Source organism: Trachypithecus francoisi, unplaced genomic scaffold (genome assembly GCF_009764315.1).
Source record: "Trachypithecus francoisi isolate TF-2019V2 unplaced genomic scaffold, Tfra_2.0 Lachesis_group2, whole genome shotgun sequence".
NCBI classification, from domain to species: Eukaryota; Metazoa; Chordata; class Mammalia; order Primates; family Cercopithecidae; genus Trachypithecus; species Trachypithecus francoisi.
The window spans coordinates 70,929,101-71,073,279 of NW_022681465.1; positions in this window are offsets into that span (position 1 = coordinate 70,929,101).

Here is a 144,179-nt window from a genome sequence, read left to right on the forward strand (position 1 = left end):
TCCTGAGTCAATGATTCAGATGCAGGTGGATTTCTTCTGCGAGCCTTTCTTTAATAAAGCACTTGCACCTGAATCATTGACTCAGGCTCTATTTCAGGATCTCCTTCTTAAGGGAGAGGGGGAAGCAGGATCCAGAAGAAGCAAAGCAATGGAGTAGGCATGGGATCAGGAAGAGGAGAGGGAGGCTGCCATGAGCCCAGCAGACCCCCTTTCAGGCTGTTAAGGAGGAGAATTCGTATGAACATGAAGGTGGCCCAAGTAGCTCTAAGGTCCCTTATCTCATCTCCTGTCCTTACCCGGGGCCGTAGGCTCTAGATAAAACGCTGCCCCGCCACCTGCCTGGGCTCTTGTTTTGGCTCACCTTTCATCCGCCTTCTCAGACTCTGTCTGCCTCAGCTGAACCCAGAGAATTTGCATTTTGCTATTTTCTATCTGCACTGGGTAGCCTGGGTCCAGATGTTTGGGGCAGCAAATGCAGAAATTCCAGGCAAACGGATCCGATAATTCTCTGCTTGGCTCCACTAGCTGCATCCCAGGCACCAGATGCCTCACTGGTGTCTGCTTACCTTCCTGGGAGGCAGATCCACCGTTCAAAGATAGAGCCCAACGACAAGATCCTGTACTTATGGAGGCCTTTTATTTAATAACTCATTTCACTGAAGGAAAAATCTGGAATCTACTAAGACCTCCTGATATTTTTTAATTAACTAGAAATTTTGGATGTTTTCCTCAATATTTTCATCTAAGGTGGTTCAAATGACAATGGAGGGGAGACTGTTTTAAAAGCATGTTACTCCATTACTTTCATCCACCTCCATCAATGATAATATGAGTTATCACTCTTTAATATTAACCATGTGGCAGGCTTCATGCATTCTCACACACATTTCATCCTCAGGCCTGGAGAAGATAATTTCATCAAAGTCACACAAGTAGTACACGGAAAGGTGTAGATTTGAACCTGGATCTGACTGCAAACCCATACTCTTAACTGCTTCATTCAACTTTTGCCAGCAATCATTTCTTATAGACTAAATGCCAAAACCTAAGCCCAGGATTCTGTAGTATACAGAGGAGAAACCGGATGTCTTTTGAAATGATTCAGAATGGTTTCTATAGTACATATTGGAGCAGCATTCCGTGACCAAAGGATGCCAAATCGTTTGCCCCTTGTATTACAGTTCATTCATTCAACAAATGCTTATAGAGCACTCCTGTAAGGTGTTATTCTAGGCACTGAGTGTTTGTTATTGAACAAAAAGGACCAAAAAAAATACCTCACTATTCTCATAGAGTTTACATTCAGGGATGCAAGGAGGGTGAAACAGGAGAGAAGAATAAACATTAAAAATTAAGAAAATTGTGTAGTATGTTAAGAGGTGATCACTAAGTGGAGGGGAAAAGCAAAGTAAGTGAAATCAGAAGTGCAATTTAAATTAGGGTGGTCAAGTTAGGACTCCCTACGAACGTGACTTTTGAGCAAAGTGCAGGAGGTAAGAGAGTGAGGCATGTGGCTATCTTGAGGAAGAGTGGTCCAGGCAGAGAGAAGAGCCAGTGCAAAGGCCTTGAGGCCCATCCAAGGAACAGTGATAAGACTGGTATGGCTAGAAGTGAGGGTAATAAGAGATGATGACACAGAAGTAACAGTAGCCAAAAGGCCAGAAATAAGAGGCACTGTTTTTATGTCTTGGTCTCTTGAAGGATCAGTAATGTGGTGGCTTCCTCAACACCCGCTAAGCCCTCAAGGTCTTTATATATGCACCATTTTCAGGATTCCAAATGAAAAGAACAGTATGGTCCTGATGGTACCGATGGGGCAGCTTCAGCTGCTCAGAGAGCTATTTCTATCCCATTCACCTCACTCCAACACCCATACCCTTCAATTCAGTCTTTCAAGAAGCTGGGTTGACCAGAAACCAGAAGAGGCAAAAGTCTCCATCCCTCAGGCCATCTGCAGCTGCCACCTTTACATGCCTTTCTTCCCCACAGAGCCTGAGCACCTCATCCCTTCCCTGAGAAAGTGCCCTCTACAGTCTACTTACCCACCTAAGAAGAGTGTATCAGTGAGTGAAAAACTTGGTTTCGCAAATTTTTTTTACAAAGTACTTTCTCCAAGTAAGGGAGGCTGAATTTCCACTGGGAGCTAACGTCATTAATCAGAAAAGTAGCAAAATGTACCAAATCTTAGGGACAGGCTAGCACATAATCAGCAAATGAGTAAGAAGTCAGGGGCCAAGGGCAATACCCAGTGAGGTGCAAGTTTGGGTTGGGTCTAGTGGTTTGAGGACAGTCCCCTCCTTGGGAATCCCAACTTGTGCCAGAGGATGGGCTCCTGTTGTTTAAGGGCTCTGTGCCAGGCTGGACAGATGTGGCTGTATGCAAATCTCACTGCCATAAGTACAGGCCACCAGTGCCCATGTTAACTTACTGGTAGGGGGAAAGCAGAGCTTTGTTTCCCATGGCTTTGTAGAGTGACATTGCCACATGTCAGCAAAGAATCCTTTTTCACACAAACACATTAACCCCACTGCGACTCTCACTTGAGGGAATGTAAGACAGCCCATCTCTTCATTTCTGTTTGAGATTCCAGCTGATCGTGAACATGACCGAGCATTTGGAGTCATCCACAGCAAGAAGTCAAGGCCTTTAACTGCAAGGTCAGAGACTCGAGGTTGAATCCCAGTTCTGCCACGGAACAGCTGGATGACAAGTTACCTTAAATTCTCAGAGTCCCCTTCTTGTAGAAAAATGTGGCTAAAATCATACCTCGAAGGATTGTCATGAAGATGAAGCAGGCTGGCCCATAGCACCTACTCAGATGAACCCTTCTGGAAGAACATCATTCAGGATACTCTGTGGGCTGCAGAATTAGATGACACATTTGAGAAACTGAGGTAAAATATGGAAATGTCAATGATAATCTCCTCAGAAACATACTATTTACTTTCAACTCCACTCTTAGATCCCTGAGCATCCAAGGGAAAGTGGGATATTCAGCCCTCAACCAAAGACCTTGCAAGAATGTCTCCAGACAATCCCAGGCAAACCCCAATTTTGATGTCCTTTCTTTTGCTGAGCGTATTTTATGGAGAAAAAGGCACAAATAAATTAAAAGTTTATTCTGATAGATCATTCTCTAAAATGACTCTGTGGAAAAGACAGCAAGGAAAAATCTTTAGGTAATCTTTCTTTCCTTGACATTAATTCACATAACATAAAATATTTGATTTCAAAATATTCCCCACCCAAAAGGATTAAAGGCAACTTTAGCCAATGTTTGTATAAAAGTCACCTATTTCTTACAGTTTTAGACCTTTATAAAGATATTTTATGTGGAAAAAAAGGATTCCAACATTTACTGGTTAATATTTTGGCAAGAAATGTCAGAAAGATCTTGAGTAAATTCAGGGTTTTTTCCTCTTCAGTTCTACTTAACACTCTGAAAGACATGAATGATTTCCAGGATTTACCACCAGAGGGCACTAATGCAAAACTGAGTCACAAAGTCGCCTACGGTGTATTTGGCCTCGCTATCACCGAAATGCTTGTTTTTAAATAAAATGTTCCCCTCTTATTTAAACAAAATTTTGAATACAAATGCCTCACATTAGCACTGACTGACTACATGCAACCATTCATATAAAAGCATATTATTCAGGAATACTATACATAAGTTGTTTTCTTTTTTAAAGTCGCAGTTTATAAAATTAAAAATAGGGTGGAACTGAGAACATGTTCAGAATAACCATGCCCTCATCTCTTGGGCTTGCTTCTCAGAGTTCTCTAGCTCTTGCTGTCTGTACCACTCCTTTGGGTTTTGCATCTAATAAGCTCCAGTGAGGCTGTACTGCAAATAACAGAGTATCTAGACCAGATCTGGATTTGAATCCCAGCTTTTCCACATAATAGTTTTGTGACCTGGAGAAGGTCTCTGTGCCTCCGTTTCCCCACCTGTACAATGGAAGCAGTTAAAGCTTGCAGAGCTGTGGTAAGGTGTAAGAGATTATGGTTACAAAGTCCCTAGAACATTCTGGGTGCCTAATTCAATGCTGACATTTCGTGGGATTATATGTGGGATTCCTGTACATAAAGATGCTAAGAAAGAAGTACTATTATTATTCCTGTATGACAGACATGGGAACTGAGGTTAAGTAATATCCCAAAGGTCATAGAACTAGTAGTGAGCAGGCAGAGTTACAAAGCTTATGTTATTTTGACTTTCCACACGGCTTGCCCTCGAAGGGTAGAGGATGAGTGGGCAGACATTGTATATTAGGCTTCTTTGTACCTGCAAGGCTGACACACATGATAGGTTCTCAATGAATGCACAGTGAAGATGATGAATATGCATACGTGGCAGATTCTGAAAAAAAAGTGGGGGGAGTAAATACAATTGCTCTGAAAGATCAAAAGGGCTTTACCAAAGCATGGTATTGTTATTACCATTATTATTAACCATGATGACTAAATGCATCGCCAGTTTGGCAGATTGCAGGATATGCAGATATGCAGACTGTCATTTAGCCTAACAGGTGATACCTTCCCAGGAAAGGAAAAGAAAGGGGAGCTGAGCTGAGGCCCAGGGAGCTCAGAATTTCTGAGGCAAGAGAGGAGCTGGGCCTGTGCAGGGAGAAGGACCAAAGGGGGCACTGGGCACCTCGCAGGTGAACCAGTCAAGGGTCCAACAGGTGGCCACACCTGGATGAAGAAGGGCAGGCAGTAATAGGGCACCAAAAACATATTCTAACAATGTGGCATATCTGAAGGGGAATACCTGTCCCCAGCCAGTCCCAAAGAACAGTCTGAACTTGATGTAGCTTCAGTCCTGGAACCACTGAGGGAGATGTAATCATTGCTGGCCTCCTGGCCTCTGCATCCATCCCTGGTCCTGCCCCCGTCATAGTTCCTTGTTATCAGGGACTGTGTCTAGCCTGTCTTTGTATCCGGATTGCCAAACCTAATAGCTTGCTCAGTAACTCTCTACAGCCTGAAAAAATGAAGGGCCCCGTGCTCTCCACCACCACCCCAGAAGGAGGCCTTACCAGCACCTGTCCTAAAGCATCAATGTCACGTGTTTTCGGCTCTAGCACCCTCAGAGCTCTGAGACCAGTGTTTTCTGGCTACACAGGCAGTAAGAAGCACAGGCTTACAGCAGGCCAGACGGAAGCTAATTACAGCAACCTGAACTTGCCACGACTAACATGCTTGCTTAATTCAAGTGTTTGTTTGTTGACCTCCAGAAATCAAATATAGAGGCCTCACAGGCCAGGCCACCACTGGGGCCCTGGGAGCAATGTCTGTGTGCAGAGCAATTACACAGGCTTGCAACCAGGCAGGGGTTGGGTTGCATGGTGATACCTGGAACATTATCCACTATGGAAAGATGTCAGTTCTGTGGGGAATGTGGTTCAACCTGGGCAGAAAATGAAAGGCATGAAGCTGGCCATGAAGGCTGTTAGCCAGTGATGGCTCTCCTGCAGGAAGGCTAATTTGTGGAAATAATAACAGCCCCTTTCACCAAAAACCTACTACGTATCAGGTCCTTTATGTACATGATTACATTTATTTCTCCCATCTTTGTGAGACAGATATAATTATTTCAATTTTACAGGTTAAAAAATTGAGTTTTTTAGGCAAGGATCAGTTTAAATAACTTTTCTAAGGTCAGATTGTAATAGTAACAACAGTAACAAATATTTTCAGGGTGTTTACAATAATTCTGAGCTGAGCATTTCATATAATACCATTTAGTACTCACACAAATCCTATGAGGTAAGGATTATTATTAACTCCATTTTCCAGATGAGGAAACTGAGACTTGGGGAGGGTTGAGTAACTTGTCCAAGGTCACAAACAGCTATGATATGGCAGAGCCAAGGTTGCTGTGATGATAATAATAGCTAACATTTAAGGCAGGAACAATGCTCCATGGCTTTTGTCACTTCAGTCTTCTCAAAAACCTTGTGAGGTAGGAATCAGTATCCTCATTTTATAGATGAGGAAACTGAGGCTTAGGAAGATTAAGTAATTTATCTAGGGATTAAAGATTTTGACACAGTCTTACCCCAGCACTGTAGCCTGAAATCACTATGCTATGGGGCTCTGTGGGCTAGAACTTCATTAGAGCATAAGGAGTGAAACTAAGATTCAAACCCAGTCTGTCTGGCTTCAAAGCCTGTAATGCTTTCTGGCTCAAGGTTATACAATTCTCCAAATGAAGCTTTTGTCTGAGGGGCAGCAAATGTTCTTTAAGTCCAGGCATATCAGCACAGGTTGCTCTGATCTACGGGCAGTTAAAACAAGCTTTCAAAAGACTGAAGGCACATGGAGCTAGAAGGAGACTGGAATAAGAAGGCAAGGATGAGGCTAAAAGTTAAAGCATGTCACTCAAATCAGCAACCAAGCATCCTCATCCTCAACAGAGGCAGCGAGATTCCATCCAAGCATGGGCACTTGGAGCAGACTTCAGTTACTGATAATAATGATGTTAATGACTACTAATATTTACTGAGTGTTAAACTAGGTACCAGACACTGTTCTAGGTCTCTACATGCCTTTCTTATCTATTGTATCTCCATTTTACATACAAGCCAAGTGAGGCTCAGGGTCCTTGAAGACCTACCCAAAGTGACTCCAGCAGGAAAGGCACAAAGCCAGCACCCAGATTTGGATCTCACCCTAGAGCGTCCAGGCTGGGTTCTTTCTGCCACTTACGTCACCATGACCCCATGGTCATGAACTAATGTAATGCCTCAGTTAATTAGACTTCTTCATCTACAAAATGAATTCATAAGTTTCTCTTCTTTTCATAGGGAGAGAATATATGAAAGCAGTTCTTTAAAAAAACAAAATCCCAAAGACATGAAAGTTTTCCAAGCTGTCACTAAATAAATGATATTCCTGTTACAGGAAAGAAGCAAGACCTTTAAAGAGGACAGCCACAGCATCAACACAGCATCAAAAAAGATAACATTTCCATTGTTTGTTTGTTTATTTTTAAGATGGAGTCTCACACTGTCACTGGTTGGAATGCAGTGGCTCGATCTCAGCTCACTGCAACCTCCACCTCCTGGATTCAAGTGATTCTCCTGCCTCAGCCTCCCGAGTAGCTGGGATTACAGGTGCACACCACCACGCCCGGAAAATTTTTTTGTATTTTTAGTAGAGACGGGGTTTTGCCATTTTGGCCAGGCTGATCTCGAACTCCTGACCTCAGGTGATCTGCCCACCTCAGCCTCCCAAAGTGCTGGGATTACAGGAATGAGCCACCGTGCCAGGCCTCTCCATTGTTTATTGTGATCAATTAAACCCAAAAAACATGAAATGGAATTGCATCACTTTTCATAAAAATATACTAGTTACACACACACCACACCCACACACACACACACACACACACACACCCCTTCACTACACTGTAATTAATGGAGATTCCTCCCTGCAAGGAAGTGGTCAGATCTGTGTGAACCAGTTAGTGTGAAGTTAAATTCCAAGGTATGTATAACGTGCTGTAATTCCTCTACTCTCCGTAAGCTGTTTTTGCCCCGCAAAGAATCAGGGAGTTCCTGGGGAAATCTCTAAAAGATTCACCAGGACTGGGAACAGGTCTCACTGCTTTGTTGAGTATTTCCAACATAGTCATTAGTCATGAGTCAAGGACCCAGCAGGTAGCCACACCTGGATGAACAAGGCAGGCAGTGACAGGGCACCAGAAACGTACTCTGCTAACAATGTAACTTCTTCTATATAGACCACAATTTAGAAGTTGTTTCAGGCTGGGTGCAGTGGCTCATGCCTGTAATCCCAATGCTTTGGGAAGCCAAGATGGGAGGATGACTTGAGGCCAGGAGTTCAAGACCAGCCTGGGCAACATACTGAGACCTCATCTCTATAAAAACCATTTTAAAATTAGCCTGGTGTGGTGGCACATGCCTGTAGTCCCAGCTACTTGGAAGGCTGGGTTGGGAGGATCACTTGAGCCCAGGAGTTGGAGGCTGTAGTGAGTCGTGTTCATGCCACTTTACTCCAGACTGGGCAAGACAACAAGACCCTGTCTCAAAAAAAAAAAAAAAAAAAAGGGAGCTATTTCTCCTCAGCAGTCTCTCCCCCGATAGAAAGAAAAACCCAAAAAGTTCATGTTAATTTAATACCATCACTTGAACTCAGGAAACACATTTTAATTCATATTTGCCTGCCTCAGAGTCACAATATCAAGAAAAGAAAATGCTAGCAAATATTACTTCCAAATTAATTATTTCTGAATGTTTTCATATATTACTAGAATCTCATTATGATTACAACAAATGTAGGCTAAAGTCCACATATTAATATTTAACTGTTCCGTGCAATGGGTTTATTACTCCAAATACTGCTAAATCCCCAAAGATTGTTATTTAGTTAAATGCAGAGAAGTCTTCATATAAAGACTTCTAATTTATAATTTCTAGGCCAAGAGTCTCTGAGGTCTCATTTCCATTTACAAAATGCTACTGCCATGAAAGAAAGAATTAATGAAATCAAATGGCTATCTTCCCTAAGACTGAGACTTGCTTATACTTGAATCCTGGATTTAGGGCATAGGTCAAAAGATCACCCTATTTACAGGGAAGCCCCCTTCCTCCACCACCTTGAGCACACACCCACCAGCAGCATCCTTTAAGTTTTCAACTCTATATAGAGATATTGCTGGGCTATTGGAACTGCAGTACTTAAAATTCTTACAAACACATTTCTTCATCCCATCCACCACTTTGGCAGAAATTCTTGGAAAACTGATGATATAAGTTGGTGCTAAGACCTTGTGAGCACATTAAGGCTTGTCATGGAAAAATGGGTGTAGCGTTATTAAGTCCAAGAGATAGTTCCAGCTTCCGGTCCTCATGTCAGGTTTCTACATCTAACGAGCTAACAGGAGTGACTAACCTCTGGGGTGCAGTGTTGGACAACTTAAAACAGAACATTAGCCCTGGTCCCCATCTCACCCACACCCATTCTGCTCCTGACATAGTTTACCTTAGTTGAAAGGACTAAAAGACTTTGCCTTTAAAAAGGCATCTTTGATAGAGCAAAAGTGTGTTTATTGAGCATTCTATCAATCAGTTAACTTTATAGTAACTGGCCTGTCTACAAATGTATAATGATTATTATTATTTACAATGGTCATTTTTGAGCTCCTCTGATCCTGATCCTGTGACCAGGTCCTGTGGCTTCTGTTTCCATAGTTCCTCTGGCTGTACAACCTCTGTTTTTCGCAGCCTGTCCTTAGATGAGGACTTCATCCTCTCTTGCCAGGTCTACCATCCTCGTCTCCTAACTGATGTTTTCACCAGCCCATCTCATACATTACACCATGCCTTATCATCTGCCCGAAAGCACAGGCCCAATTTTTGTCATTTCTCTGCTTAGAAGCCTTCAGTAGCCCCCTACGGCCCTTCATACTCCTTGATCTGCCATTGACACCTATCCATCAAATGGTACCCAATATCCGCCTTTGCAAACTCCTCCTCCAGTGTCTCCTTCACATGTCTCCCTGTGACTTTCTATCTTTCCCCCTTGACTCCAGAGATGTCAAATCACCCTCCTGTCTCCATCTCTGCCTGTGAGAATTCTATCCTCATCTTTTCAAATGCTACCTTCTTCATGAAGGTTTTTCTCACCTCACTCCACCCATTCCTCTCACCAAACACACACACAAATATGACCTGGCCTTCCCTGAATCCCCATTACACTCTGCACATTTCTAAAGATGTCATCCTCTGGCCAGTATTAGAGCTGGTAGTGAACTTGCCCTAACCACAAGCACCTTACAGGGTCACATTCAAATTTGTAATCCTCCAATGTTTAGGATAATGCTCTAAGCACATACCAAATACTCAGGAAACATTAGTGTGTACATTCATTCAAACAATATACCTTCATTTTGCTTTCAAAAAAGTTGAAAGATTTTTAATTTTTACATGTGCAAAGAAAAGAATTTTAAGACATAGCACTGTGCTGAAAGGCTTAATAGTATATGGTATCATTCAAAATAAAATATTTAAGCAATGGATCCACCTTGCCCATAAGTGCGCCAATCCTGCAGATTTGACAGTTCAAACGTGTGACCTTGTGAATGCTGCTAGTAAATATAGCTCAGCGGTCTGAAGCCAGCCTTACATGTGGTCTCCATCTCCAATCCTTTGTCCCTTTTCTCCATGGAGCTTCTTTATAAGCTTTTTTTTTTTAAACTCAAGTTGGTGCTGAATTTTTGGCACTTACATATCTATCACTCCAAAAAGGAAGCTCAAAAAGTAATAAGCAGGCCCAGATTTATGTTCAGTGCCCAAAAAATATGCAATTTCTCCACTTTAATCTGATCCAGCCAAATGGCCAGTCCAATGTGCAACATATGTCCAGCCAACTGGTTGGAATCCATGCATTTAGTTCCTTCTGTAGATTAATGAGATTATGGCATTGTTAAAAAGAGACAGAAAATGCTAATTTGACATCTACCATGATATACTTTACAGTTTGGGGGGTTTCTGCATTTTAAGATATTTTTAATTACTTTGTTATGCTGTGCCAATGAGGACCATATGCCCATTCTTGTCCCTCCACGCTGTCTCCATAGTCACCTGCACATTCCCAGGCAGCGCAGACTGTCCAGACCTTGCTTATCACAGCCTCTGTCTAGGAGAATCAAAAAGCAGCCTTCTCCTTCCACTAGTGCATGCACCTTCTGGTTAAAGCTGTTTCAGAAGAGAATAAAAGTCACCTACATGTTCAGAGCTATAGAATGAACGGACCATGAAAAGAAAACTTACTTCAAAACAATAGGCATTCACTTGGTTGCAAAAGAAAGCCAGTCACATAGCAGTAGAAGCACTCACCAAAGGTACACTAACCTGTGACTTAGCAAAAACTGGAATTTTTACTCCTATGGTATACATTATCTGCATTTAAAAAAATAATTTATCGTGGGGCTGTGAGCTATTATGCTGCCCCAGAAGGTTGTTGCAGATGATTGATGTAACACATGCTAACATACAGGATATTATTCTGTCCTTTGCAAATATTTCTGAACACCTCCAAAAACTTGAACAAAGCAGAATTGGATCTTCCTCCATTGATTCTCAGGAGAGCCTTCCCCCGCATACTCATCTCTTTGTATGGAGATGGACTTCACAAGGACAGAGTGCTGAGGCTGAAGGGCAGCACCGCTGCTCGCTGCTGCCTTCAAAACATTTTCTAAAAGTCCACTTGGAGCTGACAGCTAGAATTCAAAAAATAAAAACTAAAAATTACCCATGCTAAATCATGAATACTAGCAGAAGCCTGCCACTTATGAAGCACCTACTAAGAGCCAGTCATCATTCTATAGGCATTACCTCTATTAACTCATTTAATCCTTATACTCATACTATGATTATTAGATAGATATTGTTATCATCTCTTTCTCACAATAAAGGACACAGAGGCACAGAAATGTTAAGTAATAAGTCCAGTGTCGCCCAGCTAGAAAGTGTTTGAGTCAGCATGTGAACTCCAGAAGTCTGGGAGAGACTGCGCCCTTAGCCACTACATTATACGAAGAGAAAAATATGAACAGAGACAACCATACTACTGAAAATAGAAAGATGGAATGAACAAGCTTATTTTTCCAAATTCTCTTGAGCAATTATTGAAAATGTTTTGTTTACTATGAAAGAGTTTTAACATTTTGGGGTTCCAAACTATGAAATAACGGCATATAGATTGAGTTAAACATTGGCACGATGGCAGCCCTGCGCTGAGGAGGTATACGGGAAAACAATGCAAAACAAAATACAAGCATATGCACCTCAAATTCACCCAGCAGAACACAAATGGCAGGGAAGAGAACGCAAGCCTCTTCTCTTCCCTACCCAACACCTGCTCCTCTTACCAGATGGGAACCTGGTTCCTGTTCCCGGAAGGCCGTAGAAGGCTCCCAGATGCAGGTGCAGCCAGCAGCTCCCCCACCACTTGGAGGCAGCCAGGCAGTTTCTTGGCACAGATCTATAGTGAACAGAAATGTCAGCCCCAGGTAAAGGGTGCGGGAGTGGCCAGGAGGCAGGGGTGCTGTCACAAACTGCTCTTTGGCACCAGCATCACCCACCCAGGAAGAAGAGGCTGGGGACACACCCTCTTCCAGTGCTGCTGGAGGCCCAGGGCAATAGAAAACAGAAAGCCCAGGAGGAATTGGCAGAAAAAGTGAGTAGGCCAGTGAGCCTCCACCTCTCCTTCTCCACATCTTAGGATGGTTCCTGGTAGCATGGGCCAGTGGCCATGGGATGAGCTTTAGAGTTAGCCTGAACCTTGGATCAAATCCCAGGTGTGCCACTTTCTGGCTATGAGACCTTGCAGAAGTCATTGAACCTCCTCCTACTTCGTTCATCACTACCTTCATCCTCTTCCTGGTTGCCTTGAGATCAAGTCTACGCTTTTTATTTTATTTTATCTTATTTATTTTTTTGAGACAAGGTCTCACTCTGTCACCCAGGCTGGAGTATGGTGGCGCAAACACAGTTCACTGTAGCCTCAACCCCCTGGGCTCAAGCCATCCTGCCAACCTCAGCCTCCCAAGTAGCTGGGACCACAGGCATGTGCCACCACACCCAGCTAGTTTTTTTTTTTTTTTTTTTTTTTGTGGAGATGGCGTTTCACCATGTTGTCCAGCCTGGTCTCAAACTCCTGGGATCAAGTGATCCTTGTGCCTCAGCCTCCCAAAGTGCTGGGATTACAGGCGTGATTCACTGCATCCAGTGAACTACAGATAAACATCCTCTGAACTAAGCTTTTTATAACCCATAGGTTCAGACCCCTACTTACCTCTTCAGTCTCATTTCTCACCCCACATCTATATTCCAGGGGTCATTCTAGTTCTCACTTCTGGACCTTGCTCATTCTGTTCCTTCCGCCTGGAACACTTTTCCTGCCCTACCTCCCTTTTTTTTTTTTTTAAACTGATCCAACCTACTCACCTTTCAGGTATCAGTGAATGTCACTTCTTCCAAGAAGCCTCCCTGCCTGTCTCCTGTGTGCTCTTATAGCACCAAATATTTACTCTTATGGAACATTTATAATCTTACATTGTAAAGCTACCTTGTAATGTAGCTGTGATGTGCACTTTACAACCAAGGGCATTGTAATAGTCTGTCTGTTGCTTAATGTATCACTATGCTGTGTGTTCCTAATGGGAAGAGGACAACCTTTAACAGCACCATATTAAACTATCCCTCTTACCTCTTTTATGTTTCTCTTTCATGCTAGATTGTAAGTTCCATGTGGCCAAGGACTACATGTATCTTGCCATCTTTGCATCCCCAGAACCTAGCATGTAGGCTGGGCTAGTATATAGCACAAACTTAATGAATATGGTTGATTAAATGAATAAATAAACCTCTCTACATCTCAGTTTCCCCATCTGTAAAATGGGGTAAAATAATATTCATCTCGAGAAGTATGTATGTGAGAATTAAATGAGAGAGCATGTACAAAGCCCCTGACACATAGCAGAAGTCAATAAATGGCAGCTCTACTGTCCATTCATCCATTCAGCCTACATGCATGGTTCCAATCACCTTTAAGTCCCAGGGAAAATTTGCATCTACATTTTGTCCACATCCCATCTCAGAAATATAACTCTTGCCCTAAAAATCTCTAGAGAGGATGCCACACCTCTCCCTCTGGCAACTACCTGTGTTTCCCAGTCCTTTGTTAGTCAATCAACCAATAATTATGTCTAAATCATCGACATATAATAGATGATAGATATTCAACACAGTATTTACGGAGTTCTTCGATATCCAGAATAAGAAAATCTTGCACAGAACCATCAGAGTCATTTCCAAGAGTCGTTTATTCATGATCCTCTCTCTCTCTCTCTCTCTCTCTCTCTCTCTCTCTCTCTCTGATACACACAGTCTCCAGGATACTAGAAAGTTTTCAAGGGACAATGAGTTATCCAATAGATTAATTTCATTCCCCATCCACTGCGGACTCACCTGATGCGAGCTACATACCGAGGCAGAAAGATCGATAGAGACAAGATAGAGACAAAAATAGAGAACTCCCTTTGGGAGTTCGCAGTCTATTGGAAGGAACAGGCACGTAAAAAAAATAATCTGCATAGTAAAAGGACGGACAATGGAACGCTGGGTAGTACCGCAGGCTCCCAGAGGAGGGAGCTAGAGAACAACCTAGTCAGATCCTAAAATGGCCCCTACCAGCAGGCTCTTTCTAACAAGACTTTTTGCCACATCTTCCACCCACTTGCTCTCATTCTGTCTCCTGTGAAGATGGAGAACAGTTCATCAGCATCTTCCTGATAATAACTGCCTCAATCCATCATAAAGGCCAGTCCTAAGGAACACAGAAGTCACCAAGTTCACGGTCCCTGTCTGAATATTTCACTGTCACAGAAGTCTACAAAAGATAAGACTTGGAATCTGACCGCTTGAGCTAATAGGGAATTTCCAAGCACTAACTATTTCACCCTTTCATAGATAAGCTCTTTGTGGGTTATGGTGAGAATACATCATTCTATTTGTTTCTTGTGAGGGCTACTTTGAGCACTGACTTGGTCTTTAAACTTCATGGCACTTTCTTTTATGTCCTGAAAAACAGGACCCAACTGAAATTCAGAATCATTACTAAATGCAAAGAGAGAGAGAGAAGTATGAATTATAAGTGCAATAAAATATCATTTTTTTCTGTGTTGCTAATGAGGAGGAACACATTTCTTTCTGTTCTGAGCATGCTTTCAGAGAGAGAGGCACATGGAGGAATCCACTGCCAGAGACAGTCTAAGAACAGGTGGCAGAACAGTTCTTGAACAGCTGTGAGCCGGGTGCTCAGAAAGGCATCTTTGACCAACTCCCTCTCCCACAAGCCCTGCTCTGGACACCAGAGTCCCCACCACAGGGAGCCTCCTGAGATACAGAGCACTGTTATTGGGGGAGGATAACCTTATGCTTCCGTCCACAGTATCACATTTCTGATGACGACTAACTACCACCCAGAACAGATCCAGATAATGAGGGGTGGGAGGCAGACCTGGTAAAATGTAAGCAATGGAATAAGCTTGCAGCATGGAGTGCCCTCTGCTCAAATGGGGTGGTGATCCAAGGGTACAGGCCCCTGGAGGAGTGTGTTAGCTCGCTAGGACTGCCTAACAAATACCATACACTGGGTGGTGTAAACAACAGAAACTTACACTCTCACAATTCTAGAGGCTAGAAGCCTGAGATGGGGTTGGTTTCTTCCGAGGCCCCTCTCCTTGGCTTGCAGGTGGCCAGATTCTCCCTGTGTCTTCACATGGCCTTTCCTCTGTGTGTGTCTGCGTCCTAATTTCTTCTTCTTATAAGGACACCAGTCATATTGGATTAGGGCTTAATTACTTAACCTTAATTATTAACATCTCTTTAAAGGCCTCATCCCCAAATACAGTCATATTCTGAGATACTGAGAGATAGGATTTCAACTTGGGACACAAGTCAGTCCATAAGAAGGAGTGGACCAGGAAACATGGGATGAAAAAGGAGGGACGCTGCTGGGAATCCAGCAGTGCAGGCACTCACACGAGTTTGATCATATGGAAGGCTGCAGGGCAGAGGTGAAGGGTCACAGCTGCCACCTCTCCACTGATGACTTTCAAACCTAATTATTCAACTATGACCGCTCCCTCACATTCCAGTTCCACGTTTCCAATGGGCTACTGGACACATGCCACCTGGATGTCCTGCCAACATTTTAAACAAACACAGGAAAATGCAAATAGAACTCCTTTCTGATTTCTATTATTGTCATCACTAACCTTCCAGGAATTTTTCATCCTTTCCCTCTCCCCGCAAATCTAAAATATCACCAAGGTCCTTTGCTCTTGCTTTCTTGTGTCTCTTGATCCACCTCCTTTCCCCAGGCTGATGGTTACTACATCTCCTCTGGTCATTATTATCCAGACCACTGAAAATATCCCCTAACAGGCCTCATGCTTCCAGGCTCTTTCATCACCAATTCATTTACATCTACTACTCCTGGAGTAATCTTTCTAAACACTGCTTTTAATATGAACCTACCTCTGTTCTAAAAACCTTCCATGGCTCCCCATTATCAATGGAAAAACTTTTAACTATACGACCTAGTATTCTAGGCCTCTAGCAGTCTGGTCCCTTCTAGTCTGACAGCCTACTCTTCCCCTAAACATTCTGGGGAAAAGTGGAAATATATGAATGAACAAACTCCCTACACAAACCTTCCATTCCACAAAAGAATAAGTAGATCTTCTTATTTATGGCCTCCTTTTAATATGCCACGTAGTTGCTCATGTGCCCAACATTTTCCCCTCTGCCTTTCTAAATTCAACCTGTCTTCTAGTTCCCATCAATAGTGCCTCCTCCATTCCTGACGTTTCTTGATTGTTGAAAATATCTTTTCCTACTTCTTTCAACAGCACTTACCCATTTAGCACTTCAGTGTGATATTTTTCTTATAATTTTTTCCTATCTATTTCTGTGTGTCATCTTACCCCATGACTACGTGTGTGGGTATGCCTTCCTCCCCAGGCTCCTCGGGGCAGACACAACGCAAAACCTGTCACACTTAATAATAACCAAAACACTCATTGAGTATTGATCACATGCCAGGCACTATGTTAAGTGTTTTCCAGCATTATTTCATTTAATGCAAACAACAATTCAATAAGGTAGGTGCTATTATTATCCCCATTATACAGATGAGGATATTGTAGGTTGGAAAGGTTAAATAACTCTTCTAAAATGACGTAACTAGTAAATGACAGAGCTAGGATTCAAACACAGGTCTGCATGACCCAGAAGTCCCTTCTAATAGTTTCTTGCACAGAGTAAGTGTCTTTCAGAGAATAAGTGCTGAGCATATGTTTGTGAATTAAGGCTATGCCTGTTGCCAAAGCAGTTGGGGTGTGTGGCAGGCAGAACAATGGCCCCCAAAGATGTGCACATCCTGTTTCTCAGAGCCTGTGAATCTATTACATTACATTGCAAAGGGGAATTAAGGTTGCAAATGGAATTAAGTTTGCTAATCAGAGGACTTTAAAATAGAGAGGTTATACTGCAATCTCTGGGAGGGCCCAACATAATCATAAGGGTCCTTAAAAGTAGATGAGGGAAGCATAAGAGAGCCTCAGGAGTGATACAATGCCTGCCCCTGCCTTGCTGGCTTCAAAGATGGAGGAAGGGCCCATAAGCCGAAGAATCTGGAAGCCTCTGGAAGCTGGAGAAGAAAGGAATGGATTTGCCCCAGAGCCTGCAGAAAGGGGCACAGTCCTGCAGCCTGACATGTTCATTACCACCCAGCGAGACATATTTGTGTCAGATTTCTACCATACTGAAGTGTAAGATGATAAATGTAGTTGTTTTAAGCCACTAGATTTGTGGTATCTGTTACAGCAGCAATAGGAAGCTAATTCCATGTGCATAAATTCACAGCTAGCCCTGAATTATCCTGATGAATGGGCATTGCCCTGGTGAAAAATAAGTAGGCAGCTCTCTGTAGAACCCAAATACCTGCCTTCCATCTCCATGTCAATTCTTCATAGGCAGAAACCGTACCACTCTCATCTGTTTTTGGGCTGATCCTTTTCTACCCTGTCCCTGTGCTATTCTGAAAATAGCTTTACCAAGAAGGACATGAAACTGTGAACAAAAGTCACACATTGGTGACAAAATTTTCTCAGGAAGATTATTATTCCAATCAAAACATGTATGGTATCCTTTTAAAATATCATTACCCAGCACTTTCATTCTAAAGCACTTCCCATATATTATCTTAGGTGTCTGTGTCAGCCCATAAGTGTGCATAAATGGGAGTTTCGAGTGCACACTGGTTTTTAGATTGCAGTTTCTGAGTTGATTCCAAGAATTTTACTCTTAAGAGGCCCAAACAGCACTGCAGACAAATGTATTTTTTGAAATAGTAGAAAAACTAACAGTTCAGAATTTTTGAACTAAGTAGCTGATAGAGAGCAGGTTGGTGACAGGAGACTGGTATAGACTCACAGACTCATACCCTTCTTGCTGAGTCATCCTCGCCCTGTGGCTTGGCCTAATTGATTTTCTAGGATCTTTAACCACGTCTAGGTTGTGGATACATCTTATATGGTGGCATGACTACATTGGTGGAGTTAGAGCTGAGATCCACATTCCTATTTCTCATTTCCTGTACAGCTGCCTTTGATGGATTTTCCTTAATCACCTGGACCCTCACAGCTCTGCCACTTTCCTTGCTAGCTCAGATTAGTTTGATGTTTATGTGTCTGTAACAATGGAAACAATAAAAACCACCAACCTCCCTGCTATTCTCCAGGTGCTTTACATACACATTATCATTTAACGTGCAGTTTAGTGCTGTGATTACAGCATGGACTTTGGAACTAGACCACTTTGTTTCCAGTCCTGGCCCTACCACTCATCAACTCGTGTGACTGTGGACACATTCATTTGCATCTCTAGAACTCAGCTCTTCCATCTGTGAAATGGCAATTTTAAAAGTACTTCTTTATAAAGCTGTTGCGAGGATCAAATGTTTAGAAGGGTCCCGGCAACACAGTCAATGCCACATAGGTGTATGAGTTCTTCCCTATCTTTTGAGGTAGGTGTGACACTACTGTACTCAGAAAAGTGGAACGACTTTGGGCAACTTGGGAACAACTTGCCTAAAGTCACCTACTTGATGAGAGGCAGAGGCAGGATATAGAACCAGATCAAGTCCAATCATGGACTTTCCGCCCTGCTGCGGCGTCTCAAGTTTGTCCCTGATTGGTTCTGAATCTCTGGCGCCCATTCTCATCCGGCCCATCCGAAGATAAAACAAGCTTACTCCCTGCGCCCCGCTGCTTACCCGGAGCTCCCAGGAACTCTAGAGAAAGCAATTAGGAAACCTGAAAAGTGCGCTCTCCCTGCTCTGCCAGGCATGTCCCTCAGGGGGAGCCAATAAGGCTTTATTTCGTCCAGCCCACTGGCCCCTGGGCACGGCCCCCAGCCCGGCGTCCCGGTTCCAGCCGCGCTGCAGGGGCACAAGGGTGCCCGGCTTGCAGGTGTGCGCGTGCACCGCAGGGCTGCCCGAGTGCGGCTGGCGGAATCCCTCCCCAGCTGGGGAGGAAGGCAGTTGTTTTCTTCCTGGTGGAACGTTCCACTTGAAACGGTTCCACAAGGGCTGTTCTCGCCTCCGACTCCGGGAGGAACTGTAATTAACACAGCAACAAACGCCCACGACGCTAACTGGCAAAGGGAGTGTAACACGAGCCGCTGCTACAACTGAACTGGGCCAATTGCTTTCCCTTCTTGCCTCCCATTTGGTCTGTTTTGGTTCCGCAGTCATCCAACTGTAGCGTTTCTTAAAACATGTCAGTGGCTGGTGTTTGTGTTTTGGGTTGAACAGTTTCACACACGTCGCTGGAGCCCGTGCTCGACCAGCTGCTGTGCTGGGGATTTGCTTTCTGCGGCTTTGGGAGTGTCAGGTAGCAAAACGAAGAGAGTCGTCGACTAGAATGGTGGCAGGGAGGAGGAGGGATTTTCTGCAGTGGAGTCGGGAGCCTCCTCCGGACCAGGACAGGTAAAACCGGTCTGCCAGGTCTCCGGGGGAGCGGGTGGAGACGTCCCACCTCACCTGGCTGCGCTCCGACTCTGGCTCAGCCTGCAGGTTCTGGGGCAATGGGGGAGGGGAGAGGGGCCGGGGCATGGCGGGTAGTCAGGGGCCAGCCAGGTGCCATCCCAGGTGGCCCAGCTTAGGATGGGCAGCCAGGGTCGGTGCAGGGGTGCGTCCTGAGTCCTTTACCTTCGAAAGGTCTGATTTCTGCCCTTATATACACCCTTGCTCCTGCCGAGTTTAGTCCATGGCTTCACGGGGGAACTTGTTACATACAGATTCACCGGCCCTGCCCGAGACCCAGTGAGGCAGAATCTGCCCTTTACCAAGATCCTCAGATGATCTGCAGGCACCTTAAAGTTTAGGAAGCCCTGACTGCCTTATGACATAGTGTACTTTCCTCTAACGTATTTCTATCAACGTCCCGTCGTGCGAACACACTACCTTAGAAAAATGAAGAACAGGCAGCGGCTTTTAGAAATTGTAACCCTGCTCTCAGCTAAATGTCTGCCCGTTTGATGCTTAGTAGTAGTTCTCGGCTAATCACTGCTAAGGAGTAGAGTGGGGAGAGACACAGCCTGCTATACAGTCCAGCCCAGAAAAGCTCAGAGACTAGATGGGGAACCAAAATCCAAACAAGAAGAATGATGTAACTCTACAAGGTAAGAATACACAAGGCAGAAATGACTACCATAAAAGCAGCGTAAACAGTATGTGCTGCGTGTTTAGTAAATTCACTGTATTAAATATCTACCACCAATTTTGTATGTACTCTCTCTATACACAGATTCATGCATATACATATATGCCTATAAGTATATGGAGACAGACAGAATATATATTCTGACGCAGTAGGGATAAATAATTATTGAATCAATAGCTAGAGCCCATTGTAACACATTCTCCTGGAAAGAATTTTGTGTTTTTGACCAAACCAGCATGTATCTGTTCCAAAATTAAAATGTATTACCAATAACCAACAGTCCATTTCACATGTCTTTTAAAACATTACGGGGGGCGGAGCAAGATGGCCGAATAGGAACAGCTCCAGTCTCCAACTCCCAGCGCGAGCGACACAGAAGACCGGTGATTTCTGCATTTTCAACTGAGGTACTGGGGTCATCTCTCTAGGGAGTGCCGGACAATCGGTGCGGGTCAGCTGCTGCAGCCTGACCAGCGTGAGCTGAAGCAGGCGAGGCATCGCCTCACCTGGAAGCGCAAGGGGGAAGGAAATCCCTTTTCCTAGCCAGGGGAACTGAGACACACAACACCTGGAAAATCGGGTAACTCCCACCCCAATACTGCGCTTTAAGGAAACAGGCACACCAGGAGAATATATCCCACACCTGGCCGGGAGGGTCCCACGCCCACGGAGCCTCCCTCACTGCTAACACAGCCGTCTGCGGCGATCTATCCGCAAGGCAGCAGCGAGGCTGGGGGAGGGGCGCCCGCCATTGCTGAGGCTTAAGTAGGTAAACAAAGCCGCTGGGAAGCTCGAACTGGGTGGAGCTCACAGCAGCTCAAGGAAGCCTGCCTGTCTCTGTAGACTCTACCGCTGCGGACAGCGCACAGCTGCAGTCCATTAGGGGAAAGAGCGGGGCGCTGCAGACCCGAACGACTCTGTCTGACAGCTTTGGGGAGAGCCGTGGATCTCCTAACGTGGAGGTTGAGATCTGAGAACGGACAGACTGCCTGCTCAGGTGGGTCCCTGACCCCTGAGTAGCCTAGCTGGGAGACATCCCCCACTAGGGGCAGTCTGATACCCCACACCTCACAGGGTGGCGTCACCCCTGAGAGGAAACTTCCAAAGAAAGAATCAGACAGGTACACTCGCTGTTCAGCAATATTCTATCTTCGGCAACCTCTGCTGCTGATACCCAGGCAAACAGGGTCTGGAGTGGACCTCAAGCAATCTCTAACAGACCAACAGACAGTCCTTCTGACTGTCAGACGGAAAACTATCAAACAGGAAGGACACCTATACCAAAACCCCATCAGTACGTCACCATCATCAAAGTCCAGAGACAGATAAAACCACAAAGATGGGGAAGAAGCAGGGCAGAAAAGCTGGAAATTCAAAAAATAAGAGCGCATCTCCCCCTGCAAAGGAGCGCAGCCCATCGCCAGCAACGGATCAAAGCTGGTCAGAGAATGACTTTGACGAGATGAGAGAAGAAGGCTTCAGTCCATCAAACCTCTCAGAGCTAAAGGAGGAATTACGTACCCAGCGCAAAGAAACTAAAAATCTTGAAAAAAAAGTGGAAGAATTGACAGCTAGACTAATTAATGCAGAGAAGATCATAAACGAAATGACAGAGATGAAAACCATGACACGAGAAATACGTGACAAATGCACAAGCTTCGGTAACCGACTCGATCAACTGGAGGAAAGAGTATCAGCGATTGAGGATCAAATGAATGAAATGAAGCGAGAAGAGAAACCAAAAGAAAAAAGAAGAAAAAGAAATGAACAAAGCCTGCAAGAAGTATGGGATTATGTAAAAAGACCAAATCTACGTCTGATTGGGGTGCCTGAAAGTGAGGGGGAAAATGGAACCAAGTTGGAAAACACTCTTCAGGATATCATCCAGGAGAACTTCCCCAACCTAGTAGGGCAGGCCAACATTCAAATTCAGGAAATACAGAGAACGCCACAAAGATACTCCTCCAGAAGAGCAACTCCAAGACACATAATTGCCAGATTCACCAAAGTTGAAATGAAGGAAAAAATCTTAAGGGCAGCCAGAGAGAAAGGTCGGGTTACCCACAAAGGGAAGCCCATCAGAATAACAGCAGACCTCTCGGCAGAAACTCTACAAGCCAGAAGAGAGTGGGGGCCAATATTCAACGTTCTTAAAGAAAAGAATTTTAAACCCAGAATTTCATATCCAGCCAAACTAAGCTTCATCAGTGAAGGAGAAATAAAATCCTTTACAGATAAGCAAATGCTTAGAGATTTTGTCACCACCAGGCCTGCCTTACAAGAGACCCTGAAGGAAGCCCTAAACATGGAAAGGAACAAGCGGTACCAGCCATTGCAAAAACATGCCAAAATGTAAAGACCATCGAGGCTAGGAAGAAACTGCATCAACTAACGAGCAAAATAACCAGTTAATATCATAATGACAGGATCAAGTTCACACATAACAATATTAACCTTAAATGTCAATGGACTAAATGCTCCAATTAAAAGACACAGACTGGCAAACTGGATAAAGAGTCAAGACCCATCAGTCTGCTGTATTCAGGAGACCCATCTCACATGCAGAGACATACATAGGCTCAAAATAAAGGGATGGAGGAAGATCTACCAAGCAAATGGAGAACAAAAAAAAGCAGGGGTTGCAATCCTAGTCTCTGATAAAACAGACTTTAAACCATCAAAGATCAAAAGAGACAAAGAAGGCCATTACATAATGGTAAAGGGATCAATTCAACAGGAAGAGCTAACTCTCCTAATATATATGCACCCAATACAGGAGCACCCAGATTCATAAAGCAAGTCCTTAGAGACCTACAAAGAGACTTAGACTCCCATACAATAATAATGGGAGACTTCAACACTCCACTGTCAACATTAGACAGATCAACAGACAGAAAGTTAACAAGGATATCCAGGAATTGAACTCATCTCTGCACCAAGCGGACCTAATAGACATCTATAGAACTCTCCACCCCAAATCAACAGAATATACATTCTTCTCAGCACCACATCACACTTATTCCAAAATTGACCACATAATTGGAAGTAAAGCACTCCTCAGCAAATGTACAAGAACTGAAATTATAACAAACTGTCTCTCAGACCACAGTGCAATCAAACTAGAACTCAGGACTAAGAAACTCAATCAAAACCGCTCAACTACATGGAACTGAACAACCTGCTCCTGAATGACTACTGGGTGCATAACGAAATGAAAGCAGAAATAAAGATGTTCTTTGAAACCAATGAGAACAAAGATACAACATACCAGAATCTCTGGGACACATTTAAAGCAGTGTGTAGAGGGAAATTTATAGCACTAAATGCCCACAAGAGAAAGCAGGAGAGATCTAAAATTGACACTCTAACATCACAATTAAAAGAACTAGAGAGGCAAGAGCAAACACATTCAAAAGCTAGCAGAAGGCAAGAAATAACTAAGATCAGAGCAGAACTGAAGGAGATAGAGACACAAAAAACCCTCCAAAAAATCAATGAATCCAGGAGTTGGTTTTTTGAAAAGATCAACAAAATTGACAGACCGCTAGCTAGACTAATAAAGAAGAAAAGAGAGAAGAATCAAATAGACGCAATAAAAAATGATAAAGGGGATATCACCACCGACCCCACAGAAATACAAACAACCATCAGAGAATACTATAAATGCCTCTACGCAAATCAACTAGAAAATCTAGAAGAAATGGATAATTTCCTGGACACTTACACTCTCCCAAGACTAAACCAGGAAGAAGTTGAATCCCTGAATAGACCAATAGCAGGCTCTGAAATTGAGGCAACAATTAATAGCCTACCCACCAAAAAAAGTCCAGGACCAGATGGATTCACAGCTGAATTCTACCAGAGGTACAAGGAGGAGCTGGTACCATTCCTTCTGAAACTATTTCAATCAATAGAAAAAGAGGGAATCCTCCCTAACTCTTTTTATGAGGCCAACATCATCCTGATACCAAAGCCTGGCAGAGACACAACAAAAAAGAGAATTTTAGACCAATATCCCTGATGAACATCGATGCAAAAATCCTCAATAAAATACTGGCAAACCGGATTCAGCAGCACATCAAAAAGCTTATCCACCATGATCAAGTGGCTTCATCCCTGGGATGCAAGGCTGGTTCAACATTCGCAAATCAATAAACGTAATCCAGCATATAAACAGAACCAAAGACAAGAACCACATGATTATCTCAATAGATGCAGAAAAGGCTTTTGACAAAATTCAACAGCCCTTTATGCTAAAAACGCTCAATAAATTTGGTATTGATGGAACGTACCTCAAAATAATAAGAGCTATTTATGACAAACCCACAGCTAATATCATACTGAATGGGCAAAAACTGGAAAAATTCCCTTTGAAAACTGGCACAAGACAGGGATGCCCTCTCTCACCACTCCTATTCAACATAGTGTTGGAAGTTCTGGCTAGGGCAATCAGGCAAGAGAAAGAAATCAAGGGTATCCAGTTAGGAAAAGAAGAAGTCAAATTGTCCCTGTTTGCAGATGACATGATTGTATATTTAGAAAACCCCATTGTCTCAGCCCAAAATCTCCTTAAGCTGATAAGCAACTTCAGCAAAGTCTCAGGATACAAAATTAATGTGCAAAAATCACAAGCATTCTTATACACCAGTAACAGACAAGCAGAGAGCCAAATCAGGAATGAACTTCCATTCACAATTGCTTCAAAGAGAATAAAATACCTAGGAATCCAGCTTACAAGGGATGTAAAGGACCTCTTCAAGGAGAACTACAAACCACTGCTCAGTGAAATCAAAGAGGACACAAACAAATGGAAGAACATACCATGCTCATGGATAGGAAGAATCAATATCGTGAAAATGGCCATACTGCCCAGGTTATTTATAGATTTAATGCCATCCCCATCAAGCTACCAATGACTTTCTTCACAGAATTGGAAAAAACTGCTTTAAAGTTCATATGGAACCAAAAAAGAGCCCGCATTGCCAAGACAATCCTAAGTCAAAAGGACAAAGCTGGAGGCGTCACGCTACCTGACTTCAAACTATACTACAAGGCTACAGTAACCAAAACAGCATGGTACTGGTACCACAACAGAGATATAGACCAATGGAACAGAACAGAGTCCTCAGAAATAATACCACACATCTACAGCCATCTGATCTTTGACAAACCTGAGATAAACAAGAAATGGGGAAAGGATTCCCTATTAATAAATGGTGCTGGGAAAATTGGCTAGCCATAAGTAGAAAGCTGAAACTGGATCCTTTCCTTACCCCTTATACGAAAATTAATTCAAGATGGATCAGAGACTTAAATGTTAGACCTAATACCATAAAAACCCTAGAAGAAAATCTAGGTAGTACCATTCAGGACATAGGCATGGGCAAGGACTTCATGTCTAAAACACCAAAAGCAACGGCAGCAAAAGCAAAAATTGACACATGGGATCTAATTAAACTAAAGAGCTTTTGCACAGCTAAAGAAACTACCATCAGAGTGAACAGGCAACCTACAGAATGGGAGAAAATTTTTGCAACCTACTCATCTGACAAAGGGCTAATATCCAGAATCTACAAAGAACTCAAACAAATATACAAGAAAAAAACAAACAACCCCATCAAAAAGTGGGGAAAGGATATGAACAGACATTTCTCAAAAGAAGACATCCATACAGCCAACAGACACATGAAAAAATGCTCGTCATCACTCGCCATCAGAGAAATGCAAATCAAAACTACAATGAGATACCATCTCACACCAGTTAGAATGGCAATCATTAAGAAGTCAGGAAACAACAGGTGTTGGAGAGGATGTGGAGAAATAGGAACACTTTTACACTGTTGGTGGGATTGTAAACTAGTTCAACCATTATGGAAAACAGTATGGCGATTCCTCAAGGATCTAGAACTAGATGTACCATATGACCCAGCCATCCCACTACTGGGTATATACCCAAAGGATTATAAATTACTCTACTACAAAGACACATGCACACGTATGTTTATTGCGGCACTATTCACAATAGCAAAGACTTGGAATCAACCCAAATGTCCATCTGTGACAGACTGGATTAAGAAAATGTGGCACATATACACCATGGAATACTATGCAGCCATAAAAAAGGATGAGTTTGCATCCTTTGTAGGGACATGGATGCAGCTGGAAACCATCATTCTTAGCAAACTATCACAAGAAGAGAAACCAAACACCGCATGTTCTCACTCATAGGTGGGAACTGAACAATGAGATCACTTGGACTCGGGAAGGGGAACATCACACACTGGGGCCTATCATGGGGAGGGGGGAGGAGGGAGGGATTGCATGGGGGAGTTATACATGATATAAACGTCATGCACATGTACCCTAGAACTTAAAGTATAATAAAAAAATAAATAAATAAACACTTATAGAGCTCAAAAAAAAAAAAAAAAAAAAAAAACATTACGTATGTATTCATCATAGGTACATGGCTCCCATTTGAACATGATGGTTCTAGAAGCCAGAGAGGCCCAGCAGAGCTACTTCAAGAATCCTGCGAAGTCTTCCCAGTCAGAATAACCCAACGTACCTCCTACATGTCCATTAAGTCCTCCCATGCCACAATGCTCTCATAGATCACAGACTGTAACTTTTTCAGAGCTGTTTCTTTCTTATGAGTTATTGATATGCAAGCTAAACATTTTCAAACTGAGCTTTCACTCAATGGCCTGGAATTGATTCAATTTATTCTGTTAAGTACTCAAGTTTCCTTACCTAGGCACTGAATCATGTGAGTTGTGCATAGTGAGTATCAGTGAAAAGCAAGGTGGAGCATCCCTCATCTCACCACATCAAAAGGATGATTACAATTTTTTTTTTTTTTTTTTGAGACAAGAGTCTTCCTCAGTCGCCCAGGCTGGAGTGCATTGGTGCAATCTCTACTCACTGCAAGCTCCACCTCCCAGGTTCACGCCATTCTCCTGCCTCAGCCTCCCAAGTAACTGGGACTACAGGCGCCTGCCACCACACCCGGCTAATTTTTTGTATTTTTAGTAGAGATGGGGTTTCACTGTGTTGGCCAGGATGGTCTTGATCTCCTGACCTCATGATCCGCCCGCCTCGGCTCCCAAAGTGCTGGAATTACAGGCGTGAGCCACCACGCCCGGCCCCGATGATTACAATTTTTAAAATTCATTTGTTCCATCTAAAGGGGCTAAGGTTAACAAAACATTGCTGGTATTTTTTTCTCTTCTTTTGTCTCTGTTATGTCCCCAAGTGCCTAAGACAGATCAGGGAGAACAGCAAGTTCTCAATAAATGTTTTGAGTTGAGCCAAACTGAATTGGTGCTTGAGTACATAACCAAGAAGAGATTATCACTCTGTCACACTGTGACATTACTACCTGTACTTGACATTTCCAACAATATTTAACACACAATCTGAAGTGTTCCCTCATGCTTTATCCTTGCTGGAGACAATCAGGGCTGGTAAGACAATGGAAGGCAAACAAAGATTCTAAAGGGAAAGGGTTGCAGGAGGGAGTGGGGAAGCACATGCATTTAACAATGTTTAGTGAATGAGAACCATCACTTTTGAATGTGAATAGTAAAAAGGCAGAATAAAAGGTTGAGAACCCAATCTAGAATATAATTGCTATTTTTAAAATAAAAGTTTCTAAAAGGCAAGAACTTCTAGTTCAATAATGCTTCCCCGTTCACTATAATAACCACAGCTAATATTTATTGAGTACTTACTACATGCCAGGCACAATCCTAGCTTTTTACACTGACTAGTCTTTACACTAACCCTTATAGGGAGGTGCTATTACTATCCCCATGATACAGATGAGGAAAAAATGACAGAAGTTCAGTCATTTTCCCATGATCACACAGAGCTAATGGACTCAAGTACAGGGCCAGGATTCAGAGAGAAAGTTTGACTCCAGAGCCCATGCTTATAACCAGTGGGCTGAGGGTAAGAAACACCAAGCGAACTTGAAAGAGAAAACAACATAACAGAGGACCCTGTCATCCTGTCTTTTGTCCTTCTGTAACACATGCTGTCAGTCCACTGGGACAGGCTCTCAGCTTACCCTGGAAATCACTGGCAGCTTCAGTGGTTCCTTCTACACTCACTGATGGCCCCCCTATGTGAAGACCCTCTGCTTGTCTCCACAGGAGAGGCAGGCCAGAAATGCCAGGGAGCGAATGCCCCAGACCCAAAGCCAATGAAGAATGGGAGTCAGTAAATCGTCAACTTTTCTCTCCCCTTGTGACATTGTAATAGGATAATTATGACATGCACTATACAGTCTTTCAGCGGGCTCCCAGAGGGACTGGGTCCCAATTGTCCTCTGTGCTAATGCTCTCCCCAATACACCGTTTACTGGCTCTCCTCCCCTCCTTGCCTCATTTACCCACTATGTTTCCTGGAATCACTTTTCAAACTCCTTGTCTCAGGATCTACTTTTGAGGAATCCAACTCAAGACACTTAAATAACATTATATTGAGTAGGACTTTTCCCATCGCAATGGATTTAGCAGTTAGGACCCCAAACTAAGGATGTTAAATACCCTACATACTAAAGACAGATGAATACAACTAGAGGCAAGACATCTCCTTGGTGTCTTGAGAGAAGGCTGAAAGACTTCTGCAAACACATTATCTCCATCCCATTTCTCTCCTTTCCGCCAATCCACATAAGCAGACAACTCGGAAAGGATAATTTAAAGAAATGGTTGAGATCCTCCAATGAGGAGTTCTGTGGCTTTTCCTTCCTCTCCCCATGAGAGCTTCTGGTACCCAAGACAAGTGAAATTGCACCAAAAGTGGACATTTGAGTCACAGAATATACAGAGGCTTCTAAAGAGCCCACCAAGAAACACACATACACCCTTCCTCCTGGACCAAGAGAACCAGCCTCTGGGCACTGGCCACATAGAGGCCTTCAACTTTCAACAGAGCATCAGTCATGTGCCCAGCTGAACAAAGTGATGTCTGCCCCTATTTCCCTCTCACTAGCACCAGAAGAGCTTGAAGTGAAGGGGGAGAAGATAATGGGAACAGAGAATGTGAGAGTAGACCTGCCACTCCCGCAACTTCAAGTCCTTTGGGTCAAAATGAGTAGAAGAGGTGAGTGTTAAATTGGATGAGACATCAAAACTTTGTAGAGGACTAGATTGTTTTATTTTGTTTTGCTTTTTTAACTTAGAGTGATCGAAAACCTATGAAATCTCCTTGAGATATAGTTAAGAGAAAGAAAAGGAATATTCTATCCAGCACAACTAGGGCAGCAATTGGAGAAAAACTATTTTTAATATTTACACCCCAACCAAATTAGGCTTTTCAGTTTTGCAGGTTACACTTGTTTTGTGAGGAGAGTTCAGCAGAGCTTGTCTGGATATACTATCTAACAAATACTATGGAGTAAAGATGAACTGTCAAATGCGAACGAAAAAATGTTAGGAAGAATTTGAAAGCTTCCTTTATCCCCACCATTAGATTAAAACAAATCTTCTAGGAGAGGTGAACAGCAAATAAGCAAACTGGGGCTGGGTGTGGTAGCTCATGCCTATAATCCTAGCACTTTGGGAGGCCAAGGCAAGAGGATTGCTTAAGGCCAGGAATTCAAGACCAGCCTGGGCAACATAGTGAGACATCATGTCTACAAAAAATTAAAAAATAAGCTGGGTATGGTGGCGAATACCTATAGTTCCAGCTACTTGGGAGGCTGAGGCAGAGGATCACTTGAGCCCAAGAAGTGGACGCTGCAGTAAGCTAGTATCTCACCACTGCACTCCAGCCTGGGCAACAGAACGAGATCCCAACGATTAAAAAAATAAAAAACAAAGCAGCCAGGCACGGTGGCTCACACCTGTAATCTCAGCACTTTGGGAAGCCAAAGCGGGCGGATCACAAGGTCAGGTATTCGAGACCAGCCTGACCGACATGCTGAAACCCCATCTCTAGTGAAAATACAAAAAAAAAAAAAAATAGCCAGATATAGTGGCGTGCGCCTGTAATCCCAGCTACTCAGGGGGCTGAGGCAGGAGAATTGCTTGAACTTGGGAGGTGGAGGTTGCAGTGAGCAGAGATTGAGCCACTGCACTCCAGCCTAGGCAACAGAGGGAGACTCCATCTCCAAAGAGAGGAGAGGGGAGGGGAAGCGAGGGGAGGGGAGGGGAGGGGAGGAAAGGAAGCAGGTAGGCAAAGGAAGGAACCTAGAAGAGAGTAACCCATTTTTGATGGCAGTTCATATGGTTACTTTGTCTAGTACCTTTATTTTAAAATATTGGGAATCTTGACATTGAAGAAATTCAAAATCTGTTTTAAATGAGAACTCTGGAAACTGAAATTTGAAGAAATTGCCTCAGAGACTGGTGTTGATAAACTTTACAAATAACATTATTGGTCTGCAAAAGTCACCAACATATTGTCATGGTTTTGATAGAGCCAGGCACTGTACCCGGAAAAAAAGAAAAGGAAAAAAAAAAGCTTTCATCATCAGCAATGTCAAAAACCATAAAATCAGCAATTAGATTTAGAGAAAAAGCCAGTGGGAATGAAAACCAGTGATGCAATCAGTTAATCTGAAGCTGGTTAAAATTCTGGTGTAGCCTGGGCACCAATTGCTATCTTTTGCTGATATGAACTGAAGGAATAAAAATCAAGCACAAATGACTGTAGAGAATAATAAAGGTATCCATTGTTCTTTCCTACTGTCTTTTCCCATAATGATTTTCCAAATATGCAATGAAGGGGATTTTTAATGCTATATTAAAAGGAGATATTTTATAGAAAATGTGTAGAAAAAAATATGTTAAGACACTCATTAAAGAGCATTGAGATTAATAATAGAATTTTTTATTCCAAGCAGAAATTAATTTTTCTTTTTTCTTTTTCTTTTTTTTTTTTTTTGACGGATTCTCGCTCTGTCACCCAGGCTAGAGTGCAATGGCATGATCTCGGCTCACTGCAACCTCTGTCTCCTGGGTTCAAGCGATTCTCCTGCCTCAGCCTCCCAAGTAGCTGGGATTACAGGTCCATGCCACCACACCTGGCCAATTTTTATATTTTTAGTAGTGATGGGGTTTCACCATGTTGGCCAGGGTGGTCTCGAACTCCTGACCTCAGGTGATCCACCCACCTCAGCCTCCCAACGTGCTGGGATTACAGGAGTGAGCCACCGCACCCAGCAGAATTTAATTTTTCTTTTTCTTTTTTTTTTTTTTTTTTTTTTTTGAGGCAGAGTCTCGCTCTGTCGCCCGGACTGGAGTGCAGTGGCCAGATCTCAGCTCACTGCAAGCTCCGCCTCCCGGGTTCCCGCCATTCTCCTGCCTCAGCCTCCCGAGTAGCTGGGACTACAGGCGCCCGCCACCTCGCCCGGCTAGTTTTTGTATTTTTAGTAGAGACGGGGTTTCACCGTGTTAGCCAGGATGGTCTCGATCTCCTGACCTCGTGATCCACCCGTCTCGGCCTCCCAAAGTGCTGGGATTACAGGCTTGAGCCACCGCGCCCGGCCAGAATTTAATTTTTCTAAGCAGAAAAAGTCAAGAAGACACTTGACTTTAACATTAAAAACATCTAAATATTTATTCCAGGAGGAAATATAGGGTATCATTTGCACATATTTATAGACTCTGGTTCGGTCATTGTCATGGATGGACATTTGCTGTTCTTTCTGGCCATTCAGCATCTTAAACTTGGTGGTGCTTGAGGGATGTTTGAAGAACACCCCTCTTGAGTCTCATCCACACTCCTGGGGCAGAGGCCATTTCCCACTATAAAGCTGAACATGCTAGGCTCTGGATCTCTCAGCCTTCCGATGGCTGGACATAGGCACTTCAGCAGGCTTCATTCGTCAGATGCATCCCCTCAGACTTTAAAAGAGGAGGGACTACCCACGTTTATTGTGGAGATACGTGTTAGTGGTGGCAGCAGGAACATCTGATTTTCAGAGGCAGCAGTGACAGCATTTATGGTGGCCACGTGTGACCATTAATACTGAGTGCCAACTGGATTAAAGGATACAAAGTATTGATCCTGGGTGTGTCTGTGAGGGCATTGCCAAAGGAGATTAACATTTGAGTCAGTGGGCTGGGGAAGGCAGATCCATCCATAACCTGGTGGGCACAACCTAATCAGCTGCCTGTCAATATAAAGCAGGCAAAAAAATGCGAAAAGAAGAGACTAACCTAGCCTCCCAGCCTACATCTTTCTCCCATCCTGGATACTTCCTGTCCTTGAACACTGGACTCCAAGTTCTTCAGTTTGGGGACTTACACTGGCTCTCCTTTCTCCTCAGCTTACAGACAGCCTATTGTGGGACTTTGTGATCATGTAATTTAATATTTAATAAACTCCCCTTTATATATATATCCTACTAGTTCTGTCCCTCTAGAGAATCCTAATACACCCTGGCACACCAATGTCAGGAATATCAGCAGCACAAGCTCTAGCATCGGTGTCCAGAGAAGATACTTCTGCAGCATGATCTGGGTATTGTTCTCAACCTGCAGCTTCCCCCACAGGTACTCTGAGCTGCCTTTAGATGAATTCTTCAGCTTCTGAAATCACCTAGGTTTCTTTGACTGACACAGTTATTACTCAACGTGTATTGGAAACTGCAAAATGATTTGGGGCAATTATATCCATTAAAAGAAATGAAAATGAAACTTCATCAAATCCCCTTTGGGACAAGAATTTTCCAAAGACAGTCCCTTTTTCTGCCAAGAGACATAAGGGAATAAGTTTGTGTATCTACAAACTTAAATATGGAAAATGGAAGTGACAACTTTCATTTATAAGCAAGTCCTAATTTTTTCCAAAGCTTTTTAATAAAAAATTTTTTTGTAATTGTAATGAAAAATGGTCAGGGAACTAGAAGAGAAGTTAGGGATTCTAAATCCATCACTAAGGATAGTATTTCAGGCAGACCATAAAAGAGAAGCTTGATTGAGAACATCTAGGAAGCTGTGAGTAACAGCATGAAATAAGCAAAGGTCGATTTAGTTGGATGACATTGAATGAAATACTTTACAATGTAAGATTCGTATGATCTCTCAAAGAAAAATTATCAAACTTTCATCTGGAAGCAGTAAAAAAAAAAAAAAAGTCAAATATGACACTTATTAACCAATAAATTATAGCATAAAATAATAGTTAAAAATAGCAACAGGAGAAACACCTTTTATTTGAAGATCAAGGTTCCAAGCAAACATTCCCTAATTAATCCTTTCAACAGCATCAGGAAGCTATTATTTAGCATTTTCTTTTTTTTTTTTTTTTTTTTTTTTGAGACGGAGTCTTGCTCTGCCGCCCAGGCTGGAGTGCAGTGGCGCTATCTTGGCTCACTACAAGCTCCGTCTCCCGGGTTTACGCCATTCTCCTGCCTCAGCCTCTGGAGTAGCTGGGACTACAGGCGCCCGCCACCTCGCCCGGCTAGTTTTTTGTATTTTTAGTAGAGACGGGGTTTCACCGTGTTAGCCAGGATGGGATGGTCTCGATCTCCTGACCTCGTGATCTGCCCGTCTCGGCCTCCCAAAGTGCTGGGATTACAGGCTTGAGCCACCGCGCCCGGCTATTTAGCATTTTCATAGAAAGCAGTCACTGTTTTCAAAGTGCTTTACCAACAGTAATTAGATGTTTTTCTCATCAACCTTGTGAAGTAGGTCAATATCATTATCCCCATTTTAAAGAAAAACAAGGCAGTGAATAAATACATGCAGATAGTGAAGACCACTAACATAATCCTCATGATCACTATCCATCTTTCTACCATTCTCATCTTTAAAATATATAAAAGCATCTTTTTAAAATTGCCTCATTTTAACTCCCCTCAAAAACCGAACATAGTAGGTGCAATTGCCTCCATTTGGCCAGTGAAAAACTGAGGTTCATACAACAAACACACAGACACACACACACGCTTCATATTAGAGAGGCAGTTGCCTATTTTGTCTTCTTGTAAGGCCTAACTCAACCATGGTCCCAGGGCCCAACAAGACTGAAGCTGCCTAGGCAGACAACACTCACTTCCAAAACAACTTCCTTTCAAAGGGAAGGCAATTCCCAAGCATCTGTGCCACATAGTAGAGTGGATTTTTGTAAAGTGTGTTCATACCATGAAGCAGCTCTGAGCTTATTTTATTATAGCAGATCCATGGAACAGCAATCCCCTAAGACAACTATGAGGAACATTTTGAACAGCAGGATGGTACTTGCTACATATAAAACCAAACACACAAATAAAACTACCAGATTCCCTGATGGCTTTAGGAAAATCAGTCTGGTTGAGAATAATAGGAGCTGATTGGTTTTTGAGAAGAGTAATTCAAAACTGGGCCATGAGATTTAAGAAGATAGTTTAGACCGAGGCAGAAACAACTTAAATTTATTTACAAAAGTTTTCGTCATATATGGTATTTCTTCACAGAAAACACAAAAATTAACCATACAAGTATGCTTTTCTTCTTCTCTGTAATTATAGTGGACTTGATATTTTCTTTTTATGAAGAAAAAATGTCATCTGTGTATATTTTCTTTGTAATTTAGTTGGACTGTTTGCTAAATGTTAGCAAAATATGAATAATAAAAAGAAAAAATTGTCAGATGATAGCCTGACCTTCTTTTTTACCCACTGCATGAATTTTGACTATATCAAAGCAAAACAGTTTGGAATTAGTAATATGCTATTTTCCATTCATCTAACTGACAATTAAGCTAAGTGAAGAAAATTTGGCCTTGAACTTTATAGAATTATTGAGCATGAAACAAAAAAAGAACTCAAGTATGTCCGTGTATCTTCAGTCACTACTTTGCAAGTGATGTTTCATTATCTTGGAAAAGCTGTTTTAGGAAACTTAAGTTTTAATACACACTATTTTAAAAACTTGTCCTTTTCTTTACAAGCATACTATAGTAATTCTAGTCAACTGTTTATTTTCTTTAGTTATATCTCCCTGAATGTTTCATCTGAGGAAAGCTTCAGTTTGAGAGGCCAAACGTGAGCTGTGACAGAATTCCACAAATAGAAAATCACTTAAAGGTTTACATTGGGTTAATTCCAGAAGCAGGGAAATTCCAAAGCCCAACAAATCAACACCACAGGGAATTCCCTTTAATGCCTTCCATCAGTCCTTGTTATTTAGCTTCACTTAAGAATGAAAGTCGAAAGCATTCCACGATCCTTTTTAAAAGTGATTTCTTTTCCTAATTCAAATACTCCAAGTTTGTGCAGAGAGGTGTAACTAGAAATTCTTCCCTCTGGAGGAACCCTAACAGCAATGCCACTGTGTCCTCATCAGTTACCCTCCATGGGCAGCCCAGTATATTGGGCATCATTTGGGGACACCATGAAAGAGCTTGGAAAGGGGAACAAATGCCCAGGAGTGGTGAGCATAGAAATCAACAAGAGCAAGGGGCCAGGAACAAGTCAAAGGCAGCTGGATCCATCCCCTCTCCACAGTAACACCCAAAGGAGCTGCTGCATGCGCAGCCAGTTACCAGACACTTAACGCTGCCTTTCTTCTCACTAAGCTGTCCACACTCTGCAAACCGAGGTTTCTAGAAGCAGGTACTAAATCAAGCTTCAAGGTCCATCTCTCTAGTTCGTAGGGTTAGTAAAGACTGAATGTGATAACATGAGGCCCTCAGAAAAGGAAAAAGTGCTGCTTAAATTAAGCTACCACCATTACTATCTTAATGGTCAGGGCTGTTTGCTCTGCTTCAGCTTGACATGGACACAAATAATAACAACTAACATTTGAAAGTGTAGTATGTGTGGCACTATATAAATCTCAATACAGACCCATATGTGTCTGTAAGTCTGTAATACAGGTTTATGGACCATAAAACTGAAGCATGAAGAGATTAAGTAACTAACTTGCTAAAATCAAAGCCTCATTTATCTGACCTTAGAGCCCACTCATTTAACCATATCTTGATTGAAAAGATTTATTGTCTTAGTTTGGATTCCTCAGAAAACAGAGCCTAAGACAGAGGTTCTGTGATGCTATTTTGCTAGGAAGTGAGCCCCGGGGGGCAGGAGTGAAGGAAAGGAGAGCAGGATAGGGAGGTAAGGGGAGGCAATGCCAGGAAGCGTGATGGAACTCACCACTGCTGACTGATATTGATTGCCCCATCAGCAGAATTTTGTCCCCAAGAAGTCATATCAGCTGCATCTCATTATGAGGAAAAAAGGGCAGAATTTATTCGCTGGCTCCTAGCCTCTGTTAGTCTCCTAGGGTAGAGACGCTTCCACACCTCCCAGTTGCCCTTAAGTGGGCATGAACCCAGAGTTGAGTGCTCTGGAGGAATCAACAAGGAATCCCAGGGCTGGAGATGAGAGATGTGCGCATAGGCAGCAGGTGATTGGCTGTCAGTTTGCACCTGAAATCAGGCAGAATCCATGCAGTGAGAGAAAGTCTGAAGTGGTTCATAAGAGAGGTCTCATGCACGTATACTCTACCATGACATTGGATTTCCAGATGGAGCAAAAAGTCAGATATCATTAGCATGAAAGCCATAGAGCCATCTACAACTTGGAGATCATTGATTGCTTCTGAAAGAATTATGCCACCTCCACCACAGCATTTAGAGTGTATAGGAGTATATATACTCACACTAACCTGAATTTGTCTCATATAGTGATAATATACATGATCCAACCCAATACGATTCACCTGTAAAAAGCAGCTCATATATCACATCCCTCTGGGAAGTCTTCTCTAATTCTCTCCCTCACTCCTGCTGTTGGGTTAGGGACCTCCCTCTATGTTCTGATAATGTCCTATGCATAGATCTCTGCCATTGCCCTTTTCATCTTATGTTATAATTATTTGCTAATATGTCAGTCTTCCCCCAAAAGAAAGTGAGATTCTTAAGGGAGGGAACTGCTGTCACAAGTCTTTGAATCCTTAGCACAGTGTTGTATACCTCAGCATGCATTAGGTACTCAAGGCATACAGTGTAAGGAAGGGGAAGTTGGAAGTGTGGGAGGAGTGGAGGCCTGAAACAGTCATTGTGGGAAGTGGAAAAGCGAGCAATCCAGAGAATCGGGAAGACTGTGCAGGCAGTGCTGAGGGCCCATCTGCAGCTGGTGGCTGTGAGGTCATGATGGAAATTATCTATTCATCTGTGTGACTTTCTCTACTGACACCTAACTGGAGAGGAGAGGGCAACTTTGAACCACATGTTGTAGATTTTGATAAGTGCTGTGACCAGGAGGTCAGGAAATAATAATTTAACAGAATGTCAAATGGTATTTCCTGCTGTCTCATAGTTTCAGCTGAGACCCCAATCTATGGATAATGGGTATAAATGTTTGCAAATTCAAAAAAGAGGTAGTGTCAGTTATATCCAGGACTTACCAAGAGGTGGGCAAAAATCAGTCCTGCACCCTTTAGTCTATTGCCCACCTCTAGGCTATAAAAGAAAAGATGAAATGTTTTTTCAGAGAAAAATGCTTTAAAGAAAATTGTCATTCTGGAAAAAAAGCATAATGGCACTTCCCCTCACTTTTCCAGAGGAGGTTGATGTTCACTACCCTTAACCCAAATGAGAGGGCTCTCTTGGCCCAGTAGTCTCCTGAGGCCTGTGATTGGCAGAATTCTAAGATGATGCCCCACTCCAAGGATCCCATGCCCTTGTATAATCTCCTTCCCTTGAGTGCAGGTGAGACCTATAACTATGAGGTCCATCACTCCCATGATTATATTACATTAAATGATGAAAGAGATATTTGCAGATATAATTAAAGTCCTAGTCAAGTTCATCAAAGGGAAGCTTATCATGAGTTGGGCCTGACCTAGTGAGGTAAGCTCTTAAAAGGGCATCTAATGGTCTCAGATGCTCTCTCGCTGCTCTACAAGAAAGCAGACAGTCATGCTGTAAGCTGTCTATGGGATCCATGGGACAAGAAATAATGAGTGACCTCTAGAAGCTGACAGCAGTCCCCAATTGACAGCTAGCAAGAAAACAAGGACCTTAGTCCTATAGCTGCAAAGAAATGAATTCTACCAACAAGCAATAAGCTTGAAAAAGGACCCAAAGTCTTAGGTGCAAATCACAGTTCCCGCTAACAGCTTGATTTCAATATGGTGAGACCCTTAGCAGAGGACTCAGCTAACTCCTACCAGGACTCCTGACCCATAAAAACTGTGAGATAATACATTTGTGTTGTTTTAAGCTGCTAAGCTTATGGTAATTTGTTACTCAGCAATGGAAAATGAAAATGGTGCCTAAGCAAAATGTGGTGAAAATTCTTAGGGAATATTCATGCCTGTCCCTTAGGGTTGGAGAATGACAAAGGCTAATGCCTCATACTTATCTGGAGAAGTGTGAGGGTGACTGGTGGCCTGAAACTGTTATCTGCAATGGCCTGGGAAGAAGAGAAGGCTGCAGGGTATGTATTTATTCTGAAGCCAGCAGGTTATGTATTTATTCTGAGCCAAGTTGTCCCTGCCCAAGTAGCAAGGAATGAGATTTCTCAACAAGACTCCTGGGAGAACTGCCTGCTGGGGAAAGGCACTCCCAGCAAAACAGGGTTGAAGGTGTCCCTCAGAGGAGTGGTGTAAGAGATCAGCTGGAGAAGGCCTTCCCTGATGAACAATGTGAGGTAGAATGTCTGCTGAGCGGTGGGAGCATCTCTGAAGAACACACAGAAGCTCTCCACAAAAGAAACAACCAGCAATAAGACATATGACTTGCACAGGAAGACAAGTACTGCATGATCTCACTCATATGTGGGATCTATAAAAAGTGGTTCTCAAAGAAGTGCAGAATAGAATAGCAAATACCGGAAGATAGGAAGGGTATGGGGAGGAGAGAATGGTGAGTGATTGGTCAGTGAGTTCAAAGCTACAGTTAGATAGGAAGAATAAGTTCTGGATTCTATTAGGAGAGTGACTGGAGTTCACAATAATGTACTGTATATTACAAAATAGCTAAAAGAGACATTTTTAAATATTTTCACCACAAAGAAATGATAAATGGTTAAGGTGATATGTTAATGACCCTGATTTGTCATTGTACAATTTATACATGTATTAAAATGGTTAAGGTGACATGTTAATGACCCTGATTTGGTCATTGTACAATTTATACATGTATTGAAATGGTTAAGGTGATATGTTAATGACCCTGATTTGGTCATTGCACAATTTATACATGTATTGAAACATCATGTTCTCCATAAATATGTACAATTATTATGTATAAATCATTTTTTAAAAGACATCTGCCTTCATAGAGGACACTGACAGCCATGTAATATCAGCACCAGTCAAGTAAGAAAGTGCTCACCCCCAGGGACATTTGCAACAACACTTTTTGTTGTTACAGTGGGAAATAAGGCGAAAGTGGGGCCTGCTACTAGCATCTAGGAGTAAAACCCAGGCTGCTAAACATCCGATAATGCATAGGACAACCCCCCACAATAAAGTCCAAAATGCAAAAAGTGCTGAGGTTGGTAAAATCTCAAATCCCTTCCTCCCCTGCCTTGAATGAGCCCAAGGCAGCAAAAAGAGTGATGGAAGAAATAGGTAGAGGACAAGAAAAGACTTTACCTCACTTCTGTAGTGCCATCCTGCAGAATTTCAGTGCCATCCCATGAAGGGAGAGGGAGGCAGCTCTGAACTGAATGAGAGACGCAAATGCAAGCATACCTCAGTGATACTGTAGATTCAGTTCCAGACCACCACAATAAAGCAAGTCACATGAATTTTTTGGTTTTCCAGTGCATATAAAAGTTATGTTTATACTATACTTTAGCCTACTATATGTGCAATAGCATTATGTTTAAAAGGGTACATATCTTAACTTTAAAATTCTCTATTGCTAAAAAAATGCTACAATAATCTGAGCCTGCAGCAAGTGATAATCTTTTTGCTGGTGGAGGGTCTTGTCTTGATGTTGATGATGGCTGAATGATCAGAGTCATGGTTGCTGAAGGTGGGAGTGGCTGTGGCAATTTCTTAAAACACAACAACAATGAAATCTGCCACATTGATCAACGCTTTCTTTCACAGAAGATTTCTCTATAGCATGTAATGCTGTTTGATAGTATTTTCCCCAGAGTATAACCTCTTTCAAAATTGGAATTAGTCTTCCTAAATCCTGCCACTGCTTTATCAACTCGGTTTACATAATATCCCAAATATTTCACTGTCATTTCAACAGTGTTCACAGCACCTTCGCCAGGAGTAGATTCCATCTCAAGAAACAACTGTCTTTGCTCATCCACAGGAAGCAACTCCTCATCTGTTGAAGTTTTATCATGAGATTGCAACAAGTCAGTCACATAGGCACCACTTCTAATTCTAGTTCTCCTGCTATTTCCACCACGACTGTAGTTACTTCGTCCACTAAAGTCTTGACCCCTCAAAGTCATCCATGAGAATTGGAATCAACTTCTTCCAAATTCCTGTTAATGTTGATATTTTGATCTCATCCCATGAACCAAAATTTTAATGGCATCTAGAATGGTGAATTCTTTCCATAAGATTTTCAATTTACTTTGCTCAGACCCATCAGAGGAACCATTATTACTGGCAGCTATAGCCTTACAAGATGTATTTCTTAAAAATAAAACTTGAAAGTTGAAATTACTGCTTGATCCATGGGCTACAGAATGGATATGTTAGCAGTCATGAAAACAGCATAAATCTCCTTGTACATTTCCATCACAGCTTTTGGGTGACTAGGTGCATTGTTAATGAGCAGTAATATTTTAAAAGGAATCTTTTTTTCTGAGCAGTAAGTGTCAACAGTGGGCTTAAAATATTTAGTAAATCATGCTGTAAACAGACATGCTGTCATCCAGCCTTTGTTGTTCCATTTATAGAGCACAGGCAGTGTAGATTAAGCACAATTCTTAGGGGTCCTAGGATTTTCAGAATGGTAAATGAGTATTAGCTGCAACTTAAAGTCAACAGCTGAATTAACCTCTAACAGAAGAGTCAGCCTGTCCTTTGAAGATCTGAAGCCAGGCACTGACTTCTCCTCTCTAGCTATGTAGATCCTAGATGGCATTTTCTTCCAATAGAAGCTGTCAAAAATCTGTTATTAAGTGTAGCCACCTTCATCAACAATCTTAGCTAGATCTTCTGGATAACTTGCTATAGTTTTTAGATCAGCATTTGCTGCTTCACCCTGCACTTTTAGGTTATGAAGATGGCTTCTTTCCTTGAACCTCATGAGTCAAATTCTGCTAGCTTCAAAGTTTTCTTCTGCAGCTTTCTCACCTTTCTCAGCCATCATAGAATTGAAGAGAGTTAGGGCCTTGCTCTGGGTTAGGCTTTAGTTGAAGGGAAGGTTGTAGCTGGTTTCCCTTCCTCCCCTGCCTTGAATGAGCCCAAGGCAGCAAAGAGGGTGATGGAAGAGATCTTCTTTCCAGAACACTCAAACTTTCTCCATATCAACAAAAAAGCTGTTTCATTTTCTCATCATTCCTGTGTCCACTGGAGCAGCACTTTTTATTTTCCTCAAGAATTTTCCCTTTGCATTCACAACTTAGTTACTTTGGCATAAGAGGCCTAGCTTTTTGCCGAACTCAGCTTTCAATATGCCTTCATCACTAAGTTTAATCATTTCCAGCTTTTGATTTAAAGTGAGAGATGTGTGACACTTCCTTCCACTTGAACACTTAGAGGCCATTATAGGGTTATTAATTGGCCTAATTTCAATACTGTTGTGTCCAGGGAAAAGGGAAGCTGGAGGAGAGGGAGAAAGATGGGGAAACGATTGGTTAGTGGAGTAGTCAAAACACACACATTTACCGATTAAGTTCACCATACCATCTTATACAGGTATGGCTCATGGTACCGTTCATGGCACCTCAAAACGATTACAGTGGTAACATCAAAGATCACTGATCACAGACCACCATAACAGATATAATAATAATGAAAAAATATGAAATAGGGCGAGAATTACCAAAATGTAACACAAAGACACAAAGTGAACACAAGCTGTTGGAAAGATAGTACTTGTGGATGTGCTTGCTTGATGCAGGTTTGCCTCAAACCTTCAATTTGTAAAAAACACAAGCCCTGAGAGGCACAAAAAAATGAAGCACAATAAAACAAGATGTGCCTATATTGATGGGACTTTTCAGTACCCCAAAATGAGACTTTGCTGTTAACCACATGTGACTAGCAAAGTTGTGGAAGTCCAAGATGGCATCAGGACAGAGTCAGGGAAATATAACTGGGTGTGTTTAAAAGCAGTTGGTAGAAATTTCCCCAGTGCTGCCCACTGGGTTCAGCTATTATAGTTTAATAAAACTGTTACAATAGTCACAGATCCAGAGAGACTACAGTGTAACTGAATAGCTCCACACTCAAACAAACAGCATGGTACAGGAGAGTAGAAGTCTCAGAGTGAGGAACGAGAAAAACGTCCATTGTCTTAGGTCAGATTCCCTAGAAGTAGAGCCTGAATCAGGGATTCCTGGACGAAAGGGTCCGCGAGGGAGTGAGACCAGTGAAATCCCTTCTATTCATTTACCAGAGCTGCCATAACAAAGTACTATAAACTGGGTGGCTTGAAACAAGAGAACTTCATTGTCCCACAGTTCTGGAAGATAGAAGTCTAAAACGAAGATGTCTACAGGACAAGTTCCTTCCGTGGGCTCTGAGGGAGAATCTGTTCCGTGTCCCTTTCCTAGCTTCCAGTAATGGCCAACAATCCTTGGTGTTCCACGACTTGTAGCTACCTCACTCCAATCTCTGCCTCCATGTTCACGTGGCACTCTCTCTGTGCCCCTGTGTCTTTACCTTATATGGACACCAGTCATATTGCATTAGGAACCCACCCTGCTCCAATATGACCTCATTTTAATTAATTCTATTGGCAAGGACCCTATTTTCAAATGAGGTCACATTCTGGGGCACCGGGGATTAGGACTTCAACCCATAACACCCCTAAAGGGAATGGGGGTGCAGCATAGGGCAGGGGAGGAGTCTGGACAAGATATGAGTTTAGCTCCATTCTAACCCCAGCCTGATCCCACCAGGAGCTCCAAAGCCTTAATGGTATCACAAAGTCATCCCCTTTCAAGGGATGGAGACAGCAGCCTTTTGTAACCCCTGAATTGGCCAACCACTGGCTGCAGGTAGTTCCCTGACAGGAAAATCTATCAGCCCAGGTTTTTCTGGTTTAGGTTTCCATTCACCCGAGGGCAATTGTTGTCTAACATTACTGTGCATCAGGAACACAGATGGCTGGACCCCAGTCCCAAGTTTCTGAGTCAGTAGGCAGGGCCTGAGAATCTGCATTTATAACAAATTCCCAGGTGATGCTCTGCTGCTGGTCCCAGGACCACACTTTGAGAACAACTGATGCAGGGCAAAAATTCTTAAAGGGGTAGTTGTGAGTAGCCAGTGGCCAACACTTAGAGCAGCGAGGGGCTGGGATGGGTGCACTGGAGGGTAAAGGGAACCCAGGCAGAGCAGCAACAGTGTAATAACTACACCACTCTTCTTCACAAAGTTGACGTCCATGGGGAGTGGGAAAATAAACCCAGAATGGCTGCAAGGGCATTGGCGTCTTTAGGACAGAGCCAGATTTTTATTACAGCAAAGAAGAGACCAGCTCCTACAAAAAGAGGTTGTGGAAAAAGGGATGATACCAGTGTAGACTGCCAGGTTGTCTGGACAAAAAAGCCAGAAAAAGGAGTTTCTATTTTTCAAACAAGCGGTGAGACAAGTGGGATGTACAGTAATAATGCAGGTGATTTTAAAACTACAGAATCTTTCTTGGATCTCCCCTGTCTGCCTTGTGACCAAACTGGCTACCAATGCCAATTCATTCCTTTTTTTCCATCTCTATGAGTCATTGAGTGGCTGCCAACTATGCAGCCACACCATTCAGTCATCTAGAGGGCCTGAAGAATCCCATCAAGTGTGCTACAGTCTGGTTATTTAACTGGTAGAGACAAAGCTTTATGGCAGCTTTAAGCTGTGGCTGAAGCTTAACTATGTGGCTTTTCTAGTAAGAGAGTTATCGAAGATTGTATAAAATTGCAGTGATTTTACTGAAGCCGAGAAAATGTTCTGTGGTTAGAAAGGGAAAAGAAATTATTTCAAATGCATTATATAAAAGACAAATTAAAATAGGCAATTTAAAGAAATGGGTAGCACTAAGTAAAGGGAGCACAGAATGGATTATCCTTGATATCCACAGAGGTTGCTTGAAAAATAATCTGGGAATAAAGTATGAATTAATTTAATAGCATCAGACTAAATTATGAAACTAAATGTTTAGAAAATAGCAGAATGTCTTCAAGTTGAAAGCAAAGAAGAGAAAGGTTTTCAAAGAACTTCATTTCAAGCTGAATGGAAAGCAGATGGAAATGCCCATATGAAACAAGGAGACTTCCTCTTGGGGAAGCATATCCTTAAGAGATTCACAGATTTTGAAATTGGGAGCCACATCTTAATTAGGCAGCCACCCAAGGAAGCCTTATGGGAAAAAAAGGCTTTAAAAGTTGGGATTTTCTAATATTTATAATCTTGCATTGGAAGGCTATTTTACCTTTTATTCTTTATATAAAGAAAAATAGGCTGGATGTGGTGGCTCATGTCTGTAACCCCAACACTTTGGGAGGTCAAGGCAGGAGGATCACCTGAGGCTAGGAGTTCAAGGCCACCCTGGCAACATCACAAGACCGTGTCTCTACAAAAATATTTAAAAGAAAAATGCATTCTCACTGTAGAAATTTTAGAAAATACAGAGTATTTATATTTTTAGAAGTTTGTACTAGTAGCAGTACTCCTAAAAGCATGAAGAAGAAAATAACTTGTATTCATCACCCCTTCATGGAAACAAAACCATGGAATATACAATTTTTTCTTCATTATAATAGAGATTGTGTTGTTTTTAACCACCTGCATCCCAATTTTTTCACTTAACACCATATCAAACTTTTTCAATATATAAAGGGATTGGTCTTTTTTATTTACATAAGTAACTTTTGTTTATACATCTGATAACTTACGATGCTAAATGACAAAGAGTGTTATCAAGAAATTCCAGAGTTCCCACACTGGTATCAAAAGCTAGAGCCAAAAATGGCTGCTATATTTTGATACCAACGGCAGATGGGACAAGTGTAGAAAACAACAATTACATCTCTGTATTGATTTGTGTCTTGCAATAATCTGTCCGTGTTCTAGAAACTCCTCCTACTCTGCAATATTACCAAATGGAATAATACAATAAGTGAATCTCTTTTAGATAGTCTCTTTTAGTTTTAGCTATCATACCTATATGTAGATAGATAGATAGATAGATAGATAGATAGATAGACAGATAGATGTACCTAACAAAGGTACATTTTTTTTTACATAGAGTCTTGCTCTGTGTCCCAGCCTGGAGTGCAGTGGCACTATGTTGGCTCACTCCACCTCACAAGTTCAAGTGATTCTCCTGCCTCAGCCTCCCGAGTAGCTGGGACTACAGGTGTGCGCCACCATGCCCGGCTATGATTTTGTTTTTGGTATTTTTTTTTGTTTTTGTTTTTGTTTTTTGATATTTTCAGTAGAGATGGGGTTTTGCCATGTTGACCAGGCTGGTCTCAAACTCCTGAGCTCAGATGATCAGCCCTCCTCGGCCTCCCAAAGTCCTGGGATTACAGGTATGAGCCACTGAGACTGGCTTCAATTTTAAATCCTATTTTTTTCCAAAATGAAAGTATATTCACTTTGTTGGGTTTTGTTTTTGGATTATAAAAGCAAACTATGCTCTGTGTTGAAGAAATAGTAATGGAATAGACTGGATCAACTGAATAAAGTAAAATAATAGAAAATACAAACATGTTTTAAAACAAAAAATAATCACTAGTAATCTGAACATCCGAAGATGAACACTGCTAACATCTTTGTACATGGCAAAATAATATCATCTCTTTAGCTAACTTACTAAGAGAGTAGAGTGTAGTGGTTAAGAGCAAAGATTCTGGTGTCAGCAAGCCTGGATTCAAATCCCAGCTCTACCATTCTGTGATCTTAGCCAAGCTACTTCACCACTCTGCACCTCAGCCTACAGGCATTAAATGAGTTAACATAAGCAATTAGAAAAGGATCTAGCACATGGTGAGTCTATATATCAGTTAGGAACTATTATTTACCTTAAGCAAATATATCCTTACTAACTTGGGAGATAGCATAAAAGGACAATCCGAATCATGTGAGCAATGCTGCCCATCCTTCCAACTCAATGAGCATATGCCTTGAGTGAATGTGAAATAGGAGATACAAATCTGCAGTTCCCCCAGTAGGACTGTTCTCAGCTACTTCTGTGGGGGAATCTCATGTTTAAAGATAAGAATTTTTTTCTACAACATGGCCTCTAAACACAAGCCAACTACTTCATCTGGCATCTCAGCTGAAGAAGCAACGCTCTATTCCAGTGCTGGGGAAGACAGTGCCATATTGTTCTCCAATGTGGGACATTCTTAAGTGATTTTCAGGAGTCAAGGTATCTATATGTAATTTTGCTTTAAATTCTGATATCTAAGATATCATTCTACCATATATCTGTATTCATTTCCTATTGTCACAGTATATCTGTATTCATTTCCTATTCTTGCAGTAATAAATTAGCACAAACTTGGGGGCTTAACACAACAGAAATGTATTCTCTCACAGTTCGGGAGGCCAGAAGTCCAACATTAGTTTCACTGGGCCAAAATCAAGGTATCAGTGTGGCAGCACATTCTCTGGTGACTCCTGGGAAGAATCCATTCCTTGATTCTTCTAGTTTTTGGTGGCTACCAGCATTCCTTGGCTTGTAGCTGCATCCCCCCAGTCTCTGCCTCTGTGGCAACATTGCTTTCTCTCCTTTTGTCTGTATCAAATCTCCCTCTGACTCTCTCTTATAAGGACACTTCCAGTTATATTTGGGACCCACCCAGATAATCCAGGATAATCCCCTCATGTCAAGATCTTTAACTTATTTACATCTGCAAAGTACCTTTTGCCATGTAAGGTAACAGTAAATGTTTTGGGAATTAGAATAGGAACATATTTGGGGCCATTCTTTAACATACCAAAATATCCACTAAAATTTTTCATGTGCATTAGGGGTGGGGAGATGATAGGAAAGGAAGGAGGGAGAGAGAATGAGTGAGAGAGAAATTTCATGGGTGACACTAAAATTGTGGTTTAATTTGGGTGCCATTGAGCGAACACAGCCATGTTCCTAGGTACAGGCCAATCTCCAGAGAAGAGAAATCAGTTGCTACTCAGCAGGCTTTTATAATCTGCTTTGAACACACCAGGTGGATCTTCAATTACAATATTTCCCAAGCTTTAGCTTAACAAAGCAAGTTCTAGCTCCCCATCCTCTCCATGTGTTGTTTTCAGTAAATACACATTTGGTCTTGTGTGAAGAAAGAGGATTTCTCAAGCCCTGTTTCAGGATCCATATACTCTAACCCATTTGTTTGATTCCACCACCCCCACCCCACCCTAACTAGTTTTTCAAATGCTTTCAGGAATAATCAGTTTTGCTAACACATGAAATCCAAATTTCCAATTTTTGTAATAAGATTAAAATCAGCCAGTAGAAGCCAGAAACTACCTTTCATCAAAACACAAGAATTGTATCTCTATGCATGTTGTCAAATTTTCTCAAAAAGGAAATGAAAAGGTAGAAAACTGACTCTCGTTCATATGATAATCAACCCATTTTTTGTTTCTCTCTCTATTAAAAGGAATAGATGCATAAGAATTGGTGTGAACAAGTAAAACAATAGTAATACTACATTTGGAAGATTCTATTCAGAATACGTGCATGGAGAAAATCAAAAGGTGCTAAAATCTCCAGATTAATAGAAGCAGTATTCCAGTTAGAAAAAGTTCGGGTTATAGCCCTCATTTTCTTTTACTGGTGTGAATAATAATGTGATTGAATACAGATCTTGCAAAATGTATGAATTAGATTTATTTGACTTCAGAATGCGTTATTTTGGAAGCAGCTAGATGAAGGTCAGGACTGCATATAGATACTGGACAGAGGAAAAGAGATGGTTGGATACATGTAGCCAGAGTTACTCCTGAGAAGCCTACTGCAACAACCACAATAAAAACCATCATCAGAAAACAGAATTCTCTTTGAGAAGCAAAGTTGTGTGGTGAAATGAGGCTGAAAATTCAAAGTCTTAGGCTCCAGGTTCTGGCCTAGAAACTATGCTTTTCCACTAAAATGTTTAGTTGTCTCACAGTTACATAGAGGGGCTTCAGGACTATTCCAGCCAGCTTCATGTGATGGGTCAAGGGAAAAAGTTTGGGAACCACAAAACCCAAGACAATTATGGAGAACTATATTTAGATCAAATGTGTACACACACACACCCACATTTCTCATCTCGGAAATAGAAAACTCTGACGTACAATGCTTACATATTTTTCAATTCCTGTCCCATCTACCTTTATGAAGGTATAATTCAGCAAAATTAATTAGATCAGAATTATTCTTTGACTGCTATAAATTACCACTTACATTGGAAGAATAGGCAATTGTCTATTCCCAAGTGTTTTTTGTTATCTATTGCTGCATAACAAACCACATAATGGCTTAAAACAATAATAATTTATTATTTCTCATGATTCTGTGGGCAGACTGGGTGGTTTTTCTTCTCTGTGAGGTGTCAACCACAGTGTTGGGATAGCTGGGAGATACAAAATAACATCACTCAGATGGCTGGCAGTTGATAGAGGCTGTTGGCTGGGAGCTCAGATGTTGGTTGGGGGCTTCAGTTCTGTATGTGGTCCTACATGTATAGTGGCTCGGGTTTCCTCACAGCATGGCGGTCAGGCTCAGGAGAAAGCATTCCAAGTGTGTAATATCAGAAGCTGCAGATCTCTTAGGGCCCAGCCTCTGCAGTTACAGTGTCACCGCCAGCACACTCTGTTTGTCAAAACAAGTTACGAAGCAGCCCAGATTGAAGAGGAGAGGGGAAAAACCATGTTTCTCAACGGGAAGAGTGCCAAAGAATTTGTGGCCACCCACCAGACCAAAGCCAATGAATTAACAATATTGGATATCCTTAGGCTATAAAGAGCCTGGGCTAAAGAAAATTGCTGAGCCAGTTTCAAACTTACAACTGCTTTCTCCAGACATTCTGTTACATAAGAGAATTAAGAGTATTCATTGCTAAAGATACTGTTGGGTGGGTGTTCTGTTACTTGCAGCCAAATGGATCCTAAATAATAAAGTACTTCACTTTCATCACCAAACTTCAGCAGGAAGGCTGTGCTAGGATGACTTAGCTAACAGATCAGAGTGAGAGAATTTGAGTGAATTTCTCCTGAACAAATATGAGACAATTTTCTAGGGACTGTCAGAAGTATGGCCAAGTTCTTGTGCAGATAGTTGAGACTCAAAGTCTTCACAGTCTGGATCTAATATAAATATGATTTTAATTGGACTCACAGGCTGGTGAGTTGCAGAGGGCAGACATTGGCAGTCAGATCTCCCACAATGACTAGCTGATTATACCTAATCAAGTTGTCTATTTCATTGCCATTCAAAGTGCCAATCTGCAATGAAATAAGATTGCACCAGAATGTAAACCAACACACTGCTTCCTTCATTGAGAAGTCTTGCCAAAAAAAAAAAAGTAAGCTGAACTAAACAGCATGCTTAGTGATATAGTTGAAATACACTGAGGCACAAGTTCCTTATCTCCTATCTTTTTGCTAATTGGTTTGCAGACCTCTAGTTGTCCCACAAACCACACAGGCTAATTAATAGGTTATAAAGGTCAGGTAACAGGCTAGACTACACATGATAATTTACAAGGAAAGAAATCCCAAGATTCTGCTCTGAAACCCACTCCCATGATTCACAGCAAAGGACTTCTTTTCATTTAAATGTGTTGGCTACCAAATTATGAAATTTTGTTGAATAATATTGAATCAGTGTATTCGTAGATATGGAGATATCATTGCCCACATTTTTTAAAGTCTATGTCTAATTTAACTATTTAATTTGAAATTTGTTCACAAATGAGAAAGTGGTAACTGTCTAGCCAAGCAGATGGTTGTAAGTAAAGAAATTTTCTGTTCCATGTGGCTTCCGATTAGATTTTTCATCTATACCCAATATAGCACAGTTCTCTTTCAGGAGGTTAAAAAACACTGCTAAATATCTATCTAGGGTTTCTTTAGGAATTGCATTCTATTCAGTAATAGAAACCTGAAGAGGAAAAAAAGATAAAAAAAAAAAAAACAGTGGCTGAACAAATGAAGCATTTTGTTTTTTTCACGTGAAAGATTTCTGGAGTTAGATGGTTCCAGGTTAGCACAGTGGCTCTATGAGGTCATCAGGTCCCAGGCCTTTTGTTTTTCTACTTGGCTATCCTTGGCTGCTGTTGCTCTGTGGTCTCAAGTGGGCTGCCTTACTGCCAGCATCATAGTCATCTTCCAGGCCAGAAGAAAGGAAAGGGCAAAGGGCAAAAAACACACCTGGTAGCTAAATCTGATGTCATTTAGAGCATGTTATTAAATGGTCCACAGAGGAGCTTCCACTTTCATATCTCCTTGACCAGAATATTGAGACACAGCCACCCCCATAACAAGAAACTGGAAAATAAAAAAGTTTTTTGTTTATCCCTTGCATTAGTTTGCTAGGGCTGCCATAACAAAGTACCACAGGCTGGGCGGCTTAAGCAACAGACATTTGTTTTCTCACAATTCTGCAGGCTAGAAGTCTGAGATCAAAGTGCAGGTGGGATTGGTTTCTTCTCAGGCCTCTCTCCTTGACTTGTAGATGGCCAATTTTCTTTCTGTGTCTTCACATGGCCTTTCCTCTGTGTGTATCAGTGTCCTAATCACCTTTTCTTAAAAGGACACCAGTGATATTGGATGAGAGCCCACACGAGTGACCTCATTTACCCAAAATTACCACTTTAAAGACCCTGTGTATTAGTCTGTTTGCATGCTGCTGATAAAGACATACCTGAGACTGGACAATATAGAAAAGAAGGAGGTTTAATGGACTCACAGTTCCATGTGGCTGGGGAGGCCTCAGAATCATGGAGGCAGGTGAAAGGCACATCTCACTTGGCGACAGACAACAGAAGAGAGCTTGTGCAGGGAAACTCTTTTTATGAAACCATCAGATCTCAGGAGACTTATTCACTATCACAAGAATAGCATAGGAAAGACCTTCCCCCATGATTCAGTTTCCTCCCACTGGGTCCTCCCACAACACATGGGAATTGTGGGAGTTACAATTCAAGATGAGATTTGGGTAGGGACACTGCCAAACCAAATCACCCTGCCTCCAAATGCAGTCACAATCTGAGGTACTGGGGGTGAGGACTTCAACATAAGAATAGTACAGGGACACAACTCAGCCCATAGCACCCTTCCAAGCATAATCAAGGATCTGCTGGTGAGAAAGAAAGAGGACATTGATACAGGGTAGACACTGTAATGTCTGCCAAATTTACTATATTGCTTGATTTCTTTTAAACAGACAGCTTGAAAATTGTACCCAATCTAGTTTAGATTTTTTTTTTTTTTTTTTTTTTTGTGAGACGGAGTCTTGCTCTGCCGCCCAGGCTGGAGTGCAGTGGCCGGATCTCGGCTCACTGCAAGCTCCGCCTCCCGGGTTTACGCCATTCTCCTGCCTCAGCCTCCCGAGTAGCTGGGACTACAGGCGCCCGCTACCTCGCCCGGCTAGTTTTTTGTATTCTTTTTAGTAGAGACGAGGTTTCACCGTGTTAGCCAGGATGGTCTCGATCTCCTGACCTCGTGATCCGCCCGTCTCGGCCTCCCAAAGTGCTGGGATTACAGGCTTGAGCCACCGCGCCCGGCTAGTTTAGATATTTATAAACATGGTGCATGATAAGGACTACCTAGCTATAACAAAAGGCCTGCTTATTTACTTAGGGTGTTAAATTTTTCATACTTATAATAAAATACTTCCCCCCACTGCCATGAGCAACATTAGGAATGTTCTGGAAAATCCTGAAGTTGTCCACTATGTTGAATAGCAGTGATCACAAATAAAGGAAAATTTGCTTCCTTGAGGACCACTATTCCTAACATTTGCCATTTTAATTCCATTTGTAATTGAGCAGAGCCAATTGTGTCCCCCTAACTTCTGGTGTCAGAAAATTTTTATTTCTCTTGATCATTATGTGAATTAAGGACGAATCCTTGATTTTGTTAGTGACATTTTTCATTTTATTTCTGTTAGATTATCTATAATATTAATGAAATGAACATGATTACTATCAAGGATTTTGTTTTAATTCTCTGATTAATTCTCTGATTCCCTGGAGAGGCAAAGAAAACTATCTTGGAATTCTAGTCTCAGCTCTCCAGAGTCCTTATGAACTTCAATTGTATTATCTATAAAATGAAATATTTTCCCTTGTATTCTTTAAGTTCCCTGCTTCTAAGGGATTCCATTGAGCCTTAAGATTTGTGCAGACATATACATCAATTTTATCTAAACTGGATATTTTTCCTACAAAAGGTAGAAATTTTATTGAATGTTCTTTTATTTTTCCATTGTTTTCAAAGAACTAAGCTTTCAGAGGGATCAAAATTCATCTATGTGGATGGGTTTGTAAATAACAAGGCTTGGAGGCAAATAATAAAACAAGAATAGCTGAGAAAATATATAGTTCTCCTAGAAATTATACTTTGAAGAGTTAATACTCACATCACCTAGTCATGTCTCTAAAATGAAGAAAGAGGATACTGCTTTGAGGATTTCAATCCTTGGATTTTAATGAGGGAGGAATTTATTCATGCAAACATGCACATAGCAAATGTGTGCCACTTGTATTTGTGAACACATCTGGCTCCAAAATAGAGGAATCTAATAGTCAGACCCACCTGCAATGTCCCCATCAACACAAAAAAGGCAAGCCACATCCATCACATTTAATAACAAATTCTTTTTGCATCTGGTTTAACTGAGCTTGAAAAGGGATGCCTGTTATCAGCATATTGTGTATTCTCATTCCAGAATATTTCTCTTTCATTAAATTCTCAGGGGATTCTGTGGGTGGGGGTTGAGAATGTGTATGTCAGAATTGATTAACCCATCACTGTATATATTACAATGAAAAAAAAATGAAGAGCAGCTGGGTGAGAAGTAAGTAAATGCAGAATATCTGTGTATATGTAAATGAAAATAAACAAGCTTGAAGGAATATATAACAAATGGTTAATAGGACTGGAATGCCTTTATAAGGTGCACATGAGCAGATAAATTCAGAGACCTGCTATTTCAGTGAGGTTTCTGAGAGTCTGGTAGACTGGAACATGTCAGAATATCTCCTTGAACAGCTGCTGCACTTTGCATCCCTTTCCACCAAGAAAGAGGCGCAGTGCTTAATGCACCTCTTGGGATTTAGAGACAACGTATACCACATTTAAGTGTGCAGTTCCTGTCCATTTACTAAGTGATCCTTAAGGCAACCTGCTTTGAATGGAGCCAAGAGGAAAAGAAGTTCTCCAGCTGAACTCAGCTTACAAGTGTCCCTTATGACTTAGCATGTCCAATAAAGTTTGAAATGTCTGTGGCCAATCTGAAAAACTACATTCAAAGATTCACTGCTCAGGCTCCTAGAATTTCACAGGAAAGCCCTGCTCTCCTTAAAAAGAAAAAAAAAAAAAAGTATTTTTCTTTTCTGAGCCATAGTTTTGGGCTTGCTACTGTGCCCTAGTAGAGACTTAATACCTACCTGAATTAATTGCTGCTGTAACAAATTACCACACATTTAGTGGCTGTAGTAGACTAAATAATGGCCGCCCAAAGATATTAAGTCCTAATCCTGGAAGCTGTAAATGTTACCCTATAAGGAAAAAGGTCTGTACAGATGTGATTAAGTTCAAGATCTTGAGATGGGAAGATTATCTTGGATTATCTTGGTGGGCCCTAAATTCAATCACACATGTCCTCATAAGGGGGAGGCCGGGGGAGATTTGATAGACAGAAGAGGAGAAGTACACGCAGGGAAGATAATGTAAGGAGGAGGGCAGAGGTTGCAGTTATGTGGCCACAATCTTAAGGAATGGTAGCAGTCCCCAGAGGCTGGAAGAGGTGAGGAGTGGGTTCTCCGCTTGCGATCCCCTCAGAGGGAGGGCAGCCCTGCGTACACCTTGATTTTAGTCCAGTGACACTGATTTCAGCCTTCCAGGCTCCAGAACTATAAGGGATAAATTTCTGTTATCTTAAGTCACCACATTTGTGATTTGTTATAGCAGCCACTGGAACTAATGCAGAGGCTTAAAACAATGCAAAGTTACTCCCTTACTATCCTGGAAATCAGAAGTCTGAAATCAGTTTCACTGAGCTAAAGTCAGGTGACAGCAGGTGGACTGGTTCCTTCTGGAAGCTCTGAGGAGAGAATCCATTCCCTTGCCTTTTTCAGCTTCTAGTGGCTGTGGCCCTTAACTTCTATCCCCTTCCCCTTTCTTCAAATGCATCCATCTAATTGCTGCTGCCATCATCACATCACCTCTTCCTCTGACTCCAACTCTTCTTGTAACCTTCCTATAAGGAATACTATAGTTACATTGGGTCCACCCAAATAATACAGGGTAACAGCCACATCTCAAGATCCTTAAATTTGTCATATATGCAATGTCATTTTTGCCATATAAAGTGACATCCACAGATCCTAGAAATTCAGATATGGATATACTTGGGAGCCATTATCCAGCCTACCATGCTATCTAACCATCGGATTTCTTTGTTTTTTTTTTGTTTGTTTGTTTGGTTGGTTTGGTTTGTTTGTTTCTTGTTTTCTGTTTTGTTTTGAGATGAAGTCTCATTCACTCTGTTGCCCAGGCTGGAGTGTGGTGACACAATCTCAGCTTGCTGCAACCTCCATCTCTTGGGTTCAAGCAATTCTCGTGCCCCAGTCTCCCGAGTAGCTGGGATTACAGGTGTGCACCACCACATCCAGCTAATTTTTTTGTATTTAATAGAGATGGGATTTTGCCATGTTGGCCAGGCTGGTCTCAAATTCCTGACCTCAGGTGATCTGCCTGCCTCGGCCTCCCAAAGTGCTGGGATTACAGGCGTGCGCCTTGCCTGACCAAACCATGGAATTTCAAATGACTATGCAACCTGCTCTTCCCATCATGAGCTGAGTTGTTATATAATACAGAAAACCCTAGCATTGGGTGCAGCTGCATTCCACCCTCAAGGAAAAAGAAACGTAGGCTCAAGCAGGTTCTAAGGATACCAGCATTTTTCATAAACATGTGGCTTATGCTCTGAGGGTTCCTACTCCTGATGCACTGCCATATCCTCCTCACCTTACATGTAATCACCTGACAATTGCCTGGGAAGTTTAAAAGAATTAATGAAAGGTTTTCAGATTGTTCTGCATAATATGTTGACACCTTCTGTAAGTGGGCTGCCTCACATTACAGTGCCATTTACATGGGCTATGAAGGACAATGAGGCAGATTAATGCTCTCAGTGAGCAGAACTTCTAGCAGTACATGTGCTTATCCTCTTTGCTTGGAAATAGAAATGTCCAAACAGTATAGATTAGCATCCATTCACGGGCAGGGGCTACCAATTGGGTTAGATGGTCAAGGTCTTAGAAGACACAAGAGTGGAAAATTCATAATGAGGGCACTTGGGGAAGAGCTATGTAATGGTGGGGCAGATTGCATTTTTCAAAGATTGTCACACCAGCATATCCCATCCAACATGTGCTCCTTACAGTGTGACATTGACACTCCTCTCGTGAGAGATGAGGTCTATGTTCCTCTCTTTGATTGTGGGCAGGTATATGGCTGGGCAGGTTATATGACATGCCTGAAGTCATGTCATGTTGAGGCAGAATAGGGTTGGGAGGCAGGGAACATAAGGCAACTCATGCTGAGGCTACTCCCTTTTCAACCCCTCCTTTTACTGTGTGGCAGTTGCTGCAGGGCAGTTGGAAAATGAAAATACCTTTGACTGGTCCTCTCCCACAATCAATCAGACTGGTCGCAGGCCTACTCTTCAACTCTTCAGACTGGTCATGCGTCACTAGAGTGAACCAATGGGAAACCTCTAGAGGGTATATAAACCCCACAAAATTGTGTAACCAGTGCCAAGCTGTTTTCTGGAGCCTGTCCCCACCCTGTAGACTTTAGTTTAAAATAAATCTCTGCTTTGGCTGCCTTGCTTGTGTATTTTGTCCAATTCTTTGTTCAAAACTCAAAGAACCTGGACAACTACCCTCAAGCTGTAACAATGTGACTTTAAAGAGTAAGTCATGAAAAGCTCTACAGTTTTGTTCTGATCCTCTTGGGATGCTCACTTTGGAACCTAGTAACCATGCTGCAAGAAAGCCAAGCAGCCACATAGAAAAGCTACACGTAGATGTTCCAGCCACAGCACCAACTGAAGACCAAGCCTATATCAGCATCAACCTCCAGATATGTGAGTGAGCAAATCTTCAGAATAATCCAGTCTCTGGCCTTCAAGTCATCCCAAGTGACACTAAGCAAAACAGAGATGTGCTGTCTCTGTGAGACAAGCCTAAATAGCAGATTCATGAGCAAAATAAATGTTATCTTAAACCATTAATTTTGGGATGATTTGTTATACAGCAATATGTAACAGACAACCTCTCAGAATCGGCTCAAAGTGCAAAATTAGTTGTGTCTGTTGTGAATGCTAACCAAAAGTCAACCACTGCAGATGAAACTCTCCAAAACCTGGTAAACAAGTAAAAGTGGGCCGGGCACGGTGGCTCAAGCCTGTAATCCCAGCACTTTGGGAGGCCGAGACGGGTGGATCACGAGGTCAGGAGATCGAGACCATCCTGGCTAACACGGTGAAACCCCGTCTCTACTAAAAAATACAAAAAAACTAGCCGGGCGAGGTGGCGGGCGCCTGTAGTCCCAGCTACTCCGGAGGCTGAGGCAGGAGAATGGCGTAAACCCGGGAGGCGGAGCTTGCAGTGAGCTGAGATCCGGCCACTGCACTCCAGCCTGGGCGACAGAGCAAGACTCCATCTCAAAAAAAAAAAAAAAAAAAAACAAGTAAAAGTGTTCTGGAGATGTCAGTCAGACTCTTTCCCCAGCTACCCCAGTATTTACTCAATGGGCACATGAACAGGTTGCCATGGTGGAAGGGATGAACTTTCCCTCGCCAAGGCTGATCTGACTACTTCTGTTGCTGAGTGCTCAATCGGCCAACAGCACAAGCCAGCAATGAGTCCATGACATAGTACCATAAACTAGTACCTGGTGGGCAGCTGACTGTATAGAAAATCCTCCCTTGTGGCAAGGCAGAGATTGCCCCAATGGAGTAGAGATGTATTCTGAGTTTGAGTTATCCTTCCTATCTGTCATATTTCTGCCAGTACTGCCATCCGCAGACTTACTAAATGTCTTGTTCATTCAACCACTGACTGAGGAACAAAATGTAGAGAAAAATTAAGCATATTATAAATATGGTAACCATTATGTATACCATCACCCAGAATTATTCAGCCTTCTAAAGCAGTAAATATTGCTTACTAGACCAGGCATGGTGGCTTACACCTATAATCCCAGCACTTTGGGAGGCTGAGGCAGGTGGATCAACTGAGATCAGGAGTTTGAAACCAGCCTGGACAACATGGTGAAACCCCGTCTCTACTTAAAATACAAAAATTAGCAGGGCGTAGTGGTGGGCACCTGTAATCCCAGCTACTCGGGAGGCTGAGGCAGGAGAATCGCTTGAACCCAGGAGGCAGAGGTTGCAGTGAGCCCAGATCATGCCACTGCACTCCAGCCTGGGTGACAGAGCAAGACTCCATCAAAAACAAACAAACAAAAAAAAAAACACATGGCTTACTAAAGACTCAGTTATGGTGTCACCAGGGAAATAATACCATGTTAGGTTGAAATGCTTTCCTACAAGATGTGATACAGGCTCTGATTTAAAAACAAAAACAAAAACAGGGCATGCCCAAGATGGCCAAATAGGAACAGCTCCAGCCTCCAGCTCCCAGCGTGAGTGACACAGAAGACAGGTGATTTCTGCATTTTCAAGTGAGGTACCAGGTTCATCTCACTGGGGAGGGCCAGACAATCAGTGCTGGTTAGCTGGTGCAGCCCGACTAGCGAGAGCTGAAGCAGGGCGAGGCATCGCCTCACCTGGGAAGCACAAGGGGGAAGGGAATCCCTTTTCCTAGCCAAGGGAAACTGAGACAACACCTGGATAACTGGGTAACTCCCACCTTAATACTGCGCTTAACAAGGGTCTTAGCAAACGGCGCACCAGGAGATTATATCCCACACCTGGCCCGGAGGGTCCCATGCCCATAGAGCCTCCCTCATTGCCAGCACAACAGTCTGGGATCTAACTGCAAGGTGGCAGTGAGGCTGGGGGAGGGGCGCCCACCTTTGCTGAGGATTAAGTGGGTAAACAAAGCCACCGGGAAGCTTGAATTGGGTGGAGCCAACCGCAGCTCAAGGAGCCTGGCTTGTCTCTGTAGACTCCTCCTCTGGGGACAGGGCATAGCTAAACAAAAAGCAGCAGAAACCTCAGCAGAGGTAAATGCCCCTGTCTGATAGCTTTGAAGAGAGCAGTGGATCTCCCAGCATGGAGGCTGAGATCTGAGAACAGACAGACTGCCTGCTCAAGTGGGTCCCTGACCCCTGAGTAGCCTAACTGGGAGACATCCCCCACTAAGTGCAGACCAACACCTCACACCTCACATTGCAGGGTACACCCCTGAGACGAAGCTTTCAGAGCAAGAATCAGACAGCAACACTTGCTGTGCAGCAATATTCTATCTTCTGCAGCCTCCGCTGCTGATACCCAGGCAAACAGGGTCTGGAGTGGACCTCAAGCAAACTTCAACAGACCTACAGCAGAAGGTCCTGACTGTTAGAAGGAAAGCTAACAAACAGAAAGGACACCTACGCCAAAACTCCATCAGTACGTCACCAGCATCAAAGACAAAAGGCAGATAAAACCACAAAGATGGAGAAAAAGCAGTGCAGAAAAGCTGGAAATTCAAAAAATCAGAGCACATCTCCCCCTCCAAAGGAACGCAGCTCATCGCCAGCAACCGAACAAAGCTGGACAGAGAATGACTTTGACGAGATGAGAGAAGAAGGCTTCAGTCGATCAAACTTCTCAGAGCTAAAGGAGTAACTATGTAACCAGCACAAAGAAACTAAAAACCTTGAAAAAAGAATGGATGAATGGATAACTAGAATAATCAATGCAGAGAAGACCTTAGAAGAACGGATAGAGATGAAAACCATGACACGAGAAATACGTGACAAATGCACAAGCTTCAGTAACCGACTCGATCAACTGGAAGAAAGAGTATCAGCGATTGAAGATCAAATGAATGAAATGAAGCGAGAAGAGAAGTGTGGAGAAAAAAGAGTAAAAAGAAATGAACAAAGCCTCCAAGAAGTATGGGATTATGTGAAAAGACCAAATCTACGTCTGATTGGTGTGCCTGAAAGTGACAGGGAAAATGGAACCAAGTTGGAAAACACTCTGCAGGATATCATCCAGGAGAACTTCCCCAACCTAGTAAGGCAGGCCAACATTCAAATTCAGGAAATACAGAGAACGCCACAAAGATATTCCTTGAGAAGAGCAGCTCCAAAACACTTAATTGTCAGATTCACCAAAGCTGAAATGAAGGAAAAAATGTTAAGTGCAGCCAGAGAGAAAGGTCGGGTTACACACAAAGGGAAGCCCATCAGACTAACAGCACATCTCTCGGCAGAAACTCTACAAGCCAGAAGAGAGTGGGGGCCAATATTCAACATTCTTAAAGAAAAGAATTTTCAACCCAGAATTTCATATCCAGCCAAATTAAGTTTCATAAGTGAAGGAGAAATAAAATCCTTTACAGACAAGCAAATGCTTAGAGATTTTGTCACCACCAGACCTGCCCTACAAGAGATCCTGAAGAAAGGACTAAACATAGAAAGGAACAACAGGTACCAGCCATTGCAAAAACATGTCAAAATGTAAAGTCCATCAATGTTAGGAAGGAACTGCATCAATTAGCAAGCAAAATAACCAGCTAATATCATAATGACAGGATCAAGTTCACACATAACAATATTAACCTTAAACGTAAATGCACTAAATGGTCCAATTAAAAGACACAGACTGGCAAATTGGATAAAGAGTCAAGACCCATCAGTTTGCTGTATTCAGGAGACCCATCTCACATGCAGAGACACACATAGGCTCAAAATAAAGGGATGGAGGAAGATCTACCAAGCAAATGGAGAACAAAAAAAAGCAGGGGTTGCAATCCTAGTCTCTGATAAAACAGACTTTGAACCATCAAAGATCAAAAGAGACAAAGAAGGCCATTACATAATGGTAAAGAGATCAATTCAACAGGAAGAGCTAACTATCCTAAATATATATGCACCCAATACAGGAGCACCCAGATTCATAACACAAGTCCTTAGAGACTTACAAAGAGACTTAGACACCCATACAATAATAATGGGAGACTTTAACACCCCACTGTCAACGTTAGACAGATCAATGAGGCAGAAAATTAACAAGGATATCTAGGAATTGAACTCATCTCTGTACCAAGCGGACCTAATAGACATCTACAGAACTCTCCACCCCAAATCAACAGAATATACATTCTTCTCAGCACCATATCGCACTTATTCCAAAATTGACCACATAGTTGGAAGCAAAGCACTCCTCAGCAAATGTAAAAGAACAGAAATTATAACAAACTGTCTCTCAGACCACAGTGCAATTAAACTAGAACTCAGGACTAAGAAACTCAATCAAAACTGCTCAACTACATGGAAACTGAACAACCTGCTCCTGAATGACTACTGAGTACATAAGGAAATGAAGGCAGAAATAAAGATGTTCTTTGAAACCAATAGGAACAAAAATACAACATACCAGAATCTCTGGGACACATTTAAAAGCAGTGTGTAGAGAGAAATTTATAGCACTAAATGCCCACCAAGAGAAAGCAGGAAAGATCTAAAATTGACACCTTAACATCACAATTAAAAGAACTAGAGAAGCAAGAGCAAACACATTCAAAAGCTAGCAGAAGGCAAGAAATAACTAAGATCAGAGCAGAACTGAAGAAGATAGAGACACAAAAAACCCTCCAAAAAAATCAATGAATCCAGGAGCTGGTTTTTTGAAAAGATCAACAAAATTGATAGACTGCTAGCAAGACTAATAAAGAAGAAAACAGAGAAAAATCAAATAGATACAATAAAAAATGATAACGGGGATATCACCACCGACCCCACAGAAATACAAACTACCATCAGAGAATACTAGAAACACTTCTATGCAAATAAACTGGAAAACCTAGAAGAAATTGATAATTTCCTGGACACTTACACTCTCCCAAGACTAAATCAGGAAGAAGCTGAATCCCTGAATAGATCAATAGCAGGCTCTGAAATTGAGGCAAGAATTAATAGCCACTAACCAAAAAAAGTCCAGGACCAGACAGATTCATAGCCGAATTCTACAAGAGGTACAAGGAGGAGTTGGTACAATTCCTTCTGAAACTATTCCAGTCAATAGAAAAAGAGGGAATCCTCCCTAACTCATTTTACGAGGCCAACATCATCCTGATACCAAAGCCTGACAGAGATACAACAACAACAAAAAGAGAATTTTAGACCAATATCCCTGATGAACATCGATGCAAAAATCCTCAATAAAATACTGGCAAATCGAATCCAGCAGCACATCAAAAAGCTTATCCACCATGATCAAGTGGGCTTCATCCCCGGGATGCAAGGCTGGTTCAACATACGCAAATCAATAAATATAATCCAGCATATAAACAGAACCAAAAACTAAAACCACATGATTATTTCAATAGATGCAGAAAAGGCCTTTGACAAAATTCAACAGCCCTTCATGCTAAAAACTCTCAATTAATTCGGTACTGATGGAACATATCTCAAAATAATAAGAGCTATTTATGACAAACCCACAGCTAATATTATACTGAATGGGCAAAAACTGGAAGCATTCCCTTTGAAAACTGGCACAAGACAGGGATGCCCTCTCTCACCACTCCTATTCAACATAATGTTGGAAGTTCTGGCTAGGGCAATCAGGCAAGAGAAAGAAATAAAGGGTATTCAGTTAGGAAAAGATGAAATCAAATTGTCCCTGTTTGCAGATGACATGATTGTATATTTAGAAAACCCCATTGTCTCAGCCCAAAATATCCTTAAGCTGATAAGCAACTTCAGCAAAGTCTCAGGATACAAAATCAATGTGCAAAAAATCACAAGCATTCTTATACACCAGTAACAGACAGAGAGCCAAATCATGAATGAAATCCCACACAATAGCTTCAAAGAGAATAAAATATGTAGGAATCCAACTTACAAGGGATGTAAAGGTCCTCTTCAAGGAGAACTACAAACCACTGCTCAGTGAAATAAAAGAGGACACAAACAAATGGAAGAACATACCATGCTCATGGATAGGAAGAATCAATATTGTGAAAATGGCCATACTGCCCAAGGTAATTTATAGATTCAATGCCATCCCCATTAAACTACCAATGACTTTCTTCACAGAATTGGAAAAAACTGCTTTAAAGTTCATATGGAACCAAAAAAGACCCTGCATTGCCAAGACAATCCTAAGCCAAAAGAACAAGCTGGAGGCGTCACGCTACCTGACTTCAAACTGTACTACAAGGCTACAGTAACCAAAACAGCATAGTACTGGTACCAAAAACAGAGATATAGACCAATGGAACAGAACAGAGCCCTCAGAAATAATACCACACATCTACAGCCATCTGATCTTTGACAAACCTGAGATAAACAAGAAATGGGGAAAGGATTCCCTATTTAATAAATGGTGCTGGGAAAATTGGCTAGCCATAAGTAGAAAGCTGAAACTGGATCCTTTCCTTGCTCCTTATACAAAAATTAATTCAAGGTGGATTAGAGACTTAAATGTTAGACCTAAAACCATAAAAACTCTAGAAGAAAACCTAGGTAATACCATTCAGGACATAGGCATGGGCAAGGACTTCATGTCTAAAACACCAAAAGCAATGGCAACAAAAGCCAAAATTGACATATGGGGTCTAATTAAACTAAAGAGCTTCTACACAGCAAAAGAAACTACCAACAGAGTAAACAGGCAACCTACAGAATGGGAGAAAATTTTTGCAATCTACTCATCTGACAAAGTGCTAATATCCAGAACCTATAAAGAATTCAAACAAATTTACAAAAAAAAAACAACCCCATCAAAAAGTGGGCAAAGGATATGAACAGACACTTCTCAAAAGAAGACATTCATACAGCCAACAGACACATGAAAAAATGCTCATCATCACTCGCCATCAGAGAAATGCAAATCAAAACCACAATGAGATACCATCTCACACCAGTTAGAATGGCAATCATTAAAAAGTCAGGAAACAACAGGTGCTGGAGAGGATGTGGAGAAATAGGAACACTTCTACACTGTTGGTGGGACTGTAAACTAGTTCAACCATTGTGGAAAACAGTGTGGCGATTCCTCAAGGATCTAGAACTAGAAATACCATTTGACCCAGCCGTCCCATTAATGGGGATATACCCAAAGGATTATTAAGTCATGCTGCTATAAAGACACATGCACACTTATGTTTATTGTGGCACTATTCACAATAGCAAAGACTTGGAATCAACCCAAATATCCATCAGTGACAGACCAGATTAAGAAAATGTGGCACATATACACCATGGAATACTATGCAGCCATAAAAAAGGATGCGTTCATGTCCTTTGTAGGGACATGGATGCAGCTAGAAACCATCATTCTCAGCAAACTATCACAAGAACAGAAAACCAAATATTGCATGTTCTCACTCATAGAGGAGAATTGAACAATGAGATCACTTGGACAGAGGAAGGGGAGCATCATACACTGGGTCCTATTGTGGGGGGGGGAGGGGAGAGGGATAGCATTAGGAGATATACCTAATGTAAATGACGAGTTGATGGGTACAGCACACCAACATGGCACATGTATACATATGTAACAAACTTGCACGTTGCGCACATGTACCCTAGAACTTAAAGTATAATAAAAATAAAAAAAAAGAAAAAGAAAACCAAAAACAATAAGGGGCTGAAATGGAGTAATAAGGGCCAGATTTATCCTCTCATTGGTAACAACCGAAAAAAAAGACACAATGTATTTGAACAAACAGTTTGGAAGACAGTAGACATCAAGCAATGAAGGACGGTGATCCCTGAGAAACAGGAAAGAAATGAGGTAAGCCCTATGATTGCCCCCGCTTACTGGCTTGAGAGTTTCCAGGCTGCAGTACAGGGAAGGAAAACTTAGGTGGAGCCAGATGGATTTCCTGAATTAAGGAGACAGAACTAAGAGTTCATCTCAGGGAGACTAAGGTGTCAGAAATCACATTAAACTATACCAGAGAGGAGAGAGCTGCACACAGAAAGAAGCCCAGACATCTGCAGAGGCTCCCAACTACATATTCAGCAGAGTAATGATCATCCCATGTGTGTGAGGAAAATACCTTAGGCCAAAGAAAGAACCATGTGAAAGGATTACAGGGAACAGTGCCTGGCACCCACACAGGGGTTGAAATAGTGCCCACCAACCGGACTAGAAAACCTCATAGGCTACAGGGCATTGGGTAAGAATACTTGGAATGTTCTTGCCTCAGGAGTGGAAAATAATGAATCCTAGACTAAACTTAGCAAATCCTAAAAGCAAGACGCAAAAGAATCAAACTGTGTCCAAGAAACTTACTTGTGTTGTAGAATAAAGCTCAAGAATATTCACAGAAATGCAAAACTGTACAAGATCTAACAGGGTATGCCTTCCTGTACTGCAGAGGTTAGAAAGCTACAAACGACATTTCCCAGGTTTCCTCACAGCTAGAGTCCTCGAAGATTTTTTTTTTTTTTTTTTTGTGGATGGGGCCGGTATTTTGCCAACCAGATATATTTTCATGTGACTTGGAAGATAGAAGTAAGGCAGAGGAATTTTTCCTGATGCTTTGTTCTGCAGCCACATTCCTGTATCCAGGTAGGAACTTTGTGGGTATTATTTCAGCAGCAATAGTGGCAGAGGCTTCCTGATTCATTTGGCAGAGTTCATTGAAGTCAGAAATTCCAGCACAACTTTCCAATTTTTCATCCTCCTAATAATGGCAGAAGTAGCAGCTCCCCTTGCAGGACAGTATAGTGGTATTATTCTGCAAATGTAGCCTAAATAACATTTTTCTAGTCCTTCCAACTCCATATATTATACCTCTTTTAGATTAAAACAGCTGAAATTATTTGTGTCTTAAAAACAAATCCTATTATAGAGTTTGTATTATTTAGCTCTTCTATGTAACAAATTACTCCCCAACCCCAAAAAACTTAGTGGCTTAAAACAAACATTTATTATCTTATGATTTATTTGGGCCAGGATTTTGAAATCAGATTAGCTTGATGATTCTGGTTCAGAGTGTCTTGTGTGGTTGCAATCAAGATATTAGCGAGTGCTACAGTCATCTGAAGGCTTAAGTGGGGCTGGAGGATCCACTTCCAAGATGGCTCACCAATAATAATGTTGTCAGAATGAGTCAATTCCTCACTTGTATTTGGCAGAAGGCCTCAGTTCCTCACTGCGTGTATTTCTCCACAGGGTTGCCTGCACGTCCTAACAACATGGCAGCTGGTTTCCCCCACCCACACCACCCCACTCCCCCATCAAAACAAGCAATCCAAGGAAGAAAATGAAGATAATGCTGCAGGACCTTTTATGACCTTGTCTTCTAAGTCACATGCCATTACTTCTACTTTATTCTGTTCATTAGAAGCAAATTACTAAGTTCAGCCCACAGTCAAGGAGTGGGAATTTGGTTTCCATTCCTTAAAGGGAGCGGTGCCAGAGAACTTGTGGATGTATTTTAAACCACCACATAATTCTATACAGATGTGAAAGTATATTATTTTGCATATTTTCTATGCAGTCTGCATACATCTAAATACCTCTCCATAATTAGTAATAATTCCAACAACCCCAAATAGGTCATCTCTTCTGTCCTGGAAACGGGTCAAATTTCATCAGTCTTTCTTCTATTATCCTAATTTTTCTTCTTCAAAGGCAATATTTCATGAAGGTTAATTTGCCTCTTCGTACTCCTGCTAATGTAAAGATGAGATTTGTCTCTGTATTTACTATGAATGTCATGGTTTTTCATACTGAATAATTATTAATAACCACAGACCTATCTTTCTTATGAGCAAAAAATTAAATTCTACCATTGCTTCATAGCAGGAGACCCCAAGAGTAATTAAAATATAAGTGAGTTATTTTTAAAGTGTCAGGATAAGGGAGTGGAAGGGCTTGAATTATCTTACTAAATTTAAGTGAATCAGACATTTAAGAATAATTTCAATTCATTACATATTTTTAAAAGCAGTTAAATTATTTTCAAAGGGTTCCCACAAAAAAGATGACTACCCTTATATAGTAATAATAGCAAGATATTTCAGATAATTAAAAATATTTCAGAACCATTTTGACAATTCAAAAAAAGTTTGTTTTTTTTTTTTTTTTTTTTTTTTTTTGAGACAGAGTCTCGCTCTGCCGCCCAGGCTGGAGTGCAGTGGCCGGATCTCAGCTCACTGCAAGCTCCGCCTCCTGGATTCATGCCATTCTCCTGCCTCAGCCTCCCAAGTAGCTGGGACTTATATTATAAAACTGGAGAGATTGCATTAGTCGCTCATATTTGTTTTAATATCCCAAGCCACAATTTAAAAATTTTTATATACTATGTCTTTCCCATTAACCCTTTTCACAGATTCCCAATATCAGGATAATGTTAGGACCATGTCCAATAACTAGCATAGTTATTGTAGCAAATTAAGTGCTCAACAAAATTTCTTGTATTAATTAATGGATTAATGTAGCTAATGAGAGTGAAGTCTGCTCGCTTGAAGAAGAGTGGCATCCACCTGGCTGGCAACCATTGCCAAGTTAATTTAAAATCTTTCATTTTGTTTGCCCTGTCTAGTTTTCTTTTGTGCTATAGATGTGTGAGCCCATAACAATTTTCAGGACTAATCTGCAAGATGCCATAAAATACAGCCCATATCCCCATCCCCAACCTGCCTAATAAATGCAGAATACTAAAACATGAAAGATAATCACAAATGAGGCATTTGCTGAATTCTAAAGATATATTCCCATACCATATTATCAGAATTCTTATGATTGATTTGTTTTTTTCAAAGTACTACGTGCTGGTTTACCTTTACATGGTTGGCTTCCTACCCACTTGTCTTGACCCTTCTTTATTCTAAATATGTTTGCATATTTTTCATTGTAAACCCTGTGTAAGATAAATGGTACTATAATGAAAAGTAATGTATGAGAAATGAGTGTATTTGACATTGGCTGTAGAAGTGGCCTCCATAGATACATGGGAACAACCGACGGCATGCACTGTAGAAGGATCGTAAGCAAGGGTACGGAGAATGGAAAGTGTAAAGCATGTTCGGCACCTAGATCTCTTTTAATCCTAAGTAAATAACGCCCCTAATTGTGAAAGGATGTATATTAAAACACAATATGTAAGAACACACCTGTTAATTTTGGAGAATGCAATTGCCTTGACTGACGTGAGCCACCCATCAACCAAAAAGGTGAACACCCAAAAGGATATGAGTCATGACTTTTTCTTGACTGTTTAGCTGTAATGTTATTGGTCATCTGTGTTGTTTAACATACATACCCCAGTAAAAAAGAGACATTTGCTTTTTGATAGAAGGCGATTATCAGGAGAAAGATAAAAAATCTGAGGAATCTCTACTAAGCATACTATGAATACTATCAATACCTGGGGGGGAAATGTGGCCTACATCCACAATATTCTCTCCAAATGGCTTCCAGAATCTAGTCTACTCAGTAGTATATGGCAAAAGAATACACTGGAGCCTAACTATAAGGAAGCTTGGAAGAGTTGTGATAGTAATTCCTCTGGTAGCATTAGATAACACCTAGTAAAAAGTCCTCTGATTGCATGCATAGTTCCTCAGAAAAATGAAAAATATGATTTTAAATCTGACAAGCTCAATACATGATGGCTATAAATCAGAGCTGTTTATTCAGCCCACACATTAAATGCACATATTTGTTTAAAAACTTACACACCTACTATGTTCCAGTCACTGTGCTAGGGATGGGAGTGGAAAGGAGAGTAGAAAGATAGATCAAATGAATTCCTTCCTCCTAATAAATGTACAATTATACAAGGGAAGCAAACAAGGGAGAAAGAAAGTATGGGAGGAAAAGTTCACAATGTCTCTCTTTAAATATATTTTTTTATTTTTATCAAATGTATACAAACACATATATTTGATTCTTTGAACAAGTAGTTTTACAAATTTTTCCCAATCTCCTTTCATTCTCCATTTAATAAAGGCAAATGTGTCATTCTTCCAGAAGGCTCGTGGAAGAGGCAGCACAAATTTCTACTTACAGATCAGTATGGAATAAATGGTCTGTTTACAGAATCTTCTAAATTGGAGGGTTCTCTTGGGAATCAGCATCTAGTCTGGATTTCACTAATAAAAAAACAAGTGATCTGGACAATACCAAGTAGCAGACTCTTTTCCTGCTTTCTGGACATCAACTGGAAGGTGCTAATAATCAAGTATTGAGAAAATCCCCATGATCCCCATGAGAGTAGTCAAGAAGTAACTGCAAATGTATTGACATGTTTCTCACAGATTACTGTTATTTCCCCTGATTCTCCCAACCTACCTAAAAAGATCATATATTAGGAGTCAATTTTAAATTAATGGTATAAGTATAATACTTGCTCTAGATGTTTGATCATGTGCCCTTCATTTGCAATAAAAGTTTTAATATTTCTAAGTGTTAGAAATATGAATATATCTTGAGGGAGAGGGTTGGAAATGATGCATGTTTTTCATATTTTATAGCATATATAAAGCTACTACTCTATTCATTTTCTTTAAATTAAATGAATTTCATCAACCTTCTTTGCATCAAATATTGTGCTAGATACCTCACAAATATAAATCCATTTTATCATAACAACAACTCTTCAGTTAGGTATACTTAGGTCCATTTTATCTTACCTTATCATTATTATTATTATTATTTGAGGCAGGGTCTAACTGTCGCCCAGGCAGGAGAGCAGTGGCACAATCTCAGCTCACTGTAGCCTCCACCTCCCAGATTGAAGCGATTCTCTATTTTCATGCTTCAGCCTCCCAAGTAGCCAGGATTATAGGCATGTGCCACCACATCCGGTTACTTCATTTTAAAACTTTAAAAACTGATAGTCTTGTGGGAAGAGGTAAGATTGAAACTCCTTCGAAAAACTTCTCTTCTACTTCACCTAACAGAATGATCCACATATTTTGCTGACAATTTATCAAACAAGAAAATATGTTTAAACTAATGTTCAAAAACAGGTGTCCAAAAAAAGAAATAGGACATTCTGAAGACCAACAGAGGAACTAGTTCAGCTTATAATACCGCCTCCACCATCCAGACATTATTAATGAATCCTGAAAATTCTCACGAACCTCAAGTCTGGAGAAAAGCAAACTGAGCAACCACCCTTGTCTTTCTTGTTTTCTTTTATCTTTTTTTCCTCTTTTTGTGTGTTAATCATTCTTTTCACTAAGTTGTAATGGAAACTGGAAAAGAAGAGGATAAAATAAGTGAATAGCAAGTTTTTCTTTAACAGAAGTGAAGCCTTCAATGCTATACAGAGTATACCCCACTGGAATAGTGTATACTCTATAAATAAGCAGACTGAAAATTGGTATTTAACAAAATCAAGAACAAAGACAACATCTCCACTACATACCCATTCACAGTATAGCCTATATTTCCTCAGGCTGTAGAACAGAAGATAGAGAACAGAATCCCTTGCCTCACTTTACAATTCAGTGGGAAAAGTGGTCTCAGATAAAGCAGAAAGGGAGCCAAGAAATCACTTGTAGTATATTGAAGTTAATCGAATATATGCCTAGATAGAGCAAAACATGAAAAAGAACAGAATGAACAATCAGGAAAACTTAATTTGGCACATTTAAAAAAAAGAAGAATGAAAACTAAAGAGAGGGAGGGAGGGAGGAAGGAAGAAAACATTGAAGAATCAGACACAAAAAGCTCAAACCAGAAGAAAACCTAATCCAAGAAACAGAAAGAAGTTATCCCAAGTTTCACTGTCATATTTTTAAAAAAGAATAAGAATGCCGGGCATGGTGGCTCACGCCTGTAATCCCAACACTTTGGGAGGCCGAGGCGTGCAGATCACGAGGTCAGCAGATCGAGATCATCCTGACTAACAGTGCGAAATCCCGTCTGTCTACTAAAAATACAAAAAGTTAGCCAGGCATGGTGGCGGGCACCTGTAGTCCCAGCTACTCGGGAGGCTGAGGTGAGAGAATGGCGTGAACCCGGGAGGCGGAGCTCGCAGTGAGCCGAGATCATGCCACTGCACTCCAGCCTGGGGGACAGAGCGAGACGCTGCCTGAAAATAAATAAATTAAATAAATAAATAAATAAAATAAAGAATAACAACATAAATTAAAGAAAGTAGGAGACCAAATAAAAACTCTAATTAACCACTAGTATTTGCTTTACCCATGACTTTTCACCAATAGAAACTAGATATTTTCCTATGATGTTATAATTAATGTAAACATGCCAGATATCATTAATGTTCATTTCTACTTCAAAATTATGGTAGTTATTAAGTTCATAATTGAAAGATTCTCCCCAGGGCCTGAAAGCTTAAGGGAATGAATAACTTCTCTCTCCTCAGGCCCAGTCCCAAAGCGCAAGGCCACTTGCGCCAGTAGCCTGTTGTCAGCAAGAGAGCAGAAGCAGGAAGAGAGCTGGCCGGAAGACACATACCCACTGAAGATCGAGAGGGAGGCCGTCCGGGTGCTACGTAGCAGTCACGTCAGACTGGGACACTTACTGTTTACAGAGGACTGTAAAACCCCTGCTCAGTCCTCATTTGGGGCTGACGCCATTTTAGGCCTCAGCCCGTCTGCACCCAGGTGCTTATTAAAACAGCGTATTGCTCCACACCACCTCGTGTCGTCTCTTGGCGTGGTCTCCGGGTTCAAACCAATACAAGAGCCTTGCAATCATTAGATTTTGTTATTTAATGCATTAATAAAGGAGTGCATATATTTCTATATCACAAATTTTCAAAAAATTTTGATACTTGGTTTTTAATATAATTGCTTTTTTTTCTGTAATTGCATGCATTTTACTTTAAATGTGTAAGAACATTATTCCGAGAAGGAGTCTGTAGACTTCACCAGAGTGCCAAAACCATCCATAGAACAAAAAAGTGGTTAAGAACCCCTGCAGTTAAATCCCAGAAAAGTCTGCAGCTCCTCCAGCGTACACATCACATGAAAAAACCCCATGCAAGTGAAGGATCCTGAAGCTGAAGCTTAATTTGTTTTAAAATAAATTGATCACTGATTGTAGCTGAAGCAGCCATTATCAACCAAGAGATAGAACCCAAGTGCTGGTAATAATACAGTAACAGGAAAGGACTCTTAATGTCATGGAGAAGCAATGCTGTTACTAGACCTTACCAACGACAATAGCTCAGAATCTAACACAACCCACAGACTCCTAATAAATGGTAGAGCTGGAGAAAGTTGCATATTCATTAGTATTTTCCTTCACAGTATCCAATCTCCTGAGTACAAATGTCCAAGTGAAAAGTGTTTCATATCAACAATAAGTGGAATGAAAAGTATCCCTAAATGTATTACTCCATTTTCACACTGCTGATAAAGACATATCCAAGATTGGGAAGAAAAAGAGGTTTTAATGGACTTAAAATTCCATGTGACTGGGGAGGCTTCACAATCAAGGCAGAAGGTGAAAGGCACGTCTCACATGACAGCAGACAAGAGAAGAGACCTTGTGCAGGGAAACTCCCCTTTTTAAAACCGTCAGCTCTGGAGAGATTTATTCACTATCATAAGAACAGCACAGGAAAGACCTGCCCCATAATTCAATTATCTCCTACTGGGTCCCTCTAACAATACATGGATGCAGCTGGAATCCATCATTCTTAGCAAACTATCACAAGAAGAGAAAACCAAACACCGCATGTTCTCACTCATAGGTGGGAACTGAACAATGAGATCACTTGGACTCGGGAAGGGGAACATCACACACTGGGGCCTATCATGGGGAGGGGGGAGGAGGGAGGGATTGCATTGGGGAGTTATACATGATATAAACGTCATGCACATGTACCCTAGAACTTAAAGTATAATAAAAAAAAAAAAAATTCAAGATGAGATTTGGGTGGGGACACAGCCAAACCATATCACTAAATTTTAAAAACTCTTCCATCAGTAAAGAAAAGGATCTCCAATCTATGTTTAGCAAAAGTAAACTCGTTACTCCCTAGTCAAAATTCTCCAAAATCTTCGTACTATAGCAATGCTTTCAGAGAGTCAAAGACTTCATAGGAAATCTTTTGGTTTTTGTTTTTTAGATGAAAAGTCAGGACCTGAATTCATACCTTGCCCAAACGTATTTCATAATTGCTTTGAAATCTGAACTCTAGGCATTCTTTCCCTTTAATCAAAAAGCAGTATACACATCAAGTGACTTTGTATGTGTGCTTGACCTTCATTTATGTTTCCTGTGGGTAGTACTTTCAAATTATGTAGCTTATCCATTAAAGTTCTTAATTCATAAGAAACAAATGTCAAAATTTCAGAAGCTACACATCAGAGATGGTTCTGAAAAAAAAAAATGATGTTGCCAAAATACTAACTTCCCATATGGATTCTCTTTCCCCAAGAGCTCTCAAGGAACTCATTTGAAGTTTTTTCAAGTTCACAACCAGCCTCACAAGATTTATTTACCTAAAAATAAGATCTCAAGAATCATAAACAGAGTAGATATGGTAGCCCTTCTGCCTGAAATGTCCTTGCTGCACCTCTCAACTTGAAAATCTCCTCTTCATTTTTCAGCGCCTTTTCATTCATCCATCGTCCTTGCCCACAGTAGAATTAGCTGCTTTGTCTTGTGTTTCAATAGCACTTAAGTTATGGCCTTATTTAGCACTTACTATCTACCCTTTGAATCTGTTTATATAGCTGCCTACCCTAACTAGATTACGAGTTCTTCAAGGCTAGGGTGAGTTTTCAGTTCTCTCAGGGATGCAGGGATAATGTAGGTACAGAAACAAAGACAGAAAACGAAGAGAACAAAGGTTGATGGGAATAGCAAAAGGTAGAGCCTGAAGTGACTCCTCAAGCCAACCTTCACTGCATCATCTTTTTCCTTTTAATGTATTCAGTTTTAATATGAGAAGAGGAAAGAAGTAGGTTTCGGGACCAAAAAGAATGTTACCAACTTTAGTGACATAATTTTTCTGTACGAAAATCAAGACAATTTAAGATTTATCTCCAACTGTGCCTTTAACCCAGGCTGACCCACCACACATTGTGTAACCAGCACAAGCACTGGATAAAAGTAAACATAAAGTCTTATGTTTCCCATCTAGCAATTATCTCCCATTCATTTGCTTTGCATTTCCCCACATTTGCTCTTTGCTCGCACTATCTACCCCACACCTATTTCAGTTTATCACACTAAGACAACTTGACTTTTCCTGCTGGGAATAACTAGATGGAAATCCAGGTCCATTTTCAGGCTTCATAGTGCAGCTCTGAAACTCAAATCCCAGATTCCAGCGACTTGGAGGAAAACAGAAGAGGTGGTATTGCTTTTCTCCTGCGCAAGAGGAGAGACAAAGATACATGGCCTCACATGCAGCATGGAGCCCTGCCGGGAAGGTTCTATGAACTTCCTGGTCTTGTTATGTGTTGTGTGTAATACCCTCACCTGAGCAGATACAGCCTTTCAGCCATTCAGTTGGAAAGGCAGATACTATGGCTGCAGTTCCAGGAACTCAAAAGAAGACCTAAGACACAAAGCACATATTTGTGGCTTCGTTGGAGTTTTCCCAAAAGCAGACTCAAGACAAGGATATTAGTGCAAGTAGTTTTATTAGGGAAACAAAAATAACAAAGGCAAATAAGTGAGAATGTGATATATAAAGACAGAAAGAGAAAGCAACCAGTAGGAGTGCTATTAGGTGATCTGCCACAGTGGGAGCTGGTGCTCTATTTCCCATGTAGGAATCCTTACAAATAGTGCAAACGTATGTTTCAGAATTACCCGAGCTGTGAGGTGAGGGAGTTGGGATATTTATACATAAAATGTATACATTTTGTACATTCTACAAGAGTCAACAATTGGCCAGGTGTGGTGGCTCATGCCTGTAATCCCAGCACTTTGGATAGCCAAGGCAGGTGGATCACTTGAGCCCAGGAGTTCAAGACCAGCCTGGCCAACATGGTGAAACTCCATCTTTACGAAAAATACAAAAATTAGTCTGGTTTTGTGGCACGCACTTGTATTCCCAGCTACTCGGGAGGCTGAGGTGAGAGAATCGCTTGAGCTCAGGAGGCCGAGGTTACAGTGAGCTGAGATTGCACCACTGCAGTCCAGCTTGGGTGACAGAGGAAGACTCTATCTAAAAAAAAAAAAAAAGAAAAAAAAAAAGGCAACAACTGAGGGCTTACTGGAGTGAGAGGGCAGAAAGTTAACTCTTAATTGGGCAACATGGTTTTCCACAGTTGTAGGTGGGGGGTGGAGGAAAGATCCCTCCAGCAGATATGTAGATATTGGCAAGTGGAAGTCTAGAGACTGAAAACTCTGAGGACTAGGGTAGCCACTACCCGCCTGTACTACATGTTGTCTGTCTGGTAATCTGACCTAAGTATTTACATTGGATACTTCTGAGGCAAGCCTGGGTAAGGAGTATGCATGGACACGAAGTGGGAGTTGGCACCAGAGAGTGCATTTCTGTAAATGCAGCCTACACTAACACCCTTTTTTGCATAGGGAGAGGATGCACTATTTTGCACTGGTGCCTTACTCAGGCTATTACATTGTCATAATGGAGAAACAGCAGGCTTGGCCCTACACCCTAGTATCCTGATCCCCAAATGAGCCAGAGGGTGGAGGGTAGCCAGAATCTGCCTACAGATTCACATAAATGACAAGTTCCAGGGGCTCAGGGAACTTCCTGAACCAACATGCAGTTCAAATCTACATCACTCTGAGTAGAAGCAATAGGATAAACGGAACTATTTTCATCCACATTTCAACTCAGGGGGTAATCTGGGCATCAGAAAGAAACTAAATGGAATCTGTGCCATCCTTTCCAAAAGTCTTAGAACCACCCTTTAGGGCAAGCTTTGTAATGTAAACAGGGTCAAGAGGAGTCTATGAACAGGAGAAATGTGCTGTGGTCCTACGAGACCTGGCCATGTTGCATGTGCTTTCTAGGTGAGATCTGTTTGCTTCTTAGGTAACTAGTGAAGACATCACCTACTGTTCTCACAGGTGAGGAGCCTCAAATGGAATCAGAGAACTTCTATCTTCTCTATTGAGATAAGCAGATACTGTTTCATCCTCTTCACAGTTCAAGCCTGGGTAGATGGTAGAGCATCTGTCAGTATCCCTCTGAAACCTGAGGCATGGAATTTGTACAACAGAGTAAGCGATGGAAATGTCTGAACTGCTCCCTCCTGTGGTGGGGTGCAGGGAATAATGAACACCAGCTTAGGGTCTTCAAAGAGGGGGTTGTGAAACAGGACCAAGGATTGGAGTAAGAAGAGAGAGTGAGAATGAAGAAGGACTTGGCACACAGGGAGCATTTGTGTGCAGTATCCTCCATCTGAAGGCCAAGCCTGTGATATCTCCAGCCCCTTGTGTAAAAAGGAAAAGGAAAGTTTTAAAGTCGCAGTCCCTGGTTCTCCCTCACCATTATATTCTTGGAGGGCTGCCTTTATCTTCAACATCATACAGCCTGCGTGCATCTGGCGAAGACGAGCAAGGCAGAAGCTACTCAGAAAGGGATGCTGTTTCCTGATCATCTTGCAGGATGTATCAGTCCGAGTTCAACCAGTAAAGCAGACTAGTAGAAGATAAATACATCCCTTCATGTGTGTGTGTGTGTGTGTGCGTGTGCACGCGCACAATTGTGCAGCTGGCCAAGTAAGTCCAAAGTCTGTGGGGCAAGCAGTTATGAAAAGAAGATCACAAACAAGCAGAAACTCCGAGGGCACAGCCAGGAGCTTATTCACAGGTGGTCAGGAAGGGAAGATTATAAGCAGGCCAGAACGCTTGGGCACAGACATGTACCCTCTCCCCCATCTTCTCTCCTTCCTCCTTTTTTTCTCTCTGTCCCCAAAGAAGCCCTATGCCCTCTTTTAAGGCCTTCCAACTGGTCAGGTCAGACCCACCCAGGATAACTTAAAGTCAACTGATGAAGGACTTTAATTACATTTGCAAAAGCCCTTCACAGCAGCACCGAGATTAGTGTTTGATTGAATAACTGGGAGGATTGTATATGCTACCAAATGGCTACCAGTTCTCTTCATTTTCCAGCTCTCACAAGAGTGTATCTCTTATAACCCACTCTATCTGGTACTGCACTACAAACAGAATTCTGGAAAATGCAATTTAACTTAGTTCAGCTGAGAGACCACACAGCCATCACACAGGGAGATTTGGCAGAGGTGGGGAGGGGTACCAGTCATCCCTGAGAATTACTAGATGGAGTTCCCAGTAAGTATCACTCACCCAAGAAGGACCTACCAAGGAAAACAACTCTGTGGATAGAAGAGACTGTTAAGACTGACTTCTCTGATTTCTATTCCTCACTCAGATTAGCGGGAAAAGTCCCTTCATATTTAAAAAGAAGGACCCCCCTGCAACCTTAATTAGGCATCCTGTACTGGGTGAGAAGTGGAATGTCACTCAGGAGATCAAATGCAGAGGCCCAGTGAGAGGACTCATTCTGAATGATTGGTATCGTCCTTCTCATGGTCCTTGATGGTAATTCGGGTTTTAATGCAGAAAACAAAAACTCTCTACATTCTTTTAAAAAATTATTTTTAATTGTGGTAAAATACACATAACAAAATTTATCATCATAACAATTTTTAAGTGTATAGTTCAGTGACATGAAGCACATTCACATGATCATATAGACATTGCCACCATCCATCTCCAGAACTGTTTTCATTTTGCAAAATGAAAACTCTGTTTCTGTTATACAATATTTCCCCATCCTCCCTTCCCCCAGCCCCTGACAACCATCATTCTACTTTCTGTCTATGAATTTGATAACTCTAGGTACCTCATATAAGTGGAACACTACAATACTTGCTCTTTTGTGACTGGTTTATTTCACTTAACATAATGCCTTCAATGTTCATTCATGTTGTAGCATGTGAAGGAATTGCCTTCCTTTTTAAGGCTGAATAATACTCCATTGTATGTATATACCACACTTTGTTTAGCCATCCATCTATTGATGGACTTCTCTGCTTTCAATGCTATTGGCTATAAACCCGGAAGTAAAATTGATGGATCATATGGTAATTCTATTTTTAATTTTTGAGGAATTGCCACACATACTGTTTTTCACAACAGCTGCACCATTTTATATTTCCATGACAGTGAACAAGGTTTCCAATTTCTCCACATCCTCACCAACACTTATTTTCTGTTTTGTTTTGTTTTTGTTTTTTAATAGCAGCCGCCTTAACGGGTCTGAGGTGAATCTAGTTATTTTAAGTAGAAATGAAAGTAGACACTTAAAAACTATCTGATGCACTGGAGCAACAAGCTCTAGATTGGACTTCCAGAATGATTGCCAGAACACTATAAAGCCATCTGCCAGGGGAGCAATTACATTTGTCACAATCACAAATAAGGGGAAACAAAAAGTTGTTATTAGAATGACTGAGTTCAATAATAAACCACTATTACTGTGGTATCAACTATGACTGCAGCAATGATGCTTAACAAACAACGACAAAATTTCACTGGCCTACAACAATAAGTACATATTTAGCTTTGTGCCTGCAGTTGGCTAATCTAGGCTGGGCTTGCTAGGAGCAGCTGGACTGAGGCAGGAAGCTCTGCTTCATGTGTTTCTCATCTACCTGCTGGGACCAGCATGTTCACTGGAATACTGTGTAGTCATCTCATGGTGACGTCAGAAGGGTGAGTGGAAACAAGTCCTCTTAAGGTTTAGGCTCAGAACTGATATGCCAACACTTCCGCCTTCTACTTTTGGTTATATTTCTCTCATTTAGTGACATGGAAAATAATAGGAATACAGGGAAGTAAGAAGATTGAAATCAAGAAACTCCTGCCACTGCCACTCGATGCCCTCAAGCAGGTGTGAACACATTGGACCATGTGGCTGTCACTGTTTGCTCTACAAGTGTCTCTCAACATCCATGAAACTAGAGAGTGGATCCTGGAACACGGCTGCAGAAAAACTCTATAACTATTCTTGCCAGCACAAAATAGCCAAAAATAATAGAAAGTAAATTCCACCTCGCATTTCATTTCCAAAACTCACACAAATGCATCTTTTTAGAAGTCCTTAACAAATATTGAGAGCACTACCTGCAAATGAGTCTGAAAAATGGTTTTTTAAGAAATCTTTTGAGCCTCTGGAACACAAGACATCACACTAGGAAGCAGAAATTTAGGCCAAGTGCTAATTGGTCACATCCAACATACCGGGCTAGACACTCATAACATATGGTCTCCTGAATCACTTGGATATTAAGCTTCACTGCATCTTAGTGACTCTAATAGTATCTGCAAGCTACCACAGCCTCCCAAGCTCCTTACTCCTAGGGGTTCTAGTATATGGCTACCAGGACCTCTTGGAGCAAGATCCGAACAGTCACCCTGCAGCAATATCACCATTACGTCATACACATAATACAGGGGGATCATTTACAGATGCAATCTATTAAACATGAACTTGAGAAATTCACCCTCTAAAATCTTAGTTTTCATTTGACTTTGAAATGTTACAATATAAAAGTAATCCTAGAAAAAGATTTTTCCCAGAAGCAGATAATTTTTGCATTTTATACTTACGTAAGGTTTAAGATAAAATAAAACACATCATTTATTAATTTAGACTTTTTGTTGCAGGTTTCCTGAAACACTCTTGAGTGTTAAAAAATAATTTAGGAATTAATGTGCAGGTGTCACTCTTTATATTTATCCCTGAAGATTTTGATGAGTGTTGATGGCACTATTTCCTACTTTTGCTGGCTTGTTGTAGCCTGCCATGCTAGAAGTTTAGGCTTTGATGGATTATAGAACCTGAAGATCTGGAGAAAGAAGTGATTCAAATGTAGTCAAAAGCTGTCAAACTCCTATTGTTATTTTTGGTACTTGAGGGATTCAAAGAGTCACTGGAGAAGACCAAGGGCCAGGAGGCAATGTTGGTTGGCAAAGAAGGAAAGCAGGAAGCCAGCAGGCACAGCCGGACATTGAGGAATCTTGGATATGCCACATACCTGATTCAAGAGCAGCAGAGAGTAAATTAAGAAGGAAGAATACAATGAAGCAGGAAAGGCTTTGCCCTGGAGAAAAACCCAATTCCATGGTCAGCAAGAGAAACTAGAATCAGCTCACTGGTCTGTTATTCATGCACAAAACAAAGTCAGGGCTTGTATCAAAACCTCATGTCCGAGGTGGTAAGTTAAGACTGACATTCAGAAGACTGAAATTGAGTATGAGCCAAACTGACTTTAGCAAAAGCAGGGAATCAAAAAGCTGGGGGTTAGAAGATAGTAATGGGTCCCAACAATACAAAGAACTAGAGTATGAGCAAAACAGAATGCACAGGGAAATAGGGCAGCCTAGGGATGGGGGTGGAGGAGAACACCAAGGCATGGGCAGACTGCCTCGCTGCTTTTGCCTCAACCAATTTCAAGAGATTGGCCTTGGGATGCAGTATAGAGTTTGGCAGGAACTAGTGGAGACATGGGTGCTGCAGGTCAAGGCAGGCCAGAGATGCCAGGCAGCCAAATAGAGAAATAAAACACAGTTGACCAGCAGGTCTTCTCAGTCCAGCAGCTGCTACAAAGACTCACATACTTCTATTTGAAAGAAGAGCCAGATCCCAAAATACAGAATGCTCAGGGGATCCAGTGCAATGAAAATAACCTTGCTAGAGTGACAGAACTTAAAAGACAGATCTTGACAACAATAAATAGCAAAGCAATAAATGTTAGTACAGTTCTTCTCATGGTTATAGGGTTTGAGAGGACCAATTTTTAAAAATTATTTATCTATAAAATACGTAAAACATCTGCATTTTAAGAAAACTCTTCTGGTATTAATTTTACATTTTATTACTTAAACATTCAATAGAAAGCTAAAATATTAATAAATTAGTCAAAATCAGGTTTCATAAAAGTTGCTTCTATAAATGACCTTTTATAGAAGTATGATTCTGTAAAAAGACAAAGAAACAGGTCTAGAAATCTGGAATGAGTCTTGTCTCTAACAGTAACCGCTGATCATTTCTGATAACACATAAAAGATAACGTTCTCTGCCCCAACATGAATATTCAGGCCAGGTGCAGTACCTCACTTCTGTAATCCCAGCACCATGGGAGGCCAAGGAAAGAGGCTTGAGCCTAGGAATCTGAGACGAACCTGGGCAACATAGCAAGACTACTGCTTCTACAAATAAAGTTTAAAAAATTAGTCAGGTATAGTGGCACACACTTGTAGTCCCACCTACTCGGGAGGCTGAGGCAGGAGGATTGCTCAAGCCCAGGAGTTTGAGATATGTAGTGAACCATGATCACACCAGTGCACTCCAGCATGGGTGACAGAGCAAGTCCTTATCTCTAAAAACATTTTCTAAATAAAAATTTTTTAAAAGAATACTCGACCATTTCACAATAGCGGTTAAATATGCATAACCTATAAACAATTATTAAGTATCATTAATATAATCTAATATTTGGAATGGGAAGGAACTCTTGTGATTTTTCACATGGATTGTATGATCTCTAAAGTCAATGACAGCTCAAATTACATACTTAAAGATATTAAAAAATACCTGACTATGTGATCAAAAAGTTCATGAAGATATTTGTTGCCTTTTGACAAAAAATAGATTTGTATAATCAGCTAAAACCCACTAGAGTATACAAATATGGTGTCCGGAAATTTTTCTTTTTAATAAAGCAACAGTAATTTCCAGACAAATTTCAGATACTGGTAAAGCTGACCAGTATCTGTTAAAACTTTGCAAGCTGGACTTTCCTCTGACAGCACATTTCTCATTTCCATCCAAGTCCTTTCTCTGTGATATTTTACATTACAATAACAAAATGATACACAACCTGCTTTAGAACGTAGCCAGTGAATCAACACAGGAATGGTGTTATCTCAGTAACAGGACTCTTTGTTGGGCAGAGAATGAATACCTAATAGCAAGACAAACTGGAACACAAAAGAACTGTTGTGTATGGTAATTATGATCTATTAGGTGCTCTAAGTGAGTTTCAAAAGTTTGTTTTCAGTAAATTACAAATAGAAGAGTTTCCAGAGAGAGCCCTTACCTACTGTATTTTCTTCCTGACCTGATTTTTGCTGAAACCTGGTAGCATTACCTTGAGGCCATGGAGAAAGGTACCACTTATAAATCCAGTTTTTAATACATTTTTTTCTTTTCTCCAATCTACCATTACCTTGACCTTGATGGTTTTTAATACATTTTAATGTAATGATCACTGCTGCTCTGTTTTTGATGTTGTAATTATTTTAAAGCCGGTTTCAGTGAACACCAACATTATTAGTTAACTGTATAGGGTAAAGGCTATAAAATGCCAACTATATTTAACTTACAAATATTTTTGCCTAAACCTTTTAGGCATCTTGATAAACTTTAGTTAAAATAAGCAGAGCAGTCAGAGATATTCTAGAGTTTCATCTCTGATTCACAGACTTTTGTTCCTGTTGTTTATCCCAAACACAATTCCATATAACTTCCTTTGCCCAGTCACAAGCTGAATATTTTTAAGAACAGCTCAAACTCAGAAAAGGGGTGTGTGTGTGTGTGTGTGTGTGTGTGTGTACACGGACACACATAGAGTTCTAGTCAGGGCTCAAAATTACAGATACCCAAGCTAGCTTCAACAAAGAGACAGATATGGAAGGCATATAAAGAATCTCATGAAATATGAGGATAGGAATAGCAAGCCTTGTGCAAAAGTGGTACTGAGGAATAGAAAGCTATTTGTTTTTGTTTCTTTTTAAAAATTTTCCATAAGTTATTGGGGTATGGGTAGTATTTGGTTATATAAGTTCTTTAGTGCTGATTTGTGAGATTTTGGTGCACCCATCACCTGAGCAGTATACACTGCACCATATTTGTAGTATTTTATCCTCACCTCCCTCCCACTCTTCCCCACAAGTCCCCAAAGTCCATTGTACCATTCTTATGCCTTTGCATCCTCATAGCTTAGCTCCCACGTATCAGTGAGAACATGCAATGTGTGGTTTTCCATTCCTGAGTTACTTGAAACTAAGGCTACATTCTCTACTTCTCAGGAGCCATGTGACTTGGTCCTTGGTCCTCTCTCTTGTGACTGGATTCTTCTACTTATCAGAACATGGTCATCTTGTATGACTTCATAGCTTGGCTTCTCAGCTCCAGTGAGCACCACCAACTAAAATGGTCCTTTGTGGCCAGGCAAAATGGCTCATGCCTATAATCCCAACACTTTGAGAGGCCAAGGCAGAAGGATTACTTGAGGCCTGGAGTTCAAGACCAGCCTGGACTACAAAGCGAAACCCTGTCTCTACTAAAAATGTTATAAAAATTAGTCATGTATGGTGGTGCACACATGTAGTCCTAGCTACTCCAGAGGCTGAGGCAAAAGAATCACTTGTACCCAGGCTTCAATGAACTATGATCGTGCCACTGCACTCCAGCCAGGGCAACAAAGTGAGACCTCTCTCTAGAAAAAAATTTTAATGTCCCTTTGTGTTTCCTAATTCAAGTTTCTGAGAGAGGGACTAGGATAGAGTCAGCAATGTGACCTGTGATGGGCCCTTTGTGGGTCTTCTGGAATAAACAATTAGATCAGAGAAGACAGATCACAAAAATGACTAAGCAGGCCTTGTGGGCAGGATGAGCAAAGATAGAAATGTCCAGTATGACCACTGAGTGTATGGATAGTTATTATTTGTATGGCACATTATAGCTTCACAATATTACATTTTAAAATTTACTCTGTCTTAGTCAAAATTCAACTAGAAAACAGAAAATATATTTACTTATTTACAATAGAGGAAATTTAATACTGGAAATTGGTAACACAAGAGATGGAAAGGCTGAAAGTGAAACTGAAAACAACATAGAGATTAGCAACAGCAGGAGGTTTCTGGCTCCCCTAAGCTGGAAGGACAAAAATAGGGGGTGGTGTTACTGGAATTCAGGGTCAGAACCACAGTCAGCCTAAAGACGAGGCAACTGAAGTCATAAAAGAGGCATAACTGCTCCTAAAGATGCTGCAGGGAAAGAGAAGAAAATAAATACCTGGCTTTTCTCTTCTTCTCCCTTTCCAGTCTTCTCTGTACTTGCCATTGGCATGACACAGGAACGTGGTATCTTAGCCAGTTCATGCTGCAATAACAAAATACCAAGGACTAGGTGGCTTAAACAATAGACATTTATTTCTCACAGTTCTGGAGGCTGGGAAGTTCAAAATCAAGAGGTCAGTATGGTAGGTTTCTGGCAAAGGTAGGTTTCTTCCTGGCTTATAGATGGCCACCTTCTTGCTGTGTCCTCATGTGTTTTAGAGAGAGAGAGACATCTCTTTCTCTTCCTTATCTTATAAGGCTATATCCCTACACTTATTACCTGATTTAACCTTAATTATCTCCTGAAGACCCCATCTCTAGATACAGTCACACTGGAGAGTAGGGTTTCAACATGTGAATTTGGAGGGGACACAATTCAGTCCATAACTCCTGGGAAATGCAGCTGCTCACCCCCCCATACCACTGGGACATAGAAAATGCAAGAAATGCATCTGGCATCACAAATAGGACAAGGACTGGCATGCTCTTCACAACACTGCAAGGAAGCTATTATCATTCTTACTTTACAAATTAGGAAATGAAGCAATTTAAATAAACTTATTCAAGGTCACAAAGGCTGTAGATGGTAGCACCAGATTTTATTCCAGGTCTTCTAATTCAAAACCCAGCTGACAGTGACTTCCATTGAGCCTCTACCATATATTTCAACTTTCCTGGGCTCACCTTTCTCTGAATTTCTATACTACTTTTATTCTTTACCTTACAATTTATCACTTATCATCTTATTTTCATCATTCTTTTGGAGAATATTTTATCATTTCACACCTGGCCAAATGAACCAAAAGTACCTTAAGATCAAATATCATGTAGCTCCTCGGCCGGGCCCAGTAGCTCATGCCTGTAATCCCAGCGCTTTGGGAGGCCGAGGCGGGCCGATCACTTGAAGTCAAGAGTTTGAGACCAGCCTGGCCAATATGGTGAAACCCAATCTGTACTAAAAATACAAAAATTAGCTGGGCATGGTGGCACACATCTGTAGTCCCAGCCACTAGGGAGGCTGAGGCAGGAGAATCACTTGAACCTGGGAGGTGGAGATTACAGTGAGCCAAGATTGCACCACTTGACTCCAGCCTGGGCGACAGAGCAAGACTCCATCTCAAAACAAAATAAAACATGATATTTGGTTTTACAAATATCACGTAGCTCCCAAAACAGCATCCATTCCATTGTCAAGGCATATAGTAGGTGCCAAATGACTGCTTTGATTGATTAATCAAACATTTCCTAGTGTTATTGAGAATGGTTGTATTACTTCTTGTTAATAAAACCCTTCATCTATTTTCCAAAATGCCATAGTTCCCCAGTCATCAAGAAAATTGTCTGTGGCTCAAGGAAATCATCCATATAAATGTTTTTTATTATTTTAGATACAATCCCATAGAATGGCCTATTGGTATGAATCAGAATCTTTAAATACTTTGGAATTTCCCTCTTAACTGAGTTATCTGTCAAGGTTATCTTTTGTCTTCCACATTATTCATCCTTATTGTGAAACTGCCATCCTCTTTTGTCATAGCTGCCTTGCAAATATCTGGCTAGGTCACTATTGATTGGCAATATGTCATACCATCCTTTGCAGATGAAATTTGTAGAAAAATCAGAAATTCCTTTGCAAAAGCTCTTTCAGGTGAAATGATAAAGATTTATTTTGTCATGACTGTCTATATTAGGAAATATGGCACATATATTGCAGTCACTCAATGTTATTGCAATATACTCAATGTTATTGCAATCACTCAATGTTATTAGCACAATGAGATATAAAACAAAATCAAATTTCATAGTACTTGTATTAAAATATCAGAATGAGACTGTCTTTTACTTTTACCCTAACTCAGCTGCCCACTTCTGGACCCTGTCGTAACTGGTAGTTCTTTTTTTCAAGTATCCCATTCCCTGATCACCAGCAGTTATTTTTCCAGATTACTTCCACGGGCACCACTGCAAAAACTCTTCAACTGCTTTGAGACCTCCAGTGCAACACTCCTGTCACTTTCTCCCCATCCACTATTACATATCACACCCCACCCCTCACCAGCTTAACTTTCTTCCTTTCCTAAAATGTTGTTTTTCTGCATCTCTATTTAAGTTAGTGAACATTCTTGGAGGAAATAACAGGACCAGGCTGAATGATTTCTGAGGTTTAGTCTTTTTCAGGTGGGGAAAGGATGTTTTAGCTTTTGTTTTTGTTTTTAAGGAGATGAGGGTTGCAGCTTTTCTTTTTTTTTTTTTTTTTTTTAGACGGAGTCTCACTCTGTCGCCCGGGCTGGAGTGCAGTGGCCGGATCTCAGCTCACTGCAAGCTCCGCCTCCCGGGTTCACGCCATTCTCCTGCCTCAGCCTCCCGAGTAGCTGGGACTACAGGCGCCCGCCACCTCGCCCGGCTAGTTTTTTGTATTTTTTTAGTAGAGACGGGGTTTCACAGTGTTAGCCAGGATGGTCTCGATCTCCTGACCTCGTGATCCGCCCGTCTCGGCCTCCCAAAGTGCTGGGATTACAGGCTTGAGCCACCGCGCTCGGCCGGGTTGCAGCTTTTCTTATGTTTTAAGGAAAACTGATGGTTCCTGTCAGACCCAAATTGTATTTAATTTTTTAAAAAAGTTGTAGTTTAAAAATTCAAGTAACATGAAAGGATGTAGAGGTCAGCCTCAGTCTCCCTCCAACCCCTGATAGTCTCTGGTTCTCCTCTCTGCAGCAACTGGTATTTTAATTTTTCTGTATCATCTTCCCGGAAGAATATTATATTAGTCAAGATAGGCTAGGTTATACTTAGCAGCAAATTTAACCCAAAATCTCAGTGGCTGAATACAATGAAGGTTTGTTTCTGCATCAAATTACATGCTTAAGCTGCATCACTTTGTGAGGCTGTCATCTCAACATATGGCTTTGGGTGAAGAAAGAGCTGGAAAGTTGCACAGGGCTTAATCACATGGTCCACTTAACTGTAGAGTCATCTTCTGTGTGCCAGGTGGGAGGGGAGAGCTGGATATCAGTAAGCACCAATAATCTCTATCACAAATAAACTCATATGTGCATTTTGCATAAATGGGAGCATACTATACATAGTTTCTCCACTTGCTTTGCTTAATTCACTTTGCAAGATATGATGCATATGATAATTTCCTCCATGTGGTCACACTATAATTTATTTACATTCTATTTGATTGATGGATATGTAGGCTATTTCTAGTCTTTTGTTATTATAAACAGTAGCTGTAATAAATATTCTTGTAAAAGTAACACTGAAATATATTGAGACCATAATGTGTGCAAGGCACTATTCAGATCATGTGGTATATTTTAAGTCTAATACTGTTGGCAACTCTATGTGACAGGTGACATAATTTACAGGTATCTTACTTATAGCAGCAGAGCCTGGCCTTAAACCTAGGCAATTGGTCCCATAGCCTATTTAATTCACATAGATATTTGCACCTATATGCACAAATTTCCACCAAATAAATTCCTGTAAGTGAATATGTGGATCATAAAGAGTTTACATTTTAAATCCTGTCAGATATTTTCAGGAGCACTAGATACCTTTGGTGGACACTTTCAAATCCACTCTGCTCTTAGGCAACCTATTCCATGCGGGTGTCTACAAGCTTCATGCAGATGTAATTTGACAGCACCTTTTCTTGGCATTCTCAACACTCACAAATCAGAGACCTGGAAGCACAGGGATGTCTAATGCCCATGTAGCCCCCTTGACCAATGGAAGCCAATCAATAAATGCTTCTCTCCCCAGCTGGAAACTTCTATGATATATATTCCTAAGACTCTTCAGAAGATCTCACAGAATTGAGCATTAGTTTCCCAAAGCAGCAACACACTGAAACTTTGCACTAAGTTTCTTTCATCCTTTTTCACTTCCCTGTCTTGTTCCCTGCAATGACTGCTTAAATAAAGTATCTGCAGAAAGCATTTGTCTCAACTCTATTTTCAGAGGAATCTAAATGTAGTAAATGCATGGTGCACCAACCAGATCCCTGCTTCAAGCCCACGGTACTCATTCCCTTGGCCACTGGGAATGTTGCCTGCTAAGTTCCTTTCAGAGCACTACCCTAGCCAAAGGGAGCTGCTTCACTCTCCCCATGGTCTAACCCAGTGACTGGTAGGTTTAGGGGTAAAGGATCCCAACTACCGTGTCTCTGTTTAAGATCTCTCTGAAGAACAAGCTCAACTCCAGATAGTTCCATGGTGATATGGTTTGGATATTTTGTCCTCTCCAAATCTTATGTTGAAATGTGATCCCCAATGTTGGAGGTCGAGTCTGGTAGCAGGTGTTTCGGTTATGTAGGTGGATTCCTCATGAATGGCTTGGTGCTGTCCTCGTAGTAAAGAGTGAGTTCTCACTCAGTGAGTTCATGCAAGAGCTGGTTATTTAAAAGAGCCTGGCATCTCTCTTGCTCCCTCTCTCATCATGTGACACGCTGGCTCCCCTTTGCCTTCTGGAATGACTGCGAGCTTCCTGAGGCCCTTACCAGAAGCAGGTGTTAGCACCATGGTTCATGTACAGCCTGCAGAACCATGAGCCAAATAAACCTCATCATTATAAATTACCCAGTCCTAGATGTTTCTTAATAGCAACGCAAATGGACTAACACACATGGGATGCACCAAGCCCAATAAATGGCAACTACATCACAGTTCAACTTCTCCCTCTGCTCAGTCTTGCTTTCCTCACTCCCATACAGGTGTTTTACTTGAGAAGACTCCCCCATAAACCTCCTGCATGTAAATAGCCACCTCAGAGCCTGTTTCCTAGGAAACATGATCTGAGATGCTAAACTAAGACAATTGGTATCAGTAGTGGCCCTAGAAAACAGGCCCTTGGGATGAGATTTGGGGACTGGATCACTCACAAAATGCAGTAAAACTCCTCTGCAATTCCTGAGCTCTCAATTGTGGGAGATTGATATGAGGTGCTTGTGAAAAGTGAAGTACTGGGTTATGCAGTAGCTAAGGCTACTGCATTATGATTGTATTGGTTCATTATGATTGTAGTGGTGGCCTGAAATGCTTTTGATCTAAAAGGTTTTTGCAGTGACTAAACAGGTGTATTGAGCACAGATATGATGGGGATCTCGACCACTGAATTCTTTAAGTATTGATGGGGCTACCATTTTCTCTGGGCTGTGGTATTCTTTGTGATTCACTATCTTGGTCAAGGGGTTGGGGAACAGTTTCAGAGGCTTATAGAATGTCTATCAGCATAGCAACTGACATAACATTACCTCTAATGAGGGTCTCATTTTATGGCAAAAGTAGTAAGTCAGTGGGCACAGGACCACAAGACATAGTGATTTCATCACATACCTCTTTACCCAAAAGCATCCAGCTTACCAGATGGTTAAGTGACCTTTTACAGGTTCAGGCAACCCCCCAACTCATATGAAGAACCTAAAATAAGCAAATTTATAAAGACAGTATAATAAAGGTTACTAGAGACTGGAGACAGGAGGGAATGGGAAGTTACTGTTTTAATGAATACAGAGTTTCTGTTTGGGATGATGAAAAAGCTTTGGAAATGGACAGTGATGATTGCACAACATTGTAAAGGCACTGAATGCCACTGAATTTTACACTTAAAAATGGTTACAGTGGTGACTTCTGTTATATATACTCTACCACAATAAAAAAGGTATAAAGTATTTTTTAAAAGTAATGCATCTAGAGTATAAAAATTCCACTGTACTAATGCTTTATCTACTTGGTATTAAGGACACAGATAGGTAGAAAATTAAAAAATATATAAAGACAATTTGCTGAAGTTTTCCTTCCTTTTTTTTTTTTCTTTTCTTTTCTTCTTTTTTTTTTTTTTTTTTTTTTGAGACAGTCTCACTCTGTCACCCAGGCTGGAGTGCAATGGCGTGGTCTCTGCTTACTGCAACCTCTGCCTTGCGGGTTCAAGAAATTCTCCTGCCTCAGCCTCCCGAGTAGCTGGGACTACAGGTGCATGTCACCACACCCGGCTAATTTTTGTAATTTTTTTTTTAAATAGAGACAGGGTTTCACTATGTTGGCCAGACTGGTCTCAGACTCCTGACATCATGATCCACCCGTCTGGGCCTCCCAAAGTGCTGGGATTACAGGCGTGAGCCACCACACCCAGCCTTCCCTTCTATTTTTGAGTAGCATTTATGGGGCAGCTCCTAGAATACCAGTTAGTATATGTGTAAAAGGATTTCACTTACCTTGCTTTATTTCTTTATGTGAACACACTCCATACTATTAGAATTAGTAACTGTGCAACAAAGTCTCAGAGTGATAACCATATTCACAGAGTCAGTGTGGATTTTATTGCTCAATAATCTAGCTATGGAAATTGTAATGCCAGATAAATACACATTTTACCAGTTTTGCACATTTATGGGGATAAGCAGTCTACCAAGAAATGTCCGTGAGTGGTTAATTCCCGTCTGCATTCATATGCAATACTGTAAGCTGTTAGTCTAACTGCATCATTATATTTCCTGGGAATATCCTCAGTGATCGATAAAAATTATAAATTAACTGTTGTTGCAAGATATTATTTTTCTTTTCTATAATTTCACAGACATTTCAAAGATAAAACAGCCATATAATCTATAATAGTAGAAAATATCCAAATGCACTCATAATTTGGTGCAGAGGATCTACAGTTGGATAAACTGGAAGAATTGATAAATAATATAAAAAGCATATCTTTGTGATTACTTAACTGAAATACAGTGAAGCTATGATTGTTTTTGCAATGCATGAAAATTATTGTTTCTGTATTAATTTAGAACTAGTACTATAAGGTCTGCAATATTGATGATTATTTCCCTTGGGATTGTATACATTATTTTAATATGTTCATGTACTTAATATTTCACCAAAGTAATACTTATTTCTTACACAATTTTAAGTCAAATAAATCACTTTTTTGCATGCTGCTTTGTCTTATTATTCTGTGCAATTTTACTTCAGAATTACTGCCATCCTTTGTTTTTTGTGATTATACTACCTTTTTTACTTTACTTTTTATATAAAATACATAGAGTATAAAATTAATGTGTTTCAAATGAGTTCTATAAACAATAGTTTAATCACAAGACTCTGAATGCTCCGGGATAGACCTGGGAGCTTCCTCTCCTGTATTTGAGTTTTAAACTAACCAAGAGTCAATTGTTTATGCCCAGGTCTGTTGATGCCAGTTATAGTAGTTCTTACAACTGCAGAATTTACTTAAATATTACATAAAATAAGAAATATGAATGCAGAAATGTTAAGCTTTAATTTGATGGAAACTAAGTCAAATGCTTCAAAATGCTCAAAAAGTGAGTTGCTTAAAAATATTCGCAAATTACATGGAGGTGAAGCAATTGTAAAACAAAACAAAAAAAAAATTAACAGCAAAAATCCAGAAAGAGTCTGCATTCAGACTGCTCTGCAATGTTTTATATTCTATCTCCACGTTCATAAAATGGAAACCATGAAATTGAAGATAATGCAAATGAGATTGTGCCTTATTAAAACAAAGTGTAAAACTCTGATCAGGGGCTAAAACTCAAAGGAAAGAAATAGACTCCACTGAACATTTGGGGAATGAATGCATAAAATACAAGCTTTAATTTTAAAACATGTAATTTGTATTTTTTCCCCCCTTTAACCACTTTTTTGACTAACGAACCACTAGCAGCTAACGTGTCTGCAAAGAGTGTTCCTGGTACTAGATTATAGTCTAGAAGGGCCTGTCTAAATATTCTAATACGTCATAAAAAGCTAAAAATTTTAATAGTACAAGATTTAAGTGATTTCATAGCATGGTTAAGTACAAAATAACAATGCCTAATAACTTAATTTGTTGCATCTAAAATAATATTGGCCTAAGCAGACATGATTTATAAAATAAATTTTTGAAATAGAATAAATTGGGTTTTTGTCTTCTTATCTGTTTTATTCAAATTTGGGGGTTGTTGTTGTTACTGTTGTTTTAGTAAAAGATGGAGGAGGGGAATGCAAAGGTAACACTTTTGTTTTTCAAGCTTTTTAGGAGTTAGAGACTATAGATACCAGCAAAATAATCTTTCAAAAATACATTTTACAGCTTTATTGAGGTATCGTTGACATATAACAAAGAGAACCTATTGAAGTGTGTCATTTGATATGTTTCGACGTATGAATACACCGAGAAACTAGCAAGTTTCCAAAGTGGTTATACATGTTACATTCCCACCATCAGTACATCAGAGTTTGTGTTGTTCCACCTCCTTGCTAACAGTTGGTATGACCAGTTCTATGGTTTAAATGTTTGTCCCCTCTGAAGCTCATGTTGAAACTTAATCCTCATTGTAAAAGTATTAAGAGGGTGGAAAGTCTGACTATGCTATTTGAGAGGTGGGACTGTTAGGGAGTAATTAGGATTAGATGAGGTCATGAGAATGGGACATTAGTGGCTTCATAAGAGGAGAAAGAGAGACCTAAGCTAAGATGCTCAGTCCCCTTGCCATGCAATGCCCTATACCGCCTCACCCTGGGACTCCCCAGAGTCCCTACCAGCAAGAAGGACCTCACCAAACATGCCTCCTTAACCTTGAACTTCTCAGCCTCCAGAAGTGTAAGAAATAAATTCATTTTCTGTGTAAATTGCCCAGTCTCAAGTATTCAGTTATAGCAACAGAATACAGACTAAGTCAGTCTTTTGAATTAAAGTGGGTATATTCTAGTGGGTGTATTTCATTGTCATGTTAATTTGCATTTCCCAGTTACCAATGATGTTGAGCATCTTTCCCTGTGCTTATTTGTTATCAATATATTTTCTTTGGTGAAATCTCTTCAAGTTTTTTTGCCCATTTTTTATTGGATTGTTAGTCTTATTAAGATGTAAGAGTTCATATATACTAAATAAAAGTTCTTTGTCAGATATACGTTTTGCAAATATTTTCTTCCAGTTTGTGGCTTGAATTTTCATTTTCATTACAGTGTCTTTTAAATAGGGAAACTTACTAATTTTGATAAAGTCCAACATGTTAGATTTTTTCTTTTACATTTGTTATTTTGTGTCCTTTTAAAGAAATATTTGCCAAATCTAATGTTTCTAAGATTTCATATAATATTTCTTCTAGAAGTTTTATAGTTTTAGCTCTTGGATTTAAGACTGTAATCCATCTAAAGTAAATTTTTGTATGTGTGAGGTAAGAGGTAAGATTCTTTTTTTTTTTTTTTTGCTTTATAATGCTGTCCGTTTGTTTTATCGTTATTAATGAAAAGATTGTCCTTTCCCCATTGCATTGCCTTAGCAACTTTGTCAAAATCAATTGATCATGTATATCTGAGTCAATTTCCAAATTCTCTATTTCATTCAACTGATGTATGTGTCTACCGTTATATCAATCGCATACTGACTTGATAATTTGCACTTTGTAATCATTCTTGACATCCAGTTTTGTAAGGTCACCAATTTTGTTCTTTTTCAAAGTTGTTTTGGCTATTCTAGAGCCTGCATATTTCCATGTAAATTGTAGAATCAGCCCAGCAATTTCTACCAAAAAAAGTCTATTGATATTTTGATTGGAATTGCATGAGTTTGGTGTGTCCACGACTCACTGCAGCCTTGATGTTCTGAGCTCAAGCTATCTTCCCACCTCAGCCTCCGGAGTAGCTGGGACTACAGGCATGTGCCACCACACCTGGCTGATTTTTAATTTTTTGTAGAGATGGCTCTCAAGTGACCCAGGCTGGTCTTGAGTTCCTGGGCTCAAATAATCCTCCCACCTCAGCCCTGCAAAGTGCTAGGATTATAGGTATGTGGCACTGCACTTGGCTTCTCAGCAATATTTTGTAGTTTTCAGTCTATAAGACTTGCACATCTTTTTACTATTAAATATAAAAATTGAATATATATATATTTTTGTTGTTGTTGTTGTTGTTGTTGTTGTTTTTGAGACGGAGTCTCGCTCTGTCGCCCAGGCTGGAGTGCAGTGGCCGGATCTCAGCTCACTGCAAGCTCCGCCTCCCGGGTTTAAGCCATTCTCCTGCCTCAGCCTCACGAGTAGCTGGGACTACAGGCGCCCGCCACCTCGCCCGGCTAGTTTTTTGTATTTTTTAGTAGAGATGGGGTTTCACAGTGTTAGCCAGGATGGTCTCGATCTCCTGACCTCGTGATCCGCCCGTCTCGGCCTCCCAAAGTGCTGGGATTACAGGCTTGAGCCACCGCGCCCAGCCTAATTTTTATATTTTTATATTTTAAATTTTCATAGTTTTTGATGCTATTGTAAATGGCATTTTTATTTGAATTTCTAATAGTTTGTTAAGGTATAAAGAAATATAATAGGTTTTTTTTAACATTGGCTTTGTATTCCCAACCCTGCCAAATTCATTTATTAGTTCTAGTTGCTTTCTTGAGATTACTTAGGATTTTCTTCATAGAAAATCATGTCATCTGCGAATAAGGAGTTTTGAGTTTTCCTCTTCAAATTGTATGCCTTTTATTTCTTTTCTTGCCTTATTGCACTGACAAAATCATTCAGAACAATGTTAAATACAAGTAATGAGCATAGACGTTCTAGCTTTGTTTCTAGTTTAGAGGGAATGCATTCACTTTTTCATAAAGTATGATGTTAGCCGTAGGGTTTTTTGTAGATGCCCTTTATCAAGGTGAGAAAGTTTTCTTCTATTCTTAGTTTTATGAGACTTTTACTTTGTTTTGTTTTACCATAATTGGATGTTGAATTTTATCAAATGGTTTTTTGCCTCTATTGAGATAATCATATGATTTTCTTTTTTGATTTGTTACTATGGTAAGTTACATTGATTGATTTTTTTCAAATGCTAACCTGACCTTTTATTCCTGGGATAAATTTCACTTGGTTATAATATACAAATCTTTTTATTTATAATTTACTAACATTTTGTCAAGAATTTTTATGCCTGTGTTCCTGAGGGATACTGGTCTGCAGTTTTTTTTTTCTTGCAACATTTTTTTTAGCTGCGATATCAGTATAATACTGGCCTTATAAAATAAATTTTAAATTGTTTTTCCTCTTCCTTTCTGGAAGAATATATGTGAATTGATATTTTTTAAAAATGTTTGATAAAATTAACTAATGAAGCCATCTGTACCTGGAATCTTCTCTGTAGACAGATCTTTATCTATAAATTTAATCATCAATATATGATTGTTCAGGTGATCTATTTCTTCTTGAGTGACATTTGATATTCATATATTTTTTAAAATGTGTCCACTTTATCTTGATTATCAAATTTATTTGTGTAAAGCTCTTCATAATAGTCCATTATTATTCTATTAATGTCTGTAGTAACGTCTCCTCTTTTATTCCTAATAATTCATTTTTTTCTTTTTTTCCTTATGAGTCTAAATATTTATGGTTTTATTGATCTTCTCATAGATTTAATTTTTGGTTTTACTGATTTTTTCCCTATTGTTTTCTGTTTTCTATATTATATATGTCAGTTAGGTCAGGATGGGTCAAATCTTCTATGTCCTTACTTGTTTTATAACTACCTGTTCTGTCGATTATTGAAAGAGTGTGGAAATCACTGACTATAATTATGAATTCATCTATTTCTCTTTTCAGTTCTGTTACTTTTTGCTTCATGTATTTTCAAGCTCTGTTATATGCATGTGCAATTAGGATTGTTATAGCCTCTTGATGAACAGATCCCTTTGAAAGACTCCTTAAGGCCAAATTATTTATATAATACAAAGTTTGTGTAGTTGGAGTGGGTATAGGAGTCTGGGTATTTAGGTCCTGGTTTCAGCTTTGGTGCAACTTGGCTGTGAGTCTAGTTTGCCTCATCTGTAAAATCAAGATTAGATTGTCTTTAAACTTCTCTAATCTGTGAATGACATAGATTTTTGTAGTTAAATTTTACATACGTTGAGAAATTGCAGAGGTAATTTCTTCCAATGCACTTTCTCCTGGGAAAACCATCCTTAGATAACAGTTTTTACCTGAAAGTAAATATAAAGAAATATAATTTCATAATATCGTTTTAATAAGCTATTAGAAATTCAAATAAAAATGCAATCTACAATAGCATCAAAAATATGAACTTTTAAAATATAAATATGTAAAACAAGTTTTTTTGTTTAAATTTATTATACATACAAAGATTTATATACATTTAAAGCACGACTTTACAATGTCCCACACATATAAATGCTACTTCCTTTATCTGATACTCCAAATGGCCAAAGCCTCCATCAGCCCTAACATTAAGCTATGGACTATTTAGAAGTTTGTTATTTCATTTGCAAATGTTGGAGATTTTCCAGATATCATTGTATTATTCATATATGAAGAAGTCAAGTAACTTGCACAAAGACAAACTTATAAGTGTCAGAGCTGGGATTTAAACCCCGACAGTCTGGGCCCAGGAGTCAAGTTCTTATCCACACACATTATACTGCCTTTCTCCATAGATGTTTAGCTGCCTTATAGGTCAAAAAGATTTTTGTTTGCTACCTTCAGTATGTAACCATTTTATAGATCATTAATTATCAACTAATCTTTTATACAAATTTTTTAACTATATCCTGTACATAAGTTGATAAATACCCACACATTAGTACACTTTCACCAGTAAATAAGAAATTTCTGAGCACATATGCACAGGGACTACCAATAATAAAATAATAACTTTATTAGAAATATGTTTTAATAATAAAATATTTAATAGCTACACATGAGTTAATGCTCATCAATGATGCTTAGTCCCAGTCACTTACAGACAATACGAATGCTTTTCTTCTCATTTGATTACTTTGAGAAAGGAAGAAGGGATAAGTAGAGCTATTCCTCATTATCCATTGGGGATTGGTTTCAGAACCCATTGTGGACACCAAAATTCACAGACATTCAAGGATCTTATATAATTCGCACAGAACCTGTGCACATCCTCCTGTATATTTTAAATCACCTCTAGATTACTTATACATAAGACAACGTAAATGCTATGTAAATAGTATTATATTGCATTATTTAGGAAATAAAGACGAGAAAAAAAAATTTGTACACATGCAGAACAGACACAACCATCCATTTTTTTCTTCAAGTAATTTCAATCCCTGGTTGGTTGAATTCACGGATGCAGAACTCAAGAAAACAGTGGGCCAACTGTACATGAAAGCACACTTAGAGAGTAACAAAATACAAACCTTTCTAATCAGAAAAGATTTTAAAGCAAGGTTTTTGGGGCTTTTTTGTTTTGTTTTGTTTTTTTAGATTGAGTCTCACTCTTGTTGCCCAGTCTGGAGTGCAATGGCGTGATCCTCGGCTCACCACAACCTCCGCCTCCCAGGTTTAAGTGATTCTCCTGCCTCTGCCTCCCGAGTAGCTGGGATTACAGGCATGCACCATCTTGCTCGGCTAATTTTGTATTTTTAGTAGAGAGGAGGTTTCTCCATGTTGGTCAGGCTGGTCTTAAACTCCCAACCTCAGGTGATCCACCCACCTCGGCCTCCCAGAGTGCTGGGATTACAGGCATGAGCCACCATGCCTGGCCAAAAGCAAGGTTCTTAAGCAATCAGTGAAAGAGAAAATGAAGAGAGACAATGTATTAGTTCATCTTAGGAAGACTTAGAACCCTCTTTTTATTTGTGCACTCACTTGAAGCATGTAACAAATTATCTCACTTCTGTAACTGCCTATTTCCTATTATCTTTCTTCAAAATCTGAACGATCATTTCGTTACAAATAACAGGAGCCTGACCTAACCCCAAAAGGAAATCTATCAGCTCATGTAAGTTGGAAGTTCAAAGGGTGAATTGTAGGCATGAATGTAAGAACTCAAAATGAAGTTATTATAATTCTGCCTCTCTCCATCCCTCAGTTGTACTTGACCCCATGTTGACCTAGGCTCTCTTCAAGAGGCGGTAGAGTTAACCACCAGCAAGTCCAGGAGACACAGCATACAACTCTCTCAAGAGCTCCAACAAAAGTCCCATATAATGTTTCCAGATGTTAACACTGGCTCATCTAAGGTCATGTAGTAATCTCTGCTCTAATAACTCAGCATAGGAGCCTGGAATATTCTGTTTCAGACCCTACTTAAACCACATGGAGCACAAGCTTTGTAGTTTTATGCTATAAGGAAGAAAAGGTATGATGAAGGAAATACAGCCACAGCACATCATTCAATATGACAAAATCAAGGTGATTTACAACAGCTCTAGCAAACTAACACATCTGAGCACAATCAAGGTGATATTACCAAAAAAGGAGAAAAACATTCTGGGCAGGCAAAAAATATAGATGTTCACCATTTAACTTCTTTTTTCCAATTACTCCTTTCCCCACCTTCCCTAACTTTCCTTTCTGGGAAAGGATTTGAGCCAAGTACTCTTTGAACATTTCCAAGTGGCTCACTGTTAACCTTGATACTAGTAAGCAAAAAAGGAAATTCTCTATTGTTGTGCATTGAATTGTGTCTCCCTAGAATTTGTATATTGAAGTCCTAGTACATCAGAATGACCTTATTTGGAGATAGGTCTTTGCAGAGGTGATGAAGCCATTAGGGCGGGCCCTAATCCAATGTGACTGATGTCTTCGTTAAAAAAGGAAATTTGGAAATGCACACATACATATGGGGAGAATGCCACATATACAGTCACGTGTCACTTAACAACAGGGACACTTTCTAAAAAATGTGTCGTTAGGCAATTTCATCATCGTGCAAACATAATAGAGTATATTTGCACAAATCTGAGAGTATAGCCTACTACACATCTAGGCTATATGGTACAGTCTGTTGCTACTAGGCTACAAACCTGAACAGCATATTACTATACTGAATATTGTAGGCAATACTATGTATTTGTATACCTAAACATAGAAAAAGTACAGTAAAAAATATGGTATGATAATGTTATGGAGCCACTGTCATATATGTGGTTGGTCCATCACTGACCCAAATGTTGTTATGTAACACAGGACTGTACATGAAGAGGGCCATCTACAAGCCAAGAAAAAAGGCCTGCAAGAGATCTTTCCTTCACAGTCCTCAGAAGGAACCTAACCCTAAACCTTGCTAGCGCCTTGATTTTGAACTTCTAACCTCTGGAACTGTGAGACAATAAATTTATGTTGTTTAAGCCACCAGTTTGTAGTACTCTGTTACAATAGCCCTAGCAAACTAATATATCTAACGAAAACTTTGGAAGTATAGCTCAATATGATAAAGTTGTAGTAATAGACTAAAATTAATAACTAGCTTTCTGACTGAACCTAATGTTCTTAATATTTGCCCGCAAAACCTTTTTAGATGAAAAATAATGATTAATTATAAATACTAGTATACTCTTAAGATATTTTTTATCTATACTTTTACTTATGTGATTCCCCCTTCCTGAAATGCTCCCACTGTTCTTCTACTTATTGAAATCCTATTATCCTTTCATTAGAGCAGGTTTGTAGTATTTCCAATCTATAAGGCATGCTAAAACACCATAGAGGCACTAAAATTATCTCTCGTAGAATACTATATTGGGAAGAAGTATTTTTATAAACAGCTTAGAATAAGCATTATACTCTTAGAAGAAGAGAAACTTGCCAAACTCCAGAGGAAGATGGATCCAAGTGCTGAGCTTTTGCATTACCGAGTGGGGTCTGAGCTGGAGAAGAGTTCATTGGATTATGAGTTACTTGAGGGCAGGGACAAATTCTTAGTCTTCATTATAACTCTGTTTTATGGTGCTTTGTAGTTTTATAATGATAAGGAAGAAAAAGTGTGATGAAGTAAATACAGCCACAGCACATTATTCAATATGACATTTAGGGTAGGATTTAGACATGGTACTTGATCTTCAGTACCAGAGCATGTGGATATACTCTGGGGTATGCAGCAAATGGAAAGCATACAAGTGGACTTTCATTTCCAGAAGGACAAGGAACATGTCTGTTTTATTGTATCATTCTCAGCATCTTGAACCGGACTATGTACAATTTATGGGCAGTATTAAAGTGCTTTCATAAATGAATGATAGCCGCACAACATACCTTTGCTCCAAAGAAACTGTGATTGCTCCATCAGTGGTTTCCAAATTTTGGATATTACAGACTGGTAAAATTTCAGAACTACTTTTGGGTCAATCACAATATTGTCAACTTCTTAATTGGCAAGAGAAAAATGTTAAGAAATATGACTACCATTATCTTTGAAAGATGTTTTAACACAAAAGTAATATAAAGGATATGTATCCCAGAATAAATGACAATCCTTTAAACTTAAATGCATATAATTTCATTTAACAAAAAACTCACTACAGAAGCTGATGAGATATCTTCAAGTGGTAATAATACCCTATCTCTAGTTTAAGCAAAGGTTAAAGAAATGAAACATTATGTAAAATCTTCAAACTGGAATGGAAATAAGCAGGTTCTGAAGCTTTGGGGCTACTGGGTTCTAGCATTAGAAACAAGCAGTAACTTCAGGGAATTCAAATGGTATAAGCAAATGAGAATTAAAAGTGCCCTACTTATTTCTGAGGATGTTAGCCAGACATACTTTATGAAACATAACACTTCAGAACTACAGTCAGAAGTTATAACAGCTGGAGCCAAAAATTTAGGGACCAGGCCAAGGCCTGCTCAGAGGTAGATTTTTGTTATTTCTGAGGAAAGACAGCCCTGGTTTACCAACACAAAACCATGCTCTAAACTAGAAAACCTAGGATAGGTGAGAGGTGGTGTCAATGCCAAAACTGTTAGAGAAAGATTAACTCAGCAAGAGAGGGAAAATAAGATTCCCAATGAAGATAAACCTGTAATGATGAAAAAAAAATCAAAACTGCAAGGAAAACTGTTACTGTGAAAGAACAACCAAAACTCAACGAATTGAATAATTCACTTCCAAAGAAACTGAAATAATAGCACAGTGTTTGATATCTTCAAAGTGATAATGGAAGGAATAGCACCAATAAAAGAAAAAATGAAACAAAAATAGAAAGAAGTCAAATTAAATAGATGGATAATTTAAAAAGAACCAATCAGATATTCCAGAAGTTAAAAAAAACATACCCACTGTATTTTCTTTTAAATGGAAAAATATTGGAGAATCGACTCAGAACACAGCACAGGTAAATAAAGGGATGAAAATATAAGAGAAATTAAGATACATGAGTGGATGGATTGAGAATTTCCTTTACACATTAATAGAAGCTCTAGAAATACAGACTAGAGAGAGTAACTGAGAATTTCCCAGAATTAAAATAAATAAATAAAAAGCATGAATCCTTATATTGCATTTTTAATAGCTGCAATAAAGTTTCTTGCCCTATAACTGTTTTCAACCCCATTAATAGGGGGAATCTATGGTCCCTCCCCTTAAAACTGGGTGGGCCTTTGTGACTCTTCCTTGGTTAGAAGAGTGCAGTAGAAGTAGTGCTATGTGACTTCTGAGAACACGTCATAAAAGGCAATCATTTGCCACCTAATTCTCTCTTGAGATGTTTGCCCTTGAAATACAGACATCATGCTGTGAGTTGGCCATGGAGAGACCAATATGAAGTAGAATCCAGGCCCCCAGACTTAAGCCCCATCTGAGCTCCCAGCTGACTGCTAGTATCGACTGGCCAGCCACATAAGTAAACCATTCTGGACTCAGTTCCCTCATCACTCAGTTAAGCTGCCCTAGCTAACACTATATGGAGCAGAGATAAACCCTCCCCACCAAGCCCAAGCTACAGATTTGTGAGCAAAACGTTGTTGTTTCAAGCCACTAAGTGTTGAGCGGGTTGTTATGCAGCAACAGATAACTGCAACACATGCAACACAGATAATTTACTACCTGCAAACCTCCACTGAGAAAACTATTAAAGGACACATTGAGAAAGAAGAAACATCAATCAAGAAGAAAGGAGGGGATGCAAGGAGAAATGATAAGCAAAGAAGTTGGTATTATTTTCTGGTAAAGCTAATTAACTATTGACCAAAAAATTTAATGCCATCTGTTTATGTTGAGAAACAAAAATAGAAAACTACAGTGAAGGCAATGTAAAAGATACATTGTGGATGGTTAGAGTGCTAAAGTTCTTATTTTATTAAATAGTTCTAGAAAATACAAAGTTAAGTGTATAGGAGAATATGTGAGTCAGCGAGATCTCTTATTCAATGCTGGTGGGAATGTAACTCAATACGATCACTTGAAAAACAATCTGGCAGTATTTTATGAAACTGTAGAACCACTCTAGACAACAATTTGGTATAATCTTGTAGAATTAAACATGCTTATCTTACAATGCAGCACTTCTACTCCTGAGTATATTTCAGGTAAATTCTATCTATGCTGCAAGAAATATGTGTTAGAATGTTCATAGCAGCAATGTCTGTAATAGCAAAACACTAGAAACAACTCAGATGTCCATGGGTAAATACGTTATAGTTTATTCTTATAGCAATGAAAATGAATGAACCTCAGCTCCCTGTACAACATGTATTAATATTAGTAACATAATGTTGAACAGAAAAAAGTAAGTTCCTTTTAATGCCCTCTTTATAAAATATGTTGCCCCTTTTATATGATTTCCTTTCTATAAAGGTCTCTTTCTGTATAAAGTCCAAGAAAATGCAAAACTAAAACATGTAACATTTAATTATGCATACGTTTGTGATAAAATTATTTTCAATGTTTTTAAATATAATTGTAAAATATATTTGTATACCTTTTAAAAGTAAAGAATGATAAATATAGACTTCAAGATAATGGTTACCTAGGGGGTTTGGTGGAGGAGAGGCAGGCAGGGAGATTCTATTAGTTCGTTTTCATGCTGCTGATAAAGACGTACCCAAGACTGGGTAATTTATAAGAAACAGAGGTTTAATGGATTCACAGTTCTACGTGGCTGAGAAGACCTCACAATCATGGGAGAAGGTGAAAGCCACGTCTCATGTGGCGGCAGGCAAGCGAGAATAAAAGCCAAGCGAAAAGGGAAAACTCTTATAAAATTACCGGATCTCATGAGACTTATTCACTATCACAAAACAGTATGGGGGAAACCGCATCAATGATTCAATTATCTCCCACTGGATCCCTCCCACAACACATGGGAATTATAGGAGTACAATTCAAGATGAGATTTGAGGGGGGGACACAGCCAAACCATATCAGAGATGAAATAAAGGAAGAATTTATAGGTAGATATAAATTATTGGTACTTTTTAATTCTTGGCTTGAGTGGGTATTCATCATAACTTTTGTCGGGGAGTAAGTGAATATAAATTTTCAATATAAGATAAAAGCAAAAGTATATAATACAGATTATCCATGAACAAATGTTAACAATGTGTTATGATTAATTCAATTTTGTTTATCTGTGATGTAAATATAATCTAATATGTAGATAAAAATCAATAAAGAAATAGCTTCCAAACTACCAGGAAAAAAGTAAAAGTTAAGTGGGAAAAGGCACCGCAAAAATCTATTCCTTTGTTTTTTTCTGGTAGATTTCCCTTTTCACTGCAGATTAGAGACATTTTCTTCATGCACTAGTTACTGGACACCAGTGACCTACACTGAGCCTTACCAAGTAGTCAAAGGGTTCAAATCTTATCATGGACTTTACATATTGTCTTTAGAATTAGGGCAAAGGATTTTTATTTGTCTTGTCTGAGTCTGTATTCTTGAAAATGAAAATCTAGTGACCATAAGTATTAACACTATTGCACTTAACAAACACATGGCTTAAGATGTGTGTTAGCAGAAACCAGTCTTAAGATGTCACTCCACAAAAACATTTCCAGAAGCTTAGCACTTAATTGGCCTTATTAGCACCATCTGCTCTTCATCTTGCTTGTAGAAAAGTGTTTTCATCAGATAGCAACAATTTGAAAACAAGGCAGATCACCACATTAGCAACAAGTTGAAAACACGGCAGATCACCACACTTTGCTTTGAATTTAACACTACATTTTGCCTGCCTCTTATCACAGTTTTAAATCATCACATTAAATAAGTGAGTCAAATCATAGCACTTATATGTTCGACTCTGGTTTCCTCTGTGATCCCTTGAGCATGTGTGTATGTCCAGAAGTCCTTTTCTCTTCAGACCTACATCTGTCAGACTGCTTAGCCAGACATTTAGGGAAATCCTGTCTAGTGACGATATTCAAGAAAACCTTATTCACACAATCCACCTTTTTTTTTTTTTTTTTTTTTTTTTTCTCATTCTACAAGGCTGGATGCTCTAACACATCGGGCACAGAAAAGTTAGACCTGGGAACATGCAGAAATTAAAATCAGATACTGGGTAATGATTTGAACTAAAAATTATTCCTATTATAAAGGCATCCTTCTGAGAGCCTTTTTACAACTAAGCACTAATGATAAGAGAGTTTACTGTTTGGATTTCCTACTCTAAATGTCTACTTTAACATTATTAATTTAACCATTGGTTATTTTGAAGATATTTATATGCTAAACTAAAGAAATATAGTTGATCATTACAATGTTCATTTCAGAAGTGGACTTAAAATTTAGGGGAAGTTAAAATTAAGTTTTCACTTCTTTAAATTTACATATACATCACTTTTTACACGGAAAAATGTAACATTAAAAAAATGATAATCTGCCAAAGTAGCTATTTAGCCAAAGCAAACATAACAGTAATTAAGGAAGAAAATATAAAAAGCAGTTTCCTTACATAGGCATCTTGGCTGTTGGTATAATTTTTTATATTACACCAAATTAATACTTTTTATTTAAAAAATAAAATAATAAATAGGAAAAATAAGACTATGCGGCCAGGCGCGGTGGCTCAAGCCTGTAATCCCAGCACTTTGGGAGGCCGAGACGGGCGGATCACGAGGTCAGGAGATCGAGACCATCCTGGCTAACACGGTGAAACCCCGTCTCTACTAAAAAATACAAAAAACTAGCTGGACGAGGTGGCGGGCGCCTGTAGTCCCAGCTACTCGGGAGGCTGAGGCAGGAGAATGGCATGAACCCGGGAGGCGGAGCTTGCAGTAAGCTGAGATCCGGCCACTGCACTCCAGCCTGGGCGACAGAGTGAGACTCCGTCTCAAAAAAGAAAAAAAAAAAAAAAAAAAAGACTATCCTCAGAGTTCTATCCAGAACATAAAAGACTCTGCCAGGTGAAAACAGCACAAACTAGTTTTACAAAGATGTAAATTTAAGTGTATTCTCTTTTTTCGTAAGAAAAGCGCCCGCGCACACACACACACTCACCTGGAGTTTACAATATACTACAGAATCATTTTTTTTCTTTTTTTTTTTTTTTTTGAGACAGACTTGCTCTGTCGCCCAGGCTGGAGTGCAGTGGCCGGATCTCAGCTCACTGCAAGCTCCGCCTCCCGGGTTTAGGCCATTCTCCTGGCTCAGCCTCCGGAGTAGCTGGGACTACAGGCGCCCGCCACCTCGTCTGGCTAGTTTTTTGTATTTTTTAGTAGAGACGGGGTTTCACCATATTAGCCAGGATGGTCTCGATCTCCTGACCTCGTGATCCGCCTGTCTTGGCCTCCCAAAGTGCTGGGATTACAGGCTTGAGCTACCGCGCCCGGCCCTACACTACAGAATCAAACATGGCAATAAAATATAGCATTTTTGTAGACTTATAAAGCCAGAAGGTTTTAATAAATGGTTAAAAGCTCCTTTGTTTGTGATTTATAAATGTTAATAATTATTCCTGCCTCCTAAAGTTGTTGTGTTAACTACAGGAGATACTTGTGAAAGATCTGGCACATAATAAACAGCAGCCATTATTATTTTAAAGCATGCATTTAAAAATCATAAATAAAGATTGTAAACAAATGGCCTATTTCAGGAGATTTTCTCTAATTCCTGTTTTAACAACTAACAATATTGGCAATTATCACAAAACACCTTGTTAGTTTTATTACACTTTCTGGCAAAACCTTATTAAGACTTACTGAAAAGGGTTCGTATTACTAGAACTTCATTATCACCTAGACAAAAATAATATAATACATTTATTAGCCCTGTAAACAGTAAATACACAACTATTTTAAACCAATTACATTCACACATTTTAGGTTACATCATTCTTAATTTTAAAATTTGTCTATAAAAATATGTAATCTACTAATCAAAAAATGTCTTACTCATGACAATTAGTACAGTATAACATTTCATCTCATATTTAACAGTTTGTATAAAATTACATTATAAGCAAAGAAAATAAATATTTGAAATGTACATGTGGTTTACTGAAATGAAAAAATTTATATTAATACATTATCAAGATAAACTAATATCTGTTAAAACTAATCTCAACATCATCTATATAGTACTCCTGCCAAAAATGTTTAATGTGAATCTAACCATAAGAAAAAAAAACATGTTAATTGAAATTGAAGGACAGCCTAGAAAACAATTGGCCTAGACTCTTCTATGAAATCAATGTCATGACAGACAAAAATGATGAGCAAGTGTTCCAGATTAGAGAAGACTAAAGAGACTTGATAGCTAAATGCAAGAGAAGATCTGTGATTGGATCCCGAATCATAGGCGAAAATGAACCATATATATGGGATATTACCGGGACAATTGGTAGAATTTGAAAATTGACTGTATATTAGACAATAATAATGGATTTGTGTTAAATTTAAGTGTCATAATTGGATTGTTATTATGTAGAATGTCCTTGTTCTTGATAGATACATGCAGAAGCATTAATATGTCTGGAACTAATTTTAAAAATGGACCAGCCGGCTAGGATGGTGGCTCACACTTGTAATCCCAGCACTTTGAGAGGCCAAAGTGGGCAGATCACCTGAGGTCAGGAGCTCGAGACCAGCCTGGCCAACATGGTGACACCCCATCTCTACTAAAAATACAAAAAATTAGCCTGGTATGGTGGCACACACCTGTAATCCCAGCTATGCAAGAGGCTGAGGCAGGAGAGTCACTTGAACCAAGGAGGCAGAGGTTGCGGTGAGCTGAGATTGCCCCACTGCACTTCAGCCTGGGCCACGTAGTGAGACTCCGTCTCAAAAAAAAAAAAAAAAAGGGGGGGGCGGAGCAAGATGGCCAAATAGGAACAGCTCCAGTCTCCAACTCCCAGCGCGAGCGACACAGAAGACCGGTGATTTCTGCATTTTCAACTGAGGTACTGGGGTCATCTCACTAGGGAGTGCCGGACAATCGGTGCTGGACAGCTGCTGCAGCCTGACCAGCGAGAGCTGAAGCGGGGCGAGGCATCGCCTCCCCTGGAAGCGCAAGGGGGAAGGAAATCCGTTTTCCTAGCCAGGGGAACTGAGACACACAACACCTGGAAAATCGGGTAACTCCCACCCCAATACTGCACTTTAAGGAAACAGGCACACCAGGAGAATATATCCCACACCTGGCCGGGAGGGTCCCATGCCCACGGAGCCTCCCTCACTGCTAACACAGCAGTCTGCTGCGATCTATCCGCAAGGCAGCAGCGAGGCTGGGGGAGGGGCGCCCGCCATTGCTGAGGCTTAAGTAGGTAAATAAAGCCGCTGGGAAGCTCGAACTAGGTGGAGCTCACAGCAGCTCAAGGAAGCCTGCCTGTCTCTGTAGACTCCACCTCTGAGGACAGCGCACAGCTGAAGTCCAATAGGGGAAGCAGCGGGGGCCGGTGCAGACGCGAACGACTCTGTCTGACAGCTTTGGGGAGAGCCGTGGATCTCCCAACGCGGAGATTGAGATCTGACAACGGACAGACTGCCTGCTCAGGTGGGTCCCTGACCCCTGAGTAGCCTAGCTGGGAGACATCCCCCACTAGGGGCAGTCTGACACCCCACACCTCACAGGGTGGAGTCACCCCTGAGAGGAAACTTCCAAAGGAAGAATCAGACAGGTACACTCGCTGTTCAGCAATATTCTATCTTCGGCAACCTCTGCTGCTGATACCCAGGCAAACAGGGTCTGGAGTGGACCTCAAGCAATCTCCAACAGACCAACAGACAGTCCTTCTGACTGTCAGATGGAAAACTATCAAACAGGAAGGACACCTATACCAAAACCCCATCAGTACGTCACCATCATCAAAGACCAGAGACAGATAAAACCACAAAGATGGGGAAGAAACAGGGCAGAAAAGCTGGAAATTCAAAAAATAAGAGCGCATCTCCCCCTGCAAAGGAGCGCAGCCCATCGCCAGCAACGGATCAAAGCTGGTCAGAGAATGACTTTGACGAGATGAGAGGAGAAGGCTTCAGTCCATCAAACTTCTCAGAGCTAAAGGAGGAATTACGTACCCAGCGCAAAGAAACTAAAAATCTTGAAAAAAGAGTGGAAGAATTGACAGCTAGACTAATTAATGCAGAGAAGATCATAAACGAAATGACAGAGATGAAAACCATGACACGAGAAATACGTGACAAATGCACAAACTTCAGTAACCGACTCGATCAACTGGAATAAAGAGTATCAGCGATTGAGGATCCAATGAATGAAATGAAGCGAGAAGAGAAACCAAAAGAAAAAGGAAGAAAAAGAAATGAACAAAGCCTGCAAGAAGTATGGGATTATGTAAAAAGACCAAATCTACGTCTGATTGGGGTGCCTGAAAGTGAGGGGGAAAATGGAACCAAGTTGGAAAACACTCTTCAGGATATCATCCAGGAGAACTTCCCCAACCTAGTAGGGCAGGCCAACATTTAAATTCAGGAAATACAGAGAACGCCACAAAGATACTCCTCCAGAAGAACAACTCCAAGACACATAATTGCCAGATTCACCAAAGTTGAAATGAAGGACAAAATCTTAAGGGCAGCCAGAGAGAAAGCTCGGGTTACCCACAAAGGGAAGCCCATCAGACTAACAGCAGATCCCTCGGCAGAAACTCTACAAACCAGAAGAGAGTGGGGGCCAATATTCAACGTTCTTAAAGAAAAGAATTTTCAACCCAGAATTTCATATCCAGCCAAACTAAGTTTCATCAGTGAAGGAGAAATAAAATCCTTTACAGACAAGCAAATGCTTAGAGATTTTGTCACCACCAGGCCTGCCTTACAAGACACCCTGAAGGAAGCCCTAAACATGGAAAGGAACGACCGGTACCAGCCATTGCAAAAACATGCCAAAATGTAAAGACCATCGAGGCTAGGAAGAAACTGCATCAACTAACGAGCAAAATAACCAGTTAATATCATAATGACAGGATCAAGTTCACACATAACAATATTAACCTTAAATGTAAATGGACTAAATGCTCCAATTAAAAGACACAGACTGGCAAACTGGATAAAGAGTCAAGACCCATCAGTCTGCTGTATTCAGGAGACCCATCTCACATGCAGAGACATACATAGGTTCAAAATAAAGGGATGGAGGAAGATTTACCAAGCAAATGGAGAACAAAAAAAAGCAGGGGTTGCAATCCTAGTCTCTGATAAAACAGACTTTAAACCATCAAAGATCAAAAGAGACAAAGAAGGCCATTACATAATGGTAAAGGGATCAATTCAACAGGAAGAGCTAACTCTCCTAAATATATATGCACCCAATACAGGAGCACCCAGATTCATAAAGCAAGTCCTTAGAGACCTACAAAGAGACTTAGACTCCCATACAATAATAATGGGAGACTTCAACACTCCACTGTCAACATTAGACAGATCAACGAGACAGAAAGTTAACAAGGATATCCAGGAATTGAACTCATCTCTGCACCAAGCGGACTTAATAGACATCTATAGAACTCTCCACCCCAAATCAACAGAATATACATTCTTCTCAGCACCACATCGCACTTATTCCAAAATTCACCACATAATGGAAGTAAAGCACTCCTCAGCAAATGTAAAAGAACAGAAATTATAACAAACTGTCTCTCAGACCACAGTGCAATCAAACTAGAACTCAGGACTAAGAAACTCAATCAAAACCGCTCAACTACATGGAAACTGAACAACCTGCTCCTGAATGACTACTGGGTACATAACGAAATGAAAGCAGAAATAAAGATGTTCTTGAAACCAATGAGAACAAAGATACAACATACCAGAATCTCTGGGACACATTTAAAGCAGTGTGTAGAGGGAAATTTATAGCACTAAATGCCCACAAGAGAAAGCAGGAAAGATCTAAAATTGACACTCTAACATCACAATTAAAAGAACTAGAGAGGCAAGAGCAAACACATTCAAAAGCTAGCAGAAGGCAAGAAATAACTAAGATCAGAGCAGAACTGAAGGAGATAGAGACACAAAAAACCCTCCAAAAAATCAATGAATCCAGGAGTTGGTTTTTTGAAAAGATCGACAAAATTGACAGACCGCTAGCAAGACTAATAAAGAAGAAAAGAGAGAGGAATCAAATAGACGCAATAAAAAATGATAAAGGGGATATCACCACTGACCCCACAGAAATACAAACAACCATCAGAGAATACTATAAATGCCTCTATGCAAATCAACTAGAAAATCTAGAAGAAATGGATAATTTCCTGGACACTTACACTCTCCCAAGACTAAACCAGGAAGAAGTTGAATCCCTGAATAGACCAATAGCAGGCTCTGAAATCGAGGCAACAATTAATAGCCTACCAACCAAAAAAAGTCCAGGACCAGATGGATTCACAGCTGAATTCTACCAGAGGTACAAGGAGGAGCTGGTGCCATTCCTTCTGAAACTATTCCAATCAATAGAAAAAGAGGGAATCCTCCCTAACTCATTTGATGAGGCCAACATCATCCTGATACCAAAGCCTGGCAGAGACACAACAAAAAAAGAGAATTTTAGATCAATATCCCTGATGAACATCAATGCAAAAATTCTCAATAAAATACTGGCAAACCGGATTCAGCAGCACATCAAAAAGCTTATCCACCATGATCAAGTGGGCTTCATCCCTGGGATGCAAGGCTGGTTCAACATTTTCAAATCAATAAATGTAATCAAGCATATAAACAGAACCAAAGACAAGAACCACATGATTATCTCAATAGATGCAGAAAAGGCTTTTGACAAAATTGAACAGCCCTTTATGCTAAAAACGCTCAATAAATTCGGTATTGATGGAACCTACCTCAAAATAATAAGAGCTATTTATGACAAACCCACAGCTAATATCATACTGAATGGGCAAAAACTGGAAAAATTCCCTTTGAAAACTGGCACAAGACAGGGATGCCCTCTCTCACCACTCCTATTCAACATAGTGTTGGAAGTTTTGGCTAGGGCAATCAGGCAAGAGAAAGAAATCAAGGGTATCCAGTTAGGAAAAGAAGAAGTCAAATTGTCCCTGTTTGCAGATGACATGATGGTATTTAGAAAAACCCATCGTCTCAGCCCAAAATCTCCTTAAGCTGACAAGCAACTTCAGCAAAGTCTCAGGATACAAAATTAATGTGCAAAAATCACAAGCATTCTTATACACCAGTAACAGACAAGCAGAGAGCCAAATCAGGAATGAACTTCCATTCACAATTGCTTCAAAGAGAATAAAATACCTAGGAATCCAGCTTACAAGGGATGTAAAGGACCTCTTCAAGGAGAACTACAAACCACTGCTCAGTGAAATCAAAGAGGACACAAACAAATGGAAGAACATACCATGCTCATGGATAGGAAGAATCAATATCGTGAAAATGGCCATACTGCCCAAGGTTATTTATAGATTCAATGCCATCCCCATCAAGCTACCAATGACTTTCTTCACAGAATTGGAAAAAACTGCTTTAAAGTTCATATGGACCAAAAAAGAGTCCGCATTGCCAAGACAATCCTAAGTCAAAAGGACAAAGCTGGAGGCGTCACACTACTGACTTCAAACTATACTACAAGGCTACAGTAACCAAAACAGCATGGTACTGGTACCACAACAGAGATATAGACCAATGGAACAGAACAGAGTCCTCAGAAATAATACCACACATCTACAGCCATCTGATCTTTGACAAACCTGAGAGAAACAAGAAATGGGGAAAGGATTCCCTATTTAATAAATGGTGCTGGGAAAATTGGCTAGCCATAAGTAGAAAGCTGAAACTGGATCCTTTCCTTACCCCTTATACGAAGATTAATTCAAGATGGATTAGAGACTTAAATGTTAGACCTAATACCATAAAAACCCTAGAAGAAAATCTAGGTAGTACCATTCAGGACATAGGCATGGGCAAGGACTTCATGTCTAAAACACCAAAAGCAACGGCTGCAAAAGCCAAAATTGACAAATGGGATCTAATTAAACTAAAGAGCTTTTGCACAGCTAAAGAAACTACCATCAGAGTGAACAGGCAACCTACAGAATGGGAGAACATTTTTGCAACCTACTCATCTGACAAAGGGCTAATATCCAGAATCTACAAAGAACTCAAACAAATATACAAGAAAAAAACAAATAACCCCATCAAAAAGTGGGCAAAGGATATGAACAGACATTTCTCAAAAGAAGACATCCATACAGCCAACAGACACATGAAAAAATGCTCATCATCACTCGCCATCAGAGAAATGCAAATCAAAACCACAATGAGATACCATCTCACACCAGTTAGGATGGCAATCATTAAGAAGTCAGGAAACAACAGGTGTTGGAGAGGATGTGGAGAAATAGAAACACTTTTACACTGTTGGTGGGATTGTAAACTAGTTCAACCACTATGGAAAACAGTATGGCGATTCCTCAAGGATCTAGAACTAGATGTACCATATGACCCAGCCATCCCACTACTGGGTATATACCCAAAGGATTATAAATTATTCTACTACAAAGACACATGCACACGTATGTTTATTGCGGCACTATTCACAATAGCAAAGACTTGGAATCAACCCAAATGTCCATCTGTGACAGACTGGATTAAGAAAATGTGGCACATATATACCATGGAATACTATGCAGCCATAAAAAAGGATGAGTTTGCATCCTTTGTAGGGACATGGATGCAGCTGGAAACCATCATTCTTAGCAAACTATCACAAGAAGAGAAACCAAACACTGCATGTTCTCACTCATAGGTGGGAACTGAACAATGAGATCACTTGGACTGGGAAGGGGAACATCACACACTGGGGCCTATCATGGGGAGGGGGGAGGAGGGAGGGATTGCATTGGGGAGTTATACATGATATAAGTGATGAATTGATGGGTGCTGACGAGTTGATGGGTGCAGCACACCAACATGGCATAAGTATACATATGTAACAAACCTGCACGTTATGCACATGTACCCTAGAACTTAAAGTATAATAAATAAATAAATAAATAAATAAATAAAGACCAAAGGAAAAACTATAAATCTATAAATATACAGAGAGAAACAATTATGTAAAAATGGTAACAATTTTTGAATCTGTGTGATTTGAATCTGTGTGAGTAATACATGGTTGTTCATTGCATTATCCTTTCAACCGTTCTGTAAGTTTAAAAATATAAAATTGATAGTAAGAAATCTAAACTACATAAATTTTAAAGCATACTGTATCTAACAATAAGTGAGCAGTCCTTCCTGCTTTCTCATCCATGCCCTCTATCCATATGCACTCTAGAGGTACCAGTTGTCTGTTGGTGAAATTGGCCTGTCATTGCTCTAGGTCTCTAGTGTCATGCAGAAACCACTCACACAGTAAATCCACTGTAACCATTGACACATTCACTGTCATAAGATGGCGTGCATACTGAAGTGCACATGATTTATTTAGTTCAGACCATCTGCATGCATGCTTTTTTTGTCTTTGAGTATTCAAACCAGAATTTGTATGTTATTCTAATTAAAATAAAAGTTATATAAAGCTCATGGAGAGGATTTTATTTAAAATAAAAAATTCTCTGTTTCTCACTTTTCTACCTGTAAATTAAGAGAAAACTACCTGCCTCACAGGATTGCTGTCAGGATTAAGTGAACAAATGTATGAAAACATTAAGCCCAGAATCCGGCATTCAATAAATTTATTGATATTCAATAAACTGTAGCAATTATTATTACCCTAACCTTATTTTAAGAAGAAGATTCTTATCTGTTTTTTTGTGAGGAAAATAGCCAGGTACTATATGTAAGAATATATAATTAAGCTCAAATTTGTCATTTCTTGTGATAAAAAGTGTGAAAAGCCTTATAAAATGTCCTACTCTGAGCAAAATAGCCTCTATTATAGATGTAACCTGGTCAATCGAAGGCTAGTATTATGGAAATTCACAGATAATATTAAAGTATTATAATTCATTATACCTGAAGTCTTTAGTCCTTAGAGAATCTATGTTAGAGAAGTTTTCCTGTATCCTATAGGAGTAGTATGCAATGATTCTTTTTCCTTTTTATGCCTCTAGCACTAGTAGATGCAAATCAATAAATGTTTCCATATTGAAGTAAAGATGGAAGAACAAACAAGTTTGTAAGTTTATGAAAATGATCATGGAGAGAGGAAAAATTGATAATGTAGGTGCCTTAGTTCATTTTTTGTGCTGCTATAACATAATACCTGAGACTGAGTAATTTATAATAAGCAGAATTCATTGGCTCACAGTTCTGGAGGTTTGGAAGTCCAATACAAAGGTACCAGCATCTGGCAAAGGCCTTCTTGCAGCATCATTCCATGGTGGAAGATGGAAAGAGGGTAAGAAAGAACAAGAGGGGTCCAAACACACTGTTTAAATTTTTTATTTTACTTCAAAAGTTTTGGGGGCACAGGTGGTTTTTGCTTACGTGCGTAAGTTCTTTAGTGGTGATTTCTGAGATTTTGGTTCACCCATCACCTAAGCAGTATACACTGTGCCTGATATGTAGCCTCTTTTTCTTACCCCCTTTCACCCTCCCCGACAAGTCCCCAAAGTCCATTCAATCATTCTTATACCTCTGTATCCTCATGGCTTAGGTTATAAGCTAAGCTTATAAGTGAGAGCAAACGATAATTGGTTTTCCATTCCTGAGTTACTTCACCTAGAATAATGGCCTCCATTTCCATCCAAGTTGCTGCAAATGCCATCGTTTTATTCCATTTTGTGGCTGATTAGTATTTATTCCATGGTGTATACATACCACATTTAGGTTGGTTCCATATTTTTGCAATTGCAAATTGTGCTGCTATCAACATGGGTGTGCATGTGTCTTTTTCATATAATGACTTCTTTTCCTCTGGGTAGATGCTCAGCAGTGGGATTCCTGGATCAAATGGTAGTTCTACAAGGAATCTCCATACTGTTTTCCATAGTGGTTGTACTAGTTTACATTCCCACCAGCAGTGTTAAAGTGTTCCTATTCACCATATCCATGTCCACATCTTTTATTTTTTGATCTTTTAAATCATGGCCATTCTTGCAGGAGTAAGGTGGTATCTCATTGTAGTTTTGATTTCTATTTCCCTGATGACTAGTGATGTTGAGCATTTTTTCATGTTTGTTGGCTGTATATCTTCTTTTGAGAATTGTCTGTTCATGTCCTTTGTGCACTTTTTGATGAGACTATTTGTTTTATCTTGCTAATTTCTTTGAGTTTCTTGTAGATTTTCGATATTAGTTCTTTGTCAGATGCATAGTTTGAGAATATTTTCTCCCATTCTGTGGGTTGCCTATTTATTCTGCTGACAATTTATTTTGTTGTGCAGAAGTTTTTAATTTCATTGCATCTCATTTATTTATTTTTGTTATTGTTGCATTTGCTTTGGAGTTCTTAGTCATGAATTCTTTGCCTAAGCCAATGTCTGGAAGAATTTTTCTGATGTTATCTTACAGAATTTTTGTGGTTTCAGATCTTAGATTTAAGTCTTGGATACTTCTTGCGTTAATTTTTGTATAAGGTGGGAGATGAGGATCCAGCTTCATTCTTCTGCATGTGGCTTTCCAGTTATCCCAGTACCATTGGTTAAAACAGGGTATCCTTCCCCGACTTTATGTTTTTGTATGCTCTGTGAAAGATCAATTGGATGTAAGTATTTGGTCTTATTTCTGGGTTCTCTATTCTGTTTCATTGGTCTATGTGACTATTTCTATACCAGTACCATGTTGTTTTGGTAATGACATGCTCCCAGATTTGTTCTTTTTGCTTAGTGTTGCTTTGGCTATGTGGGCTCTTTTTTCGTTCCACATGAATTGTAGGAGTGTTTCTTCTTTTTCTGTGACAAATGGTGGTAGTATTTTGATGGGAATTGTATTGAATTTGTAGATTGCTTTTGGCAGTATGGTCATATTTACAATATTGATTCTACCCATCCATGAACACGGGATGTGTTTCTATTTGTTTGGGTCATCTATGATTTCTTTCAACAGTTTTGTAGTTTTCCTTGTAGAGATCTTTCACCTCACCAGTTAAGTATATTCCTAAGTTGTTGTTGTTGTTGTTGTTTGCAGCTATTATAAAAGGGATTGAGTTCTTGATTTGGTTCTCAGTTTGGTCATTCTTGGTGTACAGCAGAGCTACTGATTTATGTACATTGATTTTCTATCCTGAAACTTTACTGAATTCATTTACCAGATCTGGGAGCTTTTTGGATGAGTCTTTAGGGTTTTCTAAGTTTATGATCATATCATTGGGGAACAGCAACAGTTTGACTTATTTTCCAATTTGGATACCCTTGATTTCTTTCTCTTGTCTGATTACTCTGGCTAGGATTCCCAATACTGTGTTGAATAGAAGTGGTGAAAGTGGTCATCTTTGTCTTGTTCCAGTTCTCAGGGGAATGCTTTCAACTTTTCCCCCCCTTCAGTATGATGCTGGCTGTGGGTTTGTCATAGATGGCTTTCATCACTTTGAGATATGAACCTTTTATGCCAATTTTGTTGAAGGTTTTTATCACAAAGCGATGCTGGATTTTGTCAAATGCTTTTTCTGCATCTATTGAGATGATTATATGATTTTCGTTTTTGTTTTTTTTTTTTTTTTTTTTTTTTTTGAGACGGAGTCTTGCTCTGTCACCCAGGCTGGAGTGCAGTGGCCGGATCTCAGTTCACTGCAAGCTCCGCCTCCCGGGTTCACGCCATTCTCCTGCCTCAGCCTCCCGAGTAGCTGGGACTACAGGCGCCCGCCACCTCGCCCGGCTAGTTTTTTGTATTTTAGTAGAGACGGGGTTTCACAGTGTTAGCCAGGATGGTCTCGATCTCCTGACCTCGTGATCCGCCCGTCTCGGCCTCCCAAAGTGCTGGGATTACAGGCTTGAGCCACCGCGCCCGGCAGAGATGATTATATGATTTTCGTTTTTAATTCTGTTTATGTAATGTATCACATTTACTGATTTGCATATGCTGAACCATCCCTGCATCCCTGGTATGTAACACATTTGATCATGATGTATTATCTTTTTGATATGCTGTTGGGTTCAGTTAGCTAGTATTTTGTTGAGAATTTTCGCATCTATGTTCATCAAGGATATTGGTCTGTTATTCTTCTTTCTTTTTCCTGGTTTTAGTATTAGGGTAATACTGGCTTCATAGAATGATTTAGGAAGTATTCCCTCCTTCCCTATCTTTTGAAATAGTTTCATTAGGATTGGTACCAATTCTTCTTTGAATGTCTGATAGAATTCAGCTGCAACCCCATCTGGTCCTAGACTTTTTTTTAGGCAATTTTTTTTATTACTGATTCAATGTCACTGCTTGTTATTGGTGTGTTCAGAGTTTCTATTTCTTCCTGATATAATCTAGAAGGATTGTATATTTCCAGAAATTTATTCATCTCCTGTATATTTTCTAGTTTATATGCATAAAGGTGTTTATAGTATCCTTGAATGATCATTTGTATTTCTGTGGTATCAGTTGTAAGATCTCCCATTTCATTTCTAATTGAGCTTATTTGGATCTTCTCTCTTCTTTCTCTTCTTTTCTTGATTAATCTCACTAATGGTCTATCAATTTTGTTTATCTTTTCAAAGAATCAGCTTTTGTTTCATTTATCTTTTGAATTTTTTGTTTTAATTTCATTTGGTTCTGTTCTGATCTTTGTTATTCATTTTTTCTGCTGGATTTGGGATTAGTTCATGTTTCTCTAGTTCCTTGAGAGCTAGGTAATTTAGGTTGACATTAGGTTGTCTATTTGTGCTCTTTCAGACTTTTCGATGTAAGTATTTAATGCTATAATGCCCCTCTTAGCACTGCTTTTGATGTATTCCAGAGGTTTTCATAAGTGTATCACTATTATCATTCATTTCACAGAATTTTTAAATTTCCATCTTGATTTCATTGTCAATCCAAAGACCATTCAAGAGCAGATTATTTAATTTCCTTGTACTTGTGTAGTTTTGAAGGTTCATTTTGGAGTTAATTTCCAGTTTTAGTTCATTGTGTTCTGAGAAAATACTTGATATGATTTTCACTTTCTTAAATTTATTGAGACTTGTTTTGTGGCCTATTGTATAGTCTATCTTGGAGAATGCTCCATGTACTGATGAGAAGAATGTACATTCTGCAGTTATTGGTCAGAATGTTCTATAAATGTCTGTTAAGTCCATTTGTTCTAGCGTATAGTTTGAGTCCACTGTTTCTTTGTTGACTTTCTGTCTTGATGAACTGTCTAGTGCTGTCAGTGGAGTATTGAAGTCTCCCACTGTTATTGTCAAACTTGCCCTTCTATAACAGCACCACGCCCACCTGTGAGAGTGGGGCCCTTGTGGCCTAGTCACCTTTTAAATATTCCACCTCTATGTACTATTACAATGGCGTTAGATTTCAATATGAGTTTTTGAGGAGACAAACGTTCAAACCATAGCAGTAGGAAAGAGAGGGAATACGTGCTAGAGATATACTTTAGTAAACAAGAAAGATTGAGATTGGCCTGTAACAGGCACCCAGATTGTTCATCTAAAAATAACACTCCTTTCAGTGAGATCACTTCAGAGGAGATGTTGGAGGTTTGAGGAGATAAGAGAAGGTGTGAAACTGTCATTTAAGAGAGTGGGAAAGTAAATGGACTAGAAGAATACAGGACAATTCTCAAAAGTCATTAAGGGCCCAAAGGAGGATAATGAACATTAATTTACATTGATACCAATAAGCACAACTATGTGTTCTTTCCCAGCTATGTTTGGTTATGCAGATGCAGACATTCACCAGGCAATAGCTGAATTAATCAGGGTTGTGGTTTTGCCAAGGCAATATGATGAGGTAAGAGAGAAAGGCAAAGGATTTGAGGATGAAATAAAGTGAGTGATTATAGTGTTTGACTATTGAATTTAAACTGAGGAAGGAGGGAAAAATGGTCAACAGGAAGAGGTGAGATAGCTAAAAAAAAAAAAAAAAAAAAAGGTAGGTTCAGTAGACTGTAGGTTCTAGCCGGATCCAAGGCTTGTTAGAGTCACAATATAGACAGACGAGTTAGAAAAGTACTTGTTGCCCATGGCTTATGCCTGTAGTCCCAGCATTTTGGGAGGCTGAGACAGGTGGACTGCTTGAGCCCAGTAGTTTGAGATCAGCCTAAGCAACATGGCAAAGCTTTGTGTCTACAAAAAATACAAAAATTAGCTGGGCATGGTGGTAATTCCAGCTACTTGGGAGGCTGAGGCAAGAGGATCCAATGAGCCCAGGAGGTTGAGTCTGCAGTGAGCCGTGATCAGGACACTGCACTCCAGCCTGAGCAACAGAGAAAGAGCTTGTCAGAAGGAAAAAAAGAAAGAGGTAAAGAGAGGAGAAAGGAGAGAGAAAGAAAAAAAAGAGAGAAATAAAGAAAAGAAAGAAAGAAAGAGAAAGAAAGAAAGAAAGAAAGAGGAAGGGAGAGAGGGAAGGAAAGGAGGGAAAGAAGGAGGGGAGGAAGGAAAGAAGGAAGGAAGGAAGAAAGGAAGGAAGGAAGGAAGGAAGGAAGGCAGGAAGGAAGGAAAAGGAAGAAAAGTGGTAGTCAGAGAATAGTATGCAGCAAATTGAGATTATGAAACTGTTGCAATTATTGGCAATGAGAAGATCTAGGATATAATTACGAGAATGATGAGCTAAGGTATGGTGGAAGACAAGATTATTGGAGAAGAGATATCCAAGGAACTAAATGACCAGGTTTTTGGAAGGATCTCCCATGTGTTTATTAACATTACCAAGAATTAAGACAGGAGTAGTAAACAGTGGGTCAGGAAATAACACCAAGAAATGAAGGACAAGGGAGGGGAAAATGAGGAGATGTTGGTCAAAAGGGTACAAACTTGAAGTTATAAATTGGCAATTTCTGGAGACCTAATGTACAACACTATAACTATAGTTAGTAGTAATGTATTGTATACTTGAAATTTGCTAAGAGAGTAGATATTGAGTATTCTCAACATACAAAACTACAAATATGTGAAGTGATGGATATGTTAATTAGCTTGATTGTGGTAATAATTTTATAATGTATATGTGTCTCAAAACATCATATTGCACACTTTGAATATACATTTTTATTTGCCAATTATACCTAATAAGGCTGAATAAAAAAAGAAAAGAAAAAAAAGAAGGACAGTAACCCAGGGAGCTAGTAGACAGAAGCAATAATGGAGACAGTGTATGATATAGTCTGATGACCTGAGCCTCACATCTCAGTATTTTTTTTAGGGAGAAGGAAGTGAGAAGGCTTTGAAAGTGGTGACAAGGAACAAGGAGGACACATACTCCCACCTGGCCCCAATTGTATAGAAGAAGAAATATCTTACCGGTTGATAGTGTAGGAGTAGGCTCAGGAGAGAGCCAGGTTTCAATTAGAGCAAGTGAGGGGAACCTTTAGAGAGGGTTGAAGATATAGAACAGTTTGTTGATGCTGGATAATGAGTTGCAAAGGCAAAGTGTTAAAGGTTTTGGAAATTAGGGAGTGGTGGGAAAAACGAATAAAATAGGAGATATGCACTGCGTAGAAATTAGAATGGGAAATGAATGGGAAAGAGAGTATTGTGCTATTTGCAGATTTAATCTCATACTAATTCTAGTGGGCTGAAGGCAGAGACTAATGGTAAGGCTGTAAGCGTTGAGGAACAAGGAATAGTGGTGTTACAGGAATTCCTGTTGATCCTACAGAAGGAGGCAAAGACATCTAGGAAGGCAGAGTCTTCCTCAGGCTCAAGGAGTCCCCTCTTGGTCCTGACAATAGCAATTAGATACAATGTACTTGGATGATTCTTGACCCCTGCCAGGGGAGAAGTCTTTCTACAAGTCTATGGGGCTCTCACTTGACCCTCGGCTGATGAAGGCAAGCTGATCAGGGGAGGCCAGGTCTTCTTCCAACTATGTAACAGCTTCCTTCTAGCCTCTGTTGATGGAGTTGAAAAGGCCTAAAGAGGCTGGAAGTAGGTCTCTGTATTAGGGCGTATGTCCAAAATTAACCCTGGAGTCAAGTTCCATGAAAAAACCCCAATGACATTTTGATTAGAATTGCATTCTATTTATAGAATGGCTTGAAGAAAATACTAGGTGCTCAATAAATGCTGTCTGAATGAATAAGTGAAACATGAATGATAGCCTTCATTTCTACCTCCCAGGTGTGTTAGCATATTTACACCATCAGATATTTCAGTGCTTGCCCAAAAGCTACACCTCTGTCCTTACTATCCTTGGGGTCTCTTTCTCTCTCCCTGGAGAATTCAGAGATTTGTGAGCAGGTGGACAGCCCTTCATTTAACAAAACATATCTCTCCTTTAAGTGTAACATAACTCTGAGAGGAGAGGAAAGGAGATTTTTGAGATTTCCCAGTCCTTTTTCATGAGAAAGTTAGATAGTAGTCACTGCCCTTCCTGCTTTATTTGTTCATCACTATCCTCAGTCAGGAACTTAAGAACCAAGCTGTCCATCAAGTTTTTTCTCACTAGGGAAGATACATAACTTATACTGCATCCCATATCTTTGCTGTGTGAGTTCCTGGGTTTGTGAACAAGCCCATTAGCCAGAATTTTGTAGAACACCAGGCCACAGGCAATGCCTGTAGCAGAAGGCAATGATATGTAGCACTCCAGATGCTGAGAAGCCTTCCTGGTACACTGGGAGTAACTTCCTGAAGTGTTCAATCTTTCCTCACTGACCCCAACTGCTTTCTTGTCCATTTATCTCCTATAGCCTTCCCCATTTATCTTCATTAACACTTGCCCACTCGTATAAAATGAATACTAATTCATACATCTATTTTTCTGATCATGTTATTCCTGTTGCCTAAAGACCAAGTGGCATAGTACAATTATGGCTACTATTACGTGTATATCAGATAGGCTTTGTCATAAAATTAGTGTGATTATAAATTAAACTTCATGTATAACTAGCCTTTGCTATAGGTCTGATTTAATCATGTCAAACATTAGATAGAATAATAATAAAACTGTTACTTCTGGCATGCTGGGCAAACCCCTCTTCAACAAGCTCGTGATATAGTTTGGTTTGGTCTCTCCACCCAAATCTCATCTCAAATTGTAATCCCTACATGTCAAAGGAGGGGCCGGGTGGGAGGTGATTGAATCATGGGGACGGACTTTCCCCTTGCTGTTCTCATGATAGTGAGTTCTCACAAAAACTGGTTGTTTGGTAAGTGTGTGGTGCTTTCCTCTTCTCTCTCTCTCTCGCTTCACCATAGGAAGACGTGCCTTGCTTCCCCTTTGCCTTCCACCATGACTGTAAGTTTCCTGAGGCCTTTCCAGCCATATGGAACTGTGAATCAATTAAACCTCTTTTCTTCATAAATTACCCAGTCTCAGGTAGTTTTTAATAGCAGTGTGAAAACGGACTAATACACTCTGTTTCCCAAGTGTTTTTCCTCATTTCCTTAAAGTGTAGCACTGTCAAATAACTAATAAAAAATAGCTGTTCTTTGGTAATAGAAATATTGCTATCATCAACAATGTTCAACTTATATATCCATAACCCAGAAGAACTGAATCTGCATATGGCTCTGCTCTGCTGCCCCAACTAAATCACCGTATTCACTCATTTCCAATAAGTACATACGTATGTATGTATGTATGTATGTATTTTGAGACAGAGTCTCAGTCTGTCACCCAGGCTGGTGTGCAGTGGCAAGAGCTCAGCCTACTGCATCCTCTGCCTCCCAAGTTCAAGCAACTCTCATGCCTCAGCCTCCTGAGTACCTGGGACTACAGGCATGTGCCACCACACCCTGCTAATTTTTGTATTTTTAGTGGAGACAGGGTTTTGCCATGTTGCCCAGGCTAGTCTCAAACTCCTGGACTCAGGCAATCTGCCTGCCTTGGCCTCCCAAAGTGCTGGTATTACAGGTATAAGCCATTGCACCTGGCCTCGTTTTCAGTAAGTTTTTATTCACTGTCTACTATGTTGTGTCAAACACAATGGTATTTTTACCCTAGGTATATTTACCTGAGAGTCATGTTAGATCATGAAGTTTTCAGGTATTTTTCTCTTTTCAAAAATATAACTTCTGGGCTGGGCATGGTGGCTCACACTTGTAATTCCAGCACTTTGGGAGGCCAAGGCAGATGGATCACTTGAGGTCAGGAGTTCAAGACCAGCCTGGCCAACACAGTAAAACCCTGTGTATACCAAAAATACAAAAATTAGCTGGGTGTGGTGGCAGGTGCCTGTAGTCCCAGCTGCTTAGGAAGCTGAGGTAGGGGAATTGCTTGAACCCAGGAGATAGAGGTTGCAGTGAGCCGATAATCACACCACTGCACTCCAGCCTGGGCAACAGAGTGAGACTCTGCCTCAAAAAATATATATATATATATAAAATATATACATATATAACTTCTTATAAAACTGTTGCATTTTGATAACACTACTGTATAATGATAAATGTGATACACATAAAGCCAATTTTGAAGAAAAGAAAGCAGATGGTACACTTTAGTGCATTTCTCACTAACATTTAACTCTCAACAATCACTGCTCAATCTAACCTTCATTTGCCCAGAATGCTCCTTTTTAACTCAATCCCCTTAGGTTAACTTTTTATACTATTTGATTTACGTGCTTTTGGTTTTGCCATCATTAACCTAAATAATTCAAAAACTCTTGAATAAATGAGGACTAAGTCAGATAACTATTTCAATTAACTCACTTTTCAGTTCTTAAAAATTATATTTTGGCCAGGTGCAGTGGCTCACGCCTGTAATCCCAACACTTGGGGAGGCCGAGGCGGGCGGATCACAAGATCAGGAGTTTGAGACCAGCCTGACCAACATGGTGAAATCTCATCTCTACTAAAAATACAAAAATTAGCCGGGTGTGGTGGCATGTGCCTGTAATCCCAACTACTCGGGAGGCCGAGGCAGGAGAATCACTTGAACCCGGGAGACAGAGGTTGCAGTGAGCCAAGATCTCGCCACTGCACTCCAGCCTGGGCAACAGAAGGAGATTCCATCTCAAAAAAAATTATATTTTAAGTGATTGTGGAAAGTTTCTCAGATCATTCACAGATACACACACACATAGACATATATGTATACATGTACATTCGTAATTGGCAAAACAAAAAATATAATTTAGATTAAGCTTATTTTCTATTATAAAGTCTGGTATAAAGAATTTTATGTTCTATTACAAATGTTTAAGGTTAAATTTTTTATGCCATTAACACAGATACAATGTTCTTCATTTTTGAGGGAAAAGGAGATTAAAATCTTTGCTATTTTCTAATTGCTTAACTGAAAAAAAATCAAGAGAACACCTATTATTATGCCACTTTGCAGGATTTATTTTCCAAAGTTTAAGGCTTTAATTTAAAAAGACAATATTACATGTTGTTGTCAATTCCCTTCATATTTCAAGAGAGGATGAATCTTTATTAGTTGAAGAGCATTGCATTGCATTAATTATTTTGAAACAACAGCAATTTTCAATTCACTTCAATAAAATTTAACTTCCTCATAAAAATGTCAGTGGATACACATTTCTTCAATATTGTTCATATCAGTTGTCTTTAAATGTTTAAAATGTCAATAACTATTAAATATAAACTACTTCTGAAATAGAAATTCAATTTTCATAAAGTAAAAATTTAAGCAATCATTAAGTGTGTTGACATGTAAATCAATGTTCAAGTTCCGTGTTTTGAAACTGTTACAAAAGAACAAATTCCTTCGTTTTAAACAATTTTAGTGAGGACATAGTTGAAAACAAAAACTTCTCAATTGCAATAATTTAGATTTTAATTTCGAAATAATAATCTTTAAAAGTCTAACATTAGTCACAGAAAGGGTTAAATTTAATTTTCATCATTTTGCATTATATATAATTAAACAAAAGCAAATTTGTATGCCTTAGGTGTTAGGTTGACATTTCCACTTCTGACTCTGTTTATATTAGACGCATTCGTTTAAGCTACTTCAAGTATTTTTGGAACAAAGCAAAACACAAAATAAACAAATGCATTATGTTTGTTGACATTTCTTTTTCTAGCATATCTGAATATCTGTGTGATCTCCAGGATTGATGATAAAAATCAAACACTATACAGTATTATTTACTGTAGTCTTTCATGTAAGTGAGTTGTAAGAAGGTGAAATTATACTTTGTTTTATATTCAATAGAAGCAGTAAGATACTGAGTTATTGCCATAAGCAATCTTACAGACAGGTTGCAGAAATAACCAAAAGATCATTAGAAGATGTAACAAGATTTCTGTCACTTGTATTTTATTATTCCTTGTGATAATATGAGCTTTACAAATGCTTTAAGTTCTTACCAACGCATCCTCAACTCAGGTGTGACTGAACAAAATACCGAAAGAGGCCAGCTATTCCTCCAAGTTATCTGTCCCATGTACCCACTCCCACTCTACCCTACCCTACCACCATTCCTAGAAGCTTTCACTTACTCAACCTACCACCCCATTCTCAATGCATTCCCAGGATTCTGCAACCACTAAAATCCAAAGGATCATTTCAAAACTGAGGTAGATATGGTTGGTTGCCCAACATTTCCCTAAGTTTTCATTGTTTATATAACAATTTAAGGAACCTTGAATTATTTCTAGCAGTAGCATTTCAGAGAAGGTGGGTTTTCCCTCCAGATGAGGAAATGAACCATAATTGGTCTAAATGAAGAGTGTAATCTCATCCTGCTTTGTTAATGGTTAATGTGACTTAGTTTTGCCTAATTTTGACCAATAAGATATAAGGGGAAGTCTGCTGAGTAGATTTCTAGGAGGGTCTTACTCAAAGTAAAATAATCCCTTCTTTCTGCTTTGAATATATAAGGATGCAACAATCTTGTCACTGTGAGGTGGTAAGTCTAGAACATTAAGTCAACAGTCTGAGGAAGGCAGAGAAGAGGGTACCTGGGTCATCTGGAACCATCTACTTGCAGATTACTTGTTTTCTGAGATATTTGGATGTCTTTGTGGATTATGTAATTAATGATTGGATAATCTGTTACTTGTAGAAAATCTTGTTAACTAATTTTCAGAAAAGTAAAAGTTGATAGTTTCCCCATTCCATTCAACTTCAAGCACTATCTAACGCCTTTTAATGATATCCCTTTTGGGATGAGCATAGTGGCTGACACCTGTAATCCCAGCATTTTGGGAGGCCGAGGGGGGTGCTGATCGCTTGAGCTCAGGAGTATGAGACCAGCCTGGGCAACATGGCAAGATCTGTCTCTACAAAAAAAAAAAAAAAAAAAGGCCAGGTGCAGTGGCTCATCTCTGTAATCCCAGCACTTTGGGAGGCTGAGGTGGATAGATCATTTGAGGCCAGGAGTTTGAGACCAGCCTGGCCAACATGGTGAAACCCCATCTCTACTAAAAATACAAAAAAAAAAAAAAAAAAAAATTAGCCAGGTGGTAGTGGCACATGCCTGTAATCCCAGCTACTCAGGAGGCTGAAGCAGGAGAATCACTTGAGCCTGGGAGGCAGAGGTTGCAGTGAGCCAATATTGTGCCACTGCACTCCAGTCTAGGTGACAGAGTGACAGAGCGAGACCTGTCTCAAAAAAAAAAAAAAAAGAAAGATACCCCTTTAGAAGATAAATGTTTTTCTCTTCCATCATTTATTCTGTCTTATGCTGTATATCTATTCTAAAATTTTATTACTATACAAGAAGCTTTATGAAATTATAAAGAATTAGGTTTGCAAAAAGTCCCCATTTTATGTACCTTGTTCCCATCTTTATGATGGGTCAACTTTTAACACATATGATTTCCTCCCAAATCCCACCATCAACATTAGAATGTGTTTTCAGGAGAGGATGTTAGAGTTATATCCTTAGTATGATTTTAAAATCAAGATGCTAGAATGCCCTTAGGCAGTGATTTTTCAATATATATATACATATCACCTGCATCAGAGTTACCTGCAAGGGCTTCTTAAAAATGCAGAATCCTCAGCCCCATCCCAGAACTGGTGAAACTGGAGTCTCTAAAGGTAGGACCCAGGAATCTGCATGGTAATAAGCTCCCTCATTAAGGATTTAGAGCCACAGGCTTAAGGTGACTTATTTTGTATAGAGTTGGTTGGAGGTAAAGGAGACTTTGAGGTAGGGTAAGTCAGACCCTTAAATCATCCTGAAGAAGTGGGACAGCTGGGGACTCTCTTGGCCATTTGCCATGTTACAACGCTTCCTTGTCAGTGAACATACAAACTTCTAAACTTTGATCAGGCACAGTGAGGCTTCCCCTTCTAATGAAACCACTTATGTAATTGATAGCAATAACAAAGTCCATGGACTACTAATGTTTTTGGCTTACACTGAGTTATCTCTGATAGAAAATCTCTGCTAAAAATTGGCTTTTAATACCCCCATGTGAGAAAGTAAAAGTATTAATCAGAGATCATCACTGTCCATCACCTTGAGTATTAAAGGAGATCAGACCCATTAAGGAATGGAAACAATGACCAATTTCTGGATATTGCATTCCACCCAGATAAACCCCTTTTTATTTTGCCTTCCTTAAGAAAGATAGCTGGAGTGGATTAGAGGGCAGGGGATCTCTACTTCCTATTTGGACCTTTGAAATCATTCAGATATTTAGGAAAGACACTACACTACCAGTGGTTTGAGTAATTAGTATAAGTGACATTTCATTATTTATCAATATTATTTTGAGTAGAGAATAAAGAGACTTTGCTGAAAAGTATTTCTTACTGACATCTGAACTTTTCATTCAATGGGTTATAAAATGATCTATTATTTCCAGGATCTCGCAAGGAAAGGGAGTTTCCAGATCACTAGCCAAGAATTCCCCTAAAACTGATGACCATCAATGAATTTGGTTGTCTTTCACCTGAGACTTAACAGGTACTTGAATACTTAATCAGCTTACCTCCATTGTTCTGCCCCCCCTGAATCTTTAGAAGATTCAGGAGCCAAAATCTTTAGAAGATTCAGGAGCTAAAAAGAAGGCCTCTCAAAAATAAGAGACCCCTGTCCCCCAGAGATTGGTGGAAGACAAAGGGCAGACATGTATGATGAGTTACAGATAAGGCAGATGCAAGTGCCCAGATGAGAACAGACTTATCTATTACATGAAAGAAACGGGCGGGGGTAACTGACCTCGTCAAAATAGCAAGAGCATGGTCCTTCTCAAGTCCAGCTCAGCCAAAAAGTACTAGGCAGGAAGCTTGCCCAGTGTAGACAAGTCTTCCATTTTTTTTTTTTTTTTTTTTTTGTGGGACGGAGTCTCGCTCTGTCGCCCAGGCTGGAGTGCAGTGGCCGGATCTCAGCTCACTGCAAGCTCCGCCTCCCGGGTTTACGTCATTCTCCTGCCTCAGCCTCCCCAGTAGCTGGGACTATAGGCGCCTGCCACTTCGCCCAGCTAGTTTTTTTGTGTGTGTTTTTTAGTAGAGATAGGGTTTCACCGTGTTAGCCAGGATGATCTCGATCTCCTGACCTGGTGATTTGCCCATCTCGGCCTCCCAAAGTGCTGGGATTACAGGCTTAAGCCACCGCGCCCGGCACCAATTTTTTAAAAGAAGCTAGAAAGCTGAATGTTTACGTGAAAGCTCCCAATTTCTAAATGTTGTTTCAGAAAAATTTTAGACACTGTGTGAGCCAACAAAACACATCTTCAAGGTTGAATTTGGCCTGCAAGCATACACTTGCAACCACAGAGGTTTGCCCTCAAAGGTAAAATAGAAAAGTTAAAAGACTATTAAGGTTTCCAAGTTAACTGGGGAGGACAGGGTTAGGTATATTTTGAAAATTATTAAATTTTTCTCTGTCTTTCTGAGTGCATGACATTGGCCCCATTCTACTTGAAACATTGAAACATCCATTGGCTTGGGGAAACAAATTAGGAATTTTTCACTAAAGAGAAAGACTAAGATAATATTTAGCTTCTGATGTTTGAAAGTTATTTTCTTCTGTGTACTATGTCAGCAAGCAGTAAGTAGCCATAAGTGGATCTGGGAACCAGATAATAGTACTATATTCCAAATAGTTGAGATTCCCATAGGTAAATTTAAAGGATCCACAAAAAATTCAGCATGTTCTTCCACTCGATGGTATTTTTCCTATAAAATAGAACTCTCTTCTAATGCAGAAAAGCCTGAATAATTACTTGATGCCATGCCAAATATGTAACAGCAGGACAACGTTAGTCAGACAGGGAGTAGGTGTGGAGAGAGCCAAGCAAAATGTCCATTTCTGGAATCAGCAATTCAGGAGTTAAAAGTTCAAAGTGAACAGTTGTCTAGAAATGGGAAGTCATGTCAGAGTCTAGACAAGGTACTTGCAGCACAGTCACTACAGAACAAGGTAGATTGGGATTGCCAGGTCTCAAAAGTCAATGGGGGTAAGATTTTGAACTTCCCTGTTCAATATGGTAGTCTCCAGCCACATGTGGCTAGTGAGAACTTGAAATGTGTCTTGTTTGAATTGAGATGTATTGTAAGTGTAAAACATACAATGGATTTAGAGGACATTATTTTAAAAGAATATAAAATGTCTCATTAAAATTTTAAATTTTGATTACATGTTGAAATGATAGCATTTTAGATATATTGTGTTAAATAAAATATATTCCTAAAATTTATTGCACCTAATTCTTTTTACTTTTTTAATGTGGCTACTAGAAAATTTAAAAAGAGCATATGTATCTCATACTATATTTCCACTGGTCCAGGACGTAAGCTATTAGCTAAGAGGAAAATCAGGACCCCAGGAACATTCTGATGGCCAAGCATGCAGTTCACATTCTTCTGCACTTCCTGATGAAGTCAGGGAATGAGGAACGGGATGTGGTAGGGCAGCTTTAGGTCTGCAAACATTATAAAGGAAGTTAGAGAAATAGAGAACTCTGGTAATAAACAGACCTGCTGATGTTTGCTAAAATGGTAAGAGAGCTAAGATAATAAAGATGTTCTTTAAAAATTGTTTTATCTAAAGCGAGATGAAAAGAAATGTAAACACATAAGTATAACCAGATACCTGTTTCACCAGTCTTGTACACTACCAAATCATTATTAGAACTAACCAATGCCAAGGCTTCCATACTTTATTTGTTCCCAGCTCATTCCTGGCTTCAAGATTTCTAACCACCCTTCTTCAAAATTAAAAAACTGTTGTAGCTAGACTTCAGCTAGGATTTTTGTTCACCCAGATCTTCATGCCAACATGAAGCACCTGACTCTTTCCTACTGTATGCTATTAAAGAGTCAATATTTCATTTAGAATAAAATCCAGACATTTTCACCATACTTTATATAGTCTAGCCCCTGTCTAGCTCTACCACCTCGATGTTCACCACTTGCACATTAGACCACTGACATACTGGAATGAATGCATAATCATTCCCATGCAGGAACTTTGCCCTTCCTTTTTCCTCTACCTGAACTACACATTTGTCAAATCCTTGTGTGGTTTCCTCCTTATTTAAAGAGACTCTCCCTAGTCATTCTTTATGATCCTGCCCCCAATGTCACTTTCTATCTCATTGTGCTATTTTATTTTCTTCATAGCAATTACTGCTCCCTGAAATTGCCTTATTTTGTCCTTATTTATTACTAGTCTCCCCCACCCCCCGGCTTTCCCCAAATGTGAGGAACCTGTTCACTGTTGTATCTTTATTGCAGGGTCATCACAGACAGTTTTATTGATTGTGCATTGCACAATTGTATCATAGTCTACGTGTATATATACATGGTGGCCTGCTCTCTAGGTGCCTGGCACGTATAGGTGCTCAATAAAAATCCAGTAAGTGAATGAAAAGCTGTCTTTGTCAAGTTTCCCCAGTCTTCCTTCAGCTCCTTTTGTTCATTTGTGACCCAAGAGGATAAGATTGAAATATTGATATAGAAATAAATATGTTCTAGTATAGGTAAAATTCTTTACAAGTCTTTTTCAAATCAACAAATTCTCTGGCATCTATGTTACATTTGACCCTGTTTATTCTCATTTGGAAAAGCCCACCCTTCAGGTATTACTCCCAACCTAACCCAAGACACATATGCTTCTCATTTGCTTACCGAAAATTTCATCTCTTTACAGTTGTTCTTCTTGCTAAGAGCCACAAGATCTTGGCAGATTTGAACTCATAGTACTTATTATAGATATCATTCATTTGGGAATTTTTCATTAGTTGACATATGAAATTTCTTCTACTTCTTCATCTAGCACTTATATTTACGTGTAACTATTTATAGTTTGCCCCTGCCTGAACTTCTACTATATGTTGTTGAGGAGACACACTGATATTTCTACTTTTAATTCTCTAGACAACTGTCAAGTGTCCAGTCTATAACAGGTCCTCAATGTCAAATGCTAATTTGAGATGATTCACTTTTTTAAGTAGCTGAATTTCTGATTCAGAATGAAATCTTTAAAAAGAACCAGGCTCCCTTTCTCAAGATATATCAATGAAAAACACTTAAAAGTATATATCCAGCTGTTAACATTGTTTATTGAGAGGTTATGAGATTATGGTGGGTTTTTTCCTTCTAAAGTTTCTGAAATTTTCTGATTTTTCTCACTGAGTTTTTATTAAAATTTTAACTGGAAAAATAATGGAAGTACATTGTGCTTTTGAAGGCAATACAACAATTAAATATGCCATAAATACGTTTTGAAGACATAAGTTCTGGTCAGGACTCCGGGGACTCTGTTCTGGAGTCCAGGCCCTCCCACGTGTTGCCTAGGAAGGTAGTGCCTGCCACAGCTTGCCAGAGGGAAAGAAAATTGGCAGGTGGTGCCAGAAGTCTAGAACCAGGAGCAATCATGTGGAGAGGTTGAAGAGACAGTTGGAAGTTGGAAACAAGGAGACCATTTTATTTCACTTAATCCGTTTTATTTCATTTGAATTTTTTTACTTAGCATTTATCGTACCAGCCACTTTCAAACTCATGACCTCACTTTAATCCTTTTATCACTTTGTGGAAGGTATTTATACACTAGTTTTTAGATGGGGCAAATAGCATTCTCAGAAATGTAAATAATTACGTTAGTTTTCACAGTTAGTAGGTGGCAGAGACAAGATTCAAACTTCACAATAATTCCCTGCAAGATTCAAGTAAGAGAAGATTGGTGGTTCAGAATTGAGACCACAACTGCTCAGTTTCTAGACTGATGCTTCTTGGAAAAATCCTGTTGCACTTGAACTTGCCTGGCTAGGTTCAGATGTTTTAAAGAAGCTTATCAAACCAGACATTAATTAGGACCCCAAAATCTGGTCAGACACTAGCTAGAAAGTGGGAGATATATTCTAGGGATTCCTGGGATTCAGACTTCACAGACCTTGCTCAATCACATTTATTAATATTTGCCCAAATCCTGGGATGGGAAATGAGAGAATGAGGAGCACACTGATTGGCAACTTTCAATCTCTGCTGACCTAACATTGTGTAATAAACTGGTCAAAAGTTTAGTCTTTGGAATAGAGCAATCACACATAAATTCTCAGTTCTGTTTTTTCCTGCCTGGGTGACACTGAGGCCAAGCACTTAACTTCTCTGAGGCTTCATTTCCTTAATGCTGAAATGAACATGGGGGTGTAGGTATCCCTTTGATATACTGATCTACTTTTCTTTGGATAAATAGCCAGTAGTGGGATTGCCGGATCATATGGTAGTTCTATTTTTAGTTTTTTGAGAAATCTTCATGCTGTTTTCCATAACGGCTATACTAATTTACATTATTACCAATGCTGTATGAGTTCCTTTTTCTCCATATCCTCACCAGCATCTGTCTTTTTTTAATAAGCATTCTAACTGGGATACAACATCTCTGTGGTTTTGTTGATTTATATTTCCCTGATGATTAGTAATGTTAAACATTTTTCATATAGTTGTTGGTCATTTGTATGTCTTGAGAAATATGTATTCATATCCTTTGCCCAATTTTTAATGGGGTTATTTGGGGTTTTTTGTTGTTGTTGTTGTTGTTGTTTTTTTTTTTTTTTGCAGTTAAGTTTCTTTATATACTGGATATTATTCCCTTGTCAAATGAGCAGCTTGCAAATATTTTCTCCTATTCAATAGGTTGTCTCTTCACTGTGTTGATTGTTTTATTTGCTGTGCAAATGCTTTTTGGTTTAATACAGTCACCACATTAGTTCATTCTCACACTGCAATAAAGAAATACCTGAGGCTGGGCAATTTATAAAGAAAGGAGATTTAATTGGCTCACGGTTCTGCAGGATATACAGGATTCATAGTGGCTTCTGGAGAGGTCTCAGGAAACTTTTACTCACAGCAGAAGGCAAAGCAGGAGTAGTGTCTTACATGCCCGAAGCAGGAGGAAGAGGGAGAGGTGGTAAGAACTATACACTTTTAAACCACCAGATCTTGTGACAATTCACTCACTATCATGAGAACAGCACCAAAAGGGAAATCGCCCCCATAATCCAGTCACCTCCCACCAGGCTCCACCTCCAATGTTGAGGATTACAATTTGACATGAGATTTGGGTGGGGACACAGACCCACACCGTATCAGTCTATTTGTCTATCTTTGCTTTTGTTGCCTCTGCCTTTAAGGTCTTTGCCATAAAATCTTTGCCTGGATCAATGTCTTGGAGTGTTTCTCCTATGTTTTCTTCCAGTCATTTTAGTCTTTGATCTATTTTGAGTTGATTTTTATATATAGTGAAAGGGGTCTAGTTTCATTTTTATGCATATGGATATAGAGTTTTCCCAATACCATTTATTAAAAATACTTCTCTTTCCTTAATGGATGCTCTGGGTGCCTTTGTCAAAAGTTAGTTGGCTGTAAACCAGGCTTGGTGTCTCAGACCTCTAATCACAGTTACTTGGAAGGCTGAAGTGGGAGGATCGCTTGAGCCCAGGAGTTCAAGGCTGCAGTGAGCTATGACTGTGCCACTGCAGTTCAACCTGGGTGACAGAGAAAGACTCCATCTCTTAAAAAAAAAAAAAATCAAAAACTTTTTAAAATCAGCTGACAGTAAATACATGGATTTATTTCTGGGTTTTCTATTCTCTTCCATTGGTCTATGTGTCTGTTTTTATGCCAATACCATGCTGTTTTGGTTATTATAATCTTATATTTTGAAGTCAGGTAGTGTGATGCCTCCAGCTTTGTTCTTTTTGCTCAGGATTGCTTTGGCTATTTGGGCTCTTTTTTGGTTCAGTACAAACTTTAGGATTGTTTTTTCTATTTCTGTGAAGAATGTTGTTGGTATCTCCACAGCGATTGTATTGAATCTGTAGATTGCTTTGGGTAGTACGGTCATTTTAACAATGTTAATTCTTCCAATCCATGAGCATGGGATGTTTTTCCATTTGTTTGTGTCCTCTTCAATTTCTTTCATCAGTGTTTTGTAGCTTTCCTTACAGAGGTCATTCACCTCCTTGGTTAAACTTATTTCTAGAATTTTTTTAGAGCTATTGCAAATGGAATTGCCTTCTTGATTTATTTGTCACCTACTTTAATATAGGTGTATAGAAATGTCACTGATTTTTGTATGTTGATTTTGTATACTGCAACTTTACTGAATTTGTTTATCAGATCTAAGAGTTACTTGGTGGAGTTTTTAGATTTTTTTAAATATAAGATCATGTCATCTGCAAACAGGGACAATTTTACTTCCTCTTTTCCAATTTGGATGCCTTTTACTTCTTGAAATAGCATTTCAACAGATAAGAGAGGCATTTACAGATGTTTTCTTTCACCAAAAAGTGTGGCATAAATAATTATTCATGAAATATTAAAACTGTTTATTATGTAGGATTTCTCAGCAACAGAACAACAACAGAAGAAGGTCTCTTTCATGTTAGCTTAAAAGCAACTTACTACACTGGGTTTTACAGATATATAACTATGCATTTAGAAAGGGTCTACCTGGGTGGCAATTCTCTTTTGCTAATAGACTCACCAGGGGGCTGTCCTATGATTTCACAAGCTCCAGAGCAGGTTGGCTGCAGAGCTGACCACTTTCCCGTCTACTCCTCAGGGGTCTCTGCTGCCACTCATGCCTGCAATCTACCATTTCTTTTTTTTTTTTTTTTTTTTGAGACGGAGTCTCGCTCTGTCGCCCAGGCTGGAGTGCAGTGGCCGGATCTCAGCTCACTACAAGCTCCGCCTCCCGGGTTCACGCCATTCTCCTGCCTCAGCCCCCCCGAGTAGCTGGGACTACAGGCGCCCGCCACCTCGCCCGGCTAGTTTTTTGTATTTTTTAGTAGAGACGGGGTTTCACCGTGTTAGCCAGGATGGTCTCGATCTGCTGACCTCGTGGTCCACCCGTCTCGGCCTCCCAAAGTGCTGGGATTACAGGCTTGAGCCACCGCGCCCAGCCCATTTCTACCATTTCTAACCTCTGCTACTTCTGCAATTAGCTACCACTTCCTTTACTAACCACTCCTCTTTCTTCTTCTGTTTTCCAGTTCCTTTCACTTATTCCCTGCTTCATGGATTTAACAAACAAAAGTTAGCAAGATGATTTTTATGAATAGTATTAACCAATTAAGGCATTGTTTTGTTTTGGTTAACACAACCATCATAATACAGAGGGCCTCCGCCTTTCTTAATCTCAAACTGAAGTGTCTGAAGCCTTTCTCTGCAATATTTATTTCATTTAATTATGAGTCCAGACTTGTTCTTGAAGATTCAGAGTTGTTAAAAATGGATACTGGGTAGGCAAGAATTTACAGTAATTCTATCAGAATAACAAAATAATTCCAGATCTGCTTTAAAAAAAGAAAAGAACTGCACAAGTCTTATGAAAAAGTCAATGGTCACTCCCCCAGGATTAATTTGTTTAAAAATATATGTAAAAATAATGCACAAAATATGATTCAGAAGCATAACAGGCATACATTATAAGCGTAACTCCATCTTTTCATCCCTGAATCAGCATTTAAAAAAATTGTTCATTGATTAGTACAGGCCAGCAAGAATAAAGGACAGTTTAATTTTTAAAAAATCAATTCATTAAAAATATGTTAACTTTCATCTGTAATTTGGTAAAATAAACTAAAATTAGACTTGAATTTATCATAACAATTAGCTAAGTGGCACTAACAGGTATTCACTGAGGTATCATACATACAATTCTTTTCGTTTGCTTGTTTGGTCAGTGTTTTTTTATTTTTGTTTTTTGAGACAGAGTTTTGTTTTTGTTGCCCAGGATAGAGTGCAAAGGCGTGATCTCGGCTCACTGCAACCTCCACCTCCCAGGTTCAAGCAATTCTCCTGCCTCAGCCTCCTGAGAGGCTGAGATTACAGGCGTATGCCACCACGCCCAGCTAATTTTTTGTATTTTTAGTAGAGACTGGGTTTCACCATGTTGGCCAGGCTGGTCTCAAATTCCTGATCTCAGGTGATCCACCTGCCTTGGCCTCCCAAAGTGCTGGGATTATAGGTGTGAGCCCCCACCCCCACCTAGTAATAGATTCTTTAGAAAAGTATACATATCTGGTCACTGAAGAAAGCACCTAAATCAAGCATCATTAACTTGAATCAAATGTACACCAAAACTCCTTTATCATAGTTCATTATTACCTAACATAGATTTTATAGTAATACAAGGAGTCAAACTCTAGCTCATGAAAATTAACATAATTTATAAATAAAGGTTGTAACAACTAAGTCACCCTATAATGAAGCCCCACAACAGCAATAAGTGCTGTTACCCCACAACAGCATTACAATAGGGAACATTTTTATTTCTAAAAATATATACTGTGTAGTCAGACACAGTGGTGCATGCCTGTAGTCCCAAATGCTTGGGAGGCTGAGGCTGAAGGATCATTTGAGCCCAGGAAATCCAAGGCCGTAGTGCACCATGAGCCTGCCTGTGTAACAGCCACTATTCTCCAGCCTAGGGAACTTGGTGAGACCCATCCTCCTCATCCCTTCCCCTGTATCTAAAAAAGGAAAAATACTGTAATGTTATATGATTCTATGTTTCTGACACTAGCATGGATATTATTGTAAGAGTACCTACCAAAAAAATAATTAAACATGACTCCAGATTGAACTTTATTGATCTGTGTCCTCAGTTCTTAGTATAGTGCCTAGCTTAACAAGTAGTTGGTGAATTTGTTGCCAAATGGTTTAATTATAAGTGTTACTCATATGGCCAGATGCCAAATAAAAGCCAAAACAAGACAATTATTTTTTGCCTTTTCCTTTCAATCAGATCTTCACATTTAAAAGAACTTACTTAAATGAATTCATCAAATCTATATTCGTGTTAATAACATCTTTGAATAATTAAGATGTAAGCATTTCAAATAATTGCATTCATAAATACTGCACAATCCTGTCTGAATTTTTGCAAATGCTTTCCAATTGGTACTTATTTTCTTATATCCCACAGCTAATCCATTTTTTTAATTCTGTCAGTTCTACATTCAAAACATATCCAAATCAACCCAAATGTCCATCTGTGACAGACTGGATTAAGAAAATGTGGCACATATACACCATGGAATACTATGCAGCCATAAAAAAGGATGAGTTTGCGTCCTTTGTAGGGACATGGATGCAGCTGGAAACCATTATTCTTAGCAAACTGTCACAAGAACAGAAAACCAAACACCGCATGTTCTCACTCATAGGTGGGAACTGAACAATGAGATCACTTGGACTCAGGAAGGGGAACATCACACACTGGGGCCTATCATGGGGAGGAGGTAGAGGGGAGGGATTGCATTGGGAGTTATACATGATATATATATATATATATATTTTTTTTTTTTTTTTTTTTTTTTTTTTTTGAGACGGAGTCTCGCTCTGCCGCCCAGGCTGGAGTGCAGTGGCCGGGTCTCAGCTCACTGCAAGCTCCGCCTCCTGGGTTTACGCCATTCTCCTGCCATTGATGGGTGCTGATGAGTTGATGGGTGCAGCACACCAACATGGCACAAGTATACATATGTAACAAACCTGCACGTTATGCACATGTACCCTAGAACTTAAAGTATAATAAAAAAATAAATAAACAACAACAACAACAAAGAAACATGAAAAAAAAAATATCCAAATGCTTACCCCTTTCTACTACACCTCTGCTACTCCAAAGGTCTTTGCCTCTCACCTGGGCTACCACAGTTAACTTCCTAACCATCCTCTTTATTTTTCTTCACAGCTCCTAGTTTCTACCCTTGTCCCCTAAACACAGCAGAAAGAATGATTTTTCTAAAATGTTAGTCATGTCAAAGCTCAAAACTATCTACTGGCATCCCATCTCACTGAGAATAAATCTAAAGACATACAAGCCCCAAGTAGTTCTACCTTTGGCTACAAATCTGACCTCATCTCTTACCGCTTTTCTCCTAGCTAATTTCACAGACACCTTGCATCTCTTAAGCATCTCAGAGCCTTTGCATTCACTGCCTATGACACTCTTCCCTACATATCTGCATAGTTCACTGACCCTCATTTTTCATTGAGAATTCTGCTGAATGTTATCTCCTCTAAGGAGCCTTCTCTCACCAGTCTACCTAAAATAGCTCTCCTTTTTCTCCCCTACCCCTTCTCCTGATCTACTCTTCCTTTCGTAGACCTTATCACCACCAGACATGTATTTATGTGATGGTTGATTCGTTTTATTTGTCTCCCTCCCCCTGGTATAATGTAAGTTCCAAAGAAAGGGATTTTCTGTTTGATTTGCTTTTCAAGAAACTTCATTCTTCCAGAAACAAAACAGCCTTCTTGCTATTCTACAACATGCAAAGCTCCAACCCACTTTGACCTAACCCTTGTTTTTCCTCTGTTTGGAAACTTTTGCCCAGACATTCACATGGCTCACCCTTTATTTCATTCATGTCTCTCCTCAAATGCTATCCCCACAAACAGGCCTTGCCCTGACACCAACCACCATCATTAACCATCCTCTTTATTTTTCTTCACAGCACTTACTGCACTTCTATATTTGATATTTATTTATTCTTTTATGTATTGGCTGTTTGTACCTACTAGAATATAAACTGTTGTTCACCATGGCATCCTTAGCATTTAAAAGGGTTCCCCAATAAATATTTGTCAGGTGTTCAATAAACGTTTGTCAAATAAATAAATAAATACAATAAATACTTTGAAATTTTTGGAGTCATAGGTATAATGCATAGCTATCATAAGTTTTTATAGATTCTCAAGATGAATGCCCATTAGAACTTTGTTTTATTTTGAACTACAAAATAGTTACAATAACTCTCCACTTGCATACAATTAAAGCAATTGCAAAGTAAAATAAGAAAAATATTCCATAAGAGTATAGAAAAATGATGCTCATCAATATGACCTTTGGTCCCAGAATAGCCCAAAGATAAACTGAAAAGTAAATGAAATTTGTCATCTTTCTTCCATCTCCTCTGCAAAAACCTATCCTCCTGCCTTTGGCTCACCCCACTTCCCTTACGTCCCTTCTCTATCACTGATCAATTGAATCTCTTTTTTACAAGTATATGTTGTAGTGAGTATCTAACAACTAACCAATATCTATTAATAACCAGAAAATTAGTCTTAATAGATCCTTCTTCTCACATATATTCATTTAACTACTTTTATTGAAGGATGCCATGGTCCCATTAAAAGATGTTTTTAAATACAATTGCTAACCTTCAGGAAAATTGTATTAATTCAAGAAAATGTATTTTTCTGGCCAATTTAATGCATAGTACAGATAAGCTACCAGCCTCTAAAGAGTAGAATAGTCCATAAATTAAATGAACAACTGATTAGATTTGTTCGTCAACTTAGGTAATATTTGTCAATTAATTGAAGTCAAACATTTATTATTGTTCTCACAACAAGCAAAACATCAAGAAAAATGGTAACTGGGTACTGCTTTAAATTTCAGCTTGTTTCCAGATATATTGCCTCTTTCGATCCTCATGACCTGTGATGCAGGTAAGGCAGACATTATTATAGCAAGAAGTAGACATTGTGGAGCTAAGTTTCAAGACCCCTGATTTACCTGAGACTCCTGGGAGAGACCTAGTCATGTGTTGCTGTATTATTCTTCCTAACGTGATCTCTGTGTAATTGCCATATTTTGGAAATTCTTTCCCGGCCACCTAGTTGAAAATACATGATGTTCCAAGAGATCCCTGATAAATGAAGACCTGTTGGGTGAGGTGGGTGCAGAAAAACCCTTAAGGCAGAGGAAACACCATACTGGGTACTAAAGACAAGAGATTCTCTGAACTAAGAGAAGACCAGCATTAAGAGTGAGGGCTGTATGCAGGACTCCCACTGGAGGAGGAGACAGATGTCAGATCATGGAAGGGCTGAACAGTAATGTTAAGAATTTGGGACTTTTATGAAAACTGTTTTAAGATTGTATTTTTAAAAGATCATTCTAACTGCAGTGTGGGAAGAAAGTATACTTTTGGCCCAATTCTAAATTTGATTACATGTGAAATGCCTTCAGAGATTAATGGAAAGTGAATCTAAGGATCTAAGACACAATGTATTATTTTATATTTTTACTTATTTTCCTGCTAAAAAAATGTATATTTTCTTTATTTTAAAAAGTGGGATTGTTCTAGTTGTTCCTACCTTTAAAAAATATCTAGAAATATGGAGCAAATTTTATTATGATTAATTTTTTAAATTAATACAAAATATACCCCAAAACCCAGGTAACCTAACGCATGTGGAAATTTTTTTTTGAAAGTATTAAAAGTACAACAATTGTCCCTTCTATGCTTAGCAAGCTCATAACAACAATAATAATAATTTTTATTATTATTATTTTAATTGAGACAGGAGCTCACTCTGTCACCTGGGCAGGAGTGCAGTGTCGAGATCATGGCTCACTGCAGTCTCCACCTCCTAGGCTCAAGCAGTCTTCCCACCTCAGCCTCCCAGTAACTAGGACTACAGATGCACATCACCACACCTGGCTAATGACTGCATTTTTTTGTAGAGATGGGGTTTTGCCATGTTGTCCAGGTTGGTCTCAAACCCCTGGGCTCAAGCAATCTGCCCACCTTGGCCTCCCAAAGTGTTGGGATTACAGGTGTGAGCCACCATACCTGACCAAAAATCATTATTAATAACACTCAAAATTAATAAAGCTGAGATGGAATAAATATAGAAACAGTGTTAGTGGTATTGCTCATTTGGAGAACAATATGGTGCTAGGTAAAAGAGTTATATAAATGTTTATATCCTTTGATTCAATAATCCTACTTTTGAAAAAAAAGACAATTTAAAAGAATAAAAATCTTTTCATAAAACAATGTTCATGGAGGTTTTACCTAAAACAATGGTAGTTGATAGTGACTATTATCATCCTAAGGCAATAAGTCACATACTTGGTAATAGTTATTAGAATATAACATTTGTCAGGAAAGGTTCTAGACCCTGATGTTCTTTTCTGGTATTCTAGACTTCAAGGTGGAATGCCTTCCTTGGGCAGTCTAGAATCTGTGTGAAAGTTCTTCGTATCTGGAAAAATAGAATAATGGGAAAATGAATTGTCTCTTATTGTATGTGTGCAAACTCTTAGATTAGGTTTGAATTAGGGTTACTTTCTGGTTACAGTATTGCTAGGCTGTACTTTACATTTTACTTTTGTAAAACTGTACTTTACATTTTACTTTTGTAAAACTGCTTTTGGAAGGGCAAGTGATAAGTCAATCAAATGTATTACTGACAAACCTCAGAAAACAGTGGAGCTGACAACCTACTTTATAATTCTTTGTACTCCTATACCTTAAAATACAATTCCATACTTAAGTAGTAAGGTTTATAAAAAAGATAGATTTGTTCACTTTAAATGAATATATGTATAAAATACACAATAAGAAAAATTAAAAGGCAGATAATAAATTGGGAAAATATGTTTATTAATAATAATGTTATTTATTGTTTGTTATTATAAACAAAAGGTTAATATTCTTAACATGCAAATTGTTCTTATAAATCATTAAGAGATAGATGGCTGCCACAATAGAAAAAAAAGTAAATGACATGAACAAAATCAGAAGATGAAATGCAAATGGACAGTAAGTGTAAGAAAAGATATTCAACTTAATAATAAAGAAAACAAAGAAAAATGTTTTGGCTCATCAAAGCTGGAAAGGATTGGTAACAATGACATTGTGTGTTACAAATAGACATTCTCAGGGGCATTCCAAGATGGCTGACTAGGAAAAGCTCTGGTCTGCAGCTCCCAGTGTGATCAACACAGAAGACAAGTGATTTCTACATTTCCAACTGAGGTACCTGGTTCATCTCATTAGGACTGGTTGGACAGTGGGTGCAGCCCACAGAGGATGAGCCAAAGCAGGGCGGGGCGTTGCCTCACCCAGGAAGCATAGGGGTTGACTGATTTCCCTTTCCTAGCCAAGGGAAGCCGTGACAGTCTACCTGGAAAAATGGGACACTTCCACCCAAATACTGTGTTGTTCCCAAGGTCTTAGCAACTGGCAGACAAGGTGATTCTCTTCGTGCCTGGCTTGGCAGCTCCCACGCCCATGGAGCCTTGCTCACTGCTAGCACAGCAGTCTAAAATCGATCTGCAAGATGGCAGCCTGGGTGGGGGAGGGGCGTCCACCATTGCTGAGGCTTGCGTAGGTAAACAAAGTGGCAGGGAAGCTTGAACTGGGCAGAGCCCACCGCAGCTCAACAAGGCCTAGTGCCTCTAGATTCCACCTCTGTGGGCAGGGCATAGCTGAACAGAAGGCAGCAGACAACTTCTGCAGACTTAAACGTCCCTGTCTGACAGCTCTGAAGAGAACAGTGGTTCTCCCAGCACCATGTTTGAGCTTGGAGAATGGACAGACGCCTCCTCAAGTGGGTCCCTGATCCCCGTTTAGCCTAACTGGGAGACACCTCCCAGTAGGGGCCAACAGACACCTCATATAGGCAGCTGCCCCTCTGGGATGAAGCTTCCAGAGGAAGGAACAGGAAGCAATATTTGCTGTTCTGCAATATTTACTGTTCTGCAGCCTCCACTGGTGATACCCAAGCAAACAGGTCTGGAGAGGACCCCCAGCAAATTCCAACAGACCTGCAGCTAAGGGACCTGACTGTTAGAAGGAAAACTAACAAATAGAAAGGAATAGCATCAACATTAACAAAAAGGACATCTACACCAACACCCCATCTGTAGGTCACCAATATCAAAGACCAAAGGTAGATAAAACCACAAAGATGGGGAGAAACCAGAGAAGAAAAGCTGAAAATTCTAAAAATCAGAGTGTTTCTTCTCCTCCAAAGGATCGCAGCTCTTCACCAGCAATGGAACAAAGCTGGACAGAGAATGACTTTGACAAGTTGACAGAAGTAGGCTTCAGAAGGTCGGTAATAACAAACTTCTCCAAATTAAAGGAGGATGTTCAAACCCATTGCAAGGAAGCTAAAAATCTTGCAAAAAGATTAGACTAATGGCTAACTAGAAAAAAAACAGCATAGAGAAGACCTTAAATGACCCAATGGAGCTGAAAACCATGGCACGAGAACTTTGTGATACATGCACAAGCTTCAATAGCCGATTCAAGCAAGTGGAAGAAAGGGTATCAGTGATTGAAGATCAAATTAATGAAATAAAGCAAGAAAACAAAGTTAGAGGAAAAAGGGTAAAAAGAAACAAATAAAGCCTCCAAGAAAAATGGGACTATGTGAAAGACTAAATTTAAGTTTGATTGGTGTACCTGAAAGTGATAGGGAGAATGGAACCAGATTGGAAAACACTCTTCAGGATATTATCCTGGAGAATTTCCCCAACCTAGCAAGGTTTCTTAGGCCAACATTCAAATTCAGCAAATACAGAGAACACCAAAAAGATACTCCTCAAGAAGAGCAACCCCAAGACACATAATTGTCAGATTCACCAAAGTTGAAATGAAGGACAAAATCTTAAGGGCAGCCAGAGAGAAAGGTTGAGCTATCCACACATGGAAGCCCATCAGACTAACAGCAGATCTCTCAGCAGAAACCCTACAAGCCAGAAGAGAGTGGGGGCCAATATTCAACATTCTTAAAGAAAAGAATTTTAAACCCAGAATTTCATATCCAGCCAAACTAAGCTTCATAAGTGAAGGAGAAATAAAATCATTCACAGACAAGCAAATACTGAGAGAATTTGTCACCACCAGGCCTGCCTTACAAGAGTTCCTGAAAGAAGCACTAAACATGGAAAGAAACAACTGGCACAAGCCACTGGGAAAACAGGCCAGATTGTAAAGACCACTGATGC